Raw genomic sequence first — 144,179 nt, 5'->3', positions numbered from 1 at the left:
CCGATGGCCCAAGTGTAAAGGCACATTTCTCGACAACATTTGTTTCTCATGCAAACACAACATTCAGATTCTGCGAGTGAGTGCAAATTGTTATGTCCACAAAAACGTCTGGAATGTGCATGAAGGGGCAAATTCGCAAACATGTCAGGCCCGATATGTGGACACGAGAGATGCCTAATGTCATTCCAGATATCGCGTGAGAGCATGTTATTTTCTCTCGCTGCAGCGCTCTGACCCCCCCCCCCCCCCCCTCAATAATGAATAAGCCCCACTGAGTCTTTACATCGTCTTATCTGAGGCTCTCTGGGTAATCTTACACAGTCGCTCACCAGGCCTGACAGTCATATGGAACAAATTAGGGGGGGGGGGGGGGGGGGGGGGCAGCATTCCTTTTTTCATTACTATAAATCTGTTTGCCATTACACTGTTTCTTTCTGTCCTAGGAACTAAATCCATACACTTCACTCAGGAATGGCTTGGTCAAGCACAGGTCAATCACTCATGCTGTCGTATCTCGGTGGCATGGCAAGCACTGCATTCTGGGAACCGTGGTCTTTGATGTGGGAGAGCGTATGCAGGGTGGCCCCTCTCTGGAAGAGCATACGATCAGCTCAAGGATTATCACACTCTGGACGTTAGAGCAGAAATTGATAGCATGGTCCCAACTCCTGACAATGACCATTGGAGTTGGCAAGACAACACAGACCGATCTCTATAAATTGACGCACACTGTGGTAGACAATAAACATGTATTTAAACGTTTACTCTATAATTTCCAGAATAGATTTGAAACTACATAACACTTTGAGTTTTGCATTGTGGGAAAATGATTTCACTCCTCCCTGCATCATAGTCTACTGAACTTTGTAAACATGTTTTTTTGGGGGGGGGAAACAATTACATTGTTCTAATCGATGGTTCTGTAACCAGATATACATTATGGAATGTGGAAAGTCTTCCCATTGTTTTTCAGTAAAGCTACCTTACATTCTTTTCATAGCAAACACAGGCTAACTGCCATTTAATTTTCATAGCAACCTTCGCATGCAGTAAGAATAACCACTTAATTTACTGAACTATTTAGTCTGAATTTGAGGTTTGTATTGAATGGCAACACCCCTGGCTCCTCCTTGTCCTCCAGACAGTTTTTTTAAACAAATCCTATTCAACTGCTGATGAAAACCAATACAATGCATACAAAATACAATATTCATATTATTTCTACTGTAATTACGTTTCATTAGATGAGGGTATATGTGTAAATATAATAATGAGAGAACAACGCTTCCCAACTTTCTCTTGACTTTGAGTTGGAAATGTCCATTAATTTCCCATGTTCAGACTGATGCTACGATTTTTCTCAGCAGCTTAGTATGCAAGGCTAGAGCCATTTTGACAGTCGTGAGATTTCGGTGAGATGATTTGAAGCAAAGCAGAGAGCATTATGGGCCTCCATCCTTATCCAGGAGATCACAGAGGGCCCATATGTATACTGTACATCCGAGTGCTGCCTCATTTAGCAATTAGCATACCGCCTAACCACTTACATCTGGAAAAACATTCACAGAAACTATTTATGTCTGACAATCTATACAAAATGGTATGTTTTCCGCAATTTCTGCACTCAGCAGGGAATTAACCTACTTTATTCACAGGCCAACCCAAACTCCAAAGTGTAAGACAACATTGTTGTACTGTACATACTTTCGTTGGAGGTTTAACACGGCCCATTAATTATGACATTGACACAAACATTTTCTCCCTTAAATATGGTGATTACCATACTGCTCCACTACCGACATGCTACTCCGACAAATCTCTCTACATCCTGTGCATTAAAAGCCCACTCCCCATGTCATTCAAGTCAGGATGTTTTTTCCCCTTGTTTTTTCTCACCCTGGCTTTCACGATTTCTATGGGAATTCCTGGATTGCGTTTATAGTTTTTTATTAAGATGTGCCGATAAGGCAGCAAGGCCGCAGATTGATTGCTGCATGGAGCCGCATGAGGAAAGGGTGGGGTGGGGACCCTCAATTAGGCCTCATTTAAAGAAGCCTGCGTTAGTTAAAGCAACTAGAGCATCGCTGCAGGGAGGCCTCTGTTTAAGAGGCGTCTCGGCACCAGGATCCACAACAGAGGAAGCTGTTGTGAAAGCCACTATGATCTTTGATCCAAGAATAATATCCCACTGGGCACAGAAGTTAATTCAACGTCTATTCCACATCGGTTCAACGTCATTTCAACAACTTTTATTCAACCAGTGTGTGCCCAGTGGGATGACATTTATTTCTGTTTGATGGAGTGAATTTTGTATCTCACAGTCAAATGTTAGAATAAAGAGCAAGCGACGTTTAACGAGGTGGATGTATAATAGAGAATTCTCAGCTGAAATAAAAAGCGATAAAGCAAGGATGAACCTCAACTCAAACACACACTACCCACTGGGCACAAACTGGTAGAATCGACATGGTTCCCAAGTCATTTCAACCAAGTAAAGTATATGTGATGACGTTAAATCAACGTGGAAAACTGATTTGGATTTCTAAAAGTCATCAACGTAAGGGCATTTCGTCTTTTTTTCACCCAACTTTTAACCTAAATCCAATTACATGGTAACATGAACATGGCAATCTTGGATTTCAAATTGGATTTACGTCAGTTGACACCTCAGCCAAATGTAAATCAAAACTATACGTTAAACTGACGTCGGTGCCCAGTAGGTAGTCTTGGAATGTGCTGCGCAAAGAGCTGAAAACAAATACTGTCGTTTACTACTGTTCAAGTGCACATTTCAAAGTAACAAGAAGAATGGGAGCTTATCGCTCACATGTCATTTCCGCAACGGACTAAGATTTAGATTGTGCTTTTGTTATCTTTGTAATTGAGGAAACTAGAAAGTAAGGCAAAAGATGCTTTAATCTCACAGTGTGGGAAAATAGAAGAGATCCCTCAACGCTGTGTAGTTTATCTGAACTAAGTCCCCTCCTCCACCTCAGGGAGAGAGACTGGCATCCATTGCTAGTGTACCCATGAGTTTAGCAGTCAAATTGCAGGGTAAAGGGTAAAAGGCTGCAAAACTCTTCTATCGATCATATGTCTATAGCCACAACGCAACAAGCTGTAGCCTATATTTGACACGCATGCTCCCCAAACCACAGCCTTCCCAACTGTAGGCATACCGGTAACTACCAAAATAAAGGAAACACTTGAGTTAACAAGGGATACAAAGTGTATTATGGTGTGGGGTGCATTTTCCTGCCATGGTTTAGGTCCACTAGTAGAATCTATGCCAAGGTCAACTGTAATGTATGGTGGAGGGAGCATCATGGTTTGGGGTTGCTTTGTTGCCAAAGGGCCTTGACAGATTGTTATCATCGCCGGAAAATGAATTCCCAAGTTTATGAAGACATTTTGCAGGAGAATGTAAGGCTATCTGTCCGCCAATTGAAGCTCAATAGAAGTTAGGTGATGCAACAGGACAACAACCCAAAAGACAGAAGTAAATCAACAACAGAATGGCTTGAACAGAAGAAAATACGCCTTCTGGAATGGCCCAGTCAGTCCTGACCTCAACCCGATTTGAGATGATGTGGCATGACCTCAAGAGAGCGGTTCACACCAGACATCCCAAGAATATTGCTTAACTGAAACAGTTTTGTAAAGAGGAATGGTTCAAAATTCCTCCTGGCCGTTGTGCAGGTCTGATCCACAACTACAGAAAACATTTGGTTGAGGTTATTGCTGCCAAAGGAGGGTCATCCTGTTATTAAATCCAAGGGTTCACATACTTTTTCTTCCCACTGTGTATATACACTGCTCAAAAAAATAAAGGGAACACTTAAACAACACAATGTAACTCCAAGTTAATCACACTTCTGTGAAATCAAACTGTCCACTTAGGAAGCAACACTGATTGACAATAAATTTCACATGCTGTTGTGCAAATGGAATAGACAAAAGGTGGAAATTATAGGCAATTAGCAAGACACCCCCAATAAAGGAGTGGTTCTGCAGGTGGTGACCACAGACCACTTTTCAGTTCCTATGCTTCCTGGCTGATGTTTTGGTCACTTTTGAATGCTGGCGGTGCTTTCACTCTAGTGGTAGCATGAGACGGAGTCTACAACCCACACAAGTGGCTCAGGTAGTGCAGCTCATCCAGGATGGCACATCAATGCGAGCTGTGGCAAGAAGGTTTGCTGTGTCTGTCAGCGTAGTGTCCAGAGCATGGAGGCGCTACCAGGAGACAGGCCAGTACATCAGGAGATGTGGAGGAGGCCGTAGGAGGGCAACAACCCAGCAGCAGGACCGCTACCTCTGCCTTTGTGCAAGGAGGAGCACTGCCAGAGCCCTGCAAAATGACCTCCAGCAGGCCACAAATGTGCATGTGTCTGCTCAAACGGTCAGAAACAGACTCCATGAGGGTGGTATGAGGGCCCGACGTCCACAGGTGGGGGTTGTGCTTACAGCCCAACACCGTGCAGGGCGCTTGGCATTTGCCAGAGAACACCAAGATTGGCAAATTCGCCACTGGCACCCTGTGCTCTTCACAGATGAAAGCAGGTTCACACTGAGCACATGAGCACATGTGACAGACGTGACAGAGTCTGTAGACGCCGTGGAGAACGTTCTGCTGCCTGCAACATCCTCCAACATGACCGGTTTGGCGGTGGGTCAGTCATGGTGTGGGGTGGCATTTCTTTGTGGGGCCGCACAGCCCTCCATGTGCTCGCCAGAGGTAGCCTGACTGCAATTAGGTACTGAGATGAGATCCTCAGACCCCTTGTGAGACCATATGCTGACACATGCACATTTGTGGCCTGCTGGAGGTCATTTTGCAGGGCTCTGGCAGTGCTCCTCCTTGCACAAAGGCGGAGGTAGCGGTCCTGCTGCTGGGTTGTTGCCCTCCTACGGCCTCCTCCACGTCTCCTGATGTACTGGCCTGTCTCCTGGTAGCGCCTCCATGCTCTGGACACTACGCTGACAGACACAGCAAACCTTCTTGCCACAGCTCGCATTGATGTGCCATCCTGGATGAGCTGCACTACCTGAGCCACTTGTGTGGGTTGTAGACTCCGTCTCATGCTACCACTAGAGTGAAAGCACCGCCAGCATTCAAAGTGACCAAAACATCAGCCAGGAAGCATAGGAACTGAGAAGTGGTCTGTGGTCACCACCTGCAGAACCACTCCTTTATTGGGGGTGTCTTGCTAATTGCCTATAATTTCCACCTTTTGTCTATTCCATTTGCACAACAGCATGTGAAATTTATTGTCAATCAGTGTTGCTTCCTAAGTGGACAGTTTGATTTCACAGAAGTGTGATTGACTTGGAGTTACATTGTGTTGTTTAAGTGTTCCCTTTATTTTTTTGAGCAGTGTATATATAGAATACATGTATAATATATACACTATATATTTCCTTAATAATTGTATTTGTATTTTTTACTGCCTCTTGGTCCCACCACGTGCCTGGGCCCAGGGGCTTCAGTCCTGGTAAGCCCCTGCATTAATCTGGCCCTGGATATACTATTACTGTATTACCATGTAAGAACTGCCATTGCTGGAATATTGTCTTGGGATAATGGTTTAATATTGTACGTGACTTGGTTCAGAAGGGCTCGAATTCCCTCCAGCTGCCTGGGGTATTCTTGCCGACGAAGTGCTGGGGAGTCACATTCTATTGTGCACTATAGGATGTTATATAGTAGCAAATTGTATGTATACCTCACTTAAATAGCTTGTATGTCTGCTGCTATATAAACAAGACGCTGGCTTACGATTGTTCTTGATTACCAACATCAAACATGTTGATTGCCCGCCTGCATAGGCCTTCCTCCTAGTCCCCTTATCAGGTTCTCTACTGCTCCCCTCCAGCCTGGGCCACAGAAAACTAGAGCTGGGGTCACCTTTACCGGGGGTGAGGTCGTGTGTGTGGACAGTGAGTGGACGGCAGGCGGAATATTTACGCTCCGAGGCACCCAGTATGTCCTCCGCATCACTCCCGCCGTGCACGCCACTCTCTTGTTCCATCACAGGCATTCTGAGGAAAGCATGCTGGGCCCGAGCTATTACTATCCTCCACAGGTTATGCGTGACTCCTTGTAGTCTTTCTAGGAAAAGACAAGGCCCCTCAAGAAATGCAAGGAATTTTCTGGGGTTTAGGTGTTCACTGAAGAGACAAGATGGTCATGTTCAAATGATATAACCTATTTTCCCCTCGAAATACCACACATTTATACCTGTATGCTTTACAATCACTCTTTTGAACAAAATGTACGTACTCCATGCGTCTGTGGGGTACAGCCTTCACCACTATCAAACTATGGACAGCATCCCACAATTATACATTATACAGCACGTCATTGCAAAGTGGCCTAATTTCTACAGAAGGAAACCAAGTGAAACAGAAAGGCATCGACATACCTTCAAGCCCACATATAAGCCTACCATACACATTCATTTTCAGGCGTAGTCATATAGTTGTAGTCCTTGCTCATATCTCAGCTGAAAGGGTTTAGCACTGGGCCTGTTGATGGTAAGGTAACTCTGTGAAGCATCAGCATGCCGAGCGTGCAAGAGAAGGCCTGGTTTGTGATGGATAGACTTGGGGTTGCGCTCAGGGATTGGGTCGAAGCCGTTCCCCTTATAGACCTGCTTCAGATACAGTGCAGAGCAGAGCTCAAAGTTATGTATTGTCATGTGCCGATGAGATGTCATATGCCTATGGCCTCTCGATAGACTCACACTACATAAATGTATGTGTGGCCATAAGAGACATTGCAAGAGGTAACTAATTGGTAGCAAAATAATCTTGATGTCTCTCTCCCTTCGTCTCTAATAGATACAAAGGGATAAGGGTGAACAATTAACCCAGGTCATTGTAAATGTTAACTTAACATGGTTAAGTATATCGTTGATAATGTGGAACGTCAAGCATATATTCTGTTTTAACTTTCCAGCCTCTGAAGTTTCTAAATCATATAACACTTTCTATCTGTTCATTGTCCTTCCATGCTCCTTCCATGCTCCTTCTTCTTTCACACTGCAAGCTTTGGCAGCCCCAGCCACTAGGCCTTAACTCCAACATGAAGCTACATAAGACAATTACAGTGGGGCAAAAAAGTATTGTCAGCCACCAATTGTGCAAGTTCTCCCACTTAAAAAGATGAGAGGCCTGTAATTTTCATCATAGGTACACTTCAACCATGACAGACAAAATGAGAAAAGAAAATCCAGAAAATCACATTGTAAGATTTTTTATTGAATTTATTTGCAAATTATGGTGGGAAATAAGCATGTTTAAACCATACAATTACTTTTATTTGTACATTTTTAAAACAATACAAATACATTAAGTTTAATACATTTCAGCAATGCAATTACATTGAACATTACACAGGGCTGTGAATAGTGTAGCTTGTCCCTGAGCTGGCGGGAGAATGGTTTTTGCCTCTCTTCCTGCCAGAGGTACTGCATGTTGGTTCCAACCTTAAAAGTAACAACAAAGAAAGTTAGCAGGTCTGTTAGAAAATGTCTTTGTCACACCATCTGGACAAGGGCATTTCTGTGCCAGAAACTCTAAATGGAAAGATGTATTTAGCTGGACCTGCTAGCTAGCTACATTTCGGCTAGCTAGCAATTGCTGTGAAGTCACCAAAATTGTTTGAAATAATGATTGCGGTAGCTACAGTATGTAATTTCAATTACAATAAATAAAGGTTAACTTACTTGTTTTTCGCTGTCCAGTGGCAACACGAGTGGGGCATTTGATTTGTGAACATATCACATAATCAGCGTCTTGTCAGCAACACTAAAAAAGTACTTCCGGGTCGGGCCACGGAATTTAGAACATTTTCAAAATAAAAGTCCCACAAACTATCTATATATATTCATGATATATGAAAAAGAATTGTCTAAATATGAACAATGATTCATATACATATATATATGGAAAACAGATTGACTTAGAGCAAGAACTATTCTGGGTGCCGCAGTAAAGTATTGTAGGTCATAGTCAGTAGGGTCTGTAGAATGTGTATATGGTGTAATCTCATGGGGCCCTGAATAATACGGCGTGTTTCTGGCCTTTTACTCCACCCATTCCATTGGCGGCCAAATCACATCACATGTGTGCTTAATGCACTACAGAAAACCCGCTAACCAAACAACAGTGCAGGGCATGCTCACGGAATTAAAGGGCAACTACACTGAAAAATAAAAGTTTCTTACATTTTTCCCAGACCTCAAAAGTCATCCCCTGATGTGCATAAGCATTGTTGTGAACAAAGAAAATCCAATTGAGTTGTTTTTCTATTAAGAAAGTGTGAAAGAAATCTGTGGTTAACCAGAATTTGGGTGGGGAAATCCGAAACCTGGAAAAACAAAACCAAGAAATTGGAATTTGGGGAAAGTAGGCAAAAAATAAGTAAATATTTTTAAAGGCCCTACCCTTTATTAAGCGGTGCTTATGCCACCCTTTATAAAGCACAGGTTTATGGCATATTTCACATAATTGGTTTATAAGGGCACAGGGCGAGACCCAGCTGCAGACAAGGGAGGCAGATGGTTCAAGTCTCTGATATTTATTAGTATCCAAGGGGGCAGGCAAGAGGATGGTTGTGGACAGGCAAAAGAACGTAACAAGGTCAGAGTCCAGGAGGCACAGAGTGGCAGGCAGGCTGGAGGTCAGGGCAGGCAGTATGGTCAGGCAGGCTCGAGGTCAGGGCAGGCAGTATGGTCAGGCAGGCTGGAGGTCAGGGCAGGCAGTATGGTCAGGCAGGCGGGTTCAGAGTCAAGGCATGCAAGGGTCAAAACCGGGAGGACTAGCAAAAAACAAAAAGAGGAAAAAGCAGGAGCACAGAGTAACACGCTGGTTGACTTGACAAAACAAGGCAAACTGGCACAGACAGACAGAAAACAGAGGTATAAATACCCAGGGGATAATGGGGAAGATGGGTGACACCTGCAGGCGGTGGAGACAAGCATAAGCACAGGTGAAACAGATCAGGGTGTGACAGGGTTATGTCCCATTTGACATTGGTGGTTATGACACATTTATGAGCCCTTTATAAAGCATGACACATGGTTATAGAGGGTTTGTAACAGATTTATGTAGTGTTTAGGAAGGCTTTATGAAGGCTTTATAAGCTGCATGTCGTTTAAAGCGGGACCCTCCCAATGAAAAAGCATTGGCTCCATTCAACATTTTCAGACACAAAATCACAAAAGTGATTGATCAATATAATGAATGCATATGGTAATATTTCATTGTCACTAATTACATTTTCCTCTTTAAATGTTTGTCCCTTTATGCTGTAGCACCCATTTCTAAACATTACAATTTAGAGCCTCTCTTTTACCAATGTGGCACATTACTCTGACAAACAGGTGGAAACCAAGATGGCTGCTCCCTCTTGCTGTTCTCCAACCATAGAAGAACTTGACAGAGGAGGGGGTAATAATATCCCTCAACATGTGGAAGCGATTTCCAACAGGTCTGGGAACAGGTCCACTGGGTTGAGCTCCAAGAACAACAGAAACGCGTAGCTGGCAGAGTTTGAATACATATATCACTCATTCGTAAGACTCTTTAGGCCTATTGACGGACCCATGCCCAGTGGTAATTTGGTAGAAGGCCTCGGGTTGTTTGCACAAACAGGACCTTTACTGTGGGAACCAGTCACAGAGGGATAAAGTGGGGGTACAAACTTAAGTGGAACAGCTTGAGTGTGGGAGAAAGGTTGGCTATGGGAAAGGCTGCATTGGGAGAGATACTGTGCGGAATCCAAATTCGGTAATGCACTTTCTTAACACTAGCGTGTGTAATGCATTAACTTCTTAGGCAAGACTTGTCAAATGACTCCTTAAAATATTGAGTGTGGGAGGTTCGCTATGGGAAGGCTGCATTGGGAGAGAATTAAAGTTGGATAATGCACTTTAACACTGGCATATGTAATGAATTTTTAGGCAATACTTGTCAAATTACTCCCCTTAAAATATATATTTTTAAATTTCATAATGATCCTGATAAAATAACAGGCATGCTTGTGCAGAACATTTACTACATAGAGAGACATAACATTATACTCCTTATAAGACATTATAAAGGCTCATATATGCTTATAACAAGTTATTAAGCATTCTACCTGTAAATGTCTACTCTGATTAGTTGTAATAATGGCACGCAGTAGGAGGAGAGTCTGGATTTCTATCAAATCCACACTGCATTGACACTGGCCATGTGTCACAACATGTGTATTTAAATAAATACATTTAGATTCATATTAAAGTGTATATTTGCACAGCACATGATGAGCATTTTTATTGTCTACCGTTTGACTGGATTATGCCTCAACATAACATGACATTGCAATTGCACTTGTGATCCAGGGATAAACACATTGACTTAGATACACTATATATACAAAAGTATGTGGACACACCTTCAAATGAGTGAATTTGGCTATTTCAGCCACCCCCGTTGCTGACAGGCGTATAAAATCGAGCACACAGCCATGCAATTTTCATAGACAAACATTGGCTGTAGAATGGCCTTACTATCAGAACTCAGGAGAAGACCCAGATGCAGACAGCTAGAGTTACAGATGTTTATTTACCCAAACAGGGGGCAGGCAAAAGACAGTTCAAAGGCAGGCAGAGTTTTGTAATCTAGGGCAGAGTCAATAAGGTACAGAATGACAGGCAGGCTCGGGGCCAGGACAGGCAGAGGTTCGCAAACATGTCAGAGTCAGGCAGGTACAGAACGACAGGCAGGCTCGGGGTCAGGGCAGGCAGAATGGTCAGAACCGGGGAAACTAGGAAACAGAACTTGAGATAGCAGGGAGACTGGAAAACACGCTGGAAAGACCTGACAAGACAAGCCGAAATGGCAACAGACAAACAGAGAACACAGGTATAAATACACTGGGGATAATGGGGAAGATTGGCGACACCTGCAGGAGGGTGGAGACAAGCACAAAGACAGGTGAAACAGATCAGGGTGTGATACTTACTGAAGAGCTCAGTGAGTTTCAATCGTCAGTTTGTCAAATTTCTGTCCTGCTAGAGCTGCTCCGGTCAACTGTAAGTGCTGACATTGTGAAGTGGAAATGTCTAGGAACAACAACGGCTCAGCCGCAAAGTGGTAGGCCACACAACCTCACAGAACGGGACCGCTGAAGCGTAAAAAAATAGTCTGTCCTTGTTTGCGACACTCACTACAAAGTTCCAAACTGCCTCTGGGAGCAACGCCAGCACAATAACTGTTAGTCGGGAGCTTCATGAATTTGGTTTCCATGGCCGAGCAGCCGCACACAAGCCTAAGATCACCATGCACAATGCCAAGCGTCAGCTGGAGTGGTATAAAGTTTTCCACCATTGGACTGGAGCAGTGGAAATGCATTCTCTGGAGGAATGAATCACGCTTTACCATCTGGCAGTCAAAAGGACGAATCTGGGTTTGTCGAATGCCAAGAGAACGCTACCTGCCCGAGTGCATAGTGCCAACTGTAAAGTTTGACAGAAGAGGAATAATGGTCTGTGACTGTTTTTCATGGTTCCTTTTGATAGGCCACTTAGTTCCAGTGAAGGGAAATCTTAACGTTACAGTATACATGCTAGACGATTCTGTAATTCCAACGTTGTGTTGGCATGACAAAGCCCCCATGCACAAAGCGAGATCCATACAGAAATGGTTTGTCAAGATAGGTGTTGGAAGAACTTGACGAGCAGGTGTCCGACGAGCAGGTGTTCGACGAGCAGGTGTCCATATACTTTTGGTCATTTAGTGTATCACCCAAATACACCAGCATGACTCTGACAGTGACAAATTAGTTGAAAAAAGCTCATTAGCCATTCATCTCATGTCTCTGTCACTGGCCGGGTGTCATTACTGTGTGTTCTGCCAAAGTCTTGTTTTTGCCCCCTCTTTTATAAAGAGTAAACACCCAACAGTGAGGAAACCCATCCCCATGAGCAAAGTGAAGAAAGGGGAGTATCCACGCGGGCCTGACTGTTCTGTCCTGCCATTGGTCCCCACAAAACCTGCACCAATTTAAAACCAGACACCAGTTGCTCTCCACCCGTCAGCCTATTACCACAAGCCCCAAAAGATAGATAGGGAGAGAGAAAAAAAGTGAGCGTGTATCAGAGACAGAGGGTCAGCCTGAGATAAACAGAGAGAGAGCGAGAGAGAGACACACACAGTTAGTTAATTTTGGCATGCCTGCAAACTCCACCAACATGAGGCTGAAGTTTCCCATCCTGGCTCTGACTCTGGAGATTATCACCATCATCCTGTTTGCTGTGTTTGTGGACTACGATGATGGGAAACACGGGGGGCACGGAGCCCACAACACCACACACCACGAGGAGAAGACGGAACAGGATCCTCTGACCCTTTATCCCAGTAAGTGACACCTGAAGGCTCCTTCATGTTAGCCTGGTCCCAGATCTGTTTGTGTGGTCTTGGCATGACAATGACCATAGGAGTTGGCAAGACAGGAACAGGTCTGGGAGCAGGCTTCCTCAGTGTGGTGCCACATATTGTATGTGTGGGCTGTCAGTGTGTCAGCCTGGTTGTGGGAGCTTGGCTGAATCATGGATTTGATTGTATTGACTCCTTGATGCCAACCCTGGTTGCTATGGATGAAGGGCTATTAAAGTTGAGTATCAAAGATTTGCCCCTTATTCTCTTAATAATTGTGCAGTAGCTTTGAGGGATAAGCTATAGATCATTGGAGATGGTATTATTGAGTTATCAGATACTCCTGTGAACAATCAGAGAGAGATGTCGTGGGGAAAATAGTGTGAGGTTGTTGTGCACGTGCCCATTCCAGCATCCTCACACCTAGAAATACTCTTTAGGGAATGGGCCAGATGCTCTAGCTGTCGTAGGGGCACCACTCTCTCTCATACTGGACAGGTTCACTGTGGCTAGCCTCCAGATGGATTGTGCAAATGGGAAGATGAATGCCAGGACGGAATGGCATCCACATACTTACAATAGAGCTTGCAAGTGCACTTAAGGGGAATGCAGTAATGTGATTTAGAGAGACATACGATTGAGTTAAAAATGTACGTAAATTTGTGTTTGGAGATAGATAAGTCTGTCTTGTGACTTATCAGTTGAAAAGTGCCAAAGCCCCACCCCTACTACTCTACCTTTTGTACAAAAAATAATTTAGATGTTAGTCTGGTGTTCTTTGTGTGGTTCTTGGAATCCCAAAAAGTCTATTTTTTACCTATTTTAATACAGCATAAATACTTGCAGACTTACAGTATAGAGGTTTGCCCAGAAATGGGCAGGGCAGGTGTGACCCGAAGAGATTAGCGTAGTGCTTAGCATTTGGGCCGATCCTTTTCCATTCCAAGAATTTTGCAGATGAGGTGTCCTTTAAGTTAAGACATCCTAAAACTTTTAGAACTACGGGTTGTTTATAAATAAACTGAGAGAATATTTGTATTTAAAGATTTTGTTCAATGGATTATACACCTGGAGATGTGTATAAAGGCGACATTGACTTTCTTTTCTTAAGAAAGCGGTAACATTTGCAGATTCCATCCATAACTATCATAATTGACCCCCCACTTTACTCAACTGACTGGCTATTTAATGCCCCATAACATGCTCATTCAGCTCTACAAACACAAGTTGCACCCCCCCCCCCCAAAAAAAACCTATTGGAGTAGACTATGAGAAAATATCAGGGGTCTGATGTGTGCGATGCGGGGGTCGTCTATATTGTGCATTACCAAAGCTCCGCAATTACAGGTTCATAGCAGAGGAAATAAGAGTAGGAATGCAATTTTGAAAGATAGGAGCCTATGTTGCTGCTGGGCTTTACCATCAACGGGCAAATTATTGTTTAAAAAAAGATTGCGAGGAACCAATTGTTTCTGTGGCTCCCTGAAGTACTTGTTTTCCTCAAAGAATGGGGACCTTAAGATTTGTTACACAGAGTTATTTTTCACAGCCATAGTCTACTCCTTTCATCAAAGTCAGGCCGAATTTGTAATTTGTGATTACAGTTCACAAAAAGCAACTTCACCAATTGCACTGGTGTAAAACGTTCCCCAATTGTCATACCTGAATAAAGTATAGATACCTTCATCGAAAATGACTCAATTAAAAGTGAGTCACCCAGTAAAATACTACTTGAGGAAAAAAGTATCTGGTTTTAAATGTAAACTCAGCAAAAAAAGAAACGTCCTCTCACTGTCAACTGCGTTTATTTTCTGCAAACTTAACATGTGTAAATATTTGTATGAACATAACAAGATTCAACAAGTTCCACAGACATGTGACGAAACAGAAATGGAATAATGTGTCCCTGAACAAAGGGAGGGTCAAAATCAAAAGTAACAGTCGGTATCTGGTGTGGCCACTAGCTGCATTAAGTACTGCGTGCATTTCCTCCTCATGGATTGCACCAAATTTTCCAGTTCTTGCTGTGAGTTGTTACCCCACTCTTCCACCAAGGCACCTGCAGTTCCCGGACATTTCTGGGGGGAATGGCACTAGCCCTCACCCTCCAATCCAACAGGTCCGAGACGTGCTCAATGGGATCGGTGAGATGGTGCCATAAACAAATATATACAAAAAGGAAAACTACAAACAGGCATGCCTAATAGTGCTGAGCGATTAGTGCTTTTTGAGGTCGGTTCAGTTTCGGTTTGATTATAAAAAGTTAATCACAGTTTTTGATTTTAGTTTCAATTAAAAAATATATATATTAAATGCATTATTAAGTAATGACATCTTATAATTTTGAGCTTTTTTTAAAACTAAAAAGACATACCCAAAAGTAACTGCTATTCATGTGTAATTACATGATTCTGACATGCAAAAACGTTGTATATTTGGAAAGAAGATATCTGGGAGATTATGAGGAAATTAACTGAAGACACACAAAACCGTGACATTTTTTTATTTATTTGAAAGCCATTTTTCATTGACAAGCTATAAGTGAATTATTGATGATTAGAGCTGTTCACAACATGTGAACAATGTCAGAAATAGAACGGGATTGATAGACCTAACAACTAGAAATAGGCAGATGTTTCAGTAAGTGGTGTCAGGTGTGGTCACAAGTCATTTCCAAGTGTCCCTAAACCTCTCCAAAGTGGCATACAGTTGAAGTCGGAAGTATACATACACTTAGGTTGGAGTCATTAAAACTCGTTTTTCAACCACTCCACAAATGTCTTGTTAACAAACTATAGTTTTGGCAAGTCGGTAAGGACATCTACTATGTAATTTTGTAAAAGTAATTTTACCAACAATTGTTTACAGACAGATTATTTCACTTATGATTCATTGTATCACAATTCCAGTGGGTCAGAAGTTTACATACACTAAGTTGAATGTGTCTTTAAACAGCTTGGAAAATTCCAGAAAATGATGTCATGGCTTTAGAAGCTTCTGATAGGCTAATTGACATAATTTGAGTCAATTGGAGGTGTACCTGTGGATGTATCTCAAGGCCTACCCTCAAACGCAGTGCCTCTTTGCTTGACATCATGGGAAAATCAAAAGAAATCAGCCAATACCTCAGGAAAAATATTGTAGATCTCCACAAGTCTGGTTCATCCTTGGGAGCAATTTCCAAATGCTTGAAGGTACTATGTTCATCTGTACAAACAACAGTACGCAAGTAGAAACAACATGGGACCACGCAGCCGTCATACCGCTCAGGAAGGAGACACGTTCTGTCTCCTAGAGATTAATGTACTTTGGTGCAAAAGTGCAAATCAATCCCAGAGCAACAGCAAAGGAAGGTGAAGATGCTGGAGGAAACAGGTACAAAAGTATATTTTTCCACAGTAAAACGAGTCCTATATGGACATAACCTGAAAGTCCGCTCAGCAAGGAAGAAGCCACTGCTCCAAAACCGCCATAAAAAAAGCCAGACTACGGTTTGCAACTGCACATGGGGACAAAGATTGTACTTTTTGAAATGTCCTCTGGTCGGATGAAACAAAAATAGAACTGTTTGGCCATAATCGCAATCGTTATGTTTGGAGGAACAATCAATCAATCAATCAATTTTATTTTATATAGCCCTTCGTACATCAGATAATATCTCGAAGTGCTGTACAGAAACCCAGCCTAAAACCCCAAACAGCTAGAATGCAGGTGTAGAAGCACGGCGGCTAGGAAAAACTCCCTAGAAAGGCCAAAACCTAGGAAGAAACCTAGAGAGGAACCAGGCTATGAGGGGTGGCCAGTCCTCTTCTGGCTGTGCCGGGTGGAGATTATAACAGAACTATGCCAAGATGTTCAAAAATGTTCATAAGTGACAAGCATGGTCAAATAATAATCATGAATAATTTTCAGTTGGCTTTTCATAGCTGATCATTAAGAGTTGAAAAACAACAGGTCTGGGACAGGTGGCGGTTCCATAACCGCAGGCAGAAGAGTTGAAACTGGAATAGCAGCAAGGCCAGGCGGACTGGGGGCAGCAAGGAGTCACCACGGCCGGTAGTCCCGACGTATGGTCCTAGGGCTCAGGTCCTCCGAGAGAAAGAAAGAGAGAAGGAGAAAATTAGAGAGAGCCAAGATTTTCAAAATGTTCATAAATGACAAGCATGGTCAAATAATAATCAGAAATAAATCTCAGTTGGCTTTTCATAGCCGATCATTAAGAGTTGAAAACAGCAGGTCTGGGACAGGTAGGGGTTTCGTAACCGCAGGCAGAAACAGTTGAAACTGGAATAGCAGCAAGGCCGGGCGGACTGGGGACAGCAAGGTGTCAGCATGCCCGGTAGTCCTGACGTATGGTCCTAGGGCTCAGGTTCTCAGAGAGAAAGAGAGAACGAGAGAATTAGAGAGAGCATACTTAAATTCACACAGGACACTGGATAAGACAGGAGAAGTACTCCAGGTATAACCAACTGACCCCAGCCCCCCGACACATAAACTACTGCAGCATAAATACTGGAGGCTGAGACAGGAGCGGTCAGGAGACACTGTGGCCCCATCCGAAGAAACCCCCGGACAGGGCCAAACAGGAAGGATATAACCCCACCCACTCTGCCAAAGCACAGCCCCCACACCACTAGAGGGATATCCTCAACCACCAACTTACAATCCTGAGACAAGGCCGAGTATAGCCCACAAAGGTCTCCACCACAGCACAACCAAGGGGGGGCGCCAACCCAGACAGGAAGTTCACGTCAGTAACTCAACCCACTCAAGTGACGCACCCCTCCTAGGGACGGCATGAAAGAGCACCAGCAAGCCAGTGACTCAGCCCCAGTAACAGGGTTAGAGGCAGAGAATCCCAGTGGAGAGAGGGGAACCGGCCCTGGAGAGACAGCAAGGGCGGTTCGTTGCTCCAGAGCCTTTCCGTTCACCTTCACACTCCTGGGCCAGACTACACTCAATCATATGACCTACTGAAGAGATAAGTCTTCAGTAAAGACTTAAAGGTTGAGACCGAGTCTGCGTCTCTCACATGGGTAGGCAGACTGTTCCATAAAAATGGAGATCTATAGGAGAAAGCCCTGCCTCCAGCTGTTTGCTTAGAAATTTTAGGGACAATTAGGAGGCCTGCGTCTTGTGACCGTAGCGTACGTGTAGGTATGTACGGCAGGACCAACTCGGAAAGATAGGTAGGAGCAAGCCCATGTAACGCTTTATAGGTTAACAGTAAAACCTTGAAATCAGCCCTTGCCTTAACGGGAAGCCAGTGTAGGGAAGCTAGCACTGGAGTAATATGATCAAATTTCTTGGTTCTAGTCAGGATTCTAGCAGCCGTATTTAGCACTAACTGAAGTTTATTTAGTGCTTTATCCGGGTAGCCGGAAAGTAGAGCATTGCAGTAGTCTAACCTAGAAGTAACAAATGCATGGATTAATTTTTCAGCATCATTTTTGGACAGAAAATGTCTGATTTTTGCAATGTTACGTAGATGGAAAAAAGCTGTCCTTGAAACAGTCTTGATATGTTCGTCAAAAGAGAGATCAGGGTCAAGAGTAACGCCGAGGTCCTTCACAGTTTTATTTGAGACGACTTTACAACCATCAAGATGAATTGTCAGATTTAACAGAAGATCTCTTTGTTTCTTGGGACCTAGAACAAGCATCTCTGTTTTGTCCGAGTTTAAAAGTAGAAAGTTTTCAGCCATCCACTTCCTTATGTCTGAAACACAGGCTTCTAGCGAGGGCAATTTTGGGGCTTCACCATGTTTCATTGAAATGTACAGCTGTGTGTCATCCGCATAGCAGTGAAAGTTAACATTATGTTTTCGAATAACATCCCCAAGAGGTAAAATATATAGTGAAAACAATAGTGGTCCTAAAACGGAACCTTGAGGAACACCGAAATGTACAGTTGATTTGTCAGAGGACAGACCATTCACAGAGACAAACTGATATCTTTCCGACAGGTAAGATCTAAACCAGGCCAGAACTTGTCCGTGTAGACCAATTTGGGTTTCCAGTCTCTCCAAAAGAATGTGGTGATCGATGGTGTCAAAGGCAGCACTAAGGTCTAGTAGCACGAGGACAGATGCAGAGCCTCGGTCTGACGCCATTAAAAGGTCATTTACCACCTTCACAAGTGCAGTCTCAGTGCTATGATGGGGTCTAAAACCAGACTGAAGCATTTCGTATACATTGTTTGTCTTCAGAAAGGCAGTGAGTTGCTGCGCAACAGCTTTTTCTAAAATTTTTGAGAGGAATGGAAGATTCGATATAGGCCGAGAGTTTTTTATATTTTCCGGGTCAAGGTTTGGCTTTTTCAAGAGAGGCTTTATCACTGCCACTTTTAGTGAGTTTGGTACACATCCGGTGGATAGAGAGCTGTTTATTATGTTCAACATAGGAGGGCCAAGCACAGGAAGCAGCTCCTTCAGCAGTTTAGTAGGAATAGGATCCAGTATGCAGCTTGAAGGTTTAGAGGCCATGATTATTTTCATCATTGTGTCAAGAGATATAGTACTAAAACACTTAAGTGTCTCTCCCCATCCCAGGCCCTCGCAGAGCTGTGCAGATCCAGGACAGCTAAGCCCTGGAGGAATACGCAGATTCAAAGAGGAGTCCGTAATTTGCTTTCTAATGGTCATGATCTTTTCCTCAAAGAAGTTCATGAATTTATTACTGCTGAAGTGAAAGCCATCCTCTCTTGGGGAATGCTGCTTTTTAGTTAGCTTTGCAACAGTATCAAAAAGAAATTTTGGATTGTTCTTATTTTCCTCGATTAAGTTGGAAAAGTAGGATGATCGAGCAGCAGTGAGGGCTCTTCGGTACTGCACGGTACTGTCTTTCCAAGCTAGTCGGAAGACTTCCAGTTTTGTGTGGCGCCATTTCCGTTCCAATTTCCTGGAAGCTTGCTTCAAAGCTCGGGTATTTTCTGTATACCAGGGAGCTAGTTTCTTATGACAAATGTTTTTCGTTTTTAGGGGTGCAACTGCATCTAGGGTATTGCGCAAGGTTAAATTGAGTTCCTCAGTTAAGTGGTTAACTGATTTTTGTCCTCTGACGTCCTTGGGTAGGCAGAAGGAGTCTGGAAGGGCATCAAGGAATTTTTGTGTTGTCTGAGAATTTATAGCACGACTTTTGATGCTCCTTGGTTGGGGTCTGAGCAGATTATTTGTTGCGATTGCAAACGTAATAAAATGGTGGTCCGATAGTCCAGGATTATGTGGAAAAACATTAAGATCTACAACATTTATTCCATGGGACAAAACTAGGTCCAGAGTATGACTGTGGCAGTGAGTAGGTCCAGAGACATGTTGGACAAAACCCACTGAGTCGATGATGGCTCCGAAAGACTTTTGGAGTGGGTCTGTGGACTTCTCCATGTGAATATTAAAATCACCAAAAATTAGAATATGATCTGCTATGACTACAAGGTCTGATAGGAATTCAGGAAACTCAGAGAGGAACGCTGTATATGGCCCAGGAGGCCTGTAAACAGTAGCTATAAAAAGTGATTGAGTAGGCTGCATAGATTTCATGACTAGAAGCTCAAAAGACGAAAACGGCATTTTTTTTTTTGTAAATTGAAATTTGCTATCGTAGATGTTAGCAACACCTCCGCCTTTGCGGGATGCACGGGGGATATGGTCACTAGTGTAACCAGAAGGTGAGGCCTCATTTAACACAGTAAATTCATCAGGCTTAAGCCATGTTTCAGTCAGGCCAATCACATCAAGATTATGATCAGTGATTAGTTCATTGACTATGACTGCCTTTGAAGTGAGGGATCTAACATTAAGTAACCCTATTTTGAGATGTGAGGTATCACGATCTCTTTCAATAATGGCAGGAATGGAGGAGGTCTTTATCCTAATAAGATTGCTAAGGCGAACACCGCCATGTTTAGTTTTGCCCAACCTAGGTCGAGGCACAGACACAGTCTCAATGGGTATGGCTGAGCTGACTACACTGACTGTGCTATTGGCAGACTCCACTAAGCTGGCAGGTTGGCTAACAGCCTGCTGCCTGGCCTGCACCCTATTTCATTGTGGGGCTAAAGGAGTTAGAGCCCTATCTATGTTGGTAGATAAGATGAGAGCACCCCTCCAGGTAGGATGGAGTCCGTCACTCCTTAGCAGGTCAGGCTTGGTCCTGTTTGTGGGTGAGTCCCAGAAAGAGGGCCAATTATCTACAAATTCTATCTTTTGGGAGGGGCAGAAAACAGTTTTCAACCAGCGATTGAGTGCTGAGACTGTAGAGCTCGTCACTCCCCCTAACTGGGAGGGGGCCAGAGACAATTACTCGATGCCGACACATCTTTCTAGCTGATTTACACGCTGAAGCTATGTTGCACTTGGTGACCTCTGACTGTTTCATCCTAACATCGTTGGTGCCGACGTGGATAACAATATCTCTATACTCTCTACACTCGCCAGGAACAAGGGGGAGGCTTGCAAGACGAAGAATGCCATCCCAACCGTGAAGCACGGGGGTGGCAGCATCATGTTGTGGGGGTGCTTTGCTGCAGGAGGGACTGGTGCACTTCACAAAATAGATGGCATCATGAGGAAAGAAAATAATGTGGATATATTGAAGCAACATCTCAAGACATCAGTCATGAAGTTAAAGCTTGGTCGCAAATGGGTCTTCCAAATGGACAATGACCCCAAGCATACTTCTAAAGTTGTGGCAAAATGGCTTAAGGACAACAAAGTCAAGGTATTGGAGTGGCCATCACAAAGCCCTGACCTCAATCCTATAGAACATTTGTGGGCAGAACTGTGAGCAAGGAGGCCTACAAACCTGACTCAGTTACACCAGCTCTGTCAGGAGGAATGGGCCAAAATTCTCCCAACTTATTGTGGGAAGGTTGTGGAAGGCTACCCGAAACGTTTGACCCAAGTTAAAGAATTTAAAGGCAATGCTACCAAATACTAATTGAGTGTATGGAAACTTCTGACCCACTGGGAATGTGATGAAAGAAATAAAAGCTGAAATAAATAATTCTCTCTACTATTATTCTGACATTTCACATCCTTAATTTAAAGTGGTGATCCTAACTGGCCTAAGACCGGAAAATGTTAATAGGAGTTTAAAAGTATTTGGCTAAGGTGTATGTAAACTTCCGACTTCAACTGTATGTCTGTAAATTAGATTATTCCAGTGCGATTGTAACGGCTGTCGCTCTCCTCATCCTCGGATGAGGTGAGGAGAGAAGGATCTTCAGACCAAAACGCAGCTTCAGGGAAATAAGCCATCTTTATTATAAATACGACGGCAACACGAAACAAAACAAAACACTTTCAAAACTACAAAAACAAGAAAACGACGTAGACGACAAAACCTGAACATGAACTTACTTAACTGAAACGTAAAACTCACGGACAGGAAACAGACTACATCGAAACGAAACAAACCGAAACCAGTCCCGTGTGGCACAACGACATACACAAACACAGGAGACAATCACCCACAAACAAACAGTGAGAATGCCCTACCTAAATATGACTCTTAATTAGAGGAAAACGCAAACCACCTGCCTCTAATCAAGAGCCATACCAGGCAAACCAAAACCAACATAGAAACAGATAACATAGACTGCCCACCCAAAACTAACGCCCTGACCAATTACACATACAAAAACAACATAAAACTGGTCAGGACCGTTACATAACACCCCCCTCAAGGTGCGAACTCCGGGCGCACCATCACAAAGTCCAGGGGAGGGTCTGGGTGGGCAGGTGACCACGGTGGTGGCTCCGGCTCTGGACGCTGTCCCCACACCACCATAGTCACTCCCCGTCTTCTTCTTCCCCTCCCAATGCCCACCCTAAAACTCACATCCCCTAAATAAACATCCAGCACCAGGAGAAGGGGCAGCACCGGGACAAAGGGCAGCACCGGGACAAGGGGCAGCACCGGGACAAGGGGCAGCACCGGGACAAGGGGCAGCACCGGGACAAGGGGCAGTACCGGGACAAGGGGCAGTACCGGGACAAGGGGCAGCACCAGGATAAGGGGCAGCACCGGGACAAGGGGCAACACCGGGACAAGGGGCAGGTCCCGGCTGATAAACTCTGGCAGATCCTGGCTGAGGGACTCTGGCAGGTCTATGCAGGCTGACAGCTCTCGACGCTCATGGCAGGCTGACGGCTCTCGACGCTCATGGCAGGCTGACGGCTCTCGACGCTCATGGCAGGCTGACGGCTCTCGACGCTCATGGCAGGCTGACGGCTCTCGACGCTCATGGCAGGCTGACGGCTCTCGACGCTCATGGCAGGCTGACGGCTCTCGACGCTCATGGCAGGCTGACGGCTCTCGACGCTCATGGCAGGCTGACGGCTCTCGACGCTCATGGCAGGCTGACGGCTCTCGACGCTCATGGCAGGCTGACGGCTCTCGACGCTCATGGCAGGCTGACGGCTCTCGACGCTCATGGCTCTCTGACGGCTCTGGCTGCTCATGGCTCTCTGACGGCTCTGGCTGCTCATGGCTTTCTGACGGCTCTGGCTGCTCATGGCTCTCTGACGGCTCTGGCTGCTCATGGCTCTCTGACGGCTCTGGCTGCTCATGGCTCTCTGACGGCTCTGGCTGCTCATGGCTCGCTGGCGGCTCTGGCAGATCCTGTCTGGTTGGCGGCTCTGGCAGATCCTGTCTGGTTGGCGGCTCTGGCAGATCCTGTCTGGTTGGCGGCTCTGGCAGATCCTGTCTGGTTGGCGGCTCTGGCAGATCCTGTCTGGCTGACGGCTCTAGCGGCTCCTGTCTGGCGGACGGCTCTAGCGGCTCCTGTCTGGCGGACGGCTCTAGCGGCTCCTGTCTGGCGGACGGCTCTGTAGGCTCATGGCAGACGGGCGGCTTTGCAGGCTCATGGCAGACGGGCGGCTTTGCAGGCTCATGGCAGACGGATGGCTCAGACGGCGCTGGGGAGACGGATGGCTCAGATGGCGCTGGGGAGACGGATGGCTCAGATGGCGCTGGGGAGACGGATGGCTCAGATGGCGCTGGGGAGACGGATGGCTCAGGCCGGATACGGCGCACTGTAGACCTGGTGCGTGGTGCCGGAACTGGAGGCACCGGGCTAAGGATAAGCACCTTCCTACTAGTGCGGGGAGCAGGAACAGGGCACACTGTATTCTCAAAGCCCACTCCACAACTGATGCGCGGCACCGGCACTGGTGACGCCGGGCTGAGGACAAGCACATCAGGATTAGTAGGGGGAGAAGATACAGTTTGTACAGGGCTCTGGAGACGCACTGGTAGCTTAGTGCGTGGGGCCGGAACTGGAGGCACCGGGCTAGATACACGCACTACAGGGAGAGTGCGTGGAGGAGGAACAGGGCTCAGGATACGCACTGGTAGCCTAGTGCGTAGTGTAGACACTGTAGGCACTAGGCTGGGGCGGGGAGGTGGTGCCGGAAATACCGGACCGTGGAGACGTACTGGCACTCTTGAGCATTGAGCCTGCCCAACCTTACCTGGTTGAATGCTCCCGGTTGCCCGACCAGTGCGGGGAGGTGGAATAACCCGCACCGGCCTATGTAGGCGAACCGGGGAAACCATGCGTAAGGCAGGTGCCATGTATGCCGGCCCGAGGAGACGCACTGGAGACCAGACGCGTTGAGCCGGCCTCATGACACCTGGCTCAATACCCAATCTAGCCCTACCAGTGCGGGGAGGTGGAATAACCCGCACTGGGCTATGCACTCGTACAGGAGACACCGTGCGCTCTACTGCGTAACACGGCGCCTGCCCGTACTCCCGCTCTCCACGGTAAGCCTGGGAAGTGGGCGCAGGTCTCCTACCTGCCCTTGGCCCACTACCTCCTAGCCCCCCCCCAAGAAATTTTTGGGTGTTACTTAGGGCTTTTTTGGCTTCCGTGCCAGACGCGTTCCCTCATAGCTCCGGTTCCTCTCTCCGGTAGCCTCTGCTCTCCTCCGTGCCTCCAGCTCAGCTTTGGGACGGCGATATTCTCCCTGCTGTGCCCATGGACCTCTCCCGTCCAATATTTCCTCCCAAGTCCAGAAATCCTTGTTGCCCTGTCGAGCTTTCCCTTGCCGCTTGGTCCTAATTTGGTGGGTGATTCTGTAACGATCGTGTGGAGGATTGACGGACCAAAACGCAGCAGTTGGAAAATAAGCCATCTTTATTATAAATACGACGGCAACACGAAACAAAACAAAACACTTTCAAAACTACAAAAACAAGAAAACGACGTAGACGACAAAACCTGAACATGAACTTACTTAACTGAAACGTAAAACTCACGGACAGGAAACAGACTACATCGAAACGAAACAAACCGAAACCAGTCCCGTGTGGCGCAACGACATACACAAACACAGGAGACAATCACCCACAAACAAACAGTGAGAATGCCCTACCTAAATATGACTCTTAATTAGAGGAAAACGCAAACCACCTGCCTCTAATCAAGAGCCATACCAGGCAAACCAAAACCAACATAGAAACAGATAACATAGACTGCCCACCCAAAACTAACGACCTGACCAATTACACATACAAAAACAACATAAAACTGGTCAGGACCGTTACAGCGATTACATATTTGGAATCCCTAAATGCTATTTGTTCAGTATAAAAACACAATTTCTACCATATCAACCTCACTCAAACATTGTGGTGGTGTTGTGGGGTATCCAGGGTACATTCAAGTGTCCTTTCAACCTCTCCAAAGTGTCAGAATGTGGTAATTGCACTGTTTTTGCACACTGGATGTGCCAAAATATTTATTGTTCACTATAAAAGCTACATTTCTACAACACCAACCTCTCTCCAAAATTGTGATGGTGTCAGGGGACACACAGGAGATATCCTGGTGTTTTTTCAACCTCTCCAAAATGCCAGAACGTTTAGCCTAGTCATATCCAGGTTATTGGTCCCACGTACAAATTAACTCTTTACAAAAACAATATAAAAGAAATAGATATACATTACCAGTCAGAAGTTTGGACACACCTACTCGTTCAAGGGTTTTTCTTTATTTGTAATATTTTCGACATTGTAGAATAATAGTGAAGACATCAACACTATGAAATAACACATATGGAATCGTGTAATAACAAAAAAAGTGTTAAACAAATCAAAATATTTGTTGTCAGATTCTTCAAAGTAGCCACTGGACATTAAAAAAGATACAAAAATGTCTTATCAAACACAAACTTGGTTACACACGTGTCCTCCAATAAAAAAGGTGTAAAAATAGAAATTAGCTGAATGATTTACAAATGACATTCGTGTTCATTTTACATCCCAGGTGTAGATGATTAGATTTCACTTTCACCATAGCTTGTGCATGTCTTGATAGTCTTTGAAGCAGTCCCTCTCTGCCAGTAAGCACCCTTTTTTTCTCTTTGTGTTTTGTGCAATGCTTGCAGTTCTTCCTTTTGTCTTTGGCAGGTGTGTTGGATAGTGGCGCTCACCTTGAGTGGAGGGTCTTGTGATGGTGGTGAGGTTGCTTTGGGCGCGCAATTCAGCCATTTCCAATACCAGCTACTCTCGAAAGGCCTACTGGGAGAGATGGGTTTGACCTTTTGCTTTGGCCATGTGCTTGTGGAGAATGAAAGCCTTTACTGTAGCAATGTCCACAAAGTGGTGGAAAAAAGTTATATACCACTTCCTGGTCTTGTGGAAGACCTGGTAGTAGCCTATCAGAGGATCAGATAGGTCATCAACCCCCATGCTGGCATTGTAGTCCTTCACAGAAACAGGAATGAGGACATTCTTTCTCACCCATGCCCCATCGGCTAGCACAAAGAGCTTGTAGCCCCATTTGGTCTGCAAGCCAATTCGAGCATTTGATGCAACCAAGTGCTCATCTATAGATAGATTTTGAGCAGGCTGGAAGTACATTTTGCATGCCTTCACCATGTCATGATAAAGGGGCTTGACTCTTGCAAAACGATCATATCCTGCAGTCCCCCTTTTCTGGTGATTCTCCTGATCCTTTTGTGGGTCACTCATGTGAAGAGTACGGTTGATGGCCAAGAACCGGTTTTCACTCATGATGGAGGTGAGGAACTCGAGCTGATAGAGTGGGGATCTTGCTCCAGTTGTCAACTAGTCTTGATACCTTTACCAGTCCCATGTAAATCACCAAGGAAATGTAGTTGAGCATGTCACCCATGGTGACATGTTTCCAGGACATCTTCCCTCCCCCTGCTGCTTCCAGCTGTGCATATTCATTTTTAATTGATTACTTTACTCTTTTATATTCCTTAATAACCAAAAAAAATTGAAATATTGGTAAATCGCTCAGCACTGATGCCAAAACTAAAGATAAAAAACAAACGAAAGGCCTCATGGCCACCCAAAACGTCCTTTTAGCACAGCACTTGGACATGGTTGGTGCTGCCACCTGGGGTACGGAGTGTTGAAGTCTATCCTGGTCCAGTGTGTTGCCTAACTGTGTGCTAACACTAAACTACCTTCTACAGTACATAACAATAGTGCATATCTCAGTATTATTTATTTGGTTTCGCAAGGTTGGAGATTTTAGATGACAATGTTGGGTAAGATGAATGTGTAGTGGTAGGCCGAAAAAGGAAGATATCCAATATGGACAAGATAAAAGCTGAGACTTGTTTTGCTGCTATGTTCCTAAGCTTCAAGTTTAGTACTCTACGTCTCAGTTGGTATAGTAAGGTGCTGACAACGGCAGGAATTTATCAGGTTAGGTAGTTCCCAGCAATAATACACGATACATCATGTATTCTAGTTTTTGTTACCCTATTGTCCATTCCCTTGCATCAACCCACTCATTGTGAGGTAATGTTTTGCACGTTGTTTGATTTGCACATTCCCAATCAGTACCCTCAATCAATGCTAAAAAACAGAAAACATTGCATGCAATGTATTGCATGTATTAACAACAAAAATGCTGATTTATTCAGTTACAAAAGTAACGTCAACACATGGCTATCTTATCTTGTACAGTCGTGGCCAAAAGTTTTGAGAATGTCACAAATATTAATTTTCACAAAGCCTGCTGCCTCAGTTTGTATGATGGCAATTTGCATATACATATATAAATGTTATGAGTGATCAGATGAATTGGAATTAATTGCAAAGTCACTCTTTGCCATGCAAATGAACTGAATCCCCAAAAAAACATTTCCACTGCATTTCAGCCCTGCCACAAAAGGACCAGCTGAACATCATGTCAGGGATTCTCTCGTTAACACAGGTTTCAGTGTTGACGAGGACAAGGCTGGAGACTCTGTCATGCTGATTGAGTTCGAATAACAGACTGGAAGCTTCAAAAGGAGGGTGGTGCTTGGAATCATTGTTTTTCCTCTGTCAATCATGGTTACCTGCAAGGAAACACGTGCCGTCATCATTGCTTTGCACAAAAAGGGCTTCACAGGCAAGGATATTGCTGCCAGTAAGATTGCACTTAAATCAACTATTTATCGGATCATCAAGAACTTCAAGGAGAGAGGTTCAATTGTTGTGAAGAAGGTTTCAGGGCGCCCAAAAAATACAGCAAGTGCCAGGACTGTCTCCTAAAGTTGATTCAGCTGCGGGATCGGGGCATCACCAGTACAGAGCTTGCTCAGGAATGGCAGCAGGCAGGTGTGAGTGCATCTGCACGCACAGTGAGGCGAAGCCTTTTGGAGGATGGCCTGGTGTCAAGAAGGGCAGCAAAGAAGCCACTTCTCTCCAGGAAAAACATCAGGGACAGACTGATTTTCTGCAAAAGGTACAGGGATTGGACTGCTGAGGACTGGGGTAAAGTCATTTTATCTGATGAATCCCCTTTCCGATTGAGAAGACAAGGTGAGTGCTACCATCAGTCCTGTGTCATGCCAACAGTAAAGCATTATGAGACCATTCATGTGTGGGGTTGCTTCTCTGCCAAGGGAGTGGGCTCACTCACAATTTTGCCTAAGAACACAGCCCTGAATAAAGAATGGTACCAACACATCCTTCGAGAGCAACTTCTCCCAACCATCCAGGAACAGTTTGGTGACGAACAATGCCTTTTCCATTATGATGGAGCACCTTGCCATAAGGCAAAAGTGAAAAACTAAGTGGCTCGGGGAACAAAACCTCGATATTTTGGATCCATGGCCAGGAAACTCCCCAGACCTCAATCCCATTGAGAACTTGTGGTCAATCCTCAAGTGGCGGGTGGACAAACAAAAAAACACAAATTCTGACAAACTCCAAGCATTGATTATGCAAGAATGGGCTGCCATCAGTCAGGATGTGGCCCAGAAGTGAATTGACAGCATGCCAGGGCGGATTGCAGAGGTCTTGAAAAAGAAGGGTCAACACTGCAAATATTAACTCTTTGCATCAACTTCATGTAATTGTCAATAAAAGCCTTAGAAACGTATGAAATGCTTGTAATTATACTTCAGTATTCCATAGTAACATCTGAAAAACATCTGCAAACTTTGTGGAAATGTATATTTGTGTCATTCTCAAAACTTTTAGCCACGACTGTATACATCTATATAAGGCTTTTTGTATATCTTACATATTTTACATTGTTCAGACTTTGATATCAGGGAAAATATTGGATTATTTATTGATTTTAGTTATTCGTACCGTGTATATATCTTACAGCACTATTTGTAATCTATTTGTATATCTTACATTTCTGACATTGTTCAGACTTCGATATCAGGAAAAAAGATTGGATAGATTTGAGTTATTTGTTTGTTACCGGATGGGCGCGGGTGTTCTGTGCCAGAGGGGTTATAATGTATCCTATGACGTCTCGGAGGCATTGCATAAGTAAGACTAAACCTGATTATAATCATGGTGTAGTGTGCTGAATCTCATCTATAGCAATACAATGCACTCCTGGGGAGAAAGAGACAGTCACATGTAAACACGATAATGAGTGAGGAATTCATGGACTTCTAATTTGAGACAAAATCTGTTTAGAATAGCTAACATTCCTGTTTATTCTGTCTCTACCACTGTGTGGCAGAAAGAGGGAGCCACAGAACAAACTCAACTCTTAAATGAATTGCCAGTTGCAACAATCCCTCTACAACTGCCTAAAATGTAGCATCGGTTTTACTTATAGTAAGGCCTGGTATGGCACAGAGACACATACAGAGAAAGAGATGTGTAATGGCTCTGGAATGGCATGCTGGTAGACATGTTTCCTGGAGAGTCGTACACAGCTTACATAGAGTACATAGAGTAGTCATATATAGTCACAGACAAAAAAAAAACGGACCTATCGAGCTAGTCTATGCTGCACCTAAGCCCCCCAACCGCCAACCACACACCCTGTATTCCATTACTTCCCCAGGACAGTCTGGGTGGTGACTGTTAGCATTGTGGTGTCAGGGAAGGACTTAGGCAAACTGCCCACCACAATGCTTTCCTGGGCAAAGGAGGCCTATTGTTTCCACATTCTGCAAACGGCCACACCTTGATGTACTTTCCAGATGAGGACCCGTCATCCATCGCACAGTGACTGATCACTTTTGGAAATTGGGGGTCTGTCTTCCTGTGGTCAGGCATTTCAGGGAAGAGAACCTTTTCAGAATGTCGAGCGAGAGTGGGGGTAGAGTGTGTTGGGTGGGAGTGGGAGTGGAGCTCGGAGACTTAGGATTGTTCCTCCAGCGGCGGTGGACAAACCGTTTTTAAGCTCCACGCACCTACGTACGTACGCTCACATACACGTACGTTCTCACGCACACACATACACACATTTGGTCAGTCTCTTGGGCCAGTAGCCTGATCCTTATCTGCAGACACTCGGATAGTGCTCACATCCTGCTGTCCGCACATACAGTGAGCTAAAGTTCTTATAAGTAAAGTCTCTGTCCTCTTGTATACATCAATCTAAACCTGCATAAAGTGTGAGCACAGTGATCCATCTATTAAGTTTAGAAGACTTGATTAAGATCATGTGATCCCAGTGAATGGAACAGCGTAAGGCTCAGTTCTCAGTATCCCATTCACAGACTAATCTAATTGGTCTTCCCTCCTCAGGATTTTTATTGACCCCCTCATGGGGATTGGGGTTACTAATGTTGCTGCACAATCCAATGCGGGTGCTCTGTGAATCATTTGAGCAGCCAAAGGCAAAGCAACATAATGAATGGAATATTTACTCGCCACTAATAGACCTAGGTATTTGATCAATAGCTAGTCTGTCAACTGATTTGAAGGTCTTTGACGTGTTGTAATAGAGGATTATACTCACACAGCAAGCTCTCACAGGGTTTTAGTCATTTGTTTTAGTTTTCATTCACTATTCATTCACAGTGAATAAATCATTGTTTTATAGAGAAATAATGCAATTATATTATGTTAACACTACCACCAACGTCTTTTGGATTTCATGTGAATTAATGTTAGGTTAAAATGTTAATATCTCTGCCATTTTGGAAGTCACTTTTTTTGAATAAATCAAACTCCACTGAGCTGACCTCTGACCTGCCATTTGTTCCCCAGTGTTCCAGGATGTCCACGTTATGATCTTCATTGGCTTCGGCTTCCTGATGACCTTTCTGAAGAGATATGGCTTCAGCAGCGTGGGCCTCAACCTGCTCCTGGCCGCCTTTGCTCTGCAGTGGGGTCTAATCATGCAAGGCCTCTGGCACCTGGACGACGGCAAGATCAAAGTCTCCATCTTCAAGTAAATACAAATAGTACACTAACAGAACGTTCAGAATAAATCAAGTTAGCAGTATCATCATAGTACCCATGATAGAAGACTTCAAGTAAATACAACATAGCCGTTACCAGAACCGTCAAAACCAATAATCAGCTTGCAGTAATAGCACATGTACGTACAGTTGAAGTCGGAAGTTTACATACACCATAGCCAAATACATTTAAACTCAGTTTTTCACAATTACTGACATTTAATCCTAGTAAAAATTCTCTGTTTTAGGTCAGTTAGGATCACCACTTTATTTTAAGAATGTGAAATGTCAGAATAATAGTAGAGATAATGATTTATTTCAGATTCTATTTCTTTCATCACATTCCCAGTGGGTCAGAAGTTTACATACACCCACTTAGTATTTGGTAGCATTTCCTTTAAATTGTTTAACTTGGGTCAAACATTTTGGGTAGCCTACCACAACCTTTCTGGTTGTGGAATTTTGGCACATTCCTCCTGACAGAGCTAATGTAACTGAGTCAGGTTTGTATGCCTCCTTGTTTGCACAAGCTTTTTCAGTTCTGTCCACAAATGTTCTATAGGATTGAGGTCAGGGCTTTGTGATGGCCACTCCAATACCTTGACTTTGTTGTCCTTAAGCCATTTTGCCACAACTTTGGAAGTATTGTCGTGTCTTTGGCATCATTAAACTGAAGATTAATCTTTATAAAAAATTCTCTGTAATTATTATTACGTGATTAAACTACTTAATCATGTAACTGTAATTAACTAGGAAGTCGGGGCACCAAGGAAAATATTCAGATTACAAAGTTATAATTTTCCTAATATAACTTTCAGATATTTTAATATCTGATCACTTAGTCTTCTGATTAATGAATTATTATTTACCTCACGTTAGTCTCATTCCAAACATCGTAAATGGTTGGTTATCTGCACAAACCCAGTCTTCACTATGAGTCATCCATACATCAATTGACTTAAAATCATTTATTTACTAACTAAGTAATTCACAGAAATGCATCACACAAACAAACAAAATAGATACGTTTACAAAGAAATGATAGGAAACCGGTATGGCAGCTTGTTAGACAGAGTGATAATTATAACGATTGAAATGCTAATCCTTTGCACATGAATGCTCACTCATTCGGGAACAATTGCAATCAATCAATATGTTTACACTCAGTGTGTCATCGGGATCTCTGTTGAGAAGTTTGTTTCTGTTGGAGAGTCTGTCCGCCCTCTCTCTCTCTCTCTCTCTCTGGTTAGAATGAATATTTCAGAGAGACATTCATTCATGTCATTATAGAATAGATGTTTCGGTGGTTGTTGGTCTTCGCATTCAATGATACTGAATTCCTAGCTGCAGACTAGTAATTAATATCAAAGACTTGTTCTTATTCTGTCTGTATCGATAGTCTAAGAGTTTAACCACATGGTATGGTTAAAAGATTCAGCCATCTACTTAAACCTTAGGTTTATGGTCTCTACTCAAACCTTGGCCCTCTCGTGGTAAGCTGGTCTGCAACCTTTAGCCATCTCGTAATTGAGGTAAGCTTGGTCTTCTCTCAAACCTTGGCCCTCTTGTTATCGAGGTAAGCTGGTCTGCAATAGAAAACCCGGATGGGGTTTTATTTGGAAGAGCAGAAAAGGGCCTGTCCCAGGACGCCAGACCATAACTGTGCTCATGGGCGGTCCTCTGATTTAGTTAAACTCCAAAGGGAATTGGAGTTTCCTTCATTAAACAGTCCAAAATCACATTACACAATTTCACAAACAGTATCATCCTCACTCATTCATCTTATACAACAATTAGATGTAAGCCTCATATCTGAGGCTAATATATAAACAGCATTATGGTAATGTGGCCTTATTGTCTCCCATGAGTTTCACAAAATTGTACCAAATGGACCACTTCGTAGCTAGATTCTTCACCGATCTTTTATACCTTCTCCAGAACATCAATGTTGTTCGAACCTCGAGTTCTGTGAGGTGGAAGAAATTCCTTTGTTCTCTCTATGAAAACTCACTCTCTCTCTATACTGTGGCCATGAGGAGATAATCTCCTCCAGGAATTTACGACCTCTCTGACCACAGCAGCCTGGTTGTATGAGACAGAGAGAGGGGGGTGGTGCTCGCTGTACCCAAAGAGGGCAACGTCATGACAGTATGCTTGGGGTCATTTTCCATTTGGAAGACACATTTGCGACCAAGCTTTAACTTCCTGACTGATGTCTTGAGATGTAGCTTCAATATATCCACATAATTTTCTTACCTCATGATGCCATCTATTTTGTGAAGTGCACTAGTCCCTCCTGCAGCAAAGCACCCCCACAACATGATGCTGCCACCCCCGTGCTTCACAGTTGGGATGGTGTTCTTCGGCTTGCAAGCCTCCCCCTTTTCCCTCCAAGCATAACAATGTTCATTATGGCCAAACAGTTCTATTTTTGTTTCAGAGGACATTTCTCCAAAAAGTACGATCTTTGTCCCCATGTGCAGTTGCAAACCGTAGTCTGGCTTTTTATAGTGGTTTTGGAGCAGTAGCTTCTTCCTTGCTGAGCGGCCTTTCAGGTTATGTTGATATAGGACTCGTTTTACTGTGGATATAGATACTTTTGTACCTGTTTCCTCCAGCATCTTCACAAGGTCCTTTGCTGTTGCTCTGGGATTGATTTGCACTTTTCGCACCAAAGTACGTTCATCTCTAGGAGACAGAACGCGTCTCCTTCCTGAGCGGTATGACGGCTGCGTGGTCCCATGGTGTTTATACTTGCGCACTATTGTTTGTATAGATGAACGTGGTACCTTCAGGCATTTGGAAATTGCTCTCAAGGATGAACCAGACTTGTGGAGGTCTACAATTATTTTTCTGAGGTATTGGCTGATTTCTTTTGATTTTCCCATGATGTCAAGCAAAGAGGCACTGAGTTTGAAAGTAGGGCTTGAAATACATCCACAGGTACACCTCCAATTGACTCAAATTATGTCAATTAGCCTATCAGAAGCTTCTAAAGCCATGGCATCATTTTCTGGAACGTTCCAAGTTGTTTAAAAGCACAGTCAACTTAGTGTATGTAAACTTCTGACCCACTGGAATTGTGATACAGTGAGTTATAAGTGAAATAATCTGTCTGTAAACCATTTTTGGAAAAATTACTTAATGTCATGCACAAAGTAGATGTCCTAACCGACTTGCCAAAACTATAGTTTGTTAAAAAAGACATTTGTGGAGTGGTTGAAAAACGAGTTTTAATGACTCAAACCTAAGTGTATGTAAACTTCCGACTTCAACTGTACACATTAGAGGAGAGTCATAGAGAAGCCTTCTATTCTAGACACATTAATACAGCAACAGAACGGGTAGATTGAATGAAGCTAGCATTAGTGGTATTATGTGCACAAGATAGAGGACAATCATAGAGAAGTGTTCTGTTCTAGTGTTAACAAGACATCTCTCGCTCTCGCTCTCTCTTTCTCTCTCTTCACTCCCTCCTACTCGTCCTCTCCCTCCTCACCATAAGGATGATCAACGCAGATTTCAGCACAGCCACGGTTCTGATCTCGTTCGGGGCAGTGCTGGGTAAAACCAGTCCCGTCCAGCTCCTCATCATGACCATCCTGGAGATCACCATCTTCAGCATCAACGAACATCTGGTGGCCGAAATCCTGGAGGTCAGTGCACTTCACCAAAATTTCAGATCCCAGAACTAACCCTTATTCTAACAGTCTGTCACAACAAACTACCTTCAACCTTGTCCACTCATCTAAGAACTTGTGTACATGAAAAACAACACTATACAAGAAAATTATATTAGTTAATACAGTTCAATAAGCAATATTGTGTGCAATCTTGTGAGTAGCAGTTAAAACTATGTGAATCTCCTGTTGACCCATACATGTGTACTATCTGTTTACCTGGGACCTTATACACCTGGCCCATAACCCTAGTGAGACTGCCCTCTAGTGGTGAGAAGTGACAGCCCAAGATAACCGCGATCAGACAAGATTCATCCTACCAAAAGGGCTCAGACAAATATAATCATGGCGTAAATTCTTAGGGATGAACCTACAAAGGGAAAAACATATCTAGTTCAATTTTATTTGATATTCTTGAATCGGTCCAGTCCTATACCCAACAAATCAGTGCACAAGTTTTGCTTGGGAATGGGCAGAGGTGTGATGGATGGGTGATTGACAGGTGACTGAGGTTACTAGCAGGCTAAGGATAAAGTTAGGTTAGTAGGGCTGTTTTCTTTTTTTTACAACATGAACTAACTACTTTATGTGGTTTGTCCCACTCACAGGCCAATGATGTTGGGGCCTCCATGATTATCCATGCCTTTGGGGCGTACTTCGGTCTCGCAGTGGCCCGCATGCTGTACCGGCCAGCTCTGAGGAATGGCCATGAGAACAATGGCTCTGTTTACCACTCTGACCTCTTCGCCATGATCGGTAAGAACAGCTCACATGGCAGTCATCAAGATCAATGCATTTTGGCCTCCCACGTGGCGCAGCGGTAAAAGGCACTGCATCGCAGTGCTAGAGGCGTCACTACAGACCCGGGTTTGATCCGGGCTGTGTCGCAGCCGGCCGTGAACGGGAGACCCATGAGGCAGCGCACAATTGGCCCAGCGTCGTCCGGGTTAGGGGAGGGTTTGGCCGGCTGGGATGTCCTTGTACCATCGCGCTATAGCGAGTCCTTGTGGCGGGCTGGGCACATGCACGCTGACCTCGGTCGCCAGTTGTACGGTGTTTCCTCTGACACATTGGTGCGACTGGCTTAAGGGTTAAGCGAGCAGTGTGTCAAGACGCAGTGCAGCTTGGCGGGGTCGTGTTTCAGGAGGACGCATGGCTCTCGACCATTGCCTCTCCCGAGTCAGTACAGAGTTGCAGCAATGGGACAAGACTGCAACTACCAATTGGATATCATGAAATTGGGGAGAAAAACATTTATCATAATAATCTATGCATTTTATTGATTACCGTAGACAGTCACTGACGACTATTATTAGTATTATAGATTAAAGAGTATATTATTTCTAAAATGTTCTTTGGAACACTAGAAATAACAATTCAGCAATAAGGGGGTATCAAGCATCTCAGAGTAGGAGTGCTGATTTTAGTATCATTTTTTCATTTTTTTTATTTTACTATGAACGTCAGTTAAGAACAAATTCTTATTTACAATGACAACCTACCGGGGAACTTCCAATGCCTTGTTCAGGAGGAGAACAACAGATTTTTTATCTTGTAAACTGGATTCAATCCAGCAACACTTTCGGTTACTGGCCCAACGCTCTAACCACTAGGCTATTCGCCGCACCACTTTTAGATCACAATGAATGGGGTTACATGTACAGGGGGACCTGAACCTAGATTAGCATTCCTACTCTGAGACGCTTGATACATAAGGCTCCTGGTGTCTGTTTGCCTTGTACATTTTATCACAGGGGAAGGGGAAGGTGAAGCTCCCACAAATCATAGTCTCATTCACCACCTAGTGGAAATACAGTGTATCACTTCTAAAACTCACTGTATTATCAAAACAGTGACACTAGCAGGCATAATTCTGTTCAATGTAGTTTCAATATATTTAATACATCACTTTTTGTTTATATATTTTAGAATTAACTGAAGTAGCAGACAAATCAAAATCCTCCTTGAATATCTTCTCCAGGTACCGTGTTTCTCTGGATGTTCTGGCCCAGTTTCAACTCTGCCATCGCTGAACCTGGCACTGATCAGCTCATGGCGGTGACCAACACCTACTTCTCCCTGGCTGCCTGTGTACTCTCTGCCTACGCTGTCTCCAGCCTGGTGGAGCACAAAGGGAAACTGGACATGGTGAGTCTTCCAATGCTTCATTCAAACCACAAAGGATCACAGCAAATCTGTAGATTGTTTGCTTTCTTTCAATTTATTTTGACTTGTTTATGTTCAAACAGCTGATACAGCACCTACTATAGCATAGCTCACTACAGACCCTGGTTCGATCCCGGGCTGTACCACAACTGGCAGTGATCGGGAGTTCCATAGGGCGGCGTACAATTGGCCCAGCGTCGTCCGGGTTAGGGGAGGGGAGGCCGCCATTGTAAATAAGAATTTGTTTTTAACTGACTTGCCAAGTTAAATAAAGGTTAAATAAAATATTAAATAAAAAAGATGCTTCTGTGTCTTCCATAGGTCCACATCCAGAATGCCACTCTGGCCGGAGGTGTTGCCGTGGGAACCTGCGCTGACATGGACATCGGCCCTTTTGGTGCCATGATCATCGGGTTCGTGGCTGGCATCGTCTCCACCCTGGGCTTCAAGTTCCTCACTGTGAGTTCAAAGATTACACAAGTCTGAACCAATAGAAAGGGAGATACCTAGTCATAACTGAATGCATTCAACCAAAATGTGTCTTGTGCATTTAACCCAAGCCCTCTGAATCAGAGAGGGCTGTCTTAATCCACATCATCAGTCCCTGGGGAGTAGATTTGTTGGGGGTTAACTGCCTTGCTCAAGGACAGAACAGCAGATTTTTCCACCTTGCCAGCTCTGGGATTTGAACCTTTCAGTTTCTGGACTGATGTTCTTAACCACTAGGCTACCTGCCATCACAACCCTGCCGTGGACCAGAACACCACATTGTCTATAAAAAGCCAACTAGTGTTGCAATGTAAACATACCTTGTGAGTTGCAATAAACCTACATTCCTTTGAATGTTACATTTCTGTCAGCATCCTCACTAACCAGTTAGGGGGAGGAAATAGTGTCCTCAGCCCAATGAGAAAATCTGGTTCTGGTTTGTTAAACGAGTTTTGCCTGCTGGGAGAAACTTGCATTTTAGTCAAAACAATCACCCATCCATCCATGACTGACTAACCTGCCATCAGACGGCTATAGAAATATTTTGAAATGAGTGGGCACTAGGGAATATAGAAATGACACAACTGTTTTTCTCTGTGTTTCAGCCAATCCTGGCATCCAACCTGGGCATCCAGGACACCTGTGGTGTCCACAATCTGCACGGCATGCCTGGCATCCTCGGGGGTATCGCTGGCATTGTGGCTGTCGCTCTGGGCAAGAAGAACGGGTAGGGCTCACCCAATGGCATTCTTCATACTGTATATCTATAAAGGCATTGGATAAAGGAATTAGAGGCATTAGAAATAAATGGCATTTGAAAATTAATGATTTTCTAAAGACTTTTGGTAAATGACGATGTGCAGTCAATATCAGATACAGATACTGTAGTTCTTGAACATCTAATAATTCACTTTTCCATTAAGGTGTGAACTTGGCCTCAATAATTAGTCTCAAAATAAGGGTCTCTTGCCATAATTACCTAAGTAATGCTGTCATTTTCTCATCTCTGCCATTCTTCCCTCAGGAGTGCTGCCATGCAGGGTGCAGCCCTGGCCTCATCCCTTGGGTTCGCTTTGGTTGGAGGAACTATTACAGGTGGGTGGAGAGAGACTGCCATTTTTTGTCATTCAGAAATCTACATCACATTTGAACATATTTTATAAAACTATGCCATTTGTTTTATACGATGCCCGCTGGGAAACATATATTTAATAATACTGTTAATAACTTTTCTATTTGTACAGGTCTGATAATGAAGCTTCCATTCTGGGGACAGCCTCCAGATCAGAACTGCTTTGATGATTCAATCTATTGGGAGGTAATAATCTGAAAGAAACCAATACAACACATTATCCTGATCCATTATTGACCATTACTAGCTGACAGGTGAATCACATCCCTGAGGTATATGGTATAACGTATAGGATATTATATTTATTGGTGTGACACTCATGTAACATTTGACATATCCAGTCTCATAATGTGGCATTAGCCACATATAGATTGTTGTTAGTCACACATGGCTAATGTGGCATACTGTCTTGTATTATTTGAACGTGACCACCTGGAGACACACATAAAATATTTGATTTGTAAATAAAAAATACTATCTTATAACAAATATGATTTGGTATAGATGAAATTGTGGCTAAATTCTGAGATCTGTGACTGACTGAGATGTGACTGTATTCTAGGTTCCTGAGGAGGAGGAGGAGGAGGAGGAGGGCGAGGAGAGCCTGGCTCACGGAAACCAAAAAGCAGAGGCGTAAAGCTCCCACTCTTTGCTGCACATTCACGACCTACAACCCTCTGAGCTAGAGATGGGAAAGTGAGGAATCATGAACCACACATTAGACATTGGGTGTACTCTATCTCAATAGTTTTAACTGGCTTCCTCTCCTTGTGTCACCTCTCCTTCATCTAATTGGTAGATCCCTACCAGGACTTCATGCGTCACCCGTCTAATTTCTTGACCATCAGTGCAGAGGACGTAAAGGAGAGAAGCTATGTTGTACTATTGAATTCAACCCAGGATGGCCAATGCTGTGAAATTGTCAGTTATTTTCAACTACTGCATAAATAATTAGATTGACATGAGACAAATTGAGATCATATCGTGATTCATGCTACCTTATTAAGACATCTCTAAATCAACTCGATCAGCAGGGAAATGTTAGCCTATGTTGCACTTTTCTGTGTAACCAAACTAGGTCCTGATTGTCCATAGATTTGTACTAAATATTTTAATCTTCAATTGAAAAGAGTAGGTCCACTGAAGAGCATTTGGGAAACATGTCATAGCTCATTATAATTTCAACTAAAGTGTAAGAGGTGGGTGTGTTACAATGCAATTGAAATAATATTGTAAAGATTTTCTTTTCTTAAATGAATCATGTTTACAGAAACTCATTTCAAACAACATGCTTGCAGTGCTTTGGATGTGTTAGTCTGAAAATGTATTTAAATTAAGCAGCATTTTGATATAAATGATCCTGAATAAGTTGCATTGACACATTAACTGTTCTTTCACACAATTGGAGGAAAGATACTTTCAGGGATTCGTTTTTTACACTGAATTTGATGACCACCGTTCTGAGCCATTATAAAGTGTATAGAAATAGTAGAAACAGTATATCAAGCTGACAATATCACCAATTGTCTCACATGTTTTGTGACGCTATCGAAATGTTAACAGACATCTGTTTTGCCTCATTAGTTAGGGCTATACATTGTATGTTTTTCTCAACGCGTCTTTTTATGTCGCCATCCAACTGACATAGCCGATATTGTGTGCTAGGCCTTGTTTAATGAATAAAATCAACTGCTACTTTAGCCTGCTGCAGAGCTAGGCCGCGTGACTGGAGCTCCCTACTCCTACTGGAGAGAATCTGATACCAGACCAGGTGGCAATGTTTAGGCAGTAGCTAAGGGCCGGGATTTATCAAGCGTCTCAGAGTGGGGTTGCTGATCTTGGATCAGTTTTACCTTTCTAGATCAGCACTCCTGAGACGCTTTATAAACACGGGCACAGGTCTCACGGGGAATGGAGCTGGGCCAAAATGGGTTCTGCATTAAGCTACTCCCTGTGTGCATCCAAATACTCTTAAGGTTCCCCTTCTTCTACCCCAGTATCCTCACTGCTAAAGTGGAGTTGAGTGTCTTTGATTTTCATTTCACCGTCTAAGTTTTTTCAAATACAGAAAGTCAATTGAAATCTGACATGTCCAATTAAAAACCGGATAGTCTACATGTCACATGGATTCAGAATAAATGGGGCATGAGAAAGAAAGCCACTGAGAGATTTAGGATACATAAGCTTTCTTTATTTCTTTCACTTCTTATTGTAACCTCTTAATGCTAGTTACATAATGGATATAGTCAGTTTCTCTAAATCCCTGCACCTAGGACTAACAATTGGTACTTAGTGATTCAGATTACAAGTATGTATTTATACACTGAGTGTACAAAACATTAAGAACACTTTCATCATATTGAGTTGCACCCCCCCTTTCCCTCAGAATAGCCTCAATTTGTTGGGTCATGGACTCTACAAGGTGTCGAAAGCGTTCCACAGGGATGCTGGTCCATGTTGACTCCAATGCTTGACACCAAAGGTGTTCAATGGGGTTGAGGTCAGGGCTCTGTGCAGGCCAGTTAAGTTCTTCCACACCAATCTCGACCAACCACTTCTGTATGGACCTCGCTTTGTGCACGGGGTTATTGTCATGCTGAAACAGGAATGTGCCTTCACCAAAATGTTGCCACAAAGTTGGAAGCACAGAATCGTCTAGAATGTCATTGTATGCTGTAGCATTAAAATTTCCCACAGTTGTGTCAAGTTGGCTGGGTGTCCTTTAGGTGGTGGACCATTCTTGATACACATGGGAGACTGTTGAGTGTGAAAAACCCAGCAGCGTTGCAATTCTCAACACAAACCAGTGTGCCTGGCACCTACTACCATACCCCGTTCAAAGGCACTTAAATATTTTGTCTTGCCTTTTCACCCTCTGAATGGCACACATACACAATCCATGTCTCAATTGCCTCAAGGATGAAACAAAATCCTTCTTTAACCTGTCTCCTCCCCTTCATCTACACTGATTTAACAAGTTACATCAATAAGGAATCATAGCATTCACCTGGTCAGTCTGTCATGGAAAGAGCAGGTATTTATAATGTTTTGTACACTCAGGCTATATCGCAACCATTTTGTTGAATAAAGCTAAAGTGATACCTGAAAATGCAGGAGGAAAATAGTCAACAATAGTTCCTGTACTAGACCATTGTAGCAGGTAAAGATGAAACTGGCTACCTGGCTACCTGGCTCAAACGATGCTTGTCTAACATCTCATTCCAAAATCATGGGCATTAAAATGGAGTTGGTCCCACCTTTGTTGCTATAACAGCTTACTTTTGGCCATGTAGTGTAGCTAGATAAAAGTAGTACATTTGGCTGATGTAGTAGCCTATGTGTGATTTAGATGTAATGCTTAGAACACCAGCAGGCAATACTTTAAAAAAAAATGCTTGATATGACCTAAACTTTTTTGTTACAGAAAACGAATATGTATTACATTTTTGTTAATGTATAAATATTTATACTGTAATTTATGAATATGGTTTTATACAATATAAGAGTGACTGTGTGTGTTCTTTGACATGATTCCATTGCATTATCACCATCAACATTCTTTCCACAAACAGAACGTAGAAGGCGTGATGGAGTGTTGTACATTTTCAAGGGCCAAGACCCATGCACTAATTGTGCTTTCAAGACAATCAGAGCTCTAGAAAGATACCAGAGAGTCGGATGACCATTCAAAACGAATTTTCCCAGTCGGAGCTCGTTTTTTTCATCGTTTCCAGTTGTCGTGAACTAATGCATTGTTCAAAACAACTGAGAACTCGGAACTGGGAACTCGGTCATTTCCGACTTCCACTTCAGTTGCAACACTGAAGTCGAAAATATGACATTTCCGAGTTCTCAGTTGATTTGAACAAGGCATAATGATTCTTCATCCTTTGACCACATATACCGCAATTTGTCAGTGGATGACACGTCCGATGATTTGACACGCAACCATTGGTTGTTGCGTCTCCTCGCCTAGCTATGGAACGAACTCCCAAATTCCATGTTTTATTATGAGTTTCTTATTTTTAATTGAGAAATTTTAAATAAACTATGAGAGGTCAGGTTTATTCTGTATGAAGAGCATAAAATATGTCACATAATTATTTTGTGTATTCAGAACTCGTGTATCCTATCAGAGACAGGTATTTTCTCTCTTTCTGTTTGAATTATTACCTTGCTACCAAGCCATCAAAAGCAAAAATAACGTATCCGCAACGAGGTTTAAAAATATTGTGGTGTTCCTTTAATAAATTAACGGTGCATTGTGGGATGTAAAATGGCTCCATGGTGTTGTCAGCAAACTAGCCAACCAGTCAACTCTTACAGCCATAACGTTACATTTACAAATAACTACCGTCGATGAAGCATTGCTATTAATTGCTGAATAGTAGTATAGAGAATATAGCTTTGAGAATCAACAACTTTTATTGCATTCACCTCTTTTTTCGTCGAGACAACAGCCACCATGGTAAGTACCTAGCGAGCTACCGTGCTAGCCTTCTTCACTTCCGTTAACGTTATATGCAACTTGCTATTACATATGAGCTAGCTAACTTGTCAGTGCAATTAGTAAGCCATCTTGCCGAAATTCACCAGTGTCGATCTGATGGTTGACAACCGGAGAGAGTTATCGCCAAATTTATCCTAACTCCAATCTGCATGAACGGCTAGGCTAACTAATTTAGCTTACTGATCTGCTGCTCTGTCTCGGTTTGTAAACTCAGACGAGCTTATGATCGAGGTTTGGCCTCACAATGCAAACTGACTTACAAGGCGTTCTCCTTTACTTTCTTTTTTGTTAGTCTGCCAACTTAGACAAAGTGAGAAGTCAGTCCAGCACAAGAAGAGATGATAGAAGAAGTACTGAGTCCTCCACAAGAAGAGATGACATTAGAAGAGATGACAAAAGATGTACAGAGACTGCCAGAAGAAGAGATGACCGAAGAAGTACTGAGACTGCCAGAAGAAGATATGACCGAAGAAGTACTGAGACTGCCACAAGAAGAGATGACCGAAGAAGTACTGAGACCGCCATAGGAAGAGATGACAGAAGAACAACAAGTACAGGTAATTTAATGGTCTGTGGTGATCACTTATCAGCTGAAATTACCTGTGTATGCCTACCTTGAAGTCATGGATAACACACACTGTGCTTCTGTATTTTTCTATTGAAGGGAAAGAAAAAATTAAAAGGAAAAGCCGCAGTAGATCGTCATCTTCTTCCTCATCCAGCTCATCCTCGTCATCGGGATCCTCTTCATCATCCTCATCCCGCTCCTCGTCTGGTAGTAGGAGTAGTTCGAGCAGCAGTGGTGAGTGTGCCAGTACATGTACCGTAGTTGTTAAGACGCAAATGTATCTGAAATATTGTCTATTTTATTTATATAAATATACAAATAGCAGTTAAAGCCTGATGAACACTGAAATATTGTCTATTTTATTTATATAAATATACAAATAGCAGTTAAAGCCTGATGAACAGTGTCTCAATTAGATTTTGCAATCTCCTTTCTAGATTCCCACAGCAAGTCCAGAAAGAATTCTAAGAAAAGGAAAAAGGAAAAACAACTCAAAAAGGTAAATATTCATTATTATTTTTTTTTATTTTAATTTTTATTTTTTTATAAAATTTTATCCCCTTTTCTCCCCAATTTTCGTGGTATCCAATCGCTAGTAATTACTATCTTGTCTCATCGCTACAACTCCCGTACGGGCTCGGGAGAGACGAAAGTCGAAAGTCATGCGTCCTCCGAAGCACAACCCAACCAAGCCGCACTGCTTCTTTAACACAGCGCGCCTCCAACCCGGAAGCCAGCCGCACCAATGTGTCGGAGGAAACACCGTGCACCTGGCCCCCTTGGTTAGCGCGCACTGCGCCCAGCCCGCCACAGGAGTTGCTGGAGCGCGATGAGACAAGGAAATCCCTACCGGCCAAACCCTCCCTAACCCGGATGACGCTAGCCCAATTGTGCGTCGCCCCACGGACCTCCCGGTCGCGGCCGGCTGCGACAGAGCCTGGGGGCGAACCCAGAGACTCTGGTGGCGCAGTTAGCACTGCGATGCAGTGCCCTAGACCACTGCGCCACCCGGGAGGCCTAATATTCATTAGTTTTCAGTAGCTACTTATTTTGTTGGTGTAGTCTGTACCGTGTTAGATATCAAATGGTAATTTTAAGATATTTCAAATATGCTCTGTTTTCACTCTGTTTCAATAGAAAGGGAAAAGGGAGAAAAAGCTTAAACGGAAGAAGGACAAGAAAATGAAGACGGAGGAGGAAAGCCCTGGACCTATTCAGATATCCAAGGTAGAAAACATTTGAGGCTATTTATCCTAAAGGAAGTGCGCTATAGACATACCTGTAGTTTGAAGCTGTCTGAAAGCTGTCATTTTGAAATGAATTGTCTTTCAGTATTTAAAAGAGAGAAAGAGAAAAAGCAAGTTCAGCATGATTTCAGGAAAGAAGATAAAGATGAAATTGAAGAAGTCAAAGAAAGACAAGCTGGTGAGTATGCCATGATGGTTTTTACTGGCAATGATTGTGGTATGTGAAGGTTGTTTACTGACCTTAGTTGATTTCACTGATTCTAAGTCGACTCGCTCTTGATGCTAGAGTCTGCTAAACGTGTGTGTGTGTGTGTTATGTATGCATGCATACATACATGCATACAATACCAGTCAAAAGTTTGGACACCTACTCATTCAAGGGTTCTTTATTTTTACAATTTTCTACATTGTAGAATAATAGTGAAGACATCAAAACTATGAAATAACACATGGAATCATGTAGCAAGCAGAAAAGTGTAAAACAAATAAATCAATTTTTGATTTTTCAAAGTAGCCACCCTTTGCCTTGACGTCAACTTTGCACACTCTTGGCATTCTCTCAACCAGCTTCACCTTGAATGCTTTTCCAACTGTCTTGAAGGAGTTCCAACATATGCTGAGCACTTGTTGGCTGCTTTTCCTTCACTCTGCGGTCCTATTCATCCCAAACCATCTGAATTGGGTGGAGGTTGGTTGATTGTGAAGGCCAGGTCATCTGATGCAGCACTCATCACTCTCCTTCTTGGTGAAATAGACCTTACACAGCCTAGAGGTGTGTTGGGTCATTGTTGTGATAAAAAGAAACGATAGTTCCACTAAGCGCAAACCAAATGGAATGGCGTATCGCTGCAGAATGCTGTGGTAGTCATGCTGGTTAACCTTGAATTCTAAATTACATCACAGACAGTGTCACCAGCAAAGCACCATCACACCACCTCCTCCATGCTTGACGGTGGGAACCACACATGTGGAGATCATCCGTTCACCTACTCTGCATCTCACAAAGACATGGCAGTTGGAACCAAAAATTTCAAATTTGGACTCATCAAACCAAAGAAAAGATTTCCACCGGTCTAATGTCCATTGCTTGTGTTTCTTGGCCCAAGCAAGTCTCTTTTCTTCTTGGTGTCCTTTAGTAGTGGTTTCTTTGCAGAAATTCGACTATGAAGACCTGATTTCACGCAGCCTCCTCTAAACAGTTGATGTTGAGATGTCTGTTACTTGAACTCTGACGCATTTATTTGGATCTGATTTCTGAGGCTAGTAACTCAAATGAACTTATCCTCTGCAGAGAAGGTAACTCTGGGTCTTCCTTTCCTGTGGCAGTCCTCGTGAGAGCCAGTTTCATCAGTGCTTGATGGTTTTTGCGACTGCACTTCAAGAAACTTTCAAAGCTCTTGACATTTTCCTGATTGACTGACCTTCATGTCTTAAAGTAAGGATGGATTGTCATTTCTCTTTGCTTATTTGAGCTGTTCTTGCCATAATATGGACTTGGTCTTTTACCAAATAGTGCTATCTTCTGTATAACACCCCTACCATGTCACAACACAGCTGATTGGCTCAAATGCATTAAGAAGGAAAGCAATTCCACAAATTAACTTTTAACAAGGCACAATTGTTAATTAAAATGCATTCCGGTGACTACCTCATGAAGCTGGTTGAGAGAATGCCAAGAGTGTGCAAAGCTGTTAAGGAAAATGGTGGCTACTTTGGAAAATCTCAAATCTATTTTGATTTATTAACACTTCTTTTGGTTACTACATTATTCCGTATGTGTTATTTCATAGTTTTGATGTCTTCCCTATTATTCTACAATGTAGAAAATAGTAAAAATAAAGAAAAACCTTTGAGTAGGTGTCCACTTTTGTGTGTTTTATTTTTTCAACAGAGAGACAAGAATCGCGCAGAACTGCTTGAATTCCTCAACTCTACGTTGTAATGCATGGACCGTCACCGTTAGTTGCGTTCCAGAATCTTCCACTTTTTTCCAGAACAGAACTCAGGGAAAGAACCCATATGATAAAGCTCTGAAATAAAATACATTTTTTGGTTTATTATCACAGGAAGAGATTGGGGATATGGCCCAGGTTGTTTGAAAATGTCAGTAAAAGCCATGTCTCGGAATTTGACTTGTATCTCTTGTAGAAAAAATGTGCTGTCACCTGGTTGCCGGCGCCTTTCTGCAGACTTTGTAACCGAAGTCTGTGTTTTGATTTTTAGAACTGTAATTTTTACTATAATATTGAAGGAGCCAGTCGCTGACTTTTGTCTATGTTTGCTAAGCAAGAAAGTGTTGCTGTGGTGGAATTTACTGTCATCCGCAAAGATCTTAGTGATGAACAACCTACCCGAGTTCAAATTGTATTTGTTTTCTTTGGGATTGATCAAAGGGGCTATCTGCTGTTGCTAAATCAATTTTTAGTTTTAAATGAATGATATACTCATTTATTCTCGAAGAATATAACTTATCGATGCCTAACTGTCGTACCCCACCAGGGCCCAAAATATAAGCTTGTTTTAAATGTAAACAAACACTATATAACCTTAAAACATAGTTTTAACCATCATTTGGCTGTCATGGATGGTCAATCCTTGTTTTCATAGCACTGTCCATGAGTTTAAGAGTTATCCAATTCCTCCAGCCCCATAGCTGAGCTATGTACCTAATCCATGGCGGGGTGTCTGCTTTGTTATTGTTTTGAACTGCAGATTTCCCCCTTTAAGCATACCTGGAACAAAGGAAAAGTGTCAACTCTGTCCATTTTTGACTCCATGCAGGCTCAAATGCTCAAAGTATTTGAAATCAAATACTATTTGAACCCAGATGTGATGAACAGAGATTTGTGTAAGCTTCATTGTATTGTAATCTGTCAAATAAAACACCAGTCTGGCATTGCATTGTTTGATGATCTTATGTTTTAAAGAACGGACAAAACTGTCCTGCAGCTAACTCTCGACCGTATCCCCTGGAATTGTATTTCTTTAATGGTTGGTGTTTAAGACATCTATATTTGATATATCAGAGTCGTCAATAGAATGTACAACTCTGAGACCCGTAACTAGATGTCATCCCATGTAAATCAAATGTATTTTGGATGAGTGTTATACTTTGTGAAGGCAACTTGATTTGTGACAGTCCACTCAATACAACAGCTCTTTTCTCAACAGCAATAAACTGCTGCTACTCTACAGTAGTGATGTGCAATGTTCCGGTACAAAACATCCATTCCCTTTGTGTGTGAATTATTTCTGCCATTGTGAAACTGTTGTGAGAGTTTGTCCTGTATCTAGGATTTGTCCATTTTCTTGGACACAGCAAATAGCCCAGGCTCCTGGATATTAGTTGCTATGCAATAAAACAGTGCCTATATACTTACCACGTAGAAAATGCTTTTCTCTTGAGAAAATGCCATAAGAAAGTGATGGGCTTTCAGAATATTTGTACAGAAATAAGTCAATAGCAATGAAGGAAGACTGACAACACAGACGTGAATCAAGATGCGCTGTATTCCAACTGTAAAGAATTAGAAGATCGATACAATTTCATAGTGTAATAGAGAAGTCAGTGATTATTATTTGATTTTTTTTTGCTATAAAATGGTCTAAAGCATCACTTCCCTTTTACAGTTCTAAAAATGTCACAGAGCTTCTTGTTAATTGCTTTTAATGTAAGTATCATTGGTTAATTTGTTTTAAGTATAAATAGTTACCAAGTATTAAGTTGAAAAGGCACTGAAAATCTATAATTTACAAGACAAAGATTTCAAAAACAGTACAGCAAATAAGGTGTCTGACAATCTCATTGTGAAATATTCTAAGCATAGCTCCCCAGTCAAAAGCATTCAATAGGGATCACCCCATACTGCCAAAAGAGAGGATGGGAGAGATGTCTCCTATTTCTCCCCATTCTTGTGCAAAGCAGACTGGGCAGGTTCCGGGGGGATTATTATAGGCTACATCTCACTAGCTTCTCTCCATCCCCCACTGAACCACAACACTGTCTTGTGGATCCCCAGCTCAGATGGCCTTGGTAGTGTAAAGCCCTTTGTGTCTGAAGTGAGGCATGCTCCTAACCCTCTGGGCCCTGTCAGCCCTCTCTTCCAGTGCCTTCTCCACGTCTTCCGACACCGTCTTCAGCTCGCCCTCCCCCCTGGTCGAGGTCAGGCCCACTGTGCTGCCAAAGGGGTTAATTTTGATGCGCGACTTGAAGTTCATGAGAGACATGCTCATGGCCCGCTTGTTGTTCCACTGGCGCGAGAGCCGCTGTGCCTCCTGCTCCTCCCTCAGGCGGTCCAGGGCCTCGAGGATGACAGAGCGGAAAAGGGCCGACACCTCCTGCATCTCTGGCTCGTTCTCAGTCACCACCTGGCGGAACCTGGACGTCAGGTAGGGAACAAGGAAAGAGAGAGAAGTCACATCAGTCTCAGCTGGGGTTGCAAAATTCCTCGAACTCTCCATATATTCCCTGGTTTTCCTGAAATCCTGGCTGGAAAATTACGGATTTCCTGCTTATTCCCTCCTGATTTCGGGGAAACCAGGGAATTTATTGAAAGATCCATGAATTTTGAAACCCTGAACCCTCAGCTATGTGTGACTGGTCGGGTTTCGAACACAAGTTTCCTTTGCGCTACATGACTGTTAGGTTAGCCCCCTGAGCTCCAGCCAAGGAATTAACTCAGGGAGCCAACGCAGGTCTTCATGTTGCTGGCCAGGGTTCAAATCCGGGTATCTTGCACACCACAATACTTTTTAAGGCCACTGAGCTAAAGCCTAGGCATTGATACAAGGAGCCAACACAAGTCTTCAAGCTCAAGTACTCATCACGCGAGCATGGTTCCCAACCAGCCCCAATACACATGCATCTGGATTGATGTTTCATCTGTGGATTTTAAAATGGTACAAACCAAGAGACCTTTAGCCACCCGCTATAATCAATAGCTTTGTTTCACTTTGCCTGGTTATAGTTTCAGGGGAAAAACTGTGTGCGCATTCCACTTTTACTCATGGAGGGGTCAAAGGAGCGTACATTTGAAACGCTTGGGAAGGGGATGAGCGCGGGCTATTCCACTCACCAGCTTATACCATTCTCACTGTACCACCACAACATGTGCTATCACTAATGCACGAGAAAAACATTTCTTCCAAAAAAGCCTATTATATAGGTAACTTCCAAAATAAAGGAAACACCAACATTAAGTGTTTTAGCAGGGTGTTAATAGGGCGTTAGGCCACCACGAGCCGCCAGAAAAGCTTTAATGCGCCTTGGCATAGAAGTGTCTGGAACTCTATTGAGGGATGCGACACCATTCTTCAATGAGAAATTCCATAATTTGGTGTTTTGTTTATGGTGGTGGAAAAAACTCTCAGGCACTGCTCCAGAATCTCCCATAATTGTTCAATTGGGTTGAGATCTGGTGACTGAGACACACGCACACACACAAACACACACACACACACCCTTTAAACCCGTTATGCTACTTTGCGACCCATCTTTCAAAGTCATTGAGATCTCTTCTTCTAGCCATGGAAGCCAAAATAATGGTCAACTGGGCATTTTTATACATGACCATAAGCATGATGGGATGTTAATTGCTTAATAAACTCAGAAAACCACACCTGTATTGAAAGCATGTGCTTCCATATACTTTGCATCCCTAATTCTCTCAAGTGTTTCCTTTATTTTGGCAGACCTGTATATCGGAAGAGCTTCTCTGCTTTTCCCCATGCTTTTGTGACATCAGTGCTCTCGAGTCCCTTGCCCATCAGCCAGTATAGCAGGTAGATAGCTAATGATGGCCCCTCTGTCTGCATGAACAGCAGGGCAGGGGGAGAGACAAGAAGGCCTGCCAACTAAAGCCACTTACTCCCCTCAAGACAAGGCTGATAAGTTCTTAGGATGCCTTTAAATAGACCAGCCCCCACCGGCCCTTTACTCCTGTTGATTTGGCCGATTGGGCTCCAGTGTTTTCTGTTCTCTCCACCAACTCACTCTCTGACTGCTTTTTCAATATTAATGTGGGTAAATTTTCTCTCCACAGAAGGAAAATCACCATCAAATATCTTAACTGTATCTCAACAGCTACTGTACATTATACTGCACGTCAAATGTGTTTTACAATGGTCCAGGAATAATGATCCTCTGCACATGGTATAAAACCAGTGGGAGTTGATTAACCAGAAACCACCTCTCATTCCCCAATGGGCTTACTTCCAGTACCTGTGGTTAATATTCAATTATCACCTGACTGAGCCCTCGGATAACACCTAGGTCAGTACCACCTTTCCACATATGGATCAACTAGCACCAACTAACAATTAGTGCAAGACACCTGAGACAACCAATCGATAGCTTCACCTTTCTCAATTTGAACTGCTTTGTGCTGAGCAGGGTAGTGTTACTTTGGCATCAAATGGACTAAAACGGGAAGGGACTACCTAGAGTTGTTAAATAAGAAATGCTCACTTTAGTTTTCCATTGCATGCCCTACTGAACACAACCTTGGTCAGAGGGTTGGTTCAGGGAGTAAGAGGGTAATCTATCATGAGAACACCATCGAATCAATGGGGGTCAAGGGTTGGATAGATAACTTGACCAGACGGCCAGTGTAGATTATATGGTTAAGTTAAGAAACAAATAAGGTCAAGACAAGGGTTCTTCACCTCAGTATGACAGTTCCACAGTAGGACGGATGCACCTTGGAGCACAGGTCCTCCAGGCCCAGCCTCTCGCCAGCCGACACATTGTAGGTGTTGCGTGGCGTGTTGACCAGCCAGGTGTAGTCCACGCCTGTCTGAAGGCGCCGATACTCGTTGTCCCTCTCACGCTGCGTCCTCTCTGCCTCCTTCAGCTGCCAGCTGAGCTCCAGCATCAGGGTGTCTGTGACAACGTAAGATGGGTCCCGCCGTGGACTCCGGTAGTCCGGCTCGCTGCTCCAACCGAACCACGAGGCCATCACCGCTGTTGCCTTGTCCCCCTTTTACCCTGTGCTTGCATGGGACGAACCAGAGCGTAAGAAGAGAACATGGCAGAATTCAGTACATGGCATACAGTGCATTTGGGAAGTTTTCAGACCCCTTGACTTTTTTCACATTTTGTTACGTTACAGCCTTATTCTGAATTTTTTTTTTTTTTTATGGAAATGTCATCAATCTACACACGATACCCCATAATGACAAAGCGGGAAACAGAAATACCGTATATAAATAAGTATTCAGACTCTTTGCTATAAGCCTTGAAATTGTGCTCAGGTGCATCCTGTTTCCATTGATCATCCTTGAAATGTTTCTACAACTTTGTTGGAGTCCACCTGTAGTAAATTCAATTGATTGGACATGATTTGAAAAGGCACACACATTTCTATATAAGGTCCCACAGTTGACAGTGCATGTCAGAGCTAAAACCAAGCCATGAGGTCAAAGGAATTGTCCGTAGAGCTCCGAGAAAGGATTGTGTCGAGGCACAGATCTGAGGAAGGGTACCAGAGCATTTCTGCAGCATTGAAGGACCCCAAGAACACAGTGGCCTCCATCATTCTTAAATGGAAGAAGTTTGGAATCACCAAGACTCTTCCTAGTCCACCTGGCCAAACTGAGCAATCGGGGGAGATGGGCCTTGGTCAGGGAGGTGACCAAGAACCCGATGGTCACTCTGCAGAGAAAAATAGCTTGTAACGTCATACCCAAGAAGACTTGAGACTGTAATCGCTGCCAAAGGTGCTTCAACAAAGTACTGTTTAAAGAGTTTGAATACTTATATAAATGTGATATTTCCGTTTATTTTTTATTTTTATATATATTAGCAAAAATGTCTAAAAATCTGTTTTTGCTTTGTCATTATGATGTATTGTGTGTAGATTGATGAGGTTAAAAAATTTGTTTTTCCAATTTAGAATAAGGCTGTAACGTAACAATGACAAAGTCAAGGGGCTTGAATACTTTCCTAATGCACTGTAATTCTTTGCCCCCTCACCAAAAGAAAAGTATACTGTGTTTTCTAGGTTGTGGTATGGATTGTTTGTCTGAAAGGGTTGCTTTTGTGCAATGACGTTTTCTCAGTATACTGTATCTTTGATGAACCAGGTCAACTAAATGGAAATGGCACTGTACTGAAATACATTGCATAATTTTTATCTTAATTTTAATCCTAATCTTATAATCTTATATTTTGTATAAGAGAGGATTGTTAGTAATTTCTTGATATCGCTGGATAGATTGGGTGAATATCTAGATAGTCTGTTTAGCCTGGGTTGCAGTCAGTGTTTAGCCTGGATCAGCAGTTTTTTTGACAACAGTTTGGAAGCTGTCTCCCCCGGACAGGCTGTTATCACAGATTTAAAAAATATCCCCAAAGGGGAACAACACAGAGATAGTTGTATCTCACACACACACACTCCTGTTATTCAGGTGTCTGTACAAGCAAAAGCCCATAATATCCCTTCACATCCACTATCATTGTGTTTGTGTTCCAAATGGCACCATATTCCCTACATAGTGCACTACTTCATGGATCAATCACAACCAAAGTTGCTTACTTCCAATTCATGTCAAACTCTTCAGGGTTGCCATGTCCATTAAAACTGAGGAGGTCAGGTTATACATTTGTACAATGAAAATACATAAGGAATTGTTTGTTATACGCATAATTAATCGAAATATAAGGAATTTGGCCATCAGTACCACTTCAAAAAAAGTATGTGCACTGTGTCGGCTTGATTTTTTCTTCTAGTTTTTTGGGGGGAGATTTTGATAACAACGTATCAAAATTTGTGTTGGTTTTGTTTTGTAAGTCATGTAGATTAAGAGTGTGTTTACAAACATATGCTTCAGTGGCGTATTGGACAGAGAGAGACAGCATGAGATAAATCCAATCATGTACACTGAACAAAAATATAAACGCAACATGTAAAGTGTTGGTCCCGTATTTCATGAGCTGAAATATAAGATCCCAGAAATGTTCCATTCACACAAAAAGTTTATTTCTCTCAAATTCTGTGCACACGTTTGTTTACATCCGTGATGGCGAGCATTTCTCCTTTGCCAAGATAATCCATTCACCTGACAGGAGTGGCATATAAAGAAGCTGATTACACAGAATGATCATTTAACAGGTGCACCTTGTTGCACCTTGTGGACAATAACAGGTACACCTTGTGGACAATAAAAGGCCACTCTAAAATGTGCAGTTTTGTCACACAACACAATGCCACAGATGTCTCAAGTTTTGAGGGAGTGTGCAATTGACATGCTGACTGCAGGAATGTCCACCAGAGCTCTTGCCAGAGAATTCAATGTTAATTTCTCTACCATAAGCCGCCCCAAGCGTCGTTATAGACAATTAGGCAGTTACTTCCCACCGGTCTCACAACCACAGACCACGTATGTGGCGTCGTGTGGGCGAGTGGTTTGCTGATGTCAACATTGTGAACAGAGTGGTGGCGGTGGGGTTATGGTATGGGCAGTCATAAGCTATGGACAGACAACAAATACAATTGCATTTTATCGATGGCAGTTTGAATGCACAGATCTACTTCGACGAGATCCTGAGGCCTATTGTCGTGCCATTCATCCGCTGGCATCACTTCATGGTTCAGCATTATAATGCCCGGCCCCATGTTGCAAGGATCTATACATAATTCCTGGAAGGTGAAAATGCCCCAGTTCTTCCATGGCCTGCATACACACCAGACATGTCACCCGTTGATCATGTTTGGGGTGCTCTGTACTGACATGTACAACATTATGTTATCCAACAGCATGTTATCCAACAATATCCAGGAACTTCGCACACCCATTGAAGTGTGGGACAACATACCACAGGCCACAATCAACAGCCTGATCAACTCTCTGCGAAGGGGATGTGTCGCGCTGCAAATGGTGGTCACACCAGATGACTGGTTTTCTGATCCACGCACCTACCTACTTTTTTTAAAAGGTATGTGTGACCAACAGATGCATATCTGTATTCCCATATGTATGTGAAATCCATAGATCTGGGCCTAATGAATTTATTTCAATTGACTGATTTACTTATATGAACTGTAACTAAGTAAAATCTTTGAAATTGCTGCATTTTGCATTTATATTTTTGTTCCTTATATATAAACCCTGGATTACTGATGCTATGTATTGGTCATTGAGAGGCTTTGAAGCCACCGGTTGACCGTATTGGCACACCCCAGTAGGCGCAGTCCTCCATAGGAATTAATGGAATTTTACAGTATTTCAATAAAATGTATAAGTATTTTTGTTGTTGTAGTGGGGACAGTAATATTAGTCATCTCAAAAAATTATACTTTAAGGAAAATGTTTTTATATATTTAAAAAAATATCTATTTGTATGTTTAGCTCACATAATATAATTTAAAGGTGCAATATGCAGAAATCGTTCTGCCATTTCCTAGTTGCTAAAATTGGAATAGTTCCACCTTATTTCAATTTATGTGACAAAACAAGTAGTCACTGCGTAGAGAATCATTGTACCATCTAAACTGCTGTGAAATATTTTTCCATAAACACAAATTTTTTATTTTCAGTTGTTTGAAGCTGGTTTACAAAACCAAAAGTAAAATACTAAAAAGCGAAACGTACAAATGAGAAGCATAGAAATAGCACACATAGAACATATCTACCTGTTGCTTATATGCCTCATTCGTCCTGATCTTTACACTCATAAGATCTGATCAAAATCAGTTCACAATGCCTCTTTTAATCGTCTACACCTGTCTGAAAATGTGGGCATTCTCAGATTGTGAACATGATCCGGACACAGGTTACATGTCAGCACCAGCTATAAACACGGCTAATAATGTACTAATTAGCTCAAACACATGGAATTTTCTAGTTAATAGGCTTGCCTGTTATTTAATTGTCATGCAATTGTAGGTAGGTGCTATTAGATATAAGGTTAAAGATGTTCTCGTCTAATGTATAGTGCTTCTTTCTCAGACAGGAAATTCATACAACAAATACATTTATGTGACTATATTTCCCACTTTTAACACCCTGACTACCAGAAATCTCACTTGACACACAGTATTGTAGTCCATAGTGCTACTACAAATTTCCCCTTGAACTAAAACAAAGCATTTGATGAATAAACTCTGCTTACCTTAACTCTTGTTAGTCTCGGGACCTATAGCAGGAAGTGAATTCACAGTGGAGTGAATATATGATAAGCCCTTGGACCAAAAGACGGATGTAGAGACAGAGAGAGATGTTAGTGAAAGACGTATTTCTGTCGGTCGCACGGGACTCTGATACTTCACAAGCAGGAGGGGGATTATCTGAGCACACACACTCTTAACCGGTCTTATACAGTAACCCCCACCCCTTTCTCTCACACACACACACACACACACACACACACACACACACACACACACACACACACACACACACACACACACACACACACACACACACACACACACACACACACACACACACACACCCCCGGGAGGCCTGGCCTGTTGTTTCTTGTTCCAGGAGGTTGGGGGCACTGTCTCAAAGGGAAACAGCGGATCACAGCTCCTGATGAGGTGCTTGGTGAAGCCTCTTAAGCCTCTTTGGCAACTCCCTGTTGCCATAGCGATGCTCCTAAGCCTATTTGGCCTCAATAAGCTCTATCAGCTGAGAGGGAGGCAGAGAGATAAAAGGAGGGGGAAGAGAGAGAGATGACATGACAGCTTACTGATGGGTCGACCCAGACGCCTTTTAATAGCCCCTTGGAAGACTACAGTGCCCATTTTTGGCACTGGTAATTACTGATAATATGTTTACATTACTTATTTTATTAATCTCCCACCCTTTTATAAGTCAGAACAAAAAAAGACAGTTATAGGACACTGAGGCTTCTCTGAATATACGCCTCTCTTGCTCTATCCAGTGGTTGGCTGCATCATTACAATACAGAAAATTCAGCTCATTGCTATGTCACGTCAAAGGGGCGGTCCTTAGAAAAGCTGCTACAATGACAGCCTACCCCAGCCAAGCCCTAACGTGGACAACGCTGGGCCAATTGTGCACCGACCTATGGGACTCCCAATCACAGCCGGTTGTGATACAGCCTGGAATCAAACCAGGTTTGTAGTGACACCTCTAGCACTGAGATGCAATGCCTTTGACCGCTGCGCCACTTGGGAGCCCCAAAACATTCTGACAGGCACAAAACATCCGTAAGAATCGATTTCGTACTATTAGCCACTCCTCTATTTTCTTGAATCAAGAAATTACAAATTTGACATATGAGCCTAACTGATCATCATGCTTTACTACTGCAAGTTAAACATTTCAGAATGTCCTAAAAGAGCCACAAGATGGCGCTTTCTTACTACAAAATCCTCCTCTGTGAACAATTTAAAACTGAATGACAATGATTAACAAAAATTCAGTCAATAACCCCCAGATTCTTTGGGATGCTACCAAAGGTTTTATAAAAAATTATGCAACCGCATTTGTATCTCGGTTGAATACATCACAATTTAAGAAGATTTCAGAATTGGAAATATTGTTAACTGCGTTCTCAGCAAACACTCTTTACAGACCAGGTAGCTATTATTCTTTCCAAAGTCAAGACAGAACTTAATTCATTGATAAGACAGAGAGCAGAATTTGCCATCCATCGAGCTAGACTCAACCATTTCGTCCATGGTAATTGTCCTAGTTGTTTACTGGCCAACAAGCTATGCCGTAATGATCAATTAGCTGATATAGCAATTATTGAATCTGAAACAGGGGAATTACTATCAGAACAAAACATTTATCAATAAAGATCCTCCCGCTTATATAAAGAACTGTACAATTTTGATTGTAAGTCCACACCAATCCAGACTAAGTCCTTTATAAAGTATGAAACACACAGAGAATCTCACTGCTGACTGCTGATAGATTCTTATCACAGTGGGAAACAGTCCTTCTCTTGTTAGAACAAAAGCGGTGCCTGCTGGGTGCCAAACCGGCAGTGACGAACCTACCGATTCTACTTGCAACGCTTGAGAGCACTAACTTCATTGTGGGGGAGCCAACAATTTAAAAACTTTTTTTAATGTCATTTTCTTCGTAGGCTACAAGCACAGATAAGCCAGTCACACTTCATATGCAATGGGATGGTATGTGCACAGACGCAATGCGCACAACACAAAATACTTCCTCCAAGCTAGCTAACCACTGAATTTATATTATAATTCAATCACAATGGATTAATATGTTGCGCTTGCTAGTGAAAATGCTAACGTGGCTAGCTAAACATTTGACTCTGTGCTGGCACTGGTAGTATGGGGTTATGGACAGTTAATGAAATAGTTTCTTTGTTATCTTTGCTAGGTAGTTATTTAGTTGTGGCCATCAAGCTAATGATACAAGGCTTTCTACAAAATTGCAACATTAGCGCAGATAGCTTGGAATCTAGACTATAAGCAATACACACGGATATGCACTGCAAAACAAAGCTACTGCCACTTTCTCGTTTGAAGTATTTTAACAAGAGTGGCTGACGACTTCCAAGATCTTTGCTGTGTGAACACAAAAGAGATTGACTTCCAACACTCTGTTCAGAGGTGCTGTCGGCAAGTACTGTCGGCAGGCAAATGTTTGACAATCCTACTGTAACGGTGTATGAGATTTAAAATAATTAATAAGAACTCCTCCTATCTCAAAAGAGGAAGCCCCTCGCTGGGATCCCAAATCTCTCTAAATTAACTAAAAAGAGCATTGGATATTAATTAAAGCAAATCACCTGGCTGGGACAGTATTCCTCCTGAGGTCTATTGTTTTCTTTTTTTATCAACTAGGTCCACTATGGCTCTTACAAAGCCGTTCACAAAGGTTCATTTGGGAGATGTAAATACGGCACTGATTTCACTTTTATAAAATAAAGGTAAGGATGCCACCCAGTGTTCTCACAGTGATAAACACAGAAATGCAACTGTTTTCCAAAAGGTTGTTGTCCCGTCTCGAGACTTACAACCCAAAGTGGGTTTGTTCAAAAACGTTTATCCTCGGATAACCTCCGTTCAATATTACATATCTTAGACTCTTCATCAGAAACAACAGCTCCTTTGGCTGTATTTTCTCTCGATGCAGGAAAAGCTTTTGATAGACTAGAATGGTCATACACTACATGACCAAAAGTATGTAGACACGTCGAACATCTCATTCCAAAATCATGGGCATTAAAATGGAGTTGGTCCCACCTTTGCTCCTATAACAGCCTCCACCCTTCTGGGAAGGCTTTCCACTAGATGTTGGAACATTGCTGTGGGTACTTGCTTCCATTCAGCCACAAGAGCTTAGTGAGGTCTGGCACTTAGGTTGGGTGATTAGGCCTGGCTCGCAGTCGGCGTTCCAATTCATCCATAAGGAGTTCGATGGAGTTGAGGTCAGGGCTCTGTGCAGGCCAGTCAAGTTCTTCCACACTGATCTCGACAAACTATTTCTGTATGAACGTCGCTTTGTGCATGGGGGCATTGTCATGCTGAAACAGAAAAGGGCCTTCCCCAAACTGTTGCCACAAAGAAGCACAGAAGTTTGTTGGTAATGTGGACACCAAGGAACCGTTATTCCTCCTCCACCAAACTTTACAGTTGGCACTATGCATTCGGCCATATTCCTGGCATCTGCCAAACCCAGATTTGCCAGATGGTGAGGCGTCATTCATCACTTCAGAGAACGCGTTTCCACTGCTCCAGAGTCCATTGGAAGTAAGCTTTAAACCACTCCAGCCGACGCTTGGCATTGTGCTTGGTGAACTTAAGCTTGTGTGTGGCTGCTCAGCTTGTTGCTTCCAGAGTCAGTTTTCTTCCAGAGGCAGTTTGGAACTCGACAGTGAGTGTTGCAACCGAGGACAGACAATTTTTATGTGTTTCAGCACTCAGCAGTCCCGTTCTGTGAGCTTGTGTGGTCTACCACTTTGCAGCGCTCCTAGATGTTTCCACTTCACAATAACAGCACTTACAGTTGACCTGGGAAGCTCTAGCAGGGCAGAAATTTGATGAACTGACTTGTTGGAAAGGTGTCATCTTATGATATTTTGAAAGAGGAAGCAAAATATTTTAAGCGTGTTTTTTTTCAGTCTCCTCCATTTCCACTGAATGATGTTAACTGTAAGGATTTCTTTCCTAATAATAATAGTAATAATAATGTAAAATTAACACATTTACAGAAAGACCTGTGTGAAGGCCAACTTACAGAAGAGGTACTTTTTGAGGCAATAAAATCTTTTCAGTCTGGAAATACACCAGGGCTTGATGGTATACCAGTATAGGTATATCAGACCACTTTTGATGTACTCAAATATCCATTTTAGCATGTTTTAATTACTCTTATAAAAATGGTAGACTTTCAGGTACTCAACAATAAGGTCTGATTTCATTACTACTAAAACAGGACCCAGGTGGTAAGTATAAAGATCCAGTCCATTTAAAAAACTGGAGGCCTCGAACACTTCAATGTTGTGATGCGAAAATCCTGGCGAAATGCACAGCATTTAGAATAAGAAATGTTATACCAGATATTGTTCATCCTGATCAGACATGTTTTTTACATGGACGATATATTGGAGATAATATATGACAATTACTTGAAACAATTGAACATTATGAAACATTGAAGATACCAGGTCTGGTCTTCATAGCAGATTTTGAAAATGCGTTTGATAAAGTAAGATTAAAATTTATATATAAATGCCTGGAATACTTTTGGTGAATCTCTTATTCAATGGGTTAAAGTTATGTACAGTAACCACAGATGTAAAATAGTAAACAATGGTTACTTCTCAGAAAGTATTGAGCTTTTAAGAGGAGTAAAACAAGGCTGTCTGTTGTCTCCATATCTATTTATTATGGCCATTGAAATGCTAGCTATTAAAATTAGATTCAACAAGAACATCAAGGGGTTAGAAATCTAGGGGATAAAAACAAAAGTGTCAATGTATGCTGATGACTCTAGTTTTTTCTTAAGTCCACAATCTGGATCCCTGCACAGTCTCATTGAAGATCTAGATCACTTTTCTAGCCTCTCTGGATTAAAACCCAATTATGACAAGTGTACCATATAATGTATTGGATCGTTAAAAATACAGTTTACACTACCTTGTAGTTTACCAATAAAATGGGCGGATGGTGAAATAGACATACTTGGTATTCACATCTCAAAAATTAATTTATTATTTTTAATTTCAATAGAAAGTTAGCAAAAACAGTTTACTTACTTATTTACTTACTCCAGATGATTCGGTTTTAAAATCATATGAGCAAAAAATATTTCATTTTATTTGGAATGCTAAACCAGACAAAATTAAACGTGCCTATTTATATAATGAATATGAGTTTCAGGGGCTAAAATGATTCAATATTAAAGCTCTAAACCTCTCACTAAAAGCTTCACTCATACATAAGTTATACTTAAACCCAAAATGGTTCTCCAGTAGATTATTAAGAAAAGCTCATCCTTTGTTCAGAAATGGCTTTTTTGCCTTCAAAACAGATTACAGCTTCTCATTTCCGACTAATTGAAAATGTACTTTTGTTTAAAGTATCGCCCTTTCTTTAACAACCCATACAAAGCTGGTTACAATTTCAGTTTTATCCTCCAGAAAAGATAGAACAAATATTACAACAAGTGTTATGGTTAAACGCAAATATATGGATTAATAAAAAACATTCTTCATGGATTTTTTTTTTTTTTTTTAATTATATTTATTAATGATATTATGAATAGAAATGGATGAGTTATGTCACATATGCATTTATCGAAAATATATGGGAATATCTGCTCAATCCAAATTTACAACCAACTGATTGCAGCACTACCACAAAAATGGAGGAGGCAAGTGGAAAAGGGAGACGGTAGGGAAGTTGTTTGCCTGCCATGTATTAAAGATACAAATTGGCTGAAAGGAAATGGCATATATAGAAAAATATACCAGTTTCATCTGAGGACAAAAATGTTGACAGCTGTGCCAAACAGGTTGCAAAATAAATGGTAGGAGATTTTCAATGTACCAATTCCATTGCACATGGTTTATGAACTGGTACAAAAAACTACACTTGACTCAATACTTAGAGTTTTTCAATTTCAATTATTATATACAATTCTTGCCACCAACAGAATGCTATATATACAACAATCTCAGCTCTGTAGATTTTGTTGCGAAGAGACAGAATCAATAGATCCCTTATTCTGGTATTGCCCTTATGTAGCTTGTTTCTGGTCACAGGTCCAGGAATGGTTAAACAATCACAACATGCACTTAAAATTAACCTTACAAATAGCAGTGTTGGGCAATCTGGAAAGCCATAGCCAATCAATAAATAATATAATAATACTCGTAGAAAAGGTTTTCATCTTCAGCTCACAATCTGTGGATATAATACGATTACAAAGATTCAAACGTTTATTAAACATCACTGCACAATTGAAAAATATATGGCACATGGAAACAAAACAAGGGCGGCCTATGGTGGTAGGTGGGATGGGCTGAGAGTGGCTGAGGGTTGGGATTAAAGAGTTTGTATGGTAATGTATTGTTGTTATATATAAAAGTACCATGTATGTAAAATGTATAGGTAAAATGTATATGTAGCAAAAAGCTGTAAACAAACAGATATTTGTCTTACGAAGAGTGGAGGGGTAAAAAAAAAGGGAGCATCCTATGACGGTGCCACGATTAAAGTCACTGAGCTCTTCAGTAAGGCCATTATACTGTCAATGTTTGTCTATGGAGATTGCATGTCTGTGTGCTCGATTTTATACACCTGTCAGCAACAGGTGGGGCTGAAATAGACAAATCCATAAATTTTAAGTAGTCACCTGAACCCCAAAGGGCTGCACATTTTCTTTTTATTCCCCTAGCCCTACGAAGCTGATTCAAATAATCAACTAATCATCAAGCTTTGTTCATGTGAATCAGCTGTGTAGTGTTAGGACAAAAACCCAAAAACCCAAGCACACCAAGTTTGGGAAACGCTGCCCTGCCCCACTCCAGTCAAAAGAATCTCTGCGAACGTTCGATTCCATTCATTTGCTATGGGCTCGCGCTAGTGTTCCCGCTTAGCCAACGTTCTTATTAGGCCGTTTTTCAGCCTTGGGTGAATTTTGACTCGTTCTATTGTCCAGCCTGTAGCTAGCCAGAGCGAATTTACAAAAGCACCCGCATGTCCATTGAGGAAGCACAACGACATGTAGCTAAAATAAGAATGACGAGAATAATCAATCAATCAAATTGTCAGCCAACATAACGTGTAAGGTAACTAATTTGAACTAATTTGACCATTACATTGGTCGTTAGGGCAAATCTGGTCTGTGATGGGATGGGGGGAGTGGGGGGGGGTTCACACCTAGCTCGGCTATTAGACTATTCTTTAGTAAAGGTTGAATAGTCTATTGTTCAGCTATTAGCCCAACTTGCAACAAATTGCTGTTCCTTTTTTATATTTTATTATTTTCTTATAAATAAATGTATTTTATTCATAATACAAAAATCAACTTACATTGCTACCAGGGGCGAAAATCTGAGATCAACCTTGGAGGGGACAATTACATTAAATTTTCTCAAGAGCAATTCCTGAGGGGGACACCAAAAGTAGTACTGTAACACATAGCATACGTTGTTAAATGTATATTGAGGAACCATAATTCCTACAACTGGATAATTGATAGGTACAGTAGTTAACTGAAGGGTTTTCCCAACTTGTTCAAATGTTTAAATCATTATAATTCTACTACTAATAATAGTTATAGCAGTGCTCCTTACCAGTCCAGTATGTATGCAGGTATTCGTACTTACAACCAGCAATATCAAGAAAGGTCAGTAGGTGACAATGGTACTGTACACTGTATGGGTGTAGTTTTCATAAATACAATGAACATGGTGTGATCACATCTAAAAGAATCTCCATTGAGAACCATCACAAAGTTGGTCTCCGTATTGAATTGACCTTTTAATTGGACTTTTTCTGATACATTTATATAGTCATTAAATATGTCCACCTGGCCTGAGTCTACAATATCTTTGCAAGAACAAAAAGCTTAAAATAAGTAGTTCTAAAAGCAAAATAACTACTTCAATGAAAAACCCAAATAAATCAAACAAAATATCCTTCAGTGTCTCAACTCAGCCAGTGTCTCAACTCAGCCAGTGTCTCAACTCAGCCAGTGTCTCAACTCAGCCAGTGTCTCAACTCAGCCAGTGTCTCAACTCAGCCAGTGTCTCAACTCAGCCAGTGTCTCAACTCAGCCAGTGTCTCAACTCAGCCAGTGTCTCAACTCAGCCAGTGTCTCAACTCAGCCAGTGTCTCAACTCAGCCAGTGTCTCAACTCAGCCAGTGTCTCAACTCAGCCAGTGTCTCAACTCAGCCAGTGTCTCAACTCAGCCAGTGTCTCAACTCAGCCAGTGTCTCAACTCAGCCAGTGTCTCAACTCTTCAAACAGCAGCTATGGACAAGTATGTCGCACAAAGTAGGCCATTTTAAATGAACTAACATGAAATAAATCATTTGTAAGTGTCCTGAAAACTACTAAACAAAAGAACAAATATCAATTACACCAGGGGTTCTCAAACAGGGGTCCATGGACTAATTGCAAGGGGTCCGTGAAATAAAAAAGTGTAATGAATGTAGTCAGTACCACAAGGTTTCCAGTAAGTTTACATATAATATAGAAGGGGTGGAGGTCCCTGAGGACTGCTCAAAACCTTGCCTGCCTTGCCTCAAAATATGCAGGGGTTCCAGTACCCCAAAAAGGTTGAGAACCACTGCTATCCGACACCCTGTACAGCCCAATAAACTCCTTGTGAGGGACATGGTCATGGTCAACATAACGCAGACAGACATTCTCCTGTTCAGCACCAGAGACATCTTGAGTACCATCAACAATTAATGACAATTGTACAATCGGAAGAGACCTAATCTCAGCTGCAATGCCTCGAATGACTATTGGCCATGATGTTCAGAATTTCATTCTGTGCTTTGGGGCCTGTGTACATTGTGGTACGCTCTGTTAACCACTTCAGTAAAATGGGATCATCCTCTTCTGCCCTAAGTTTCAAAATCTGGTATAAATTCCCACTGTCATCCGTGTGGCCTCTAAAGGCTTGTCCCTGTCTTACTACATGCCGCACCGAACTAACAATTTTCATCAAGCAATGCCTTGCGTCATCCAGCTGTTTAACCCACGCGCTGGACATAACTGGACACTGATTGGATTTAGCTGGTGTGCTGTTACAATTACAAAGTGGCGGTGGGTTTGGCAATTTTGATGTGCTGTGAATTTTTCAATGCCTTTTCTCCAGTTCCTAAATCCTGCACTAATGAAGGCAGCATCAGCTCTTTGGCCAAAAGATGGCTGGCTTGAAAACCCTTGGCTACAGTGAAAACACAACACTCCTTTTATTGATGGATTATAATGTAGCCAGGGGAAATCGCGAAACCATCTCTCTTGAAACGGCAACACTCTGTTGGCAAGAGTTTGCGGTTCTATAAATTGTGGGTGTGGCTGATATGGTTTTGTGCCATCACTGTGGTAACTGTACAATGCTGTGCCACTGTCCCCTATACTGGTGCTGCTGGCAACAAGGGTGACACTTGGTCCTGCCGTGGCTGTGACACTGTCCTCTGAAGTCTCTCTTCCTGGCTCTTTCCCTTTCACCCCCCTAACTGACTCAGCCTGTCTCCTAGAAAATAAATAAGGTGTTTGCCGTACTCCTAACTACCGGTACCCAAAACTACACAATTAATCACAACAGCAATACCATTGCCGTAAACAAATCTTAGTTTAGTCACCAGTTTAAGTTGAGAGTGGGGGTATCCATGGCATTTTCCAATTATATCCCTATTTTACAAGTCAAAAAAATTGAGAACCTTTCATAATGTTGCCAAACAAAGACTCAACAAACTTACCTGAGACTCCCTGTCTCTGCAAGTCTGTCCCTGCATATCTGTCCCCAGCTCTGCTGTCTGTGTGCCATCTGTTGCCTGCTCTGCCTAATGACATCATTGTGAAACATTACCATTAGCATTTCACTTCTTTCTTATGAACATTTTATCAACTCGTCTTTGAGATATTAGGATACTAGAGTTCTTACTATGCGTTTTGGTGTACTGACAAATACTCTGATGTCCGTCTTCTTACTTTTTTCTGCCATTTTTCTACCTGGCTGGCTGGCTGGCCTAGCTGCACACACACACATTTACACAACACATGCTGCAACCTTTTGTAATTTAAATAGTTTGTTTCATATTGGCTGGCTTCCAACAATAGCTGAATTTGTAAAGCTAGCGAGCACCAATTCCGTTTCTGTGTGTTTGCTATAATCTTTGCTACCTGGTTAAATAAAGGTGAAATAAGATAAAATAAAAAAAGTTCACTAGCGACAATTTATCTTTTGCAACGAGACCATTATATATATTTAAGACAATGGTAGAAGAGAGTGTAGTTCTGTTCTGTTCAGTTTGGACTTCAGTTTATTGCTAACCTTATCACAGGGACGTCGAAGCACTACAGCTGCATGCTGATCTTGGAAGAAACTGACAATAGCAAAGATTCCATCTTTGACGACGCCACATAAATGGAATAGGTACTAGCTAGCTTGATAGTTAATGTTTGCTTTAGTTTGCGCGCTAGCTCTGCAAATTCAACTAGTGTGTGAACCCTGCCAACATAAAAATAAATAAATAACATTGCTATGGACGTGCTATGGATTGACTGGATTAACGTACATGTCCCTTTCGGACAGTAGATACGAACCCTCTATTACCTTGCCAGCTAAAGAACTGGCAGTGGATCAAACCATTGTGAGGCAAAGGGCGGGGGGGGTCGCAATCTTTTGAAATTTAAATGCGCTATTAAGTGTCTATAATCAGCACAAGTGCTTTCATTGCGTATTATTAATATTATTGAAATTACATAGTTATGTTTACAGTGATATATTGGGGGGGACAAATCATATTTTTCCCAAGATGGGGGGGTCGTGTCCCCCCCGTCCCCCCTGGGATTTCCGCCTATGATTGCTACATCAAACATGTCTACCAAACCAAACACAGGTATTAACAATGCTCAAACATACAAAAAATATAAATACAAATAAAATACAAAAAATCAATTATATTCACCCTGAAAATATCTTATCATTTTTTATTTATTTATCCATTATTTTACCAGGTAAGTTGACTGAGAACACGTTCTCATTTGCAGCAACGACCTGGGGAATAGTTACAGGGGAGAGGAGGGGGATGAATGAGCCAATTGTAAACTGGGGATTATTAGGTGACGTGATGGTTGAGGGCCAGATTGGGAATTTAGCCAGGACACCGGGGTTAACACCCCTACTCTTACGATAAGTGCCATGGGATCTTTAATGACCTCAGAGAGTCAGGACACCCGTTTAACGTCCCATCCGAAAGACGGCACCCTACACAGAACAGTGTCCCCAATCACTGCCCTGGGGCATTGGGATCTTTGTTTAGACCAGAGGAAAGAATGCCTCCTACTGGCCCTCCAACACCACTTCCAGCAGCATCTGGTCTCCCATCCAGGGACTGACCAGGACCAACCCTGCTTAGCTTCAGAAGCAAGCCAGCAGTGGTATGCAGGGTGGTATGCTGCTGGCAATCATAATGATTCATGAAGATGTGTTCCTTGTTGTTATTCACTAGGGTTAGTGTTTTAATAAGATAATTCAATTCAATCAGAAAAAATTGTAATTTTGGTATAGAATTTTGGAATTTTTGTTTGTGTATAAAGTATTTGGCAACAAGAACAAAAAAATGAACAATCATTTCAGTGGTTTTGTTATGATTGCAATTGTAACATATTTTATGTTAAAATTATATGCAGTGTTCATAATGTTAAATAAGTACTTTGCAAGGTTTTCCTAAAATTCTGACACAAATTTACATTCAAAGAACAAGTGAGACAGATTCTCACCTATTTTTTTCACAGAAAACGCAGATATCAATAGCCACAAATTTGGAAATCATAGAATTACATGGATATATCTTATGTAAAATTTTGAAGTGCACTTCCTTAACTTCGTTTGGTATACAGTATTTGTAAGGCCTTAACCATGCATTTTCCCAGACAATGTTCAAATTGCTGTTCCTCTCTCATTCCTTTCCCTCTTCCACGCGTCATCATTCTGCTCCGGAGTGGCTCGCTTGTGGGCGTGCTGGCAGGATAGGGCAGCGTCTTCAGTTGCGCGTCAAGAATTCTGCATACAGTAGCAGTTTGTATGAAGGTGTGGTTATTCACAGGCAAATTGTTATATGCTATGGAGGTAGATTTGTGTCTTTTTGTCGAAATCAAAAATGATTGTTCTGACAGCAATTTTTCCCCGACAGAAAAGGAAGTCAAAGCGGACACCTACGAAGATGGCATCTCAGGTAAGGAGCACTGGGCTGTATTGAAGTATCCTCAAAAAATGACATGTGCTACTTTAGATTGAACGGTCATATCTCAGTTTTTGTTTTCTTTACTTTCAGAGAGCGAGCAGATTTACAGCCATTTTCACTGGACTATCTGTTGCTGCAAAATCATGGGTTAACCTTACAATAACCAAGTGGTGAGAAACACAGCCCTCTATATTTAAATGTTTCAGGTACACGTTTAAAAAGGAGATACTGTATGTGACATAGACACCTATTGGCATTATCTTCTATTGTTTGTCCTCATGGGTCTGTTTTTCAGCTTAAAGTACTCTGTAGCCACTCACGTCATCCCTCTCCCCCTAAATCCTCTAGGTTATATCAGCTGTTTTGTTGAACCTCTCCCGCATCTGAACTGGCTGACAGAGGGCACAGCCTGATCATAGGTGAGATGTCACTTGGTTGAGTCAACAGGAGGTATTATTAAAGAGATGCTTTACATTGAAACCTCAGAGTTAATGATCCAAGGTCAGTTTTGCATTTCACCTCCTGATTTAAGATAACTGACCGTGTTAGACAAAAAAAGATGCTTAATCATGCTCTCTCGTCTGCAGGTATGTTTTGATGTGAGAGGAATCCAGTCCCGACAGCGCAATTGTGATGAACTGAGAGAATATTAGGGTAGCACTGTCATTCATGAATCATGTGCTATCTGCCGCTGTTCTTACCTCTCGCCCCACCTCATCTTCTAATGCACACCATATGTGCATTGAAGTACAGATTTGCCTACCATTTTTTTTTTTTACTAGGCAAGTCAGATAAGAATGACGGCCTAGGAACTGCCTTGTTCAGGGACAGAAGGACAGACCTTGTCGGCTCGGGGATTCGATCTTGCAACCTTCCGGTTACTAGTCCACCTACCCGCCCAAGATTGAACTTGTATTTATAATATTACAATTAAAATGCACTTCTTTCAATAAAGCGTTTCACATTCTCCACTGGTTGAAATACTATCCTGTGTCCATCCTCAGATTAATGGAGTTAAATGTGCATAGATTTTTCTCTATGAATTACAGATCAATCTAGTTTATTCTATTGTATAGTTACAATGTGTAATCATTGATATCTCAGGAGCAGTATACACTAAAGTGTATAATTGTAATGCATGCAGACACCGCATCATTTAAATAATGGCGTTTGATATGACTGAAAAATACTGTCTGTCATACCTGAACCGCACCTTTATTTGCCAAGGAAGAGTACATGATCGGTGAATATATTCAATGTACAGACTACAGTACATGTGTATATAGGACTTGCATCCATGGCACATTAAAGTTATATTCTACTCTAGGCTTCATTAATGCCATTCAGACTTGAGGTTCATAGATTGGTATGAATATTAGTTCAGAACTTTACGTCTTAGGGTCCATACCCAGATCGGCTACATAGTTCTTTTTAACCCGACACAATAAGCAAGTAAATAGTTAGCTATGTTACTTCAGCTGCATTGCAAGGCAAGCTTACATAATTGTGCAGTCAATGCGTTTGTCTCTACATTAACACATTCCTCTCAAATTGTACATTTGCTTGACTCGTTAAGACATCAGCCATCTTCGTTGAGCGCCACAAGGCAAGGGTAGCTCGCGTCAAAATTCATCATCACAAAGCCTTGGGACCCAAATGCATTACGAGTGCTGTCGTGGCAATTTCCTGTATTACCAAATGAGGAGAGTTACAAACCACACACCAGTCAGAGTTATACTTAAACTTCATCTTAAATAATATGAGCTTTACCAAAGCCCTGTGACTTTCAACAATTCTCTATCTATGAATTGTTGAGAGTTCCAACAATGGCAACATATCTTTTATAGCAAAGATACACCCCTCTCAACTTACATGACGAACCACAGATCTTAGGAAAACTTCACAAAGGGCCTTTTACTTGAGAAAGGAGTATCCCTTAGCCAGATTACATTCGCTATAAATTATCGCTCAGTTTGGGCTCTAAAACGAGGTTCTAGTCTTGTTTCTGGTACTTCGTAGTACCAAAACATTACCTCATCCAAGGCATAACTCAATTGTCAACTCTATATACTAAGGAGCATCAAAAGTCGTGCTATAAATTCTCAGACAACACAAAGATTCCTTGATGCCCTTCCAGACTCCCTCTGCCTACACAAGGACAAAAATCAGTTAACCACCAAACTGAGGAACTCAATTTAACCTTGCGCAATACCCTAGATGCAGTTGCACCCCTAAAAACTAAAAACGTTTGTCATAAGAAACTAGCTCCCTGGTATACAGAAAATACCCGAGCTCTGAAGCAAGCTTCCAGAAAATTGGAACGGAAATGGCGCCACACCAAACTGGAAATCTTCCGACTAGCTTGGAAAGACAGTACCATGCAGTATCGAAGAGCCCTGACTGCTGCTCGATCATTCTATTTTTCCAACTTAATTGAGGAAAATAAGAACAATCCGAAATTTATTTTTGATACTGTCGCAAAGCTAACTAAAAAGCAGCATTCCCCAAGTGAGGATGGCTTTCACTTCAGCAGTAATAAATTCATGAACTTCTTTGAAGAAAAGATCATGATCATTAGAAAGCAAATTCTCCTCTTTAAATATGTGTATTCCTCCAAAGGTCAGCTGTCCTGAGTCTGCACAACTCTGCCAGGACTTAGGATCAAGAGAGACACTTAAGTGTTTTAGTACTATATCTCTTGACACAATGATGAAAATAATCATGGCCTCTTCAAGCTGCATACTGGACCCTATTCCAACTAAACTACTTTAAGAGCTGCTTCATGTGCTCGGCCCTCCTATGTTGAACATAATAAACGGCTCTATCCACCGGATGCGTACCAAACTCACTAAAAGTGGCAGTAATAAAGCCTCTCTTGAAAAAGCCAAACCTTGACCCAGAAAATATAAAAAACTATCGGCCTATACCGAATCTTCCATTCCTCTCAATTTTAGAAAGCTGTTGCGCAGCAACTCACTGCCTTCCTGAAGACAAACAATGTATACGAAATGCTTCAGTCTGGTTTTAGACCCCATCATAGCACTGAGACTGCACTTGTGAAGGTGGTAAATTACCTTTTAATGGCGCAGACCGAGGCTCTGCATCTGTCCTTGTGCTCCTAGACGTAAGTGCTGCCTTTGATACCATCGATCACCACGTTCTTTTGGAGAGATTGGAAACCCAGATTGGTCTACACGGACAAGTTCTGGCCTGGTTTAGATCTTATCTGTCGGAAAGATATCAGTTTGTCTCTGTGAATGGTTTGTCCTCTGACAAATCAACTGTACATTTCGGTGTTCCTCAATGTTCCGTTTTGGGACCACTATTGTTTTCACTATATATTTTACCTCTTGGGGATGTCATTCGAAAGCATAATGTTAACTTTCACTGCTATGCGGATGACACACAGCTGTGCATTTCAATGAAACATGGTGAAGCACCAAAATTGCCCTCACTAGAAGCCTATGTTTCAGACATAAGGAAGTGGATGGCTGCAAACTTTCTACTTTTAAACTCGGACAAAACAGAGATGCTTGTTCTAGGTCCCAAGAAACAAAGAGATCTTCTGTTGAATCTGACAATTCATCTTGATGGTTGTAAAGTCGTCTCAAATAAAACTGTGAAGGACCTCGGCGTTACTCTGGACCTTGATCTCTCTTTTGACGAACATATCAAGACTGTTTCAAGGACAGCTTTTTTCCATCTACGTAACATTGCAAAAATCTGAAACTTTCTGCCCAAAAATGATGCAGAAAAAGTAATCCGTGCTTTTGTTACTTCTAGGGTAGACTACTGCAATGCTCTACTTTCCGGCTACCTGGATAAAGCACAAAATAAACTTCAGTTAGTGCTAAATACGGCTGCTAGAATCCTGACTTGAACCCAAAATTGTTATCATATTACTCCAGTGCTAGCCTCCCTACACTGGCTTCCTGTTAACCTGTTTGGCGTGCAAGCCCGACGTCGGTACATTTATGACAACAGCCATTTCAAGTGCAGGGCGCGAAATTCAAAAGATATTTTTTTTATTTTTATATTTAACTTTCACACATTAACAAGTCCAATACAGCATATGAAAGGTACACATCTCGTGAATCCAGCCAACATGTCCGATTTTTAAAATGTTTTACAGGGAAGACAAAATATGTAAATCTATTAGCTAACCACGTTAGCAAAGACTCCACTTTTATTACTCCATCAGTTTTTGACTCCATCAGTAGCTATCACAAATTCGGCCAAATAAAGATATAAATAGCCACTAACCAAGAAACAACCTCATCAGATGACAGTCTGATAACATATTTATTGTATAGCATATGTTTTTTTCAAAAAATGTGCATATTTCAGGTATAAATCATAGTTTACATTGCAGCTAGTCAGAAATTGCACCGAAAGCAGACAGAAAAATTACAGACACCAACGCCAAATAACTAAATACTCATCATAAAACATTTCTAAAAAATACATAGTGTACAGCAATTGAAAGACAGGCATCTTGTGATTCCAGACAATATTTCCTATTTATCAAGTGTTTTACAGCGAAAACACAATATAGCGTTATATTAGCGTAGCCACAATAGCCAGAAACACTTGGGCGCTGACGACCAGTTCACATGCACGACAGATATTAGAAATAGCATCATAAAATGTTTCTTACTTTTGGTGATCTTCCGTCAGAATGTTGGACAAGGTGTCCTTTGTCCAGAACAGTCGTTGTTTGGATCTGGAACGGCAAATTTCCCTCTTGATTTAGCATGGGCACTTCAAGTGGCACGGATCTCTCCAACGTCAACAAAGTCAGAGAACGGAACACGGGAAAACTCCCGAAAAAATTTCAATAATCTGATTAAACTATATTGAAAAAACATACTTTACGATGATATGGTCACATGTATCAAATAAAATCTAAACCGTCACTGCCCGAAGGCAGCCCCCTCTTACGCCAGAGCGGTCAGCGGGAAAAGACCAGATGAGGGAGAAAGCATGGAACTACGCGCTATTGAGGAGGTTGTGGATGAGCTGGTGATGGAGAGAGAACTGCGAGAGTCTGAGGAGAGCGGGAGTGAGACGCCATCATCATCTCACGAGGAGAGCGGAGAGACCGACAGGAGTTGGAACAACCAAGTGGAGGAGGAGAAGGGAGAGCCCACTGCGCCCTCGGCTCCGGAGAGCTGGACAACGGTGAGAGAGAGGAGGAAGTGCTCGGTGAAAAGGAAGCAGATGAGCCCTGTTTCCCCACTCATCCGCATGGAGGCGACTGAGAAGTCCGCTCTGGGCGGTGTTAGGGTTGAGTGAATTCAATCCGGTATGAGGACAAGTATGACGATGAGTCACCGATTGTATACTATATAGATTTTATTAATTAAGCAATAAATGGTAAATGCAATTTTCGTATTTATTGCTTAATAGCAAGAATGGTAAAGTACCGAAAAGACACGATAACAGGAACTGTGAGTGCAACAACAGGAATGAGGGGCAAGACAGTAACACTCTATCAAGATATCAGCGGACCCTCCGAAGCGCTAAGGTGCTGGACAAGCTTAAGCGCCAACACCAGCGATAGGCCAGTAAGTCTAAAACCACACTGGACCTCTACTCTAACAGGCCTGCCCTGAAGCAGGAACTAACAACTGTTAGAGTATATAAGGGGGGGTTTGGGGGTGTAGCCCAGTTCCTTTGTCTTGTCCTGCGTGACGATGCATTGAACCCGTATATACGAAAATTGCATTTGCCATTTATTGCTTAGTTAATAAAAACTATATAGTATACAATCGGTGACTCATCGTCATAATTGTCCTTATACCAGATTGAATTCACTCAACCCTAACAAGGGCGACAGTTTTTTCTCACATTTGTGCTCCATTTGCTTCTCTGTGTGTTTTTTACAAGAAGTACATTTTAAAAGATCAAAATGACGTGGAGAGATTTACGCGAGACTGGGTTCAGGGAGAGTCGATGTGGAGTGTCGGCGGAGTGCATTCTACAGGGGTTGGTGTCAGGGGCGAAAATCTGATATCAACCTTGGAGGGGACAATTACATGAAAATTGTCAGGAGCAATTCCTGAGGGGGACACCAAAAGTAATGCTGTGACACAGCCTACGTTGTAATATGTTAAATGTATATTGAGGGACCATAAATCACTACTACTGGATAATTGATAGGTACAGTAGTTAACTGAAGGGTTGTCCCAACTTGTTTAAATCATTATAATACTACTACTAATAATAGTTATAGCAGTGTTCCTTATCAGTCCAGTATGTATGCAGGTATTCGTACTTACAACCAGCAATATCAAGAAGGGGCAGTAGGCGGCAATGGTACTGTACACTGTATGGGAGCAGTTTTCATAAATACAATGAACATGGTGTGATCTCATCGTAAAGAATCTCCATTGAGAACCATCACAAAGTTGGTCTCCGTATTGAATTGACCTTTTAATTTGACTTTGTGATACATTTATATAGTCATTAAATATGTGCACCTGGCCTGAGTCTACTACAATATCTTTACAAGAACAAAAAGTTTAAAATAAGTACAGTTCTAAAAGCAAAATAACTACTTCAATGAAAAACCCAAATAAATCAAACAAAATATCCTTCAGTCAGTGTCTCGACTCTTCAAACAGCAGCTATGGACAAGTATGTCACACAAAGTATGCAATTTTAAATAAAATAACATGAAATAAATAATTTGTAGGTGTACTGTCATGTACTAAAAACTACTAAACAAAAGAACAAATATCAATTACACCAGGGGTCCATGGACTAATTGCAAGGTGTCCGTGAAATAAAAAAGTGTAATGAATGTAGTCAGTACCACAAGGTTTCCAGTAAGTTTACATATAATATAGAGGGGGTGGTGGTCCCTGAGGACCGCTGAAAACCTTGCCTGCCTTGCCTCAAAATACGCAGGGGTCCCAGTACCCAAAAAAGGTTGAGAACCACTGCTATACACACTACTGAACAAAAGAACCGAACATATGTTTGCGGGTTTCAATGGATCCAACAAATTGCTGGCAGATATTTTCCCTCTTGAGACTGTCCAGCCTGTCTTTATGTACATTACAGACAACTACGCCGTTCAGTCTCTCTTGGCCCATGCTAGCCCGTAGCCAAGTCTTTAACCTGCGGAGTGCACTGAAACTCCTCTCAGCCTCACATGAAGACACTGGCACCACAAACAAAATTCTGATCAGCACCTCAACTTGGTCAAACAACCCCCGCAACTCCACTGGAAGCCTCCTGAGGACCTCTGCTGCCTCTCCACTGCTGCTACAGGGGTATTTGTTGTGAAAGAGAGGGTTCTGCACTGAAATAATCTATGTTCAGTTCAGGGTACTGATCTAGAGACTCATCCAACTCCCCCGTGAGAAGCGCTCTTTCCAACTTTTGCAGGACGTTTAGACTGTCCTGGTCAAAACGGTGCCAAACTGAACCTCCACACCATCCAACACTTAAATTCTGCCCTATAGTGATCCACTGCTTTGCCAGCAAATTGTTTTGAGTGCGTCTCAATGGATTCAATAGAGTCAAAGTTGTTGCTTTCTCATACAGTGCAAGGTAGCTTTCGTCATCTCTCTTGCCCCTAAGAGATGACCGCACACTCGACTGCAGCCTGCATACCAGAGACAGTCTGAGTTTTCTTCTGCAGTGAAATGTTTAGACATTCAAGCTCTCCAAGGACAGCAGAGGCAAGTGTGAGGCCCAACACAGTCTTGCCTTTGCTGAAGTGCTCAAATAAGCCACTGGCAGTTGAAGCTGTCTTGGATGCAGTTTTTGCCATCTCCTCTAGGCTGCTGAGTACCCGCTCATACTGCCCTAGTACAGCTCTAATAGCCGTATTCCGCACAGTCTACCTTGTTGGACATAGGGGTTTCAGGGTGGTCAGATTTGTATCTTTGGACGTGGCAATTAATTCAAACATGCTCTTAAACTTTCCTGACTGGCCATAGAGGACACCTAACTGATGGACCCAAGAAAGGGAATCCCGGATCAGTGGGGAGGCTGAGCAGCCAGCCTGTGTAATCAGATTTACACAGTGTGTTCCACAATGGACATAGAGGGCTAATGGCTGCTGCCTCCTCACAATTGCCTGTGCACCTGTGTATTTTCCTGCCATGTTTGAGGCACCATTGTAACTCTGCCCACGTAAGCCAGACATGGGCAAATTGAGCCTCAACAACACATCAGTTACCACTTTCGCAATGCCCTCGCCTGTTGTCTCCGACACCCTGTATAGCCCAATAAATTCCTCGTGAGGGACACGGTCATGGTCAACATAACGCAGACAGACACTCTCCTGTTCAGCACCAGAGACATCTTGAGTACCATCAACAATTAATGAAAATTGTACAATCGGAAGAGACCTGATCTCAGCTGCAATGCCTCGAATGACTGTATTGGCCATGATGTTCAGAATTTCATTCTGTGCTTTGGGGCCTGTGTACATTGTGGTACGCTGTTAACCACTTCAGTAAATTGGGATCATCCTCTTCTGCCCTGAGTTTCAAAAGCTGGTATAAATTCCCACTGTCATCCATGTGGCCTCTAAAGGCTTGTCCCTGTCTTACTACATGCCGCACCGAACTAACAATTTTCATCAAGCAATGCCTTGCGTCCTCCTGCTGTTTACACCACACGCTGGATAACTGGACACTGATTGGATTTAGCTGGTGTGCTGTTACAGTTACAAAGTGGCAGTGGGTTTGGCAGTTTTGATGTGCTGTGAATTTTTCAATGGCTTTTCTCCAGTTCCTAAATCCTGCACTAATGAAGGCAGCATCTGCTCTTTGGCAAAAAGATGGCTGGCTTGAAAACCCTTGGCTACAGTGAAAACACAACACTCCTTTTATTGATGGATTATAATGTAGCCAGGGGAAATCGCGAAACCATCTCTCTTGAAACGTCAACACTCTGTTTGCAAGAGTTTGCGGTTCTATAAATTGTGGGTGTGGCTGATATGGTTTTGTGCCATCACTGAGGTAACTGGACGATGCTGTGCCACTGTCCCCTATACTGGTGCTGCTGGCAACAAGGGTGACACCTGGTCCTGCCGTGGCTGTGACACTGTCCTCTGAAGTCTCTCTCCTTGGCTCTTTCCCTTTCACCACCCTCACAGTCTGTCTCCTAGAAAATAAATAAGGTGTTTGCTGTACTCCTAACTAACGGTACCCAAAACTACACAATTAATCACAACAGCAATACCATGGCCTTAAACAAATCTTAGTTTAGTCACCAGTTTAAGTTGAGTGGGGGTATCCATGGCATTTTCCAATTATGTCCCTATTTTACAAATCAAAAAAATTGAGAACCTTTCATAATGTTGCCAAACAAAGACTCAACAAACTTATCTGAGACTCCCTGTCTCTGCCAGTCTGTCCCCAGCTCTGCTGTCTGTGTGCCATATGTTGCCTGCTCTGCCTAATGATGACATTGTGAAACATTTCCATTAGCATTTCACTTCTTTCTTATGAACATTTTATCAACTCGTCTTTGAGATATTAGGCTACTAGAGTTCTTACTTTGCGTTTTGGTGTACTGAAAAATACTCTGATGTCCGTCTTTTTACTTTTTTCTGACATGTTTCTACCTGGCTGGCTGGCTGGCTGGGTGGCCGGTCTAGCTGCACACACACACACATTTACACAACACATGCTGCAACGTTTTGAAATTTTAACATCGTTTGTTTCATATTGGCAGGCTTCCAACAATAGCGGAATTTGCAAAGCTAGCGAGCACCAATTCCGTTTCTGTGGTGTTTGCTATAATCTTTGCTACCTGGTTAAATAAAGGTGGAAAAAAAATCACTAGCGACAATTTAGCTTTTGCAACGAGACCATTAAATATATTTAAGACAATGGTATAAGAGAGTGTAGTTCTGTTCAGTTTGGACTTCAGTTTATCGTTAACCTTATCACAGGCACTTTGAAGCACTACAGCTGCATGCTAATCTTGGAATAAACTGACGATAGCAAATATTCAATTTTTGACGACGCCACATAAATGGAATAGGTACTAGCTAGCTTGATAGTTAATGTTTGCTTTAGTTTGCGCGCTAGCTCTGCAAATGCAGCTAGTGTGAACCCTGCAACATTAAAAAAATATATATACATTGCTATGGCGCGATTGACTGGATTACCTCACGTCAGTTACGTACATCGAGTGCCTTTCGGACAGTAGATACGAACCCTCTATTACCTTGCAAGCTAAAGAACTGGCAGTGGATCAAATCATTGTGAGGCAAAGGGCGGGGGGGTCGCAATCTTGTGAAACTTAAAAACGCGCTATTAAGTGTCTATAATCAGCACAAGTGCTTTAATTGCGTATTATTAATATTATTGAAATTACATAGTTATGTTTACAGTGATATATTGGGGGGGACAAATCATATTTTTCCCAGGATGGGGGGGGGGGGGGGGGGGTTTCGTGTGTCCCCCGTCCCCCCTGGGATTTCCGCGCTATGTGGGAATAGGGATTTAAAAATAGTAGGAAGTTTTTCGGCAGTACACGGGAGGGTTTTAATAGTGTTAGGATTTATGTTTATGCACTATAGCCTGTTAGCATATTGTTTGAAGATGAATATTGTTTTGTTACACACACACAAACAATACAGATGGGTGTGTGTAAAGACTGACCACAGCTTTTATGGCCTGTGTTGGTCAGTCTGGAGAGGGGAGGGGTGCATGTCTCTAGGCCAACCAGGAGGTTAGAATACTGGACAATACCATATTAGGAACTGTTTCAGTGTAGAATCTACAGACACAAGACGGATCTAATCTACCCAGCAACCAGATGTGGACAAAGGGAAGCGCCAAGGGGCTTGGACAAATCCGAGGGCCAGCAAGGGCGGAGCAAAGTCTAAACCGCGCCCAGCCTCTACTGTGATAGGCCAACAGGCGCGTTGGAACTACGTCATCATGGTATAAGAACAGCTGGTTACGTACTTCCTGCCAGTTCTCCGATCTACCCTGCGTGGAGATACTGTGAACTCGTATATACGAAAATTGCATTTGCTATTCATTGTTTGCGGTAATTAAACATAATTAAAGAAAGTTAGCAGACCTTGCTTTTTATTTATCCTGACACCGGATGTGTTACACGCAGCGTTCACAATAGTAGATATCAATTGGAGGGGTAAATGTTTTAGATTTATTAACGTATATGCACCATCGACACCCAAGGAAAGGAGGGAAATGCTTAACGACCTAGACGCTGTTTTTATGACAAACAGACAGGTGTTTATGGGGGGAGATTTTAATGTATCATATGGCCGAGGTAATCTAGGAGGGCATCTTGTAAAAGTCTAATAGGTAAATATACATTGTTATAACTAACTTCTTTCTAAGCAGGGTTTCTCACACACCCAAAGACAGATGGCTGGCACAGGAAAGGCCTTGATCAAGAGTGCTTGGGTCTGCATTTCACGAGATAAGACACACACACACATACCCAAGGACGGAGGGCTGACTACGCACACACAAAATCTCCTGTTTAGCTGAACATTTGGTAACAAAGAACTTTTGCTATAAGACTCAGAAGGATGACGCCCAGCTCATCAGGACCAATCTGAGAAGACAACAACCTGTCCAGAACCAACCAAAGGACCAGAACTTCCAGACTCAACCTACTTTCTGTGTTGTATAAAATGTCTATGCATTCTGTTATCTGGGCTTTTTCTGGAGGTTCTCTATGAGCCGAAGGAACGAGACCGTATACGCTTGTACCAGATATCTTTACTCATAATTAAACTGTCGCTTGTCATACAATTTATCACCTTGTCTGAATCGATCCTTGACCGGCTCGCCCTTCTCCATATCCAATTATCAACAATATGCACCATCGACACCCAAGGAAAGGAGGGAAATGCTTAACGACCTAGACGCTGTTTTTATGACAAACAGACAGGTGTTTATGGGGGGAGATTTTAATGTATCATATGGCCGAGGTAATCTAGGAGGGCATCTTGTAAAAAGTCTAATAGGTAAATATAATTTGGTTGATACTTATAGTGGCGCATGCGGATGATCCAGGTTTCACTTGGGAAAACAGCAGGGGAGCGAGGAGCGGTATATATCATCTGTTTGTTCCACGTGGACTCGGCGTGTCCTCTGCGCGCGACACTCCGGTATTCTATTCAGACCACAGTTGCCTGTCTGTGACAGTAGAATTAAAAACAATTGAATTTGGAAAAGGGTATTGGAAAATTAATAACGGCATTTTACATGACAACTTTTGGGACAAGATGTAGGTCTTTTTTCCAGTGTTGTGTAACTATGAAACCGTTTTATTCTACTGTCATAGAGTGGTGGGAGAGCACAAAATTAAGAATCAAGATTTTTATTCAGAATTTTTGCAAAGACAAAGTAAGTAATACCCACAAATAATTTTATAAATTGCAGAATGAACTAAAAGATATACACATCCAAGGTAATTTGAATGGTGGTGGATTAGATAAAGACAAATTGTGTATCCTGCAGAAAAAGCAGCATGCCTTTTTTGAAAAGAAAGCTCGAGACTTCATTTTTAAAAGTCACTAAGATAAATGGGAAAATTATGAGAAGTGCTCTGCATATTTTTTCAAACAAATTAAATCACGGGGAAAGAGGACTATTACTGCTTTATTGGACCAAAATGGGGAGATGGTTGAGGATGGAGATGGCATGCTTGGTGTCGCTACACATCACTTTTCTCAGCTATTTCAAAAACAAACAATTGATTATGAGAAGGGGACTAATTTTAAAAAATGCGTGGATGTGCAGATACCTTTTGATATTAGAGACCAATTAAAAGGGGAATTGAAATTAGATGAAATTTATATGGCACTGAAGAGCATGAAAGATAACAACGTACCAGGAGTGGATGGGCTCTCTAAAGAGTTTTGCATAGTTTTTGGGGATTTAATTGGATGTCATCTGTTGGAAGTGTTTAGAGGTATATTTGGTTTGGGGCATATGGGAGGTTCGATGTGCGAGGGGGTAATCTCTCTACTAAGGGATAGCCAAATTTGAACTAAAAAATGTGGAAAGGGTGCAATTATTAGCATTAGTGACTCTGGTGTCCCTTATCAAGACCAAACTTTGGGAGGCCAGATGTGGTGCGGTCAATGACACCCTCAAGTGGTCACCGACGGGATTAGTTCAATTTATAAAACAGGACATTTGGAAAAGAATACAATTCGAAATACATAAGTGGGGCATTGTATCAGTAAAACAGAAATGGAAAGGGATTTACCCTTCACTGTAAACGTATTTAGAGTCAATTGAAATGTAGGCTAAGCCTTTGTACATATTTGATATACACTGAGGTTTATTCAGAGTTCACTTTGGTATATGTTTATATTTATAGAATTATTTGTATTGTTTTTTTGGAGATTGTTAGAGGCATGTTAAACTTGAATGTAATAATACTGGTCAGGTTCTGCAGAACAGCACTTTTTTGAGGAGTTTTTCTATTGTTATATTGTTACACTACTTTTTGATACTGTTTTTATGAATTAATGTCATGTACAACGTAATGCACTGGTTTTGTAATTGTATTTGAATGTGAAATGAAAATAAAAATTATTTCCCCTCCCAAAAAATAAATAAAATAAAAATCACTAGTAACATTAGCAGGAGACCACCAGGGACATCTATGATCGGCTGACAGTCTTGGTTAAACCACATGTATTCTAAAGCAATATTCACCTGCTTTCATAGAGTAAGGATTCACTCCTTTGGGGACACTGCCAGTGTTCCCCTGATATCCATATGTCCCCATCGGTGGAGGTGGTGGTACACACTTGTTCTGTAAAAAACATCAACACATTTTCCAAATTGTTAGTAATATTATCACAGTTAAAATACAATGGTTGTTCACTGTTTTTAATTTCATTGAATTTAAGTGTGTACCTCAGCCTTGGGCTCAGTTTTGTTAACCCATCTGTGCAGAGTTGGATCCGAGACAATCTGAGGAAGAAGATATTAGCAATGTGAATCAAGCCGCAATAGTTTTTTTTTTAATCCACTCAATTGTCTCTACATAGAATATAGTGTTAATATCCAGTTCCTTACAGATCTGTCTTTGTCCTCAGGTAGATGAACCTCCTCCTTATTAACTCTTCCACTCCCAAAGACCCAGCTGAGCCAGCCTCCACTGTTATTGTGAACGGCAGGGGTCTCGGGCTCAGCCACCGGCCGGCTGCCAGTCTGGCACTGAGGGTTGGCCTCGGAGTGTTCCGGCTTGGTGATGGACATCATAGCAAGATGCTCAACATATCTAAGTTGGACATCTGTAATAAGTGGGAGAAGTCAGGCCAATCTGCTCATGTCACCATACAGAACAATTACTAGCTGACAGGTAGAAACGTCTCGCTCTGATACTCTGTTACAACCCAATCTTAACCTACACGCAGTCACAGGGATAACTGGGAGGTTACTCCAGGACTCTGCCATCGTATTGTTTTGGTTGCAAAATCAACAATTGCCTGCATATTATGCGAGGGCTTACAAATTTGACCAATCACCAAACAATTTCAGCATAAAATAGTCACATCATCACAATATTATCGCATAGAACTGACCCATTACCACAGTACAAAAAGAGGGTTCGCAATTTCAACCAATCACTGCACATTTACTGCATAATATGGTTCAATCAAGCTACAAGTCAACACAGTTTTTTCCCTTGTCAGCGCATTTTTGCAACAAATTGGACAAAACAATTGCATATTGCTATGCAAAATGTCATAATTGTTGCTGCAAAATCCAGAATATTTATCCGCAAATATAAAAGAAAATCCATGTGAAATCCTGGAGAGATCACTGGAGTATGAAAATGTATACACTCACTATGTCACGATCGTGTGGCGGATTAACGGACCAAAATGCAGCAGTTGGAAAATATGCCATCTTCTTTTATTATAACACGAAGATGAACACGACACAAAAACACTTTAACAAAACAACAAAACGACCGTGAAGCTACAAACGTTGTGCACAAACATACAGGCTACTAACGTTCTTACATAGACAATTACCCACAACCAATGAGAGCCTATGGCTACCCTAAATAAGGCTCCCAATCAGAGACAACCGAAATCAGCTGTCTCTAATTGGGAACTCATTCAGGTAACCATAGACTCTCCTAGATAACTAACCAACATAGACAACTCTAGACATATACACTTAACACAAAACCATCTACTACACCCCATAACCCCTTTACCAAATAAACACCCAAAACCAACAAAACATAAACATTCCCCATGTCACACCCTGACCTAACTAAAATAATAAAGAAAACAAAGAATAATAAGGCCAGGGCGTGACATAACCCCCCCCTTGAGGCGCGAACTCCGGGCGCACCATACACAGTCTAGGGGAGGGTCTGGGTGGGCTCCCCTCCACGGTGGCGGCTCCGGCTCTGGTCGTAGTCCCCACGTCACCACAGTACCTAACCACCTCCTAGGCCTCCTCCAAACGACCCCCCTCCACATTAACCCCATTGCATTAAGGGGGAGTTCCGGACTAAGGGACAGCTCCGGACTAAGGACCAGTACCAGGGTAAGGGGCAGTACCAGGGTCAGGGGCAGTACCAGGGTAAGGGGCAGCACCAGGGTAAGGGGCAGCACCAGGGTAAGGGGCAGCACCAGGGTAAGGGGCAGCTCCGGACTGAGGGACTGCAGCTCCGGACTGAGGGACTGCAGCTCCGGACTGAGGGACTGCAGCTCCGGACTGAGGGACGGCCCATGGCTGGCTGACAGATCTGGCTGCTCATGGCTGGCTAACGGATCTGGCTGCTCATGGCTGGCTAACTGATCTGGCTGCTCATGGCTGGCTGACGGATCTGGCTGCTCATGGCTGGCTGACGGATCTGGCTGCTCATGGCTGGCTGACGGATCTGGCTGCTCATGGCTAGCTGACGGATCTGGCTGCTCATGGCTAGCTGACGGATCTGGCTGCTCATGGCTAGCTGACGGATCTGGCTGCTCATGGCTAGCTGACGGATCTGGCTGCTCATGGCTAGCTGACGGATCTGGCTGCTCATGGCTAGCTGACGGATCTGGCTGCTCATGGCTAGCTGACGGATCTGGCTGCTCATGGCTAGCTGACGGATCTGGCTGCTCATGGCTAGCTGACGGATCTGGCTGCTCATGGCTAGCTGACGGATCTGGCTGCTCATGGCTGGCTGACTGATCTGGCTGCTCCTGTCTGGTTGGCGGCTCTGGCAGATCCTGTCTGGTTGGCGGCTCTGGCAGATCCTGTCTGGTTGGCGGCTCTGGCAGATCCTGTCTGGTTGGCGGCTCTGGCAGATCCTGTCTGGCTGGCGGCTCTAGCGGCTCCTGTCTGGCGGACGGCTCTAGCGGCTCCTGTCTGGCGGACGGCTCAGTGGGCTCATGGCAGACGGGCGGCTTTGCAGGCTCATGGCAGACGGGCGGCTTTGCAGGCTCATTGCAGACGGATGGCTCAGATGGCGCTGGGGAGACGGATGGCTCAGATGGCGCTGGGGAGACGGATGGCTCAGATGGCGCTGGGGAGACGAGCAGTTCAGTCAACGCTGTGCAGACGGCAGACTCCTGCCGGCTGAGGCGCACTGTAGGCCTGGTGCGTGGTGCCGGGACTGGTGGCACCGGGCTGGGGACACGCATCTCAGGGCTAGTGCGGGGAGCAGCAACAGGACGCACAGGACTCTGGGGACACACAGGAGGCTTGGTGCGTGGTTTAGACACTGGTGGTAAAGGGCTGGAGACACGCACCATATAGCTAGTGCGTGGAGGAGGCACTGGTGGTACTGGGTTGGGGCGGGGAGGTGGCGCCGGAAATACCGGACCGTGCAGGCGTACTGGCTCCCTTGAACGCCGAGCCTGCCCAACCTTACCTGGTTCTATGCTCCCCGTCGCCTGACCAGTGCGGGGAGGTGGAATAACCCGCACCGGCCTATGTAGGCGAACCGGGGACACCATGCGTAAGGCTGGTGCCATGTACGCCGGCCCGAGGAGACGCACTGGTGACCAGATGCGTTGGGCCGGCTTCATGACATATGGCTCAACGCTCAGTCTAGCCCGGCCGATACGTGGAGCTGAAATGTACCGAACCGGGCTATGCACGCGTACAGGAGACACCGTGCGCTCTACTGCGTAACACGGTGTCTGCCCGTACTCTCACTCTCCACGGTAAGTACAGGGAGTAGGCGCAGGTTTCCTACCTGACTTCGCCACACTCCCTTTAAGGCCCCCCCCAAGAAATTTTTGGGTTGTACTCACGGGCTTCCAGCCTTGTCTCCGTGCTGCCTCCTCATATCGCCTCCTCTCGGCTTTCGCTGCCTCCAGCTCTTCACGAGGGAGGCGATATTCTCCAGGTTGATCCCACGGCCCCTTACCATCCAGTATCTCCTCCCATGTCCAGAAATCCTTTGTGGGTAGGTCCTGTTGCCGCCTTCCATGCCGCTTGGTCCTATGGTGGGTAATTCTGTCACGATCGTGTGGCGGATTAACGGACCAAAATGCAGCAGTTGGAAAATATGCCATCTTCTTTTATTATAACACGAAGATGAACACGACACAAAAACACTTTAACAAAACAACAAAATGACCGTGAAGCTACAAACGTTGTGCACAAACATACAGGCTACTAACGTTCTTACATAGACAATTACCCACAACCAATGAGAGCCTATGGCTACCCTAAATAAGGCTCCCAATCAGAGACAACCGAAATCAGCTGTCTCTAATTGGGAACTCATTCAGGTAACCATAGACTCTCCTAGATAACTAACCAACATAGACAACTCTAGACATATACACTCAACACAAAACCATCTACTACACCCCATAACCCCTTTACCAAATAAACACCCAAAACCAACAAAACATAAACATTCCCCATGTCACACCCTGACCTAACTAAAATAATAAAGAAAACAAAGAATAATAAGGCCAGGGCGTGACACACTACTGTAAGTCGCTCTGGATAAGAGCATCTGCTCAATGACTAAAATGTCAAAGTAAAATGGAGCTAAACCTGTTTTATGTAGAAAATGCATGAAAGTATTACAGATATACACTCACATGAGCCATACATTTAACCTATCACAGCTAATTCTCACGCTATCACAATGGTAATTTCTTTACTAATTAGGTAAGTTTAAGTGACCTCTTCTCTTGGAATAGAAATCCACAGGTGGAGTACATGCTCCACCATCCCATTTCCACAGTGGTGCCACCATGGGGATGATGGGAGGTGGTTGTGGATGATTGTGTCCACTCTTCAGAGTGGTTGTGAGGAAGATCTCCTCCCTCTCTGCAGGGACACTAGCCTTTGGGACGATCCACTCCCTGTGTGCAGGGACGCTGGCCTTCAGGAGGATCAACTCCTTTTGTGCATTGATGAGGCCTGATGCTCTGAAGATCTTCTCCTTTCGCACAGTGACAGTAGTTGTTGGAAGAATCCCCTCCCTCTGTGCAGAGACACTGTCTGTGAGGAGGATGTCCTCCCTCTCTTCAGGGATGAGGCCTGACGCTCGGAGGATCTCCTCCCTCTGCGCAGTGATGCTAGCTGCTGAGAGAACCCCCTCCCTCTGTACAGGGACACTGGCTGTTTGGAGGGTACCCTCCCTCTTTACAGGGATGAGGCCTGATGTTCGGAGGATGCTAGCTGCTGAGAGAATCCACTCCCTCTGTACAGGGACACTGTCTGTTTGGAGGATCCCCTCCCTCTGTGACGAGATGAGGCCTGATGCTTGAAGGATCTCCTCCCTCTGCACCGCAACTTCGGCTGCTGTGATGATCTGCAGGTATAATATAGAGCATATAGTCATTCCCTAAAAAATCAACCACTTGGAATCTATAACATCATTGACACATACACCTGAGTGTATTAAACATTAAGAACACCTTCTCTTTCCATGACATAGACTAATCAGGTGAAAGCTATTGATGTTAATTGTTAAATCTTCTTCTCAGTGTAGATGAAGGGGAGGAGACAGGTTAAAGATTGATTTTTAGACAATTGAGACATGGATTGTGTATGTGTGTCATTCAGAGGGTGAATGGGCAAGACCAAAGATTTAAGTCCCTTTGAACAGAGTATGGTAGTAGGTGCCAGGCGCACCGGTTTGTGTCAAGAACTGCCATGCTGTTGGGTTTTTCCCGCTCAACAGTTTTCCCTAAGTATCAACAATGGTCCACCACCAAGGGGGGAGGGCAACTCAATAGGAAGGTGTTCTTAATATTTTGTTCACTCAGTGTAGATCAATCCCTAGCATAGACTTTCATTTGTATGTGTACTGATACTGTAAATACACAAATTATATTAATGTTATCTACAATATATTATAATACTGTAAGCCTCCCTTATGCAAAGGCATTTCCTCCTACAATTCTGAGCTGATTTTCTTCACCTTAGCAATATTTTGTATCTTTGTTAATTTTCACATTTATTGTGTTTGGAATGACACTGTTACTACAGGAGATGATGCTATCATAAAGTATTTGATGTAAGTATGTAGGATAATTACCCATAATGCTCACTGACTGAACATTCAAAATTAACATGGCAATTATTGACGCATTCTCATGCTGTCGGAAACTGGAACCTCAGAGTTAAAATTAATGTAAGTTATCAGTGTAGAGCTTCCTACTGGTTGATTCTGATACTTCACAAGTGGGAAACTTGAAATCATCATTCCATAACGAGTTCGCGAGTCAGAAATGTCAAAATGTCCTAGTTCCGACTTGAAGGGCCTTCTATGATGTAGGGCAGGTCAGTAACCAAATTATTTTACTGTGCCCAGTTGCACACACTTTTATGGTCACACAAGTTGCCAACGGTGGATTCAAAATGAGTAGCCTAACAATTATTTACATGGCCCCAGGTACATTTGAACCAAATTATTTTTCTGTGAGAAATCAATAATAGATGCACACATAGGATAACAGTCAGCAATTGACAGTGAGCAATGAGCAAGATAAGCATAGATGGGAAGTTGACAATAGCTTATTATTAGTGTAAATAAATTGTATTTCTATGGTTGCAGTCCTCAAAGATTGCATTGAATTGAATTAATCAGATCCAATGATTTACTGCCTGTAGGGTGGGGTACCGCTAGTTATCATTATTATAATCACCATCTCAATCATTATCACCATACCATCATAGACTTATTCTTCTGTATCTGAGACTCATCTGACACTACCTTAGACATGGCAGTCTGCAACTCAATACACTGCCCATGCATGGTGTTCAGCGTCCCCTGCATGTGGTTAATCGAATGCTTAACATCGTTCAGCAGGATCTGAATCTCAAGCCTGCAAGAAATGAGGCGGTTCAACATACTGAGACGACGAGAGGCTTCAGACCATGCCCATTGGACCATCTTTAGGATTCTTTCTCACTTAACACCAATCTTATTAGGAATGTAACTTTGTGCAGAAAATGTTACTATAGTGTTATTTAGAAGAAAAAAAGTGTACTTTGTCAGGCGCCAAAAGGATGACGGGATGTCTCCCTGCTCCAGTGAGCTCTGCTGGCAGGTCTTGCTCACTGTTGGAGGAACGGGAGCCAAATTAGAGGAAACATATCTATGGTTGTTCAGCAATGAAACATTCATGGCATAATAGGGATTGTCCTTCCATGTGAAAAGAATAACAGCTGGGGTTTACTTTCTCACTTTTAGATAATGTAATACAATCTTTAAACCCATCAGAAGTGTAGCGCTTACCTCCATGAAAATATTGGTCCATGTTAATTATGGCTGCATTGTCCCGCTAATCGTTAGCTGTCTTATCTGAATTAGTATATCGGACAATTTTTCTTGGGTCACTATAACTATATCTATTTTGCCAATTCGATTGATCCCCTCTACCACACGGAACCCCACTAATCTACCGACGGAAACGCACGAGGTGACTAAAAATAGACCTCCATCCTAAGCTATCTTGCTACTGATAGGCTGCTACCCGGCCAACTGTCTGGATCGCCGTGACCCCAACCAACCTCTACTCACTGGACCCTTATGATCACTCGATTAAGCATGCCTCTCCTTAATGTCAATATGCCTTGTCCATTGCTGTTCTGGTTAGTGTTTATTGTCTTATTTCACTGTAGAGCCTCTAGCCCTGCGCACTATACCATATCCAACCTTTCAGTTCCACCACCCACATATGCGATGACATCACCTGGTTTCAATGATGTTTCAAGAGACAATATCTCTCATCATCACTCAATACCTAGGTTTACCTCCACTGTATTCACATCCTACCATACCTTTGTCTGTACATTATTCCTTGAAGCTATTTTATCGTCCCCAGAAACTTCCTTTTACTCTCTGTTCTAGACGTTCTAGACGACCAATTCTCATAGCTTTTAGCCGTACCCTTATCCTACTCCTCCTCTGGTGATGTAGAGGTGAATCCAGGCCCTGCAGTACCTAGCTCCACTCCTATTCCCCAGGTGCTCTCTTTTGAGGACTTCTGTAACCGTAATAGCCTTGGTTTCATGCATGTTAACATTAGAAGCCTCCTCCCTAAGTTTGTTTTGTTCACTGCTTTAGCACACTCTGCCAACCCGGATGTTTTAGCCGTGTCTGAATCCTGGCTTAGGAAGACCACCAAAAATTCTGACATTTTTATCCCTAACTACAAGATTTTCAGACAAGATAGAACAGCCAAAGGGGCGGTGTTGCAATCTACGGCAAAGATTGCCTGCAGATTTCTGTTTTACTATCCAGGTCTGTTCCCAAACAATTTGAACTTCTACTTTTAAATACCACCTCTCTAAAAACAAGTCTCTCACCGTTGCCGCCTGCTATAGACCACCCTCTGCCCCCAGCTGTGCTCTGGACACCATATGTGAACTGATTGCCCCCATCTATCTTCAGAGCTTGTGCTGCTAGGCGACCTAAATTGGAACATGCTTAACACCCCAGCCATCCTACAATCTAAGCTTGATGCCCTCAATCTCACACAAATTATCAATGTACCTACCAGGTACCACTCCAAATCCGTAAACACGGGTACCCTCATAGATATCATCCTAACCAACTTGCCCTCCAAATACACCTCTGCTGTTTTCAACCAAGATCTCAGCGATCACTGCCTCATTGCCTGCATCCGTAATGGGTCAGCGGTCAAACGACCTCCACTCATCACTGTCAAACGCTCCCTGAAACACTTCAGCGAGCAGGCCTTTCTAATCGACCTGGCCGGGGTATCCTGGAAGGATATTGATCTCATCCCGTCAGTAGAGGATGCCTGGTTATTTTTTTTAAATGCCTTCATCACCATCTTAAATAAGCATGCCCCATTCAAGAAATTTAGAACCAGGAACAGATATAACCCTTGGTTCTCTCCAGACCTGGAACCCCTTAACCAACACAAAAACATCCTATGGTGTTCTGCATTAGCATCGAACAGCCCCCGTGATATGCAACTTTTCAGGGAAGCTAGAAACCAATATACACAGGCAGTTAGAAAAGCCAAGGCTAGCTTTTTCAAGCAGAAATTTGCTTCCTGTAACACAAACTCAAAAAAGTTCTGGGACACTGTAAAGTCCATGGAGAATATGTTATGCTGATGAATGAGGACCCAAAAGCGACGTAATAGAAACAGAGTCTTTATTCCAGTCTTAAACAAACAATGATTCTCAATCCTCTCGTCAGTAGAGAGGAACGACTGGAGACGCGACCACAGACTGCAGGTCGCTTCAGGAAGGCACAGGCCGTAGCTGACATAGACACCTGCTCACACGCAGCATCTGAAGAAGGCAAAAACACGACAGGGCGGAACAAGGACACGGAACAGCAAACCTCAAACAAGAATCCGACAAGGACAGAAGCGGAAAACAGAGGGAGAAATAGGGACTCTAATCAGAGGGCAAAATAGGGGACAGGTGTGAAAGAGTAAATGAGGTAGTTAGGAGAATGAGAAACAGCTGGGAGCAGGAACGGAACGATAGAGAGAGAGAGCGAGAGAGGGAGAGAGGGAGGGGGAGAGAGAGGGATAGAAAGAGGGAAAGAACCAAATAAGACCAGCAGAGGGAAGCACAGGGACAAGACATGATGATCAAAGACAAAACATGACAGTACCCCCCCACTCACCGAGCGCCTCCTGGCGCACTCGAGGAGGAACCCTGGCGGCAACGAAGGAAATCATCAATCAACGAACGGTCCAGCACGTCCCGAGATGGAACCCAACTCCTCTCCTCAGGACCGTAACCCTCCCAATCCACTAAGTACTGGTGACCACGTCCCCGAGAACGCATGTCCATGATCTTCCGTACCTTGTAAATAGGTGCGCCCTCGACAAGGACGGGGGGGGGGGGGGGGAAGACGAACGGGGGCGCGAAGAAAAGGCTTGACACAAGAGACATGGAAGACAGGGTGGACGCGACGAAGATGTCGCGGAAGAAGCAGTCGCACAGCGACAGGATTGACGACCCGAGAGACACGGAACGGACCAATGAACCGCGGAGTCAACTTGCGAGAAGCTGTCGTAAGGGGAAGGTTACGAGTGGAAAGCCACACTCTCTGACCGCGACAATACCTAGGACTCTTAATCCTACGTTTATTGGCGGCTCTCACAGTCTGCGCCCTGTAACGGCAAAGTGCAGACCTGACCCTCCTCCAGGTGCGCTCACAACGTTGGACAAAAGCCTGAGCGGAGGGAACGCTGGACTCGGCGAGCTGGGACGAGAACAGAGGAGGCTGGTAACCAAGACTACTCTGAAACGGAGATAGCCCGGTAGCAGACGAAGGAAGCGAGTTGTGAGTGTACTCAGCCCAGGGGAGCTGTTCTGCCCAAGACGCAGGGTTTCGAAACGAAAGGCTGCGTAATATGCGACCAATCGACTGATTGGCCCTTTCTGCTTGACCGTTAGACTGGGGATGAAACCCGGAAGAGAGACTGAAGGAAGCACCAATCAATCGACAGAACTCCCTCCAAAACTGTGACGTGAATTGCGGGCCTCTGTCTGAAACGGCGTCTAACGGGAGGCCATGAATTCTGAACACATTCTCAATGATGATTTGTGCCGTCTCCTTAGCGGAAGGAAGCTTAGCGAGGGGAATGAAATGTGCCGCCTTAGAGAACCTATCGATAACCGTAAGAATCACAGTCTTCCCCGCAGACGAAGGCAGACCGGTAATAAAGTCTAAGGCGATGTGAGACCATGGTCGAGAAGGAATGGGAAGCGGTCTGAGACGACCGGCAGGAGGAGAGTTACCTGACTTAGTCTGCGCGCAGTCCGAACAAGCAGCCACGAAACGGCGCGTGTCCCGCTCCTGAGTAGGCCACCAAAACCGCTGGCGAATAGAAGCAAGCGTACCCCGAACGCCGGGGTGGCCAGCTAACTTGGCAGAATGAGCCCACTGAAGAACAGCCAGACGAGTAGAGACAGGAACGAACAGAAGGTTACTAGGACAAGCGCGCGGCGACGCAGTGTGAGTGAGTGCTTGCTTTACCTGTCTCTCAATTCCCCAGACAGTCAACCCGACAACACGCCCTTCAGGGAGAATCCCCTCGGGGTCGGTAGAAGCCACAGGAGAACTAAAGAGACGGGATAAGGCATCAGGCTTGGTGTTCTTATTTCCCGGGCGATAGGAAATCACGAACTCGAAACGAGCGAAAAACAACGCCCAACGAGCTTGACGTGCATTAAGTCGTTTGGCAGAATGGATGTACTCAAGGTTCTTATGGTCAGTCCAAACGACAAAAGGAACGGTCGCCCCCTCCAACCACTGTCGCCATTCGCCTATGGCTAAGCGGATGGCGAGCAGTTCGCGGTTACCCACATCATAGTTGCGTTCCGATGGCGACAGGCGATGAGAAAAGTAAGCGCAAGGATGGACCTTGTCGTCAGACTGGAAGCGCTGGGACAGAATGGCTCCCACGCCCACCTCTGAAGCGTCAACCTCGACAATGAATTGTTTAGTGACGTCAGGAGTAACAAGGATAGGGGCGGATGTAAAACGCTTCTTGAGGAGATCAAAAGCTCCCTGGGCGGAACCGGACCACTTAAAGCAAGTCTTGACAGAAGTCAGAGCTGTGAGAGGGGCAGCCACTTGACCGAAATTACGAATGAAACGCCGATAGAAATTAGCGAAACCGAGAAAGCGCTGTAACTCGACACGTGACTTAGGAACGGGCCAATCGCTGACAGCCTGGACCTTAGCGGGATCCATCTGAATGCCCTCAGCGGAAATAACAGAACCGAGAAATGTGACAGAGGAGACATGAAAGGCGCACTTCTCAGCCTTCACGTAGAGACAATTCTCTAAAAGGCGCTGGAGTACACGTCGAACGTGCTGAACATGAATCTCGAGTGACGGTGAAAAAATCAGGATATCGTCAAGGTAAACGAAAACAAAGATGTTCAGCATCTCTCTCAGTACATCATTAACTAATGGCTGAAAAACAGCTGGAGCATTAGCGAGACCGAACGGCAGAACCCGGTATTCAAAATGCCCTAACGGAGTGTTAAACGCCGTTTTCCACTCGTCCCCCTCTCTGATGCGTACGAGATGGTAAGCGTTACGAAGGTCCAACTTAGTAAAGAACCTGGCTCCCTGCAGAATCTCGAAGGCTGACGACATAAGGGGAAGCGGATAACGATTCTTAACCGTTATGTCATTCAGCCCTCGATAATCCACGCAGGGGCGCAGAGTACCGTCCTTCTTCTTAACAAAGAAAAACCCCGCTCTGGCGGGAGAGGAAGAAGGCACCACGGTACCGGCGTCGAGAGAAACAGACAGATAATCCTCGAGAGCCTTACGTTCGGGAGCCGACAGAGAGAATAGTCTACCCCGAGGGGGAGTGGTCCCCGGAAGGAGATCAATACAACAATCATACGACCGGTGAGGAGGAAGAGAGCTGGCTCTGGACCGACTGAAGACCGTGCGTAGATCATGATATTCCTCCGGCACTCCTGTCAAATCACCAGGTTCCTCCTGAGTAGAGGGGATAGAAGAAACAGGAGGGATAGCAGACATTAAACACTTCACATGACAAGAAACGTTCCAGGATAGGATAGAATTACTAGACCAATTAATAGAAGGATTATGACATACTAGCCAGGGATGACCCAAAACGACAGGTGTAAAAGGTGAACGAAAAATCAAAAAGGAAATGGTCTCACTGTGGTTACCAGATACTGTGAGGTTTAAAGGTAGTGTCTCACATCTGATACTGGGGAGAGGACTACCATCTAAGGCGAACATGGGCGTGGCCTTCTCTAACTGTCTGAGAGGAATGTCATGTTTCCGAGCCCATGCTTCGTCCATAAAACAACCCTCAGCCCCTGAGTCTATCAAGGCACTGCAGGAAGCAGCCGAACCGGTCCAGCGTAGATGGACCGACAAGGTAGTACAGGATCTTGATGGAGAGACCTGAGTAGTAGCGCTCACCAGCAGCCCTCCGCTTACTGATGAGCCCTGGCCCTTTACTGGACATGACATGACAAAATGTCCAGCAGAACCGCAATAGAGGCAAAGGCGGTTGGTGATTCTCCGTTCCCTCTCCTTAGTCGAGACGCGAATACCTCCCAGCTGCATGGGCTCAGTCTCTGAGCCGATGGGAGGAGATGGTTGAGATGCGGAGAGGGGAAACACCGTTAACGCGAGCTCTCTTCCACGAGCTCGGTGACGAAGATCTACCCGTCGTTCTATGCGGATGGCGAGTGCAATCAAAGAGTCCACGCTGGAAGGAACCTCCCGGGAGAGAATCTCATCCTTAACCTCAGTGTGGAGTCCCTCCAGAAAACGAGCGAGCAACGCCGGCTCGTTCCAGTCACTGGATGCAGCAAGAGTGCGAAACTCTATAGAGTAATCCGTTATGGATCGATCACCTTGACATAGGGAAGCCAGGGCCCTGGAAGCCTCCTTCCCAAAAACTGAACGATCAAAAACCCGTATCATCTCCTCCTTAAAGTTCTGATAAACGTTAGAACACTCAGCCCTTGCCTCCCAGATAGCTGTGCCCCACTCCCGAGCCCGAGCAGTAAGGAGTGATATGACGTAAGCGATCCGAGCTCTCTCTCCTGAGTATGTGTTGGGCTGGAGAGAGAACACAATATCACACTGGGTGAGAAAGGAGCGACACTCAGTGGGCTGCCCTGAGTAACATGGTGGGTTATTAACCCTAGGTTCCGGAGACTCGGAAGACCAGGAAGTAGCTGGTGGCACGAGACGAAGACTCTGAAACTGTCCTGAGAGATCGGAGACATGAGCGGCCAGGGTCTCAACGGCATGACGAGCAGCAGACAATTCCTGCTCGTGTCTGCCGAGCATTGCTCCCTGGATCTCGACGGCAGTGTTGCGAGAATCCGTAGTCGCTGGGTCCATTCTTGGTCGGATTCTTCTGTTATGCTGATGAATGAGGACCCAAAAGCGACGTAATAGAAACAGAGTCTTTATTCCAGTCTTAAACAAACAATGATTCTCAATCCTCTCGTCAGTAGAGAGGAACGACTGGAGACGCGACCACAGACTGCAGGTCGCTTCAGGAAGGCACAGGCCGTAGCTGACATAGACACCTGCTCACACGCAGCATCTGAAGAAGGCAAAAACACGACAGGGCGGAACAAGGACACGGAACAGCAAACCTCAAACAAGAATCCGACAAGGACAGAAGCGGAAAACAGAGGGAGAAATAGGGACTCTAATCAGAGGGCAAAATAGGGGACAGGTGTGAAAGAGTAAATGAGGTAGTTAGGAGAATGAGAAACAGCTGGGAGCAGGAACGGAACGATAGAGAGAGAGAGCGAGAGAGGGAGAGAGGGAGGGGGAGAGAGAGGGATAGAAAGAGGGAAAGAACCAAATAAGACCAGCAGAGGGAAGCACAGGGACAAGACATGATGATCAAAGACAAAACATGACAGTACCCCCCCACTCACCGAGCGCCTCCTGGCGCACTCGAGGAGGAACCCTGGCGGCAACGAAGGAAATCATCAATCAACGAACGGTCCAGCACGTCCCGAGATGGAACCCAACTCCTCTCCTCAGGACCGTAACCCTCCCAATCCACTAAGTACTGGTGACCACGTCCCCGAGAACGCATGTCCATGATCTTCCGTACCTTGTAAATAGGTGCGCCCTCGACAAGGACGGGGGGGGGGGGGGGGGAAGACGAACGGGGGCGCGAAGAAAAGGCTTGACACAAGAGACATGGAAGACAGGGTGGACGCGACGAAGATGTCGCGGAAGAAGCAGTCGCACAGCGACAGGATTGACGACCTGAGAGACACGGAACGGACCAATGAACCGCGGAGTCAACTTGCGAGAAGCTGTCGTAAGGGGAAGGTTACGAGTGGAAAGCCACACTCTCTGACCGCGACAATACCTAGGACTCTTAATCCTACGTTTATTGGCGGCTCTCACAGTCTGCGCCCTGTAACGGCAAAGTGCAGACCTGACCCTCCTCCAGGTGCGCTCACAACGTTGGACAAAAGCCTGAGCGGAGGGAACGCTGGACTCGGCGAGCTGGGACGAGAACAGAGGAGGCTGGTAACCAAGACTACTCTGAAACGGAGATAGCCCGGTAGCAGACGAAGGAAGCGAGTTGTGAGCGTACTCAGCCCAGGGGAGCTGTTCTGCCCAAGACGCAGGGTTTCGAAACGAAAGGCTGCGTAATATGCGACCAATCGACTGATTGGCCCTTTCTGCTTGACCGTTAGACTGGGGATGAAACCCGGAAGAGAGACTGACGGAAGCACCAATCAATCGACAGAACTCCCTCCAAAACTGTGACGTGAATTGCGGGCCTCTGTCTGAAACGGCGTCTAACGGGAGGCCATGAATTCTGAACACATTCTCAATGATGATTTGTGCCGTCTCCTTAGCGGAAGGAAGCTTAGCGAGGGGAATGAAATGTGCCGCCTTAGAGAACCTATCGATAACCGTAAGAATCACAGTCTTCCCCGCAGACGAAGGCAGACCGGTAATAAAGTCTAAGGCGATGTGAGACCATGGTCGAGAAGGAATGGGAAGCGGTCTGAGACGACCGGCAGGAGGAGAGTTACCTGACTTAGTCTGCGCGCAGTCCGAACAAGCAGCCACGAAACGGCGCGTGTCCCGCTCCTGAGTAGGCCACCAAAACCGCTGGCGAATAGAAGCAAGCTTACCCCGAACGCCGGGGTGGCCAGCTAACTTGGCAGAATGAGCCCACTGAAGAACAGCCAGACGAGTAGAGACAGGAACGAACAGAAGGTTACTAGGACAAGCGCGCGGCGACGCAGTGTGAGTGAGTGCTTGCTTTACCTGTCTCTCAATTCCCCAGACAGTCAACCCGACAACACGCCCTTCAGGGAGAATCCCCTCGGGGTCGGTAGAAGCCACAGGAGAACTAAAGAGACGGGATAAGGCATCAGGCTTGGTGTTCTTATTTCCCGGGCGATAGGAAATCACGAACTCGAAACGAGCGAAAAACAACGCCCAACGAGCTTGACGTGCATTAAGTCGTTTGGCAGAACGGATGTACTCAAGGTTCTTATGGTCAGTCCAAACGACAAAAGGAACGGTCGCCCCCTCCAACCACTGTCGCCATTCGCCTATGGCTAAGCGGATGGCGAGCAGTTCGCGGTTACCCACATCATAGTTGCGTTCCGATGGCGACAGGCGATGAGAAAAGTAAGCGCAAGGATGGACCTTGTCATCAGACTGGAAGCGCTGGGACAGAATGGCTCCCACGCCCACCTCTGAAGCGTCAACCTCGACAATGAATTGTTTAGTGACGTCAGGAGTAACAAGGATAGGGGCGGATGTAAAACGCTTCTTGAGGAGATCAAAAGCTCCCTGGGCGGAACCGGACCACTTAAAGCAAGTCTTGACAGAAGTCAGAGCTGTGAGAGGGGCAGCCACTTGACCGAAATTACGAATGAAACGCCGATAGAAATTAGCGAAACCGAGAAAGCGCTGTAACTCGACACGTGACTTAGGAACGGGCCAATCGCTGACAGCCTGGACCTTAGCGGGATCCATCTGAATGCCCTCAGCGGAAATAACAGAACCGAGAAATGTGACAGAGGAGACATGAAAGGCGCACTTCTCAGCCTTCACGTAGAGACAATTCTCTAAAAGGCGCTGGAGTACACGTCGAACGTGCTGAACATGAATCTCGAGTGACGGTGAAAAAATCAGGATATCGTCAAGGTAAACGAAAACAAAGATGTTCAGCATGTCTCTCAGTACATCATTAACTAATGCCTGAAAAACAGCTGGAGCATTAGCGAGACCGAACGGCAGAACCCGGTATTCAAAATGCCCTAACGGAGTGTTAAACGCCGTTTTCCACTCGTCCCCCTCTCTGATGCGTACGAGATGGTAAGCGTTACGAAGGTCCAACTTAGTAAAGAACCTGGCTCCCTGCAGAATCTCGAAGGCTGACGACATAAGGGGAAGCGGATAACGATTCTTAACCGTTATGTCATTCAGCCCTCGACAATCCACGCCGGGGCGCTGAGTACCGTCCTTCTTCTATACAAAGAAAAACCCCGCTCCGGCGGGAGAGGAAGAAGGCACCACGGTACCGGCGTAGAGAGAAACAGACAGATAATCCTCGAGAGCCTTAGGTTCGGGAGCCGACAGAGAGAATAGTCTACCCCGAGGGGGAGTGGTCCCCGGAAGGAGATCAATACAACAATCATACGACCGGTGAGGAGGAAGAGAGCTGGCTCTGGACCGACTGAAGACCGTGCGTAGATCATGATATTCCTCCGGCACTCCTGTCAAATCACCAGGTTCCTCCTGAGTAAAGGGGACAGAAGAAACAGGAGGGATAGCAGACATTAAACACTTCACATGACAAGAAACGTTCCAGGATAGGATAGAATTACTAGACCAATTAATAGAAGGATTATGACATACTAGCCAGGGATGACCCAAAACGACAGGTGTAAAAGGTGAACGAAAAATCAAAAAGGAAATGGTCTCACTGTGGTTACCAGATACTGTGAGGTTTAACCTGTTGAGGATGGGGGCGCTGTTGAGACTATTTATGCTAATTGGGTAATTTTTGAAACGGCTTCCCACAAAATCCTTGATCGTACAATATGCATATTATTATTATTATTGGATAGAAAACAGTCTATAGTTTCTATAGGAGTTGAAATTTTGTCTCTAAGTGGAACAGAGCCCATTCTACAGCAATTTCCCTGACATGGAGTCAGATTTCAGAAATGTTGGCCACTGTTCTGAAGTCAGTTAAAAGGGCACTGTTATTGCTATGACTATACGGACACTTCTTACGTCTTCCCCTGGATGCCTTTACGTGATGACGATTCCAATGGGGTCGATTGCGCGTTCACAGGCCCTATAAATTAAAAAACCCTGTAGCTAGCAAGTCTTTTCTTGGTGCGTAACGCGCGTGGAGGACACCGACCCGCTCCTGTTCCAAGCGTTAGTTTAGCCTGTTATATTTCTCCGGTCATCTTTTCACTCGTTATAGGAGTTAAAAACATCATAAGGTAGTTAATTTAAAGCGTTTTATAGCAATTTATATCCGTTTAGTGCGATTTTGGGACATTTATTTTTGAAACGATGTGAATAGCTGGGCACGCTTTTCAGTTCATCCCGAACGCAGTTGGCATTTCCACATGGCAAGAGGACAGCTTTCCACCAAAAGACGATTACTCCCAAGAAAGGTTCCTTTGCCCAAGATACTGATGGAAGAACAGCTCAAAGTAGGACATTTTTATTATGATAAATCGTGTTTCTGTCGAAACATTTTAGTGGCTTAGGACGCCATGTTTTTTGACGTAGCTTCGCTTGGCGCAAACTGTATTGAAAAGTAAGGATAAATTAAAAAATGTAATTCCGCAATTGTATTAAGAATTAAATTGTCTATCAATCCCTGTCCACCCTATATTTTTTAGTCACGTTTATGAGTATTTATGTATAAGAGTAGATCACTGTCTAAGTGGCGCAAGGACATTTTCTGACCAGCTGAGCTACATTTCACATTGTCTAACCATGATTTTGGTGGCTAAATATAAACATTTTCGATCAAACTCTATATGGATTGTGTAATATGATGTTACAGGAGTGTCATCTGAAGAATTCTGAGAAGGTTAGTGAAAAAATTAATATATTTTTGGCGATGTTGACGTTATCGCCCACTTTGGCTAGAATCAATGCTGGGCTGCTATGTGCTATGTGCTATGCTAATATAACGATTTATTGTGTTTTCGCTGTAAGACACTTAGAAAATCTGAAATATTGTCTGTATTCACAGGATCTGTGTCTTTCGATTCGTGTATGCTGTGTATTTTTACGAAATGTTTGATGATTAGTAAGTAGGTAAACACGTTGCTCAATGTAGTTTTTCTAGTCCATTTGTGACGGTGGGTGCAATTGTAACCTATGCCATCTACCTGAAATATGCACTTTTTTCTAACAAAACCTATCCCATACCATAAATATGTTATCAGACTGTCATCTGATGAGTTTTTTTGTTGGTTAGGGGCTATAAATATCTTAGTTTAGCCGAATTGGTGATGGCTACTGGTGTTGGTGGACAAATAAAAGATGGTGGATTATGCTAATGTGTTTTTAGGTAATAGATGTACATCTTTACATATTGTGTCTTCCCTGTAAAACATTTTAAAAATCGGACATGTTGACTGGATTCACAAGATCTGTGTCTTTCATTAGCTGTATTGGACTTTAAAGGTAGTGTCTCACATCTGATACTGGGGAGAGGACTACCATCTAAGGCGAACATGGGCGTGGCCTTCTCTAACTGTCTGAGAGGAATGTCATGTTTCCGAGCCCATGCTTCGTCCATAAAACAACCCTCAGCCCCTGAGTCTATCAAGGCACTGCAGGAAGCAGCCGAACCGGTCCAGCGTAGATGGACCGACAAGGTAGTACAGGATCTTGATGGAGAGACCTGAGTAGTAGCGCTCACCAGCAGCCCTCCGCTTACTGATGAGCCCTGGCCCTTTACTGGACATGACATGACAAAATGTCCAGCAGAACCGCAATAGAGGCAAAGGCGGTTGGTGATTCTCCGTTCCCTCTCCTTAGTCGAGACGCGAATACCTCCCAGCTGCATGGGCTCAGTCTCTGAGCCGACGGGAGGAGATGGTTGAGATGCGGAGAGGGGAAACACCGTTAACGCGAGCTCTCTTCCACGAGCTCGGTGACGAAGATCTACCCGTCGTTCTATGCGGATGGCGAGTGCAATCAAAGAGTCCACGCTGGAAGGAACCTCCCGGGAGAGAATCTCATCCTTAACCTCAGCGTGGAGTCCCTCCAGAAAACGAGCGAGCAACGCCGGCTCGTTCCAGTCACTGGATGCAGCAAGAGTGCGAAACTCTATAGAGTAATCCGTTATGGATCGATCACCTTGACATAGGGAAGCCAGGGCCCTGGAAGCCTCCTTCCCAAAAACTGAACGATCAAAAACCCGTATCATCTCCTCCTTAAAGTTCTGATAAACGTTAGAACACTCAGCCCTTGCCTCCCAGATAGCTGTGCCCCACTCCCGAGCCCGACCAGTAAGGAGTGATATGACGTAAGCGATCCGAGCTCTCTCTCCTGAGTATGTGTTGGGCTGGAGAGAGAACACAATATCACACTGGGTGAGAAAGGAGCGACACTCAGTGGGCTGCCCTGAGTAACATGGTGGGTTATTAACCCTAGGTTCCGGAGACTCGGAAGACCAGGAAGTAGCTGGTGGCACGAGACGAAGACTCTGAAACTGTCCTGAGAGATCGGAGACATGAGCGGCCAGGGTCTCAACGGCATGACGAGCAGCAGACAATTCCTGCTCGTGTCTGCCGAGCATTGCTCCCTGGATCTCGACGGCAGTGTTGCGAGAATCCGTAGTCGCTGGGTCCATTCTTGGTCGGATTCTTCTGTTATGCTGATGAATGAGGACCCAAAAGCGACGTAATAGAAACAGAGTCTTTATTCCAGTCTTAAACAAACAATGATTCTCAATCCTCTCGTCAGTAGAGAGGAACGACTGGAGACGCGACTGCAGGTCGCTTCAGGAAGGCACAGGCCGTAGCTGACATAGACACCTGCTCACACGCAGCATCTGAAGAAGGCAAAAACACGACAGGGCGGAACAAGGACACGGAACAGCAAACCTCAAACAAGAATCCGACAAGGACAGAAGCGGAAAACAGAGGGAGAAATAGGGACTCTAATCAGAGGGCAAAATAGGGGACAGGTGTGAAAGAGTAAATGAGGTAGTTAGGAGAATGAGAAACAGCTGGGAGCAGGAACGGAACGATAGAGAGAGAGAGCGAGAGAGGGAGAGAGGGAGGGGGAGAGAGAGGGATAGAAAGAGGGAAAGAACCAAATAAGACCAGCAGAGGGAAGCACAGGGACAAGACATGATGATCAAAGACAAAACATGACAGTACCCCCCCACTCACCGAGCGCCTCCTGGCGCACTCGAGGAGGAACCCTGGCGGCAACGAAGGAAATCATCAATCAACGAACGGTCCAGCACGTCCCGAGATGGAACCCAACTCCTCTCCTCAGGACCGTAACCCTCCCAATCCACTAAGTACTGGTGACCACGTCCCCGAGAACGCATGTCCATGATCTTCCGTACCTTGTAAATAGGTGCGCCCTCGACAAGGACGGGGGGGGGGGAGGGAAGACGAACGGGGGCGCGAAGAAAAGGCTTGACACAAGAGACATGGAAGACAGGGTGGACGCGACGAAGATGTCGCGGAAGAAGCAGTCGCACAGCGACAGGATTGACGACCTGAGAGACACGGAACGGACCAATGAACCGCGGAGTCAACTTGCGAGAAGCTGTCGTAAGGGGAAGGTTACGAGTGGAAAGCCACACTCTCTGACCGCGACAATACCTAGGACTCTTAATCCTACTTTTATTGGCGGCTCTCACAGTCTGCGCCCTGTAACGGCAAAGTGCAGACCTGACCCTCCTCCAGGTGCGCTCACAACGTTGGACAAAAGCCTGAGCGGAGGGAACGCTGGACTCGGCGAGCTGGGACGAGAACAGAGGAGGCTGGTAACCAAGACTACTCTGAAACGGAGATAGCCCGGTAGCAGACGAAGGAAGCGAGTTGTGAGCGTACTCAGCCCAGGGGAGCTGTTCTGCCCAAGACGCAGGGTTTCGAAACGAAAGGCTGCGTAATATGCGACCAATCGACTGATTGGCCCTTTCTGCTTGACCGTTAGACTGGGGATGAAACCCGGAAGAGAGACTGACGGAAGCACCAATCAATCGACAGAACTCCCTCCAAAACTGTGACGTGAATTGCGGGCCTCTGTCTGAAACGGCGTCTAACGGGAGGCCATGAATTCTGAACACATTCTCAATGATGATTTGTGCCGTCTCCTTAGCGGAAGGAAGCTTAGCGAGGGGAATGAAATGTGCCGCCTTAGAGAACCTATCGATAACCGTAAGAATCACAGTCTTCCCCGCAGACGAAGGCAGACCGGTAATAAAGTCTAAGGCGATGTGAGACCATGGTCGAGAAGGAATGGGAAGCGGTCTGAGACGACCGGCAGGAGGAGAGTTACCTGACTTAGTCTGCGCGCAGTCCGAACAAGCAGCCACGAAACGGCGCGTGTCCCGCTCCTGAGTAGGCCACCAAAACCGCTGGCGAATAGAAGCAAGCGTACCGCGAACGCCGGGGTGGCCAGCTAACTTGGCAGAATGAGCCCACTGAAGAACAGCCAGACGAGTAGAGACAGGAACGAACAGAAGGTTACTAGGACAAGCGCGCGGCGACGCAGTGTGAGTGAGTGCTTGCTTTACCTGTCTCTCAATTCCCCAGACAGTCAACCCGACAACACGCCCTTCAGGGAGAATCCCCTCGGGGTCGGTAGAAGCCACAGGAGAACTAAAGAGACGGGATAAGGCATCAGGCTTGGTGTTCTTATTTCCCGGGCGATAGGAAATCACGAACTCGAAACGAGCGAAAAACAACGCCCAACGAGCTTGACGTGCATTAAGTCGTTTGGCAGAACGGATGTACTCAAGGTTCTTATGGTCAGTCCAAACGACAAAAGGAACGGTCGCCCCCTCCAACCACTGTCGCCATTCGCCTATGGCTAAGCGGATGGCGAGCAGTTCGCGGTTACCCACATCATAGTTGCGTTCCGATGGCGACAGGCGATGAGAAAAGTAAGCGCAAGGATGGACCTTGTCGTCAGACTGGAAGCGCTGGGACAGAATGGCTCCCACGCCCACCTCTGAAGCGTCAACCTCGACAATGAATTGTTTAGTGACGTCAGGAGTAACAAGGATAGGGGCGGATGTAAAACGCTTCTTGAGGAGATCAAAAGCTCCCTGGGCGGAACCGGACCACTTAAAGCAAGTCTTGACAGAAGTCAGAGCTGTGAGAGGGGCAGCCACTTGACCGAAATTACGAATGAAACGCCGATAGAAATTAGCGAAACCGAGAAAGCGCTGTAACTCGACACGTGACTTAGGAACGGGCCAATCGCTGACAGCCTGGACCTTAGCGGGATCCATCTGAATGCCCTCAGCGGAAATAACAGAACCGAGAAATGTGACAGAGGAGACATGAAAGGCGCACTTCTCAGCCTTCACGTAGAGACAATTCTCTAAAAGGCGCTGGAGTACACGTCGAACGTGCTGAACATGAATCTCGAGTGACGGTGAAAAAATCAGGATATCGTCAAGGTAAACGAAAACAAAGATGTTCAGCATGTCTCTCAGTACATCATTAACTAATGCCTGAAAAACAGCTGGAGCATTAGCGAGACCGAACGGCAGAACCCGGTATTCAAAATGCCCTAACGGAGTGTTAAACGCCGTTTTCCACTCGTCCCCCTCTCTGATGCGTACGAGATGGTAAGCGTTACGAAGGTCCAACTTAGTAAAGAACCTGGCTCCCTGCAGAATCTCGAAGGCTGACGACATAAGGGGAAGCGGATAACGATTCTTAACCGTTATGTCATTCAGCCCTCGATAATCCACGCAGGGGCGCAGAGTACCGTCCTTCTTCTTAACAAAGAAAAACCCCGCTCCGGCGGGAGAGGAAGAAGGCACCACGGTACCGGCGTCGAGAGAAACAGACAGATAATCCTCGAGAGCCTTACGTTCGGGAGCCGACAGAGAGAATAGTCTACCCCGAGGGGGAGTGGTCCCCGGAAGGAGATCAATACAACAATCATACGACCGGTGAGGAGGAAGAGAGCTGGCTCTGGACCGACTGAAGACCGTGCGTAGATCATGATATTCCTCCGGCACTCCTGTCAAATCACCAGGTTCCTCCTGAGTAGAGGGGACAGAAGAAACAGGAGGGATAGCAGACATTAAACACTTCACATGACAAGAAACGTTCCAGGATAGGATAGAATTACTAGACCAATTAATAGAAGGATTATGACATACTAGCCAGGGATGACCCAAAACGACAGGTGTAAAAGGTGAACGAAAAATCAAAAAGGAAATGGTCTCACTGTGATTACCAGATACTGTGAGGTTTAAAGGTAGTGTCTCACATCTGATACTGGGGAGAGGACTACCATCTAAGGCGAACATGGGCGTGGCCTTCTCTAACTGTCTGAGAGGAATGTCATGTTTCCGAGCCCATGCTTCGTCCATAAGACAACCCTCAGCCCCTGAGTCTATCAAGGCACTGCAGGAAGCAGCCGAACCGGTCCAGCGTAGATGGACCGACAAGGTAGTACAGGATCTTGATGGAGAGACCTGAGTAGTAGCGCTCACCAGCAGCCCTCCGCTTACTGATGAGCCCTGGCCCTTTACTGGACATGACATGACAAAATGTCCAGCAGAACCGCAATAGAGGCAAAGGCGGTTGGTGATTCTCCGTTCCCTCTCCTTAGTCGAGACGCGAATACCTCCCAGCTGCATGGGCTCAGTCTCTGAGCCGATGGGAGGAGATGGTTGAGATGCGGAGAGGGGAAACACCGTTAACGCGAGCTCTCTTCCACGAGCTCGGTGACGAAGATCTACCCGTCGTTCTATGCGGATGGCGAGTGCAATCAAAGAGTCCACGCTGGAAGGAACCTCCCGGGAGAGAATCTCATCCTTAACCTCAGCGTGGAGTCCCTCCAGAAAACGAGCGAGCAACGCCGGCTCGTTCCAGTCACTGGATGCAGCAAGAGTGCGAAACTCTATAGAGTAATCCGTTATGGATCGATCACCTTGACATAGGGAAGCCAGGGCCCTGGAAGCCTCCTTCCCAAAAACTGAACGATCAAAAACCCGTATCATCTCCTCCTTAAAGTTCTGATAAACGTTAGAACACTCAGCCCTTGCCTCCCAGATAGCTGTGCCCCACTCCCGAGCCCGACCAGTAAGGAGTGATATGACGTAAGCGATCCGAGCTCTCTCTCCTGAGTATGTGTTGGGCTGGAGAGAGAACACAATATCACACTGGGTGAGAAAGGAGCGACACTCAGTGGGCTGCCCTGAGTAACATGGTGGGTTATTAACCCTAGGTTCCGGAGACTCGGAAGACCAGGAAGTAGCTGGTGGCACGAGACGAAGACTCTGAAACTGTCCTGAGAGATCGGAGACATGAGCGGCCAGGGTCTCAACGGCATGACGAGCAGCAGACAATTCCTGCTCGTGTCTGCCGAGCATTGCTCCCTGGATCTCGACGGCAGTGTTGCGAGAATCCGTAGTCGCTGGGTCCATTCTTGGTCGGATTCTTCTGTTATGCTGATGAATGAGGACCCAAAAGCGACGTAATAGAAACAGAGTCTTTATTCCAGTCTTAAACAAACAATGATTCTCAATCCTCTCGTCAGTAGAGAGGAACGACTGGAGACGCGACCACAGACTGCAGGTCGCTTCAGGAAGGCACAGGCCGTAGCTGACATAGACACCTGCTCACACGCAGCATCTGAAGAAGGCAAAAACACGACAGGGCGGAACAAGGACACGGAACAGCAAACCTCAAACAAGAATCCGACAAGGACAGAAGCGGAAAACAGAGGGAGAAATAGGGACTCTAATCAGAGGGCAAAATAGGGGACAGGTGTGAAAGAGTAAATGAGGTAGTTAGGAGAATGAGAAACAGCTGGGAGCAGGAACGGAACGATAGAGAGAGAGAGCGAGAGAGGGAGAGAGGGAGGGGGAGAGAGAGGGATAGAAAGAGGGAAAGAACCAAATAAGACCAGCAGAGGGAAGCACAGGGACAAGACATGATGATCAAAGACAAAACATGACAGAATAAGAACACCTCCTTCCAACTGCACTGAAGATAGGAAACACTGTCACCACCGACAAATCCACTATAATTGAGAATTTCAATAAGCATTTTTCTACGGCTGGCCATGCTTTCCACCTGGCTACCCCTACCCCGGTCAACAGCACTGCCCTCCCCTCAGCTACTCGCCCAAGCCTTCCCCATTTCTCTTTCTCCCAAATACAGTCAGCTGATGTTCTGAAAGAGCTGCAAAATATGGACCCTTACAAATCAGCCGGGCTAGATAATCTGGACCCTTTCTTTCTAAAACTATCTGCTGAAATTGTTGCCACCCCTATTACTAGCCTTTTCAACCTCTCTTTTGTGTCATCTGAGATTCCCAAAGATTGGAAAGCAGCTGCGGTCATCCCCCTCTTCAAAGGGGGGGACACTCTTGACCCAAACAGCTACAGACCTATATCTATCCTACCCTGCCTTTCTAAGGTCTTCGAAAGCCAAGTCAACAAACAGATTACCGACCATTTCAATTCCCACCATACCTTCTCCGCTATGCAATCTGGTTTCAGAGCTGGTCATGGGTGCACCTCAGCCACGCTCAAGGTCATAAACGATATCTTAACCGCCATCGATAAGAAACTACTATGCAGCCGTATTCATTGACCTGGCCAAGGCTTTTGACTCTGTCAATCACCACATCCTCATCGGCAGACTCGACAGCCTTGGTTTCTCTAATGATTGCCTCGCCTGGTTCACCAACTACTTCTCTGATCGAGTTCAGTGTGTCAAATCGGAGGGTCTGTTATCCGGGCCTCTGGCAGTCTCTATGGGGGTGCCACAGGGTTCAATTCTTGGACCGACTCTCTTCTCTGTATACATCAATGATGTCGCTCTTGCTGCTGGTGAGTCTCTGATCCAACTCTACGCAGACGACACTATTCTGTATACTCCTGGCCCTTCTCTTGACACTGTTAACTACCCTCCAGACGAGCTTCAATGCCATACAACTCTCCTTCCGTGGCCTCCAATTGCTCTTAAATACAAGTAAAACTAAATGCATGCTCTTCAACCGATCGCTGCCTGCACCTGCCCGCCTGTCCAACATCACTACTCTGGAAGGTTCTGACTTAGAATATGTGGACAACTACAAATACCTAGGTGTTTGGTTAGACTGTAAACTCTCCTTCCAGACTCACATCAAACATCTCCAATCCAAAGTTAAATCTAGAATTGGCTTCCTATTCCGCAACAAAGCATCATTCACTCATGCTGCCAAACATACCCTTGTAAAACTGACCATCCTACCAATCCTCGACTTCGGTGATGTCATTTACAAAATAGCCTCCAAAACCCTACTCAATAAATTGGATGCAGTCTATCACAGTGCCATCCATTTTGTCACCAAAGCCCCATATACTACCTACCACTGCGACCTGTACACTCTCGTTGGCTGGCCATCGCTTCATACTCGTCGCCAAACCCACTGGCTCCAGGTCATCTACAAGACCCTGCTAGGTAAAGTCCCCCCTTATCTCAGCTCACTGGTCACCATAGCAGCACCTACCCGTAGCACGCACTCCAGCAGGTATATCTCTCTGGTCACCCCCAAAACCAATTCTTCCTTTGGCCGCCTCTCCTTCCAGTTCTCTGCTGCAAATAACTGGAACGAACTACAAAAATCTCTGAAACTGGAAACACTTATCTCCCTCACTAGCTTTAAGCACCAGCATCAGAGCAACTCATAGATTACTGCACCTGTACATAGCCCATCTATAATTTAGCCCAAACAACTACCTCTTTACCTACTGTATTTATTTATTTATTTTGCTCCTTTGCACCCCATTATTTCTATCTCTACTTTGCACATTCTTCCACTGCAAACCAACCATTCCAGTGTTTTTACTTGCTATATTGTATTTACTTCGCCACCATGGCCTTTTTTTATATTTTTATTTATTTATATATTTTGTTTGCCTTCACCTCCCGTATCTCACCTCACTTGCTCACATTGTATATAGACTTATTTTTCACTGTATTATTGACTGTATGTTTGTTTTACTCCATGTGTAACTGTGTTGTTGTATGTGTCCAACTGCTTTGCTTTATCTTGGCCAGGTCGCAATTGTAAATGAGAATGTGTTCTCAACTTGCCTACCTGGTTAAATAAAGGTGAAATAAAATAAATAAAAATGAAAATCCAAAAGAAATCTCCCAGCATGTTGGCCATTTTTTTTAAATCAGAATCTGTATACATCAGCCCAGCCAACTTCCAATATGGATATTTTCTTAGACAATGTAGCAAACATTGCTAAGAAGATAGATAATGATTTCAGGGATTTTTGTGATGAGTTATCTGAAATTGAGATAAGACTGTATTAAAAGCCTTAAGGACAATAGGTTCCCTGGAAATGATGGTTTAATAAATGTGATTTATAAATCATTCAATGATAAATTGATTCCTTTCATTCTTTGCTATGCTTCCTTACAGCAAGGTGTAATTACTTTGATTCAGTGGACATGGGTGGGGGAATATTTGTGTGACGACCTAAAATGGGGACAGAAGCTCATCAGCACCCCATCTTATATGTCCAACCACCCTGAACGTCAGACTCTATTGAAGCACATACAGTGGTGTAAAGTACTTAAGTAAAAATACTTTAAAGTACTACTTAAGTAGTTTTTGGGGGTATCTGTACTTTGCTATTTATAGTTTTGACAACTTTTACTTTACTACATTTAATGTACTTTTTACTCCATACATTTTCCCTGACACCCAAAAGTAATCGTTACAATTTGAATGGCTAGCAGGACAGGAAAATTGGCGGTTGGATGTACTGCCAAATTCTCTAAAATGACTTCTGGTAGAGAAATGATCATTCAATTCTCTGGCAGCAACTCTGGTGGACATTCCTGCAGTCCGCATACCAATTGCACAATCCCTCAGAACTTCAGACGTCTGTGGCATTGTGTTGTGACAAATATGCACATTTTAGTGGCCTTTTGTCCCCAGCAAAAGGTGCACCTGTATAATGATCATGCTGTTTAATCAGCTTCTTGATATGGTGCACCTTTCAATGTGGATGGATTATCTTGGCAATGGAGAAATGCTCACAATTGTATTTTTTTTGGCGTTTGGAACATTTCCGGGATGTTTAATTTCAGCTCATGAAACATGGGACCAACCTTTTACATGTTGCGTTTTTTTGTTCAGTATAGTTTATTACAAATATAGCAGTATACAGTCCTCCAGATATCTGTTGACAAGGACATATATAACTGTGTATTTGTTACTCTGTACATACAAAAATGGCCAAACATTTTTTTGTTTGTTGCCATTTTCCATTGTTACTAACTTGTACTGGTTAAAAGTATGATTTAAAGAAGAAGAAAAAACGTGTATGTTTTGCAAACCATGTTTAGTACATCTGAAAGAGACAATGACAAGTTCATGGTTCAGCAAGATATTATAGTCATCAAAGGGTAGAATTTTAGCATTGATATACTTATGATACAGTACTTTACAGCTTTGATTGGTCACAGAATATATGACATGAAGGGGTGATGTAATTATCTGAATTACTGTAGATTTTAATAGTTTAGTTAATCAAAAGTGAAGTATGGTTATAGGTCCAATGAGTGTTGTTCATATACCACTCTCAGACTCAAAATCAATAAATTAGATACATACTATTTATCAGCATATGGACAGATTATTGCTATCAACTGCTGGTTACAAGTTATTTTACCCTGTTTGTATTTTTTGGAACAATGGCAATTAAGTTGATTAAAATTAAGTAGAATAGATAGATGGGCTACCACTGGTGTCACAGGCATAACAGGTCTTGACCACCATGTTGCGATGCTTCTTTAGGATCACGTTGTTGTCAGCGTAGAAGAGTACAGAGATGGGACTGAGCTTGGTGGGTGCGCAGCATGCTTTGGGAACCTCATCTGGCTTCAAAAGGTGAACCTGCCATTGAAAACGGTAAATCAGACTCATTCATACATGCACTTTCATATAGTCAATGATAATATCCTGTTATAAAAGAGATATGGGTTACTTACGCATTAAGGCCCAAGGAGGGGTGGTATATTGGCCATATACCACAAACCTCAGAGGTGCCTTATTGCTATTAGAACACCTACTCATTCAAGGGTTTTTCTTTATTTTTTACTAATAAAGGGGCTCATTGAGATTTAAAATCTCTTTTTCTAGAGCATCCTGGACAAGATAGGCAGCACTAAGTCATTACAAAAATTACAGACAAACAACATGAAAAACTACAAGTAATCTAGTAGAAACCATTGAATCCACAAGAGTATAACAAAAATCAAAAACAGCAAATTAAAAACATTGACATCATTCATCAGTGATTTAAAAATACCAAATCGGGACAAGTTCTTCCAGTTTAAAAGTATTTTGTAAGGCGTTCCAAGTCGATGGCGCAGAGTACATAAAAGCTATTTTACCAAATTCAGTTCGGACATTTGGAACATTTAGCAGGATAAAGTCCAGCGAACGAAAAGAGTACCCACCACATTTCTGAACAATAAAAATGCCCAAATAAAAAGGCAGTAAACCCGGGGCCTCCCGGGTGGCGCAGTGGTCTAGGGCACTGCATCGCAGTGCTAACTGCGCCACCAGAGTCTCTGGGTTCGCCCCCAGGCTCTGTCGCAGCCGGCCGCGACCGGGAGGTCCGTGGGGGCGACGCACAATTGGGCTAGCGTCGTCCGGGTTAGGGAGGGTTTGGCCGGTAGGGATTTCCTTGTCTCATCGCGCTCCAGCGACTCCTGTGGCGGGCTGGGCGCAGTGCGCACTAACCAAGGGGGCCAGGTGCACGGTGTTTCCTCCGACACATTGGTGCAGCTGGCTTCCGGTTTGGAGGCGCGCTGTGTTAAAGAAGCAGTGCGGCTTGGTTGGGTTGTGCTTCGGAGTACGCATGACTTTCGACCTTCGTCTCTCCCGAGCCCGTACGGGAGTTGTAGCGATGAGACAAGATAGTAATTACTAGCGATTGGATACCACGAAAATTGGGGAGAAAAGGGGATAAAAAAAAAAAAATTAAAAGAAAAAAAAGGTAGTAAACCCAACATGGCTTTATAAAACAAAGTATACCAGTGACTGAGCCTACAAGTGACTAGAGAAGGCCAGCCAGCCCTGGTATACAAAGTGCAGTGGTGCGTAAGGGTTTTGCAGTTTAAAATAAATCTCAAAGTACCATGGTAAAGGGTGTCAATTGATCTCAAACACTGAGCGGAAGCATTCAAATAGAAAATATCCCCATAGTCTAGTAAAGGCATAAATGTAGCTGATACTAGCCTCCTTCTGGCTTCAAAAGAAAAACAGGCCTTATTCCTAAAATAAAATCCCAATTTCAGCTTAAATTTTTTTGTAAGTTGTTGAATATGCAATTTAAAAGAGAGGCCGTCATCAATTAAAATTCCAAGATATTTATATGAGGTTACAACCTCAATCTCCTTGCCCTGAAAGGTAGTAATAGGTGAAAGGTTCAGAGGTCTATTTCTTGCTTTAGAAAACACCATTAGTTTAGTTTTGTCAGTATTGAGGATAAGCTTCAATTGACACTGTATGTTGAACAGTATAAAAAGCCATTTGCAAGTTCTGGAAAGCTTTTGTAAGAGACGAGGCACAACAGTAAATAACAGTATCATCAGCATAAAAATGAAGTTGCGCATTTTGGACATTTTTGTCTAAATCATTTATATAAATAGTGAATAAGAGAGGACCAAGTCCAGAGCCTTGGGGCACACCATTAAAGACAGACAATTTAACAGACTTAAGCCCATTAAATTGAGTGCACTATCAGACAGATAGTTAGCAAACCATGCAACTGCATGCTCTGAAAGACCTACACTCGACAAGCTCTGCCTTAGTATAGCATGATAAACTGTATCAAAAGCCTTAGAGAGATCAATAAAAACTGAGACACAGTGCTGTTTTTTGTCAAGGGCTTCAGTGATATCATTTAAAACCTTCATGGCTGCTGTAATTGTGCTATGCTTCTTCCTGAAGCCCGATTGGTACATTGATAAAATAGAGTTAGTAAATTAAAACTCTTTTAGCTGTTCACTCACAAGGGTTTCAAGTATTTTCACCAGGGGTGACAGCTTTGACATTTGCCTATAATTATTTTAAAGAGTTTTTAAAAGTGGTAGTACAAATGCTGATTTCCAGAATTTCATTACATTCCAGGGTTAGATTGAACAGATATTTAAGTGGTTCAGCTATGAAATCAACTGACAGATTTAAAAAGCAGGGATCCAAAAGATCAGGACCTGCAGGCTTTCTCTGATCTAAGAATTTCAGGGCTTTATGTACCACCTGCACTGAGAATGGCAAAAAGCTAAAAGTTTGACCAGCTCTCACTGGTTCATCCACACAGGGTTGTACAGAGACAGAGGACACTGAATCAAACAGCCTACCAGATGATACAAAGTGCTCATTGAAACTATTCAGCATTTGTTTTGTCATATACAGCAAGAGAGTCCTTCAAAACACATTACGGTAATTCATTAACATTACTGTTATCAGACATAGACTTAATAGCCTTCCAAAACTATCTAGGGTCATTCAGGTTATCAGTGGTAACAGACATAAAATATTCAGACTTGGCCTTCCTGAGAAGAAAAGAACACTTGTTTCGTAACTGCCTAAAAATAAGACAATCAGCATCAGAACATGATTTCCTTGCTTTATTTATTTATTTATTTTTTTTAATTTTTTTTCACCTTTATAGAACCAGATAGGCAAATTGAGAACACGTTCTCATTTACAATTGCGACCTGGCCAAGATAAAGCAAAGCAGTTCGACACATACAACAACACATAGTTACACATGGAGTAAAACAAACATACAGTCAATAATACAGTGAAAAATAAGTCTATATACAATATGAGCAAGTGAGGTGAGATAAGGGAGGTGAAGGCAAACAAAATATATATATAAATAAATAAAAATTTAAAAAGGCCATGGTGGCGAAGTAAATACAATATAGCAAGTAAAAAAAAGTAAAAAAAGTAGAGATAGTAGAGATAGAAATAATGGGGTGCAAAGGAGCAAAATAAATAAATACAGTAGGTAAAGAGGTAGTTGTTTGGGCTAAATTATAGATGGTCTATGTACAGGTGCAGTAATCTATGAGCTGCTCTGACAGCTGGTGCTTAAAGATAGTGAGGGAGATAAGTGTCTCCAGTTTCAGAGATTTTTGTAGTTCGTTCCAGTCATTGGCAGCAGAGAACTGGAAGGAGAGGCGGCCAAAGGAAGAATTGGTTTTGGGGGTGACCAGAGAGATATACCTGCTGGAGCGCGTGCTACAGGTAGGTGCTGCTATGGTGACCAGCGAGCTGAGATAAGGGGGGACTTTACCTAGCAGGGTCTTGTAGATGACCTGGAGCCAGTGGGTTTGACGACGAGTATGAAGCGAGGGCCAGCCAACGAGAGTGTACAGGTCGCAGTGGTGGGTAGTATATGGGGCTTTGGTGACAAAACGGATGGCACTGTGATAGACTGCATCCAATTTATTGAGTAGGGTTTTGGAGGCTATTTTGTAAATGACATCACCGAAGTCGAGGATTGGTAGGATGGTCAGTTTTACAAGGGTATGTTTGGCAGCATGAGTGAAGGATGCTTTGTTGCAGAATAGGAAGCCAATTCTAGATTTAACTTTGGATTGGAGATGTTTGATGTGAGTCTGGAAGGAGAGTTTACAGTCTAACCAGAAACCTAGGTATTTGTAGTTGTCCACATATTCTAAGTCAGAGCCGTCCAGAGTAGTGATGTTGGACAGGCGGGCAGGTGCAGGCAGCGATCGGTTGAAGAGCATGCATTTAGTTTTACTTGTATTTAAGAGCAATTGGAGGCCACGGAAGGAGAGTTGTATGGCATTGAAACTCGCCTGGAGGGTTGTTAACACAGTGTCAAAAGAAGGGCCAGAAGTATACAGAATAGTGTCGTCTGCGTAGAGATGGATCAGAGAATCACCAGCAGCAAGAGCGACATCATTGATGTATACAGAGAAGAGAGTCGGTCCAAGAATTGAACCCTGTGGCACCCCCATAGAGACTGCCAGAGGCCCGGACAACAGACCCTCCGATTTGACACACTGAACTCGATCAGAGAAGTAGTTGGTGAACCAGGCGAGGCAATCATTAGAGAAACCAAGGCTGTTGAGTCTGCCGATGAGGATGTGGTGATTGACAGAGTCAAAAGCCTTGGCCAGGTCAATGAATACGGCTGCACAGTATTGTTTCCTATCGATGGCTTTAGCCCAGGCTAGATTACGGTCGTGAATAATACAAGACATCTCAGAAGAAAACCATGGATTATCCTGCCTTTTAACCCTGAACCTGCGGAATGGGGCATGCTTGTTTACTATTTGGAAAAAAACATCACGAAAGAATATCCAGGCAGTTTCCACATCAGGGATAAGCTCAATCTTGCTCCAGTCAAAATAAAACAAATCATGAAAGAAAGCCTGCCCATTAAAACACTTCAAATTTCTCTTACGAATAAAACCTGGGTTTGTCCTACGAACCTTAGTATTTCTAACATCAACAACAGCACAATGGTCACTTAAATCATTACAAAAAACACCAACCGCAGAATATTTATGTGGAACATTTGTTAAATCTACCCTGATTGATTTGATATTATCTGAGCATTTAAGATTTGGGCGAGTGTGTGAGTTAATCAACTGGGTAAGATTCATAGAATTACAAAACATTTTTAAATCATCAGACACCGGCTTTAAACAACACCAGTTGAGATCACCAATCAAGATCATTTCACTGTAAAGAAGCTTAGACATAAGGTGCGTCAAAGAAGAAAATGCTATTTTCTACATTGTTGAATAATAGTGAAGACATCAAAACTATGAAATAACACAAATGGAATCATGTAGTAACCAAAAAAGTGTGAAACATATCAAAACATATATCATATATTTGAGATTCTTCAAATAGCCACCCTTTGCCTTGATAGCTTTGCACACTCTTGGCATTCTCTTAACCAACTTCACCTGGAATGCTTTTCCAACAGTCTTGAAGGAGTTCACACATATGCTGAGCACTTGTTGTTTTTCCTTTACTCTGCGGTCCTACTCATCTCAAAACATCTCAATTTGGTTGAGGTCAGGGGATTGTGGAGGCCAGGTTATCTAATGCATTACTCCGTCACTCTCCTTCTTGGTAAAATAGCCCTTACACCGCCTGGAGGTGTGTTGGGTCATTGTCCTGTTGAAAAACAAATACATTCCACTGAGTGGCGCAGTGGTCTAAGGCAAGTTGTGCAGTTAGAGATCCTGGTTGGAGTCCAGGCTCCGTCGCAGCCGGCCGCGACCGGGAGACCATGAGGCAGGCACACAATTGGCCCAGCGTCGTCCGGGTTAGGGGAGGGTTTGGCCGGCAGGGATGTTCTTGTCCCATCGAGCTCTAGCGACTCCTGTGGCGAGCTGGGCGCAATGCACACTGACAGGGTTGCCAGGTGTATGGTGTTTCCTCCGACCCATTGGTGCGCCTGGCTTCCGGGTTAAGAAGGCATTGTGTCAAGAAGCAGTGCGGCTTGGCTGGCTTGTGTTTTGAAGGACGCACGGCTCTCGACCTTCGCCTCTCCCGAGTCGTACGGGAGTTGCAGCGATGAGACAAGACTGTAACTACCAATTGGATACCACGAAAAATGTGTAAAAGTAACAAACAATAGTTTTTATTTTTTTATAATAATTTATTAAAACAAATGATCGTCCCACGAAGCCCAAACCAGATGGGATGACGTATAGCTGCAGAATGCTGTTGTAGCCATGCTGGTTAAGTGTGAATTCTAAATAAATCACAGACAGTGTCAACAGCAAAGCATCCCCACACCATAACACCTCCTCCTCCATACTTTATGGTAGGAAATACACATGCAGAGATCATCTGTTCACCCACACCGCATCTCACAAAGACAATGGCAGTTGGAACCAAAAATCTCAAATTTGGGCTCCAGACCAAAGGACAAATTGATTGTGTTTCATGGCCCAAGTAAGTCTCTTATTATTGGTGTCCTTTTAATAGTGGTTTCTTTGCAGCAATTCAACTATAAAGGCCTGATTCACACAGTCTCCTCTGAACAGTTGATGTTGAGATGTGTCAGTTATTTGAACTATGTGAAGCATTTATTTGGGCAGCAATATCTGAGGCTGGTAACTCGAATTAACTTATCCTCTGCAGCAGAAGTAACTCTGGGTCTTCCATTGCTGGGGTGGTCCTCATGAGAGCCAGTTTCATCATAGCGCTCGATTGTTTTTGCAACTACACTTGAAATATTCTGTATTGACTGACCTTCATGTCATAAAGTAATGATGGACTGTTGTTTCTCTTTGATTATTTGAGCTGTTCTTGCCATAATATGGACTTGGTATTTTACCAAATTGGGCTATCTTCTGTATACCCCCCCCCCCCCCCCACCACCTTGTCAAAACACAATTGATTGTGTCAAACGCATTAAAAATGAAAGAAATTCCACTTTTAAGAAGGCACACCTGTTTATTGAAATGCATTCCAGGTGACTTTCTCATGAAGCTGGTTGAGAGAATACCAAGAGTGTGCAAAGCTGTCATCAAGGCAAAGGGTGGCTACTTTGAAGAATCTAAAATATATTTGGATTTGTTTAACACTTTTTTGGTTACTACATGATTCCATGTGTTATTTCATCGTTTAGATTTTTCATCAATGTAGAAAATAGTAAAAAATAAAGAAAAACCCTTGAATGAGTAGGTGTTCTAAAACTTTTGACCGGTAGTGTAGAGCCTTCAGTGCTTTTTTTCCCGTGGGCTGTGGCCCCCCTTGCCTGAATTTGGTCAATATGTCCTCCAAAAGACTTTATAGCCCACTGTGGCAAAGACTATACTTTCAGGAGTTAAACACACAAAAAAAAAAAAAATCTCCTTGTTTGTCTCATTCTTCCAATCTAGCTAGTGACTTTATAAAACACAATATTTGGTATTTGTATTTTATATTATGCCAACGATATAGGAAAGCATCTGGTGGCAAAATAGCCAAAATCATGAATTAATTCAAGGTTTACAAATATGCCTAATCAATAAAACATTGTCAGAAAACAATAGTCTAAACCCAATGGTCTAAACCCAATGTCTCTACCATACATGGTTGAAAAGTTAGACGATTTACTGAGAATTTAACCTCACAACACCAAATATGGAACACATACAACCAAGTGCAGTGCAGTCTAAACTAGTAATGGTCACAGCAAATGATCGTTATTATTTCATCAACACTGTCAAGTACATGTATATGAATGTTATAATATTGTAGAGAACAATGTTACGCACGCCTCTGAAGAGGGAACGCAACACCCTGCTACAACTCAACTCCAAGTGAAGTGAAAGAGGTATGGACTGTAGGTGTGAGAAAGGACACCAAAAGGCAGAATTGACCATTTACTAGGATTTTATTCCTTACACGGTAATATGGGGGAAAGGGGCTGGACGGAACCAAAGCAAAGAAAGTAAATGTCAAAGCCCCCCTCTCATATCTAACCTGCTTACCCACTACGTACCTAACTTAGCACCACCTGGTGCCCTAACCAAAATACAGGGAGTGGTCCGCCCAGGTCTTACCTAGTGTGCCTAGACAGTGAATATACTACTATGTATGCCCGCGGGCCTCTTGCCTAAGCACTCCCTAAGTGCCTTACCCTTCCCCCCTGGGAACAAATGAAACAGGATAACAAACAATTTCAATAATCAAAACAGTGCGTCCTATTGACACACAGACATAATCAATCAGCTCCCTCAGCAACAACTAACTCAGTTAATGACCCACAGCCATCGGCCTCCTCTCTCAGCAATCCTCTCTCAGCAAAAATCTCTTTTCACAATCAATCTCCCTCTGCATTCATTCCTCTTTTTTCTCCTGAACAGAACACTGGCTTTTATATAGCTTCAGGAGGCTAATTGGATACAGCTGCGTCTTGACGAGGGGGCGGGGTCAGCTCCAATTAGCCATGGAGTCGACCAATCAGCTGCTTGGGGAGAATTCAAGAAGCCATCTCCTGAAAAAACACACTCTCAAATACAAACTACAACACAGAAACTGGGGAACGGAACAAAAAAGCTAATGATTAATTCTATGTAATTTCTAATGACATCAGGCAAAATTTCTAATGACATTTGGACATGAATTTCGTAGCTCCCTCTTGAATTGACCCTTTTTCTCTCTACATTGTATAGCAAGTAAGTGAATATGTAAAAATAATATATGTCCTTCATCAGACGCTTTTATCCAAAGCGACTTACAATAAAACCTGCTGTCGTTTATGTATGGGTGGTGATGGGAATCGAACCCACTACCCTGGCGTTGCAAGCGTCATGCTCTATCATGGTCATGGTTGCACCTCAGCCACACTCAAGGTCCTAAACAATACTGTGCAGCCGTATTCATTGACCTGGCCAAGGCTTTCGACTCTGTCAATCACCACATCCTTATCGACAGACTCAACAGCCTTGGTTTCTCAAATGATTGCCTCGCCTGGTTCATCAACTACTTCTCCAATAGAGTTCAGTGTGTAAAATCGGCTTCCTGTAGTCCGGGCCTCTGGCAGTCTCTATGGGGGTGCCACAGGGTTCAATTCTTGGGCCGACTCTCTTCTCTGTATTCATCAATGATGTCGCTCTTGCTGCTGGTGAGTCTCTGATCCACCTCTACGCAGATGACACCATTCTGTATACTTCTGGCGCTTCTTTGGACACTGTGTTAATTACCCTCCAGACGAGCTTCAATGCCATACAACTCTCCTTCCGTGGCCTCCAACTGCTCTTAAATACAAGTAAAACTAAATGCATGCTCTTCAACCGATTGCTGCCTGAACCTGCCCGCCCGTCCAGCATCACTACTCTGGACGGTTCTGACTTAGAATATGTGGACAACTACAAATACGTAGGTGTCTGGTTAGACTGTAAACTCTCTTTCCAGACACACATCAAACATCTCCAATCCAAAGTTAAATCTAGAATTGGCTTCCTATTTCGCAACAAAGAATCCTTCACTCATGCTGCCAAACGTACCCTCGTAAAACTGACCATCCTACCGATCCTCGACTTCGGCGATGCCATTTACAAAATAGCCTCCAACACCCTACTCAACAAATTGGATGCAGTCTATCGCAGTGCCATCCATTTTGTCACCAAAGCCCCATATACTACTCACCACTGCGACCTGTACGCTCTCGTTGGCTGGCCCTCACTTCATACTCGTCGACAAACCCACTGGCTCCAGGTCATCTACAAGACCCTGTTAGGTAAAGTCCCGCCTTATTTCAGCTCGCTGGTCACCATAGCAGCACTCACCCGTAGCACGAGCTCCAGCAGGTATATCTCACTGGTCATCCCCATAGCCAATTCCTTCTTTGGCCGCCTCTCCTTCCAGTTCTCTGCTGCCAATGACTGGAACGAACTACAAAAATCTCTGAAACTGGAGACACTTATCTCCCTCACTATCTTTAAGCACCAGCTGTCAGAGCAGCTCACTGATCACTGCACCTGTACATAGCCCGTCTATAAATAGCCCAAACAACTACCCCATCCCCTACTGTATTTATTTTATTTATGTTGCTCCTTTGCACCCCAGTATTTCTACTTTGCACATTCATCTACTGCACATTCATCTACTGCAAACCAACCATTCCAGTGTTTTTAATTGCTATATTGTATTTACTTCGCCACCATGGCCTATTTATTGCCCTTCTACCTCCCTTATCTCACCTAATTTGCTCACATTGTATATAGACTTGTTTTTCTACTGTATTATTGACTATGTTTATTTACTCCATGTGTAACTCTGTGTTGTTGTATGTGTCGAAATGCTTTGCTTTATCTTGGCCAGGTCGCAGTTGTAAATGAGAACTTGTTCTCAACTTGCCTACTTGGTTAAATAAAGGTGAAATAAAAAAATAAAAAATATCAACTGAGCTACGAAGAAGCACGTCGACGTCACTAGAATGATGACAAGCAATTTTAACGGATTCTAAAGGGAATCATAGAATTCCAAACTAATTTCTATGGAAACACAGTTGTCAATTTTGTAAACAATCATTTTCGAACGTGTGTTGCCAAGAGACATCTAACCGACGTTCGATGGAACGTTTTCTGTGCGAAAACAAGTTCAGTTTGCTGCTGACAACAAACTTGTTTGATTTTTGACACCTGAGATAGAACAATCGACTGGAAAATGCCTGGGTGCTTTTCAAGACTGGCGGAGAGAGTGCGTGGACGTCGGCGGCCTAATGCGTCGACAGGTTGTTCAAATTAATTTGTGGCTTGTTTTTCTTGTCTTTTTCTGTTTTGCAGGGTTCGTGATTGTCGACAGGTGGACAGCGACTTCGGAGAGGGTATGTGGAGTTTAAAACTCTTATTTAACTACATTTAACAATGTCATTATAATTTGCGAAATGTTGTGTATTTCTATAATTTCTATAAAAGACTTGGCAAAAATGCTTGTGCTAGAGATGTTGTAGCTAGCTTGCTAGTTAACATTAACTTTAGTAACTGTTGCTAAGCGATCGACTTTTGCTTCCTAGCTAGCTAGTATTAGCAATCTTGCTACGTTTTATGTCCTAACAATTGTTTATTTTATATTCCAATGTTCCTCAATTTAGAAACAACTGTCCTGGATGAGGTCCAGTTGGATGTGCCATTGGATGATGTGCCAGATGTTCCACAGCTGCCAGTCCTCCTTGATGTCCAGAATGCTGCTATTATCCTTGAGGATGTGCCAGATGTGCAGACTATCCTTGAGGTACAATTTTCTGAAAGTTTGGAGTTTTATGTTTGAAAAATATCCCAGATATTCAAGTTTTTGTCTCTTTGACATGAAACAAATCTCTTGTCTGCTTTAGGAGGCCACTGGCAATTGGCTGTTGATTCTGATTAGGTTCAGCCCCCTGTACTGTGGGCCTGTTGTGATCAGGGTAAGAGACCCCCCACACGCAGTCACATCACGGTTACTATGTTTACAGTTTCCAACATGAATGTATTGTAATGTGCAGAACAATGCCGGTCCGGTGGTTAAAGCTTGGAGAACTTTCCAGTTCATCAGCCCCATCATCACCTACATACCTGGGGGATCCCAGGTCTTTGTAACTTCCTAATCTACATTGTCAGTGTGTCACAGCGATTGCTGAAGTGGTTTTGTTGATGTTGTCTTGTTGTTTATCTCAACAGCAGGTAGTGGTGAGGATGCACCACGTTAGTAGGGTGAGAGGCCTGGAGACTCAACTGGTGTGGGCCATCTCCAAGGAGACAGCCAGGCTTAGTCCAAAGGGCATCCCCTACTGTGCCACCAAAGTGCAGTCCATCACTTGGATCCAGGTAACACGTAAATACTACTGAAATAGTATTAAATTAGATTTTTCTTCACTTATTCCATTTGGCCTTAACATGTATTCTCTCTCTGTCAGCGTGTGGCTGGCAGGGTGACCCACTATGTGTCTCACCTCCGCCACGAGACGTCTGTGGACGTGACGCTTGGCTGCTACCAGGTAAATAAACAATTTCCTATGTATATAGAGTAGACATTACTGGGCATTTTTGCATTAGATTTGGTGTGTTTTCTAATATTGTGTGTGTGGTAAACAGGTGTGTTGTGTGTTTTGAGCAGCAGACTGATGTCTCAGTGGTGTACGCCACTCTCCACATGGGGCTGGACGGGCTTCTCTCCTCTTCAGCGTGGTCGGAGGCTGCCTCCTTCTCTACGCCCACCACTCAGCAGTTCACTGACCCAGAGCCTGAGGGCCACAACTGCTATGAGGTCAGACGTTACACACACATACTATTGACTAGGAGCATTAAGATCCTTCCATTGACCGATTGTTTGTTATGTCATTGAATTGGTCACTGATTTTGAATGCTTGTTTTGTTGTCGTAGGGCTGGGAGGAGGACCTGCTGCCTGAGGAGAGGGAGGTTCCTCTGCTAAATTGAGTTCCTCTAAATGTCTGTGTAGTGTGGGCTTGTCAGATGCTGAAGGATAGTGGTCATAATGCTGTTATCCCCCATTGACTCTAATGGTTGACATGCTCCATTCCCTCCCTTTCACAGCCTCTACCTTACCACCAAGAGAGTGGAGGACATCGCCCTGAGGCTCGTCTCCCTGCGCCAGGCCTTCACTGTGAGTGGACCCACTTTTCTTTTTCTCTCTGTGACTTCTTGTTCTGTCTCCTAGAGGAAGATGCCTCACCCTAACTCTTCCCTCTTCCCTAGACCCTGCTTGGTTCCACCCTGAGCAGGAACCATCTGTTTGTGGCGGGAAAGGTCCTCCTGGGCGCACTGGTTCAGGCCAACCACATGGTAACTCACTAATTCATTCTCTTTCAAGGGAAAGAGAGCGTCCCTGAGGGGAAATGTGTTCTGTTCACTAAGATGCTCTTTTCTTTGTCATAGGACGAGGCCAAGTTCATCCGTACTTATACCGACTTTGTGGACTACCTGAGTGACCCCTCCAAGCGGAATGACATTGAGAGGGAGCTGGCTGAGGCAAAGGTGAGTTCATTAACTCTTTCAAGTCTCACTGAGTTCTTCCACATGCATGTCTTTTATACATCACAGTAGCTGATCTAAATGAAATCATTCCTAATTTCTCCAAATGTGTTTTCTTGTCCTAGATCCATCATGTGAACATGATAGATGTCGTCTTTGAGCTGGTGCTGTTTGGGATGATGACAGCTCAGAAGTCCCTGAGGGTGGTAAGTAGCATCTCACTGGTACATGTTTTGATATCTATTAGCAGTTTCACTTAAATTCCTCTTCTCTTCTATTCTCTCCTCCTTTGTTTCCTTTAGCACCCCGGTGGGTTTGTGGAGCGTCTGTACGCTCTCCTGTACTCCTTCCTGCCCACTGCTGCCAACATGGAGCCAGAAACTGACAGATACCTGCTGCTGCTCAATGCAAGAGTCAAGAGGTTACTTCCTGTTTACTTCCATATTTTTAGTGTACTTCCTTATTTGTGGTTAACCAGGTTCCAATGTCATTTTAGGGGGAGTTTCTAATTGTTTCTCTCCTCTTGATAAGCTAGTAACTCAGAGCCATTTTCTATGTGTTGTGTGGTGTTCTCTTCAGGGCGGGCTGATGGCTCTGCTAGAGGACATGTTTGGCCAGCAGCTGGCCTGGTACTTTAACCCAGAGTCTCTGGTCACGGAGCTCTCCAGCCTCCTGGAGTACCACTTGGAGAACCTCATGGCCAGCATGTAGTCCTACTGCAGGGACCATACTCCTTTCTCCCTCTCTCTCTCTTTTGAAGGAATGAAGGACTTGAAGTGCTTTGTTGATCCCTGATTAGTTAACACCCATTAATTTAATGTATTCTCTTGTTTTTTTCTCTCCCCACAGGATTCTTGTGACACTTTACCACCCAAGAGGGATCCAGACACCAATGCACTACATTACTTTGCACTGAATTTGACATTTTTAAATAAAATAAGTTGTAGTTCAAAAACATTTTTGTTTCCGTCTTGTCATCTATTTGATTTTATGACCATTTCCTCTTCCTAGAGGTATAATGCTAATATTAGATTATTACATGAACAATGATGCTTTATTATCTGCATATGGAAATAAAAAAACAATGTTTAGTTGATTTACAGATACTACAGGCCCACACTTTATATGATTTTGTACTGTGGTTTGTGATACTGTACTATTTAAAAACATGTAGGACTACATACACTGAGTGCACAAAACAGTAGGAACGTCTTCCTAACATTGAGTTGCACACCCTTTTTCCCTCAGAACAGCCTCAATTCATCGGGGCATGGACTCTACAAGCTGCACTAAGCGTTCCACAAGGATGCTGGCCCATGTTGTGTCAAGTTGACTGGACGTTCTTTGCGTGGTGGACCATTTTTGATACACATGGGAAACTTTTGAGCATGAAAAAAACAGCAGTGTTGCAGTTCTTGACACACTTAACCCGGTGCGCCTGGCACCTACTACCATACCCCGTTCAAAGGCACTTAAATCTTTTGTCTTGCCGAATCACCCTCTGAATGACACACACAATCCATGTCTCAATTCTCTCAAGGTTTTAAAATCTTTCTTTAACTCCCCTTCATCTACACTGATTGAAGTGGATTCAACAAGTGACATCAATAAGGGGTCATAGCTTTCACTTGGTCAGTCTGTCATGGAAAGAGCATGTGTCCTCAATGTTTTATATTATCAGTGTGTGTAGTAACCTGGTACAGTATAACGTTTACCTCTAGAGGGGGTAATTTCTTCAGTCTTGAATGTTACTTCTCCCTATCCCTACTCTACATTAACAGTCTGCCATTGTAGACTCCGGTAACTCGGGTATCTTAGTTTTTTATATTTGCCATTAATGTCTGAACCATTTACCATCTTTCCCACTGAAACCAGTAATGTTAGCGTTCATGTGAGAGAGGGTGTAGTAGTGCATACTGACCACTAGTTGGATCATAGTGTGGGTGGTGGAGTTCATGCAGGAACACAGAGGGTAGAGGCATTCTCCATCACAGTAGAAGGCAGAGTAACCCGTAGGAGCCAACACCCAGTCCTAATGGAGAGAAATACCATAGAAATCGAATTAAAATATTAGATGAATGACTAGAATAGACTCTTTCAATGAGAAATACATGATAAAGAATCCAAAGAACATACTCTACAATGCACATCCTACACAAATGCCTTGCTTCCCTAAAAATACTGTGTGTTACAGCAAATAAGATGGTAAAATGTTAGTTCATGATTATCTATTCAGTACAATGAGTAGTTAAGAGAGATAGAATCTCACCTTCCAGCCTTGTTCACTGAATCTCACATATAATTCATGTCTCTTACAAGCCTGACGCCCACACATGGCTGTGATCTGAACGGGACCAAAAAATATGTTATGAACCAGAACTCAACTTAAGTAATTTTGTAATTGGGATGAACTATCCCTTTAAATTGTGTATAAAACAAGTTTAACTACAAGACGAAAAAACAGTGTTGTCCCCCTGACCTTGTATGTATACTGGGCAAGGGCAGGTCGTATTTGGGCTTCTTCTTATGGGGGTTGGATTTCAGGGCGACAAGGGGGCGACAAGGGGCCAGGCTGACCCTGAAGTAGTTGGTTAGATGAGTACTTGAAGGCTTATATCTATGTTTTGGAATGTTGGATGTTGATTTTGGGAGGCTTCCATCATAGAAAAGGGACCAGACCACTTTTTTTGTTAGTTAACCTAAACGAATCACGACCCTCTATAGAATAACAACAGTTGACTGCTATTTAAGTAATAGTTTGACTGTCAAATCCATGTATTGGTTAGGGTTAGGGTTAGGTTGACTTTTATGGAGAGACCAGCCCAAATTTTCTGTGCCATTTCCTGGGCATTTCATTACCCCCGCGTTCTAAGTTCTGCGCGTTCTAAGTTCTGCGCAACCCAGCGCTTGGAAAAATCAATGGTACAAAACCTAAGATATTGATCTTGTAAGAGGTGCGTAACGGGCTGCAGGGAAGTCAGGCACAGGAGAGCAGAACTGGGTAATAACCGAAGCAGTTTAATGAGGAAAAAACCAACGGCTCCCAGAACAACAAAATATGGGTTGAAATAATCCATCGCAAACCAGTCTGAAGTGCACATACACTTTACAACAAACAATTCCACACACAGACATGGGGGGAACAGAGGGTTATTTACACGTCAAGTAATGAGGGAATGTAAACCAGGTGTGTGGGAAAACAAGACAAAACAAATGGAAAATGATAGGTGGATTGGCGATTGCTAGAAGACCGGTGACGTTGAACGCCGCCCGAACAGGGAGAGGAACCGACTTCGGCGGAAGTCGTGACAGTACCCCCCTCCCTTGACGCGGGGCTCCAGCAGCACGCCAACACCGGCCTCGGGGACGACCAGGAAGGCGAGGTGCAGGGCGATCCGGACGGAGACGGTGGAAATCCTGCATGATTGAATTGTCCAACACAACCTCCACCAGAACCCAGCATCTCTCCTCCGGACCGTACCCCTCCCACTCCACGAGTTACTGAAGGCCCCTCGCCCGATTCCTCGAATCCAGTATGGAGCGAACGGCATACGCCGGGTCCCCCTCGATGTCCAGAGGGGGCAGAGGAACCACCCGCACCTCAGACCCCTGGAGCGGACCAGCCACCACCGGCCTGAGGAGACATACATGGATTGAGGGGTTAATACGGTAATCGAGTGGGAGCTGTAACCTGTAACACACCTCGTTCAGTCTCCCCAGGACTTTAAACGGCCCCACAAACCGCGGACCCAGCTTCCGGCAGGGCAGGCTGAGGGGCAGGTTTCGGGTCGAGAGCCAGACCTGGCACCGGAACCTCACTGCGGTGACGGTCTGCGCTGGCTTTCTGGCGCAGCACAGCGCTGAAGGTGAACATGGGAGGCGTCCCATGTCACCTCCGCGCGCCGAAACCAGTCGTCCACCGCAGGAGCCTCGGTCTGACTCTGATGCCAAGGAGCCAGAACCGGCTGATACCCCAGTATGCACTGGAAGGGGGAGAGGTTAGTGGAGGAGTGGCGAAGCGAGTTCTGGGCCATCTCTGCCCAGGGCACGAACGCCGCCCGCTCCCCCGGCCGGTCCTGGCAACAAGACCGCAGAAACCTACCCACATCCTGGTTAACTCTCTCCACCTGCCCGTTACTCTCGGGGTGAAAACCCGAGGTAAGGCCGATCGAGACCCCCAGACGCTCCATGAACGCTCTCCAGACCCTCGACGTGAACTGGGGACCTCGGTCAGACACTGTATCCTCAGCCACCCCGTAGTGCCGTAAGACATGAGTGAACAAGGCCTCGGCAGTCTGTAGGGCCGTAGGGAGAACGGGCAGAGGAAGGAGACGGCAGGACTTGGAGAAACGGTCCACCCTGACCAGGATCGTGGTGTTACCCTGTGAGGGGGGAGATCTGTGAGAAAATCTATCGACAGGTGAGACCATGGCCGTTGTGGAACGGGTAAGGGGTGTAACTTACCTATGGGCAGGTGCCAAGGAGCCTTACACTGGGCGCACACCGAGCAGGAGGAAACATAAACCCTCACGTCCTTAGCCAAGGTGGGCCACCAGTACTTCCCAATCAAACAGCGCACTGTCTGACCGATACCTGGATGACCAGAGGAGGGTGACGTGTGAGCCCAATAGGTCAGCCGGTCACGGACAGCAGACGGAACGTACAGACGCCCAGCGGGACACTGGAGAGGAGTGGGCCCTGCCCATAACGCCTGCTCAATGTCCGCTTCCAGCTCCCAAACTACCAGCGCCACTAGGCAGGAGGCCGGGAGTATGGGGGTGGGTTCCATGGGCCGCTCCTCTGTGTCATACAGCCAGGACAGTGTGTCTGCCTTGACATTCTGGGAACCTGGTCTGTACAAAAGGGTGAAAACAAAACGGGTGAAAAACATGGCCCACCTTGCCTGGCGAGGATTCTACTCGCTGCCCGGATGTACTCCAGATTGCAGTGGTCAGTCCAGATGAGAAAAGGGTGTTTTGCCCCCTCAAGCCAATGTCTCCACGCCTTCAAAGCCTTGATGACAGCCAACAGCTCCCGGTCCCCCACGTCATAGTTTCGCTCCGCGGGCTGAGCTTCCTCGAGAAGAAGGCACAGAGGTGGAGCTTCGGTGGCGTACCCGAGCGCTGAGAGAGCACGGCTCCTATCCCAGCCTTGGTCCACCTCCACTGTGAACGCCAAAGAGGGATCCGGATGGGCCAGCACGGGATCCGAGGTAAACCGAGCCCTTAGGTGACCAAAAGCCCTGTCCGCCTCAGCCGACCACTGCAGAAGTACCGGGCCCCCATTCAGCAGTGAGGTAATGGGAGCCACTACCTGACCAAAACCCCGGATAAACCTCCGGTAGTAATTGTCAAACCCTAGAAACCGCTGCACCTCCTTTACCATGGTGGGAGTCGGCCAATTACGCACGGCTGAAATGTGGTCACTCTCCATCTCCACCCCTGAGGTGGAAATGCGGTACCCTAGGAAGGAGACAGACTGCTGGAAGAACAGGCATTTCTCAGCCTTGACGTACAGGTCATGCTCCAACAGTCGACCAAGCAGCCTGCACACCAGGGACACATGCTCCGCACGTGCAGATGAGTATATCAGAATATCATCGATTTACACCACTACACCTGCCCGTGCAGGTCCCTGAAAACCTTGTCTACAACGGCTTGGAAGACTTATGGAGCATTCATCAACCCATACGGCATGACGAGGTACTCATAATGCCCTGAGGTAGTACTGAACGCTGTCTTCCACTCGTCTCCCTCCCGGAAACGCACCAGGTTGTAAGCGCTCCTGAGATCTAGTTTGGTGAAGAAGCGCACCCCGTGCATTGACTCAATCGCTGTGGCTATGAGAGGTAGCGCGTAACTGTACTTCACAGTGATCTGGTTTAGGGCTCAATAGGCAATACACGGGCGCAGACCTCCCTCCTTCTTCTTCACAAAAAAATAAACTTGAGGAGGCGGGTGAAGTGGAGGACCGAATGTACCCCTGATGCAGATATTCGGAGACAAATGTTTCCATAGCCGCCGCCTGTGACAGGGGATACACGTGACTCCTGGGAAGTGCAGCGTCTACCAGGAGATGTATCGCGCAATCCCTGCAACGATGGGGTGGTAATTGAGTTGCCTTCTTTTTGGAGAAGGCGAGAGCCAAATCGGAATATTCGGGGAGATTGCGCATGGTGGAGACCTGGTCTAGAGTTTCCACCGTAGTAGCACCAACGGAAACCCCTAGACACCTCCCCGCGACCATCCCGTGAGAGCCCTTCGTTGCCATGAAACAGTGGGGTCATGACAGGCTAACCAGGGTAGGTCTAGCACCACGGGTAATGCAGGAGAGTCAATGAGGAGGAGACTCAGCGGAAACGGTGGCCTCCGTAATCAACCCTGACCATATTGGTTGACTAAGGCGTGAACTGGGAAGGGCATAGCCACTGGAACAATGGGGATCCCTAAACTATGGGCAAATGATCTGTCTATAAAATTCCCAGTCGCGCCTGAATGGATGAACGCTTTATGCTGGGAATGCGGGGAAAACTCAGGAAAAGTAACATACAAAAACATGTGTGCAACAGAGGGCTCTGGGTAAGAATGGTGCCGGCTAACCTGGGGTGACGCCAGAGTGCCCTGCTTGCTGCCTCGACCCCCAGAGGACCCAACCCGGCACCGACCGGCAGTGTGACCTCTGCGGCCACAGATGGTGCACGTGAAGGAACCTCCTCCGGTCTCCCTGAGCGCAGCACCTCCCAGCTCCATGGGCATCGGAGCGCTGGTGCTGGGAGATGGAACCGACAGACTCCGCTCTGGACGTCTGTGGGTAGCCAGCAGGTTATCCAGCCAACTAAAAATGGCATATCAGTTTGGATACTGTAATATTCATGTGTAAACATACTGAATAATAATTGGATGCATTTTACCGCCATATTATACTGTGCTATGATTGGTTAAGACCACCCAAATGGTTAGGTCATGGTCAGTTTGATGCTGGTTGGCGATACGTGAACATTCCAGTTATAGCTAGCTAATAAAGAGCTACTTTAAGAAATATCCTGTAGTACTGCATTTTATTATTTTGTACAAAGCGTGCAAAACAAGGCTGCAACTGGGACAACATTTCGTTTTTGCAGGGAGGTGTTGTAAGGGGCTTAATACAGTTGTATTCCAGCCACTAGGGGGTACTCTGGTGAAGCCCATGGGAAATAAAGAAATATAGTTTAAGTGAATTGGGAAGAGTACGAATGAAAAACTAAAGAAAGACTGTAAACGGCCGTTACCTGTGCTAACACGATTCAAAGTGAGGTAAACCATAGTTTTCGCGTTGTAGTTTATATGATAAGCTCATTGGAAGGGTAACATACACAGGATGTACATAAATGGGCATGAACACATGACACAGAAAATAAAATATTGACAATTAGAAATTCAAAATGCATCTAAATATATTTCGTTCTGTCTATGGAATACATTAAAAAAAATTGTTAAAAAAAATATATATGTATAAAATATACTTGTCTGTACAGTAAGTAAATGAATCCTACAGACGAAGAACCATATATGTGACAATTTTTCAATTTTAAGATAATCAGTTATTTTTATATTATTCATTGTGTGTACCACATTAGGTGTTTTATGGTTGACAAATAATTCACCATACCCATATCTTCCAACATCAATTGATATTTTTTTGTTATTTCAAAAAATAGTAGCACGCTTGCATGAAGGTGTGGTTATTTACAGGCAATTTCTTATATGCTATGGAGGTGCATTTGTTACTTTTTGTCAAAATAATTGTTCTGACAGCAATTTTTTCCCCGACAGAGAAGGAAGTCAAAGCGGACACCTACGAAGATGTCATCTCAGGTAAGCAGCACTGGGCTGTATTGACGTATCCTCATATCTCAGTTATTGTTTTCTTTACTTTCAGAGAGCAAGCTGACCAAGGGGGTCGAAAATGTAGATATTGCCAGATGTTCACTGTGTGAGGACCAGGCCGTGGAAGCTTTATTGCTGGCAAAGTGTCCCTAACCAGAGGTAATTAAACTGTTCTGTGTTATTTTTCTCCATCTCTGCCTGTCTTGGTGTACATGGAATCTGTCTCACATGCATGAATTTAAAAAAAAACTTACGATGTCAGCTGCTAATTTTCTGATTTACAGCCATTTTCACTGGACTATCTGTTGCTGCTAAGTCATGGGTTAGCCTTGCAATAACCAAGTGGTGAGACACCTATTGGCATTATCTTCTATTGTTTGTCCTCATGGGTCTGTTTTTCAGCTCAAAGTACTCTGTAGCCACTCACGTCATCCCTCTCCCCCTAAATCCTCTAGGTTATATCAGCTGTTATTTTGAACCTCTCCCGCATCTGAACTGGCTGACAGAGGGCACAGCCTGATCATAGGTGAGATGTTACTTGGTTGAGTCAACAGGAAGTATTATTAAAGAGATGCTTTACATTGAAACCCCAGAGTTAATGATCCAAGGTCAGTTTTGCATTTCACCTCCTGATTAGAGATGACTGACCGTGTTAGACATTAAAAAAACAAGGCTTAATCATGCTCTCTCGTCTGCAGGTATGTTTTGATGTGAGAGGAATCCAGTCCCGACAGCGCAATTGTGATGAACTGAGAGAATATTAGGGTAGCACTGTCATTCAGGAATCATATGCTATCTGCCGCTGTTCTTACCTCTCTACCCACCTCATCTTCTAATGCACACCATATGTGCATTGAAGTACAGATCTGCCTACCATTTCTTTTTTAACTAGGCAAGTCAGATAAGAATGACGGCCTAAGAACTGCCTTGTTCAGGGACAGAAGGACAGACCTTGTCGGCTCGGGGATTCGATCTTGCAACCTTCCGGTTACTAGTCCACCTACCCGCCCAAGATTGAACTTGTATTTATAATATTACAATTAAAATGCACTTCTTTCAATAAAGCGTTTCACATTCTCCACTGGTTGAAATACTATCCTGTGTCCGTCCACAGATTAATGGAGTTAAATGTGCATAGGTTTTTTTCTCTCTGTATATATGAATTACAGATCAATCATGTTTAGTCTATTGTATAGTTACAATGTGTAATCATTGATATCCCAGGAGCAGTAAACACTGTTGAAGTGTATAATTGTAATACATGCAGACACCGCATCATTTAAATAATGGCATTTGATATGACTGAAAAATACTGTCTCAGTCATACCTGAACCGCACCTTTATTTGCCAAGGAAGAGTACATGACCGGTGAATATATTCAATGTACAGACTACAGTACATGTGTATATAGGACTTGCATCCATGGCACATTAAAGTTATATTCTACTCTAGGCTTCATTAATGCCATTCAGACTTGAGGTTCATAGATTGGTATGAATATTACTTCAGAACTTTATGTTTTAGGGTCCATACCCAGATCGGCTACATAGTTCTTTTTAACCCGACACAATAAGCAAGTAAATAGTTAGCTAGCTATGTTACTTCAGCTGCATTGCAAGGCAAGCTTACACAATTGTGCAGTCAATGCGTTTGTCTCTACATTAACACATTCCTCTCAAATTGTACATTTGCTTGACTCGTTAAGACGTCAGCCATCTTCGTTGAGCGCCACAAGGCAACGGTGGCTCGCGTCAAAATTCGTCATCACAAAGCCTTTGTACCCAAATGCATTATGAGTGCTGTCGTGGCAATTTCCTGTATTACCAAATGAGGAGAGTTACAAACCACACACCAGTCAGAGTTATACTTAAACTTCATCTTTAATAATATGAGCTTTACCAAAGCCCTGTGACTTTCAACAATTCACTATCTATGAATTGTTGAGAGTTCCAAGATATTGGCAACTGAGATCTTTTATAGCAAAGATATACCCCTCTCAACTTACATGACGAACCACAGATCTTAGGAAAACTTCACAAAGGGCCTTTTACTTGAGAATGGAGTATCCCTTAGGCAGATTGCATTTGCTATAAATTATCGCTCAGTTTGGTCTCTAAAACGAGGTTCTAATCTCGTTCCTGGTACTTCATAGTACCAAAACATTACATCATCCAAGGCATAACTCAATATACTAAGGAGCATCAAAAGTCGTACTATAAATTCTCAGACAACACAAAGATTCCTTAATGCCCTTCCAGACTCCCTCTGCCTACCCAAGGACGTCAGAGGACAAAAATCAATTAACTACCTAACTGAGGTACTCAATTTAACCTTGCACAATACCCTAGACGCAGTCGCACCCCTAAAAACTACAAACGTTTGTCATAAGGAACTAGCTCCCTGGTATACAGAAAATACACGAGCTCTGAAGCAAGCTTCCAGAAAACTGGAACGGAACTGGCGCCACACCCAACTGGAAGTCTTCCGACTAGCTTGGAAAGACAGTACCGTGCAGTATCGAAGAGCCCTCACTGCTGCTCGATCATTCTATTTTTCCAACTTAATTGAGGAAAATAAGAACAAGCCGAAATTTATTTTTGATACTGTCGCAAAGCTAACTAAAAAGCAGCATTCCCCAAGTGAGGATGGCTTTCACTTCAGCAGTAATAAATTCATTAACTTCTTTGAAGAAAAGATCATGATCATTAGAAAGCAAATTACGGACTCCTCTTTAAATCTGCGTATTCCTCCAAAGCTCAGCTGTCCTGAGTCTGCACAACTCTGCCAGGACTTAGGATCAAGAGAGACACTTAAGTGTTTTAGTACTATATCTCTTGACACAATGATGAAAATAATCATGGCCTCTAAACCTTCAAGCTGCATACTGGACCTGCTATAAAGAGCTGCTTCCTGTGCTCGGCCCTCCTATGTTGAACATAATAAACGGCTCTCTATCCACCGGATGCGTACCAAACTCACTAAAAGTGGCAGTAATAAAGCCTCTCTTGAAAAAGCCAAACTTTGACCCAGAAAATATAAAAAACTATCGGCCTATATCGAATCTTCCATTCCTCTCAATTTTAGAAAGCTGTTGACAAGACAAACAATGTATACAAAATGCTTTAGTCTGGTTTTAGACCCCATCATAGCACTGAGACTGCACTTGTGAAGGTGGTAAATGACCTTTAAATGGCGCAGACCGAGGCTCTGCATCTGTCCTCGTGCTCCTAGACCTTAGTGCTGCCTTTGATACCATCGATCACCACATTCTTTTGGAGAGATTGGAAACCCAAATTGGTCTACACGGACAAGTTCTGGCCTGGTTTAGATCTTATCTGTCGGAAAGATATCAGTTTGTTTCTGTGAATGGTTTGTCCTCTGACAAATCACCTGTACATTTCGGTGTTCCTCAATGTTCCGTTTTGGGACCACTATTGTTTTCACTATATATTTTACCTCTTGGGGATGTCATTCGAAAGCATAATGTTAACTTTCACTGCTATGCGGATGACACACAGCTGTACATTTCAATGAAACATGGTGAAGCCCCAAAATTGCCCTCACTAGAAGCCTAGGTTTCAGACATAAGGAAGTGGATGGCTGCAAACTTTCTACTTTTAAACTCGGACAAAACAGAGATGCTTGTTCTAGGTCCCAAGAATCAAATCAAATCAAATCAAATTTTATTAGTCACATACACATGGTTAGCAGATGTTAATGCGAGTGTAGCGAAATGCTTGTGCTTCTAGTTCCGACAATGCAGTAATAACAACAAGTAATCTAACCTAACAATTCCACAACTACTACCTTATACACGCAAGTGTAAAGGGATAAAGAATATGTACATAAAGATATATGAATGAGTGATGGTACAGAACGGCATAGGCAAGATGCAGTACATGGTATAGAGTACGGTATATACCTATGAGATGAGTACTGTAGGGTATGTAAACATAAAGTGGCATAGTATAAAGTGGCTAGTGGTCCATGTATTACATAAGATGGCAAGATGCAGTAGATGATATAGAGTACAGTATATACATATACATAAGAGATGTGTAATGTAGGGTATGTAAACATTATATTAGGTGGCATTGTTTAAAGTGGCTGGTGGTACGTTTTTACATAATTTCCATCAATTCCCATTTTTAAAGTGGCTGGAGTTGAATCAGTATGTTGGCAGCGGCCGCTAAATGTTAGTGGTGGCTGTTTAACAGTCTGATGGCCTTGAGATAGAAGCTGTTTTTCAGTCTCTCGGTCCCTGCATTGATGCACCTGTACTGACCTCGCCTTCTGGATGATAGCGGGGTGAACAGGCAGTGGCTTGGGTGGTTGTTGTCCTTGATGATCTTTATGGCCTTCCTGTGACAAAGAGGTCTTCTGTTGAATCTGACAATTAATCTTGATGGTTGTAAAGTCGTCTCAAATAAAACTGTGAAGGACCTCAGCGTTACTCTGGACCCTGTTCTCTCTTTTGACGAACATATCAAGACTGTTTCAAGGACAGCTTTTTTCCATCTACGTCACATTGCAAAAATCAGAAACTTTCTGTCCAAAAATGATGCAGAAAAAGTAATCCATGCTTTTGTTACTTCAAGGTTAGACTACTGCAATGCTCTACTTTCCGGCTACCCGGATAAAGCACAAAATAAACTTCAGTTAGTACTAAATACGGCTGCTAGAATCCTGACTAGAACCCAAAATTGTTATCATATTACTCCAGTGCTAGCCTCCCTACACTGGCTTCCTGTTAAGGCAAGGGCTAATTTCAAGGTTTTACTGCTAACCTATAAAACATTACATGGGCTTGCTCCTACCCCTCTTTCCGATTTGGTCCTGCTGTACATACCTACACATACGCTACGGTCACAAGACGCAGGCCTCCTTATTGTCCCTACAATTACTAAGCAAACAGCTGGAGGCAGGGCTTTCTCCTATAGAGCTCAATTTTTATGGAATGGTCTGCCTACCCATATGAGAGACGCAGACTCTGTCTCAAGTTTTAAGTCTTTACTGAGGACTCATCTCTTCAGTGGGTCATATGATTGAGTGTAGTCTGGCCCAGGAGTGTGAAGGTGAACGGAAAGGCTCTGGAGCAACGAACCGCCCTTGCCGTCTCTGCCTGGCCGGTTCCCCTCTCTCCACTGGGATTCTCTGCCTCTAACCCTATTACAGGGGCTGAGTCACTGGCTTACTGGTGCTCTTTCATGCCGTCCCTAGGAGGGGTGAGTCACTGACGTGATCTTCCTGTCTGGGTTGGCGCCCCCCCCCCCCCTTGGTTTGTGCCGTGGCGGAGATCTTTGTGGGCTATACTCGGCCTTGTCTCAGGATGGTAAGTTGGTGGTTGAAGATATCCCTCTAGTGGTGTGGGGGCTATGCTTTGGCAAAGTGGGTGGGGTTATATCCTTCCTGTTTGGCCCTGTCCGGGGGTATCATCGGATGGGGCCACAGTGTCTCCTGACCCCTCCTGTCTCAGCTTCCAGTATTTATGCTGCAGTAGTTTGTGTCGGGGGGCTAGGGTCAGTTTGTTATATCTGGAGTACTTCTCCTCTCTTAGCCGGTGTCCTGTGTGAATTTAAGTATGCTCTCTCTAATTCTCTTTCTCTCTCTGAGGACCTGAGCCCTAGTACCATGCCTCAGGATTACCTTGCTGTCCCCAGTCCACCTGGCCGTGCTGCTGCTCCAGTTTCAACTGTTCTGCCTGCGGCTATGGAACCCTGACCTGTTCAACGGATGTGCTACCCGTCCCAGACCTGCCGTTTTCAACTCAGAGACTGCAGGAGCGGTAGAGATACTCTTAATGATCGGCTATGAAAAGCCAACTGACATTTACTCTTGAGGTGATGACTTGCTGCACCCTCGATAACTACTGTGATTATTATTTTTTTACCATGCTGATCATTTATGAACATCTTGGCCATGTTCTGTTATTATCTCCACCCAGCACAGACAGAAGAGGACTGGCCACCCCTCAGCCTGGTTCCTCTCTAGGTTTTGGCCTTTCTAGGGAGTTTTTCCTAGCCACCGTGCTTCTACACCTGCATTGCTTGCCTTTTGGGGTTATAGGCTGGGTTTCTGTACAGCACTAAGATATCAGCTAATGTAAGAAGAGCTATATAAATGCACTGCTCAAAAAAATAAAGAGAACACTTAAACAACACAATGTAACTCCAAGTCAATCACACTTCTGTGAAATCAAACTGTCCACTTAGGAAGCAACACTGATTGACAATAAATTTCCCATGCTGTTGTGCAAATGGAATAGACAAAAGGTGGAAATTATAGGCAATTAGCAAGACACCCCCCAAAACAAGAGTGATTCTGCAGGTGGTGACCACAGACCACTTCTCAGTTCCTATGCTTCCTGGCTGATGTTTTGGTCACTTTTGAATGCTGGCGGTGCTCTCACTCTAGTGGTAGCATGAGACGGAGTCTACAACCCACACAAGTGGCTCAGGTAGTGCACTTCATCCAGGATGGCACATCAATGCGAACTGTGGCAAAAAGGTTTGCTGTGTCTGTCAGCGGTGTCCAGAGCATGCAGGCGCTACCAGGAGACAGGCCAGTACATCAGGAGACGTGGAAGAGGCCGTAGGAGGGCAACACAGCAGCAGGACCGCTACCTCCGCCTTTGTGCAAGGAGGTGCACTGCCAGCGCCCTGCAAAATGACCTCCAGCAGGCCACACATTGTGTTGTTTAAGTGTTCCCTTTATTTTTTTGAGCAGTGTACATTTGATCCCATCTCAAGTGAACCTCCTCTTCTCCCCACTCCTGGACAAGCTCACTGAGGGTAGTGACTTGCGCACAGACATTGTTGAGATAAGAGATAATTGGTTTCCCCTTAATCACGCCATCCCTTCACATATGAAGACAATGTTCCATTCTGACGTCACCCCTCTCTGGGCCCCAAGTGACTGAGCCCTAGCTGAGAAGGGAAACGTGCAACTGTATAGTCCAAAGGGACACATTCTAATGATATCTCACATAAGCATATTATGTAAATGAAACATCCTATTTATCCATGTTACCCAACTAATTCATCCTCCAGTGCGCCAATTCCCCCTTGTGGTCTGGAGCAATCCCGCGGTGCAAGCTCGCAATTTTAAGGAGGAACTGCTGCATCTCTTCAGTCCCCGCTGTTCCGTAAGGTGTTTCTTTAAATCTGATCCTGATGCGGAATAGATTGCAACGTATTCATGACTCTGTACCTTCCGTAATCCGGACTTGGCGATTGGTAAGAGACCTCTGGTGGCATGTCTTGTGGGGTATGCATGGGTGTCCGAGCTGTGCGCTAGTAGTTTTATAACCAGACCGCTCGGTACATTCAGCTGTGAACACTTCTTACAAAAAACAGGTAGTGAGAAAGTCAAGCTCTCCACATTTGAGATGTACATGCATATCATTAAAGAAAGGTCCATATTTGGATGGAAACCAAGCTAGTGAGAGGTATCAAGTAAAGTAGTAATTTCAGTTGAAAATTCCCAACACTGCTGTGCTCCCTGGGGCCTGCAGCCAACCACAGCCCTGCTGGCCTCACAAACCACCATCTGCTATAACATTGAGTCAGTTCTTCCTACTGGACATTGGAAAGCTTTTGTTGACACCCATTGTTCGTCCTAGATGGGAAATTGGTGTGGATGGTTCAGAGTTCCATGCTTACAAAAGGGTTGATTGATACACATCAGATGACAAGCCTACTACATCCACTAAAGTACATGCGCCTTGGTGTTATACGCAAATCAGATACAATTAAGGTAGCTCCAACGGTTAGGATTGTTGCCACGCAAGTAAAGCAAACGTAATTGTTATAGAACACTTAATTTGACATGTTAGAACAAGACATTACACCCAAAGAATGTATCCAGAAGAAACATACAAATGAGGCTCCTCAAAGAGGTCTTTGACATGTCGTTGACCTGTTGAGAGAGAGAGAACCTATTAGTTCAGTTATGGTCTGACAGGGTCTGGAAAGCATAAAACAAGACCTACCTCTTTTCAAGTTGTCCTGATTCACACATTGTCCACTACAGGGGCCGCCAGAGGGACTACTGGCGTCACAGATGACCACATCACAATGGACGAAGACCTAGGAATCAAAGATTTGATGGTGTCAGATAAATTTAAATAAAGGGATGATTGCCACTCACAAAATTAACCTAAAGATTGTTGGGTGAACTTTGTTACCTGGCCACTCGGCTCAACCGCATCCTCGACGAAGGAAAACATATAGACCTCAAAGCGTTTGACGTGAGGGGGGAAGTGGACCCTGGCGTCAGCTACCACCGGGTGGAAGACCACACGGTACGGATCCTCCGGGTTCTCACAACTGCCAGTGTAGAGAGAGGGACTAAGTTAGGAACAAGAACACTAAACCCCAACCGCCTTGTGTACGAAGTCTTATGGTGGTGTCATGACTGTCCTGTGAGGATCAGATCAATTTACACCATGTTGTAAATGACAGGAGAAGTGGGTTCCTTCTCCACCTCCAGTATGAACTAAAGGAATGTCTTTGTTAACAGGCTTTTCCCACCAAAACTCTTACCCCTCCTAAATTCACCTCGGTCTTGAAAAACACCCAACATATTTCGTATTCAATGTAAAGGCTCGAGACTTCCTACCTGTAGCGTGAGCACTTTTCTAGTTCCAGTATTTCCTTTTTAAAAACATGACATTCTTTTTCTATCTCTGACCAGTCTTATGTTAGAAATATTGTTCCAGTATTCACTTTTGAACATATTAGAGAAACTCCTAGAAAATGTGCATAGTAAGTAGCCATGCCACAAGTGACATCAGAGAGCGGGTCAGACTGACAGAACTGTCCCCGGCGGCCAGAGTTCATAAAAGGATTGGTAACTGAAATTAACATTAGACCAGAAAACCGTCAGTCGCAAGCTACACATTTGAAACTTCCCTAAATGCACCTTCCTAAGGACGGCGAGCTGCAGCTCATGTCCAAAGTGGTCCGAAACCTGAATACCAACACGAGGGAGAATAAACACCCCTCAGACAGACAGTCACTGGTACAGCCGATTAGCTGTTTGAGCCAAGTACCTAGAAAAGCTAACTTCAGTGGGACCATTCTGCTACTATATCCAAACCATCCTACTCTCATCACCCACTGAGGAATCAGCGACAGGGTTGATTAGCCCATCTTCCAGAATGAGTGAAAGGAAAATCCATCCTGAAGTTCCGTTCAAGACTAGTCATTGGAGCCACGGACAACTATTGACATTGTGACCTCAGGGAGCCAATCAGAAAGACCCAACCACGGCAGCATCCACATAAATACATTCATGCAAAAATGTAACAACGATAAGTGTCCCTTATGGAACCATGGCTGGGGGAGACATCGTAACAAGCCGTCATATTGTGTCAGCCCGCTAGGGACCTGTGTGTTTAGCTAGTAAATAAATTAAACCAATTTGTATAGTACTGAATCATAAGGCTGGGGTTCTTACAGGTGCGAGGAGGATACAATGGTTAATAAGTTGACTTTAGCAATGTAATAGATTTCTACCGTCTAGAGTTTAAGTTGGGAGACGGTATCTTTAAAACCGTTTCCTCGGCACCCCAAATCCTAACACGATTCATTTAGAGTCGGGTAACAATTAAACAGTCCTCAGATAATTCAAGGTCACGACAGTAGTTTGTTGGTTTTAATTTCTAATCTTTTGGCCAATCAGACCTGGAAAAATCTGATTTAGTATATTTTTTATTTATTAAAAAACAGATATTGGGCTGCCTATTTGAAAAAAAAAATGCATATAAATTTGTCAAGGGAGGGTCATACTAGCAATGCCATAGCATTTCTCAACAATATTACTTTGTCTACTGCAAAGGCTTTTATAGCTAGTTAAATGACGGCTGTCAAATGTCTACGTCGTATGTCCAACATGTATATTCAATTACATTGACATGAATGCATTCTCATGTGGTGAGACATCCCTCTAAATGGTTCTTCAAATTCTAAATGATCCAGAATTGTCAGACTACAGGCGACCTGAATATTGATCAATTGACCGTGGTTTAACCCTTAGTTCCCGAATAGACAGTCGGTATCATATTTTCAAAATAAGTACTTCATTTTAATTAGGAATTTCATGCAATGCGCCAGAGCAATTCTCCGCTGTCGAAAAAATTGGTCACAAAATATATTCTACACCCATGGCATCAGATTCACACGTGGAGGACTTCTGTGAAGGGAGCAGCTCTACAAAGTAACCTACGCATTGACAGTTTAGGCCTACTTTTGTCACTTGCATCTTTGGGAGGTTTATCATTTACTGTTTAACTGACAGATATTAGCAAAAAGGGATTTGTGAAATCTGAAGACGTTACATTGAGAGACAAACCCCCACACCAGTACAAATCCACTTGAGCTGACAGACAAGAGCTTCCTCAGGATTTTACTCAACGATTTAAGCCAAGTATGATATAGTTGCAGCTGAAGTGACAAATCTGAACTGCTCATTTCGTGCACAGCCATGTGAATGTGGTGTCTTTTCCTATGATCTACAAAACATTATCAGCCTGTTTTTTCAAACTGCTACCACCCCCACCAGGGTGACATTTGATTTAATAAACCGCTGCAAAGTTACTCCCGTGACAGATGAGCCTTGTGCCAAATTTGGGGTTTTGCAACCATTTCATAAAAATTGTAAAATTGCGTGATTTGATAGCATTTGGCAAACCCTATCCCCCAAATAAATGGTTTTGACCAATAAAGTTGCTTCACTCCACTGCTTGGTGTAACATGTATCCAGATACTGAAAAGAGACCCGCAAAATAAAGTGTCATTTGCCGCGTGCATAATCACGGGCAAAGTCATTGAAGCCCATCTACCAAAGGTTGCAGTGTCCATTACAATGTAGGAAAAATAAGTAATCTTTCAATAGTTACCCAATTTAAATTCTTGAGAAGATGACAAAGTAAAAAATTAGGCCAGCGGTGTCCATCTGTGGCAAAGTGCTCACCCAAATCAATGCTTATGACAAACCCAGCTGTGTCGTAACATTTTTTTAAATATGAACATTAGCTAGCTAAATAAGGCTAGCAAGATGCTGCTACACTTGACTGTGGTATTTGTTCATTTTTAGCAACTCCCAATTAGCGCATTCCTCTAGGACAGGAAATTCCATTGAAAGTATCATCAACTTCTAGGGATCCTGTCAACTGATCCTATTCAGTTTCAAACATCAACTTCCATGCTGCACAGGCGTGTGAACCATCCATTATGTTTAGTGCAATAACCGTTTTAAACACAAGAGGTCACTTGTGCCTGAATTCAACAAGTATTCAGTCAGTGTTAAGAGCAGTTGTATGAAACCAAATCGGAAAGGCAAGCCAAGCTTGCCAGCCGCTCACAAACTTTCCCCCGGCACATTTATTGCCTGGTGCCCACATTCCCTTCCTTACAAATAACTGGACATGCGTGCATTCCTATCAAAATGCCTTATTTTCTGTGTAACGTTTCTACTGTAAACATACCCTAAGTATAATGTACTTAGCATTTTATGCCTGCATTCTGATTCTTGCCTAGATTGTAATGGACGTGTGTAAAACACTTTTGAAGGTGGTACTAATATGAGCTAACGCCATACAACGCAGTCGGGTTATCACGTAAGAGTCTGTCAGACTCGACTGACGTAAGGTGTTTAAGACACCTGGGATCTCGGAGTACCACCATAGACTTCAGTGCATTCAAGACAAAGACTTCCAAGCCGTTAGTTGATTTGAACACGGCATCACAGGGTTGCCAGATCAGACCCCCCTTTCCAGGGGTATTTAGCTTAGTAAAACTGTTGATAAATCCCCCATCTAAGTAACATTTCCTGCATCATCCTCTCCACAATACCTTACCCCAAGGACTTAATCAAATCAAATGTATCAGCTGATATCTAAGTCCTGTACAGAAACCCAGCCTAAAACCCCAAACAGCAAGCAATGCAGGTGTAGAAGCACGGTGGCTAGGAAAAACTCCCTAGGAAGGCCAAAACCTACGAAGAAACCGAGAGGAACCAGGCTATGAGGGGTGGCCAGTCCTCTTCTGGCCACCCCTCTTCTCTGCTGTAAGTTTAGCTCTGTTTAGCTTTCGTGCTACGTTTAAGCTAGGCTTGCATTTGGGGAGGTGACAACAATTGGCTTTTTGATTTGTTAATTGTAAACTACTTGTCATGTGTACGCCGTAACAAGTACAAAGATTTGTCACACGCTGAAGTGGCCAAACTAAGTTAAGATCTCAGGCAATGGAAGCAGTGAATGGAATTAGGGAGTTCTTGCTTGACAAACATGGCTGCCATATTTTCCAAACTAGATTTACATGGCTCCCTTGTACCGCATCACTGGTGAGCATATTGTAAAACAAGTCTAGCTGTTGTTTAGACTAGATGATAGCATTAACATTCATATATTTTACAAGCAAAGG

At 43.9% G+C, this 144,179-nt stretch overlaps 4 protein-coding genes and 4 long non-coding RNA genes across 14 annotated transcripts; 5 read left to right on the top strand and 3 right to left on the bottom strand.

Annotated features, from left to right (window-relative positions):
- Positions 1 to 7,242: 7,242 nt before the first annotated feature.
- On the bottom strand, positions 7,243 to 11,964 carry LOC129845791 (uncharacterized). The gene is made up of 3 exons (XR_008758109.1): positions 11,015 to 11,964; positions 7,731 to 10,869; positions 7,243 to 7,490 (listed from the first exon to the last, which is right to left on the bottom strand). It is a non-coding gene; the product is annotated as an uncharacterized LOC129845791 (long non-coding RNA).
- Positions 11,965 to 12,065: 101 nt separating this feature from the next.
- Positions 12,066 to 43,601, top strand: LOC129845784 (ammonium transporter Rh type A-like). Its single transcript, XM_055913700.1, has 11 exons — positions 12,066 to 12,408; positions 30,870 to 31,053; positions 34,569 to 34,719; positions 35,352 to 35,499; positions 36,725 to 36,891; positions 37,231 to 37,368; positions 38,004 to 38,125; positions 38,423 to 38,493; positions 38,643 to 38,716; positions 39,093 to 42,998; positions 43,333 to 43,601. Exons 1-10 carry the CDS (start codon positions 12,222 to 12,224, stop codon positions 39,165 to 39,167), a joined length of 1,317 nt encoding a protein of 438 aa, XP_055769675.1. The 5' UTR covers positions 12,066 to 12,221; the 3' UTR covers positions 39,168 to 42,998; positions 43,333 to 43,601.
- A 4,746-nt stretch (positions 43,602 to 48,347) lies between these two features.
- On the bottom strand, positions 48,348 to 140,344 carry LOC129845786 (protein RD3-like). 6 transcript variants are annotated; one of them, XM_055913702.1, is made up of 4 exons: positions 139,940 to 140,344; positions 139,745 to 139,841; positions 51,519 to 51,845; positions 48,348 to 49,233 (listed from the first exon to the last, which is right to left on the bottom strand). In XM_055913702.1, exons 3-4 carry the CDS (start codon positions 51,809 to 51,811, stop codon positions 48,876 to 48,878), a joined length of 651 nt encoding a protein of 216 aa, XP_055769677.1. In that variant the 5' UTR covers positions 51,812 to 51,845; positions 139,745 to 139,841; positions 139,940 to 140,344; the 3' UTR covers positions 48,348 to 48,875. The 6 variants fall into 6 exon arrangements, 4 of the variants coding, with proteins under 4 accessions (XP_055769677.1, XP_055769676.1, XP_055769679.1 ...); XM_055913701.1 differs by having other exon boundaries at positions 51,519 to 51,840; positions 139,940 to 140,343; XM_055913704.1 differs by lacking the exons at positions 139,745 to 139,841; positions 139,940 to 140,344 and adding an exon at positions 55,966 to 61,556.
- LOC129845789 (uncharacterized) lies at positions 67,984 to 69,206 on the top strand. Of its 2 annotated transcripts, XR_008758107.1 has the most exons (5): positions 67,984 to 68,085; positions 68,189 to 68,230; positions 68,330 to 68,409; positions 68,588 to 68,658; positions 68,827 to 69,206. It is a non-coding gene; the product is annotated as an uncharacterized LOC129845789 (long non-coding RNA). The 2 variants fall into 2 exon arrangements; XR_008758106.1 differs by having other exon boundaries at positions 68,002 to 68,230.
- On the top strand, positions 78,648 to 80,008 carry LOC129845788 (uncharacterized). Its single transcript, XR_008758105.1, has 2 exons — positions 78,648 to 79,372; positions 79,588 to 80,008. It is a non-coding gene; the product is annotated as an uncharacterized LOC129845788 (long non-coding RNA).
- Positions 81,733 to 83,049, bottom strand: LOC129845787 (protein transport protein Sec16A-like). The gene is made up of 3 exons (XM_055913706.1): positions 82,291 to 83,049; positions 82,129 to 82,185; positions 81,733 to 82,024 (listed from the first exon to the last, which is right to left on the bottom strand). The coding sequence occupies exons 1-3, from the start codon at positions 82,474 to 82,476 to the stop codon at positions 81,893 to 81,895; spliced, it is 375 nt and encodes a 124-aa protein (XP_055769681.1). The 5' UTR covers positions 82,477 to 83,049; the 3' UTR covers positions 81,733 to 81,892.
- LOC129845793 (uncharacterized) lies at positions 121,586 to 124,846 on the top strand. Its single transcript, XM_055913710.1, has 11 exons — positions 121,586 to 121,593; positions 121,705 to 121,745; positions 122,013 to 122,152; positions 122,253 to 122,324; positions 122,578 to 122,724; positions 122,814 to 122,894; positions 123,452 to 123,521; positions 123,614 to 123,700; positions 123,794 to 123,892; positions 124,015 to 124,095; positions 124,192 to 124,846. The coding sequence occupies exons 1-9, from the start codon at positions 121,586 to 121,588 to the stop codon at positions 123,844 to 123,846; spliced, it is 699 nt and encodes a 232-aa protein (XP_055769685.1). The 3' UTR covers positions 123,847 to 123,892; positions 124,015 to 124,095; positions 124,192 to 124,846.
- LOC129845790 (uncharacterized) lies at positions 131,586 to 132,831 on the top strand. Its single transcript, XR_008758108.1, has 5 exons — positions 131,586 to 131,742; positions 131,807 to 131,913; positions 132,039 to 132,099; positions 132,210 to 132,280; positions 132,453 to 132,831. It is a non-coding gene; the product is annotated as an uncharacterized LOC129845790 (long non-coding RNA).
- Positions 140,345 to 144,179: the final 3,835 nt, after the last annotated feature.

The sequence above is a fragment of the Salvelinus fontinalis genome, unplaced genomic scaffold, assembly GCF_029448725.1.
Source record: "Salvelinus fontinalis isolate EN_2023a unplaced genomic scaffold, ASM2944872v1 scaffold_0367, whole genome shotgun sequence".
Lineage (NCBI taxonomy): Eukaryota > Metazoa > Chordata > Actinopteri > Salmoniformes > Salmonidae > Salvelinus > Salvelinus fontinalis.
The sequence above is the reverse complement of the archived record's forward strand: the minus strand, read 5'-3'. Positions and strand labels throughout refer to the sequence as shown.

Coding starts and splice junctions, on each gene's coding strand:
- LOC129845787 (XM_055913706.1), bottom strand. CDS start 82,476: ATGATGTCCATCACCAAGCCGGAACACTCCGAGGCCAACCCTCAGTGC. Junction 82,186..82,290: donor CTGAGGACAAAGACAGATCT/GTAAGGAACTGG, acceptor CTTCTTCCTCAG/ATTGTCTCGGATCCAACTCT. Junction 82,025..82,128: donor AAACTGAGCCCAAGGCTGAG/GTACACACTTAA, acceptor TGTTTTTTACAG/AACAAGTGTGTACCACCACC.
- LOC129845793 (XM_055913710.1), top strand. Junction 122,153..122,252: donor ATGTGCAGACTATCCTTGAG/GTACAATTTTCT, acceptor TGTCTGCTTTAG/GAGGCCACTGGCAATTGGCT. Junction 123,701..123,793: donor TGGTTCAGGCCAACCACATG/GTAACTCACTAA, acceptor TCTTTGTCATAG/GACGAGGCCAAGTTCATCCG.
- LOC129845786 (XM_055913702.1), bottom strand. CDS start 51,811: ATGGCCTCGTGGTTCGGTTGGAGCAGCGAGCCGGACTACCGGAGTCCA. Junction 49,234..51,518: donor TGTGGAACTGTCATACTGAG/GTGAAGAACCCT, acceptor CCTGACGTCCAG/GTTCCGCCAGGTGGTGACTG.
- LOC129845784 (XM_055913700.1), top strand. CDS start 12,222: ATGCCTGCAAACTCCACCAACATGAGGCTGAAGTTTCCCATCCTGGCT. Junction 12,409..30,869: donor TCCTCTGACCCTTTATCCCA/GTAAGTGACACC, acceptor TTTGTTCCCCAG/TGTTCCAGGATGTCCACGTT. Junction 35,500..36,724: donor TGACCTCTTCGCCATGATCG/GTAAGAACAGCT, acceptor TATCTTCTCCAG/GTACCGTGTTTCTCTGGATG.